This window comes from Salmo salar, chromosome ssa19 (genome assembly GCF_905237065.1).
Source record: "Salmo salar chromosome ssa19, Ssal_v3.1, whole genome shotgun sequence".
Taxonomy (NCBI): Eukaryota; Metazoa; Chordata; class Actinopteri; order Salmoniformes; family Salmonidae; genus Salmo; species Salmo salar.
The window spans coordinates 66,600,000-66,744,178 of NC_059460.1; the positions used below are offsets into that span (position 1 = coordinate 66,600,000).

The 144,179-nt window shown below is 42.8% G+C and overlaps 2 protein-coding genes and 1 long non-coding RNA gene across 10 annotated transcripts; 2 read left to right on the plus strand and 1 right to left on the minus strand.

Annotated features, from left to right (window-relative positions):
- Positions 1-4,608: 4,608 nt before the first annotated feature.
- Positions 4,609-120,524, plus strand: LOC106579418 (transient receptor potential cation channel subfamily M member 4). 5 transcript variants are annotated; one of them, XR_006760774.1, is made up of 28 exons: positions 4,639-4,910; positions 6,568-6,629; positions 6,866-7,043; positions 23,066-23,246; positions 26,794-26,963; positions 27,595-27,772; positions 35,284-35,348; positions 35,536-35,769; positions 36,054-36,156; positions 55,633-55,754; positions 57,511-57,807; positions 60,880-60,981; positions 61,219-61,477; positions 62,897-63,042; positions 63,394-63,506; positions 63,785-63,886; positions 66,099-66,145; positions 66,558-66,790; positions 67,453-67,568; positions 76,814-76,946; positions 84,881-85,055; positions 85,387-85,552; positions 85,781-85,962; positions 90,785-90,917; positions 99,646-99,718; positions 104,163-104,256; positions 117,902-117,988; positions 118,227-120,524. XR_006760774.1 is itself a non-coding variant. In XM_014159313.2 (27 exons), the coding sequence occupies exons 1-27, from the start codon at positions 4,833-4,835 to the stop codon at positions 114,486-114,488; spliced, it is 3,753 nt and encodes a 1,250-aa protein (XP_014014788.2). In that variant the 5' UTR covers positions 4,609-4,832; the 3' UTR covers positions 114,489-115,240. The 5 variants fall into 5 exon arrangements, 4 of the variants coding, with proteins under 4 accessions (XP_014014788.2, XP_014014785.2, XP_014014787.2 ...); XM_014159313.2 differs by lacking the exons at positions 117,902-117,988; positions 118,227-120,524 and adding an exon at positions 114,457-115,240 and having other exon boundaries at positions 4,609-4,889; XM_014159310.2 differs by having other exon boundaries at positions 117,902-120,524.
- On the plus strand, positions 29,986-31,327 carry LOC106579419 (piggyBac transposable element-derived protein 4-like). Its single transcript, XM_014159314.2, has 2 exons — positions 29,986-30,859; positions 31,008-31,327. Exons 1-2 carry the CDS (start codon positions 29,986-29,988, stop codon positions 31,325-31,327), a joined length of 1,194 nt encoding a protein of 397 aa, XP_014014789.2.
- Positions 30,375-33,112, minus strand: LOC106579420 (uncharacterized). Of its 4 annotated transcripts, none has more exons than XR_006760775.1 (6): positions 32,922-33,071; positions 32,553-32,652; positions 31,549-31,687; positions 31,359-31,439; positions 31,025-31,207; positions 30,375-30,663 (listed from the first exon to the last, which is right to left on the minus strand). It is a non-coding gene; the product is annotated as an uncharacterized lncRNA (long non-coding RNA). The 4 variants fall into 4 exon arrangements; XR_006760777.1 differs by having other exon boundaries at positions 31,359-31,399; positions 32,922-33,070; XR_006760776.1 differs by having other exon boundaries at positions 31,025-31,399; positions 32,922-33,072.
- Positions 120,525-144,179: the final 23,655 nt, after the last annotated feature.

Here is a 144,179-nt window from a genome sequence, read left to right on the forward strand (position 1 = left end):
GCTTGCTGTTTGGGGTTTTCGGCAGGGTTTCTGTACAGCACTTTGAGATATCAGCTGATATATTATAAATACATTTGATTCACATTTAAGAGGTTAAATTCATTGAAGAGCCAAAGCAAAAAAATTGCCATTTATATTCATGCAAGTGATATAGGGTTGAAGCTAAGCAAGTATTTTTTTTTACATATGAGATATTTCATTTCAAATAGCCAAAGTAAAAAAATACAAACATTATTGCCATAGAGTGTACAGAGAAGGTATATGAGCCAATAACAGTTGGTAGTATACTTGAAGTCATATGGGGTGAAAGCTATTGACGTTTTAAGAAAGTGTTTTTAATTTAAAGTCCATTCAATATCATAGAAAATAGCCAAAGTGAAAAAATATATACTGAATTCCCTTACGTTGTATTGAGGAGATCCCTGAACTACTAACAATTGTTTTTATTCATGAAAGTCCTTAGGGGTGGAAGATAGAAATTAAGCAATTATTTTTGACAAAAAATACAAAAGTAAATGCTGTAGCTCGGAGATGGCCGAGACCTCCGCAGTAGAGGCAGCAGCAGCGGTGTCAAAAAGGCGCTGTCTCACGCGTTCTGAGGCGGTTGTCGATCCTGATTGCCAGTATTAATCAGGGACTCGAGGTCCTCTCCCAGTTCCCGAGGCGCCAGTTCATCCATGGAGTTAGACAAACCCTGTGGAAAGCGGTGACCAGGACCTCCATATTACACCCACTCTCAGAGGTGAGGGTGCAGAACTCAATGGCGAAGTCAGCCACTGGTCTGGCCCCTTGGCGGATGTTGAACAGTCGGCTGGCCGCTTCTCATCTGCCGACTGGGTGGTCAAAGACTCGTTGCAGCTCGGCAGTGAAGGCTTATGTGGAGCTGCAGGATGGTGGCTGCTGTTCCCACACAGCCGTTGCCCACGCCAGGACCTTGCTCGAGAGTAGAGCGATGTAGGTGATCATGGCCCAATCGGTGTAGAATGAGGAGGACTCTAGCTCGACCACCAGAGAACACTGGGTGAGGAACCCCTTGCATCCTCCCGGGTGGCCGTCATATCGCTCAGGGACTGAGATCTTGGGTTCCCTGGAGGAACTTCAGCCACGCCTGTAGCACTGGGCGATGAGACTTGGCAGCACCTGGGTCGTGGTTGGAGGGAGTAGGTAAGTGCCCAGAGGGTCTCATATTTGTGAGAGTTGTTCTTGCTGTCGCCACAGCAGTGCTCCTTGATCTGGGTGATCTCTGCTGGGTCCATGTTTTGGCAGAAGCTTGCTGTGACATAGTGAGGTTGGACCCAGGTGCAGAGAAGAGACCAGACAAGGAATCAGTGTTGAAGGATAAACATAATACTCTACTGAGAAACAATAAACAAAGGATCACAGTAACACTGGGAAACCAATTAACACTCAGTCTCGAAACCTCACTCAAGCGACAACCGCACACAGCAAACAATTCAAGCTTCTGCAAAGGAAACCAGAACACACCTCTTTTAACAGGGAAATCATAATGATTAACAGGACACACCTGAGTGTCATTATTGTCTCTAGGACGGTCTCTGCCCACCCTCTGGTGACAGGTGGAACCATGACATCAGGAGGGAAGCAGTGAGTGACAGAGAGGGGGAGAGAGAAATGGGGAGGGAGGGGGGTATTGTGAGAAACACTAAATTACAATATTGCCTCCCTGTGTAATTGGAGAGATTAAACGATAACCTCCAATAAGATTATTTCCAGCAAGACTGGGTTATACTATGACATGAAAATAATTCTGAAACTGAAATTCATCTCTTTATAATTATTATAAATTCTCTCCTTTGGGATGTATTGAGGGGGAAATCTTGGGGAACTGGTCATGAGGGAGTTTTCTGGGGAGATGTGTGAAAAGGATATTTCATAAATAAACATGGTAATGTAAAACGTGACTCAAGGGAAATATGTCAGGAAAAATGGGATGATAAAGAAAGAGAGAGAGAGAGAGAGGAGATTGAGTTATTTTAGGCCGTTGGGTTTCCTGCAGGTGAAGAAATTAAACAATGTTTTTGGGAACAATCGCTCCACTGCGAACGAGCGGGGGAGAGGAGGAGGAAAGGGAGGAGGGAAGTGTACAAGAAGAGGAGTGATTATAGCACATAAATACATAAACTAAATAATATCTAATATAAACATTTATGATGTTGACTTGGCTACTTTATAAGAAGTGTTTATATTTAAAGTGTAGCTTTACTAAATGTACAATAACACTGTCAAAAGTATTGATTTATTATAGGAGGAGAAGTTGGCTTGTGAGTATAGTAACCCTTGGACACACCTCCCCTCACCCCATCTCTCCAGCTTATAAAAGAAGAATATAACAAAAATAATTTCAGGATTAATGGTTTACCTCAAAAAGCATAACACGATTTTCAGTTTTCTTAGTGGTGAGTTTTTATTCATTTATACACTTTTATTAATTCATTCAAAGTCTGTTGAATTTGTATAAATATGAGTATGTATCAGTACTAAAAAACATTTTTTAAATATTTGTTTTCTCCCATGAGAAATTATAAATGTATGAAAATATAAAAAATGTATTCCATGATATTCCAGTGATAGCATGGATAATCATATCATGAAAGGTGCAATATATTACTCTATATTGGTATGCTATGTATGCAGTGTAATATTACAGTATATAATGCAATGTTATCTTCATTTCTATGTAATAATCATATCATCTTCCTTATAGGCCACCACAGTATTGAGATGGCTATACTGCTGCTTTTGACTGTGCCTCTGACTGTAGCCTCACCTCTCAGATCAACACATAGATCCCTTATAGACTGCATCTATGACCATAACCCTCAGACTTAACATGGGCAGAGCTACACTCTTAAAAAAAGAGCGGGATAGGGTTCTACTAAGAAACGTTTTCATCTGAAGAACTCTTTTTGGAAGAGAAGGGTCTTTTGTAAGGCAAAGAGTTCTACCTAAAACCTTTTTCATTCTTTGATTGTTTGGAAGGCAAGAAGGATACCTTGGAAGGCAAGAAGGGTTCTACAAAGAACCCTTCTGAATCTGAATAAGCTTTTTTACTGTATATTTTCTTCTTTCTTTTAAATAGTGCCTGAGCATTAGTATTTACTGCAGTGTTTAAGCTTTAACTTCAGGAGTTTGCATAATCTGATACATTTGAAAAAATATGTGTGAGAATGTTTTAAACTGTACCTATAATATCTGTGCATGTATTGATGTCACTTGTTAAATCCACTCAATCAGTGTAGATGAACGGGAGGAGAAAGCAGTCATTCTGAATGCAGTTTGTGTGTGATTGATAGTTCCAATGGTTGGATAAACACATTCTGGCCAAATTCCAATAAGAATTACACATCACTCTGCTAGTGATGGGAAACCGAGGCTTTCTGAAGGCGTTGGCGCTTTCACCAAATTATACTGAAAAACGGTTCATTACATTGCGCTTCATTATCTGTTCGCAATGCACATTAGGGACCTCTGCCAGCCAGCAATACTTTTTTTTCTCCACTGTTTTTATCAGAACTCCGTGGCGCAGTGGTAAGTCGTTGGCTTCAGTAGCCTATAATCAGTTGGAATACCAGGTTTGTATTTTACATTATGCTTACCTTTTTTGCCTTCCAGTTGACTATTTAAAAAAAAATGTAATCTATGCATTATTTAGGATGCTTAAGACCGAAGCTTATACTATACCAAATAAAACAAATTATTTGAACAACAGTGCAGAAAGTGTCTCTGAATGTTCCATAGTTCCATACTCTACCTGCTAAGTTACCAGTCAGGTGAAACTTTTAGTACAAAATCCGGTCGAGGTCGGTGTTTGAAAGCAGCATGGAATCAAAGAAAGCACCGAAACCACAGCGAAATCAATGGGATCTCACATCTTGCAACACATGGTTTGAAAAAGCATGTGATCAAACGTGTGTTATGTGACAAAACAGCACATTTTAGAGTGGCCTTTTATTGTGCTTTAATTCATGCTAAATTGTAATTATTTCGCCTCTATGGCCTATTAATTGCCTTACCTCCCTACTCTTCTACATTTGCACACACTGTATATAGATTTTTCTATTGTGTTATTGACTGTACGTTTGTTTAAGTGTAACTCTGGGTTGTTGTTTGTGTCGCACTGCTTTGCTTTATCTTGGCCAGGTCGCAGTTGTAAATGACAACTTGTTCTCAACTGGCCTACCTGGTTAAATAAAGGTGAAATAAAATTATCCCCAGCACAAGGTGCACCTGTGTAATGATCATGCTGTTTAATCAGCTTCTTGATATGCCACACCTGTCAAGTGGATGGATTGTTTTGGCAACAGAGAAATGCTCACCAACAGGAATGTAAGAAAAAGTGTGCACAACATTTTAGAGAAATAAGCTTTTTGTGCATATGGAACATTTCTAGGATATTTTATTTCAGCTCAATAAACATGGGACCAACACTTTACATGTTGCATTTATATTTTTGTTCTTGTTATTATGATATATTAAAGGTGGATAGTTTGGAGCATATTCAACGTTATTATCTGCATTATTAAGTCCTGCCACGCCTAAATTGTCTGTCTAGACTTGACTTGTTATTCATGTGCTGCATTGGTCTTACCCCATTTTCGCAATAAACTTTTTTCAGATTTCCTTCTATATACCCTTTCATGATTCTAACCACACCTACCTAGCATACGTGTCGACGAATGTAACCACAACGAAACTGGATTTTCATGCTCATTTCTGAACGCTCACCGCAATGCCACTAATTTAGAAAAGGTTCAATCAAATGGATAACCTATCTGTTCATAGTTTTTCGTGAATAAAACTAGGTATTTGAGATGAGCGATACGGAAGGAGAAGGCGGCGGCGAAATGTCAAAGACCGAGAAAGATCAGGTGGGAATGCTTCAAAAAATTGTGAGAAATTGTATTCCGTTGTAACCTAAAGTTGACTGTACAATACAGTATTGATTTACCGCATGTGAGGCTATTTATTATGTGGGGGCTAGACTACGATTAAAAAAGGCTGAGCGTACAGTGGCTCTTTGAATGCGTGGGTGGCGCGGCAGCAACAAGCTTTCAACACGGCTTCAAACAACATTTTGAAACTTGTCTTTCGAGTAGCCTATCTATGCACTACTGTAGAATGTGGGATAACAACATATTTATGGTATTATTCGTTTGTAAAATAAATGTTGTCTATTCTTCCTGGTATCACACTATTTCACAATTGATCAATTGTAAATCTGAGTGGTTTTACGCATTGTGGTTTTGCATACACTTTCACTGTGTTCCAAGCATCGCCAAAAGTAGTAGTGACCCCTCAAGCACTGCAATGCAGTGCCTTAAATCGCTACGCCACTCAAGAGGCACCCGTAAACTGCTTTAAAAACGATTGGTCTCCCAAAAATGCAACCCTCTGTTGAATTTCAAAATCCCGATTTGGCTCTCGAGCCAAAAAGTCTGTCCACCCCTGACCTTAACCATCTAAACTGGAACAGTTTGCAATAATAAATAAATCCAAGTAACATGTTGGATTAGTTTAACAAATGGTATGTTATTTATATTTCAGTAGCACAAGATTAATGAATCAATCAATGGGGTGGTAGGGTAGCCTAGTGGTTAGAGTGTTGGACTGGTAATCGAGAGGTTGCAAGTTCAAATCCCCGAGCTGACAAGGTACATATCTGCCGTTCTGCCCCTGAACCAGTGTTCTGAGGCTGTCATTGAAAATAAGAATTTGTTCTTAACTGACCTGCCTAGTTAAATCAAGGTAAAATAAAAATGTACAATTCTAAGTCAACCTGCAATAGAGCACGTGTCTGGTTTTTAATACCTGAACCAACACAAGAAATGTTACACTGAAGATCAACACTAGGTAAGACTGGCCTATTTGCTATGTAGGAGTAATAATGTGGCAAACCGGTGGCAGAGTTACTTGAAAATTATACCATTGTTGATTACATGCTTTTTTTCATTAACTATTTTCTCTTGAATAATATGGTCTATCCACTAGAAACTCATGACATGGACAATATGGACACAGATGTACATTTTAAGAAAATAAATATATTTTTTTAATATTATTATAAAGTATAAGTATAAATTACCACATTTTCCATAGATTACCTGTTAATTACTGAAATGACAGAAAATTCAGGTAACTTTGGTAAATTACTGGTAGTTTTGCAACACTACATGGCACTTATCTCAATGCACCTATTACTTTCAACCTTTGGGGGCATAGGTGAGGTTTCAAGGTGTCCCAGAAAAAGCTGGAGAAAAACTAGCAAACAGAAAACAGCAGCAAGGTCAATATTTTTCACATGTAATGCATGAGCACAGTTTGACAGGGTTGAAATATAAAAAACTGTGTCATATTTTGGAATTAATATTACAGGAGGCCTAACAGTTATGGCCTACTCTTAATTTAGTGAGGCACCCTGAAAGTCTCAGGGTGGAAACAGAACACCTGCAATAACGCACCAAATCATGTGTATTTTGCTTCTTGAATCAATGAAATATCATCAATCTTGATGGTTATAAACTAACCTTCTCCTAATTATAATTTCAGAGCTGGATACCCAAAATTATCAAGAAACGAGTGTGCACAACGTTCGTAGAGGATTCTTTCAGGTAAAGTCAAATCACATTCCCAGTTTCCCACATTCTCTACATTTGTTTTATTAACATTTGTAATTTTTCACCTATTGCTCAAAATAATGCAAGCTCAGGAGGCCAATAACTGTGTAAAGCTTGAATATAGTAATGATGAATAAAATTATGATTGTTATTCTTATAATGTAAATGATCAAAGTAATGATGAATCTTTTCCTATGTTGCTGCTGATTGTCCCATTTCCTCTCCCTTAGTAATGGCAGGCTGTGTCAGTGTGGGGGTACGCGGGACACCCATGATTCAGTGGCTCTGGGGGACTATTTCAGCACAGCCATCGTCAGCCACTGGGACAGCTCCCAGCATTCCTCTGAGTACCCCACCGACGCCTTTGGAGAGCTGGAGTTCGCCGGCGCCAGCAAGAGACACAGCAAAGTAGGTCTTTCTGTCTTTCTGTCTGTCTGTATGCTTCTCCCTCTCTCTACAGTGGTTCCTCCTTTAAAAGTTGCGAGATGACACCGCAGGACTTAGAGGTACCCAGCGTCACGGCTTCATTGCTCCAGACCACCGCAAGATGGAGTTAAAGCACTCATTATGCATTTGGGTCCCAAGGTTTTTATATGACCAATTATACCAAGTCGTTCCAATAACGAATTTGACGCGAGCCACCCATCCCTGGTGACTTTCTTAAGCAAAGATGGCTGACAAAACATTATGGTGAAGCAAATTTAAGTAATTATCATTTTAGTCATTTAGCGGACGCTCTTATCCAGAGCGTTTTACAGTAGTGAATGCATACATTTCATACATTTTCTTCTCCTTACTGGTCCCCGTGGGAATCGAACCCACAACCCTGGCGTTGCAAACACCATGCTCTACCAACTGAGCCACACAGGACACAGGAATTATAACGTCATAACGAGTCAAGCAAAAAATGTACAATTGAGAGGAATATGTTAGTTAATGTAGAGACAAACGATTGTGCATATTTTTTTGTCATAAATTTCATTTATGAAAATCACTATTTAGAAAGTTTTTTTTCAGTCATGTGCAATACCAGGTGTATCAAACTCCATTCTTTGAATTATGCTGTGTCTGCATGTATGTATTACAATTATACACTTCAACAGTCTTTACCACTCCTGCTCCTGGGACATCAATGATTACACATTGTAACTATGCAATAGACTAGAAACCTTGGTTTAAGTAAAGGCTGATTTGTAATTCATATATGTAGAATAAAAAACAGTCCAGCATGCCCACAAGCGAGCCACTCAGGCGAAGAATGACGCGTAGAAGAGAGCGAGGAACGAGATGGGAATTTTTTTTGCTCTGAGACCGGCATAGTAATGTAATGAAACGAGCAGGGAGCAGGTTTTGAAGCCTCAACATTTTGGCCTGGAGTCCAGCACGCTATCGACTGTGGCCACATGTATTAATTGGGGTTGGGGCCGATTGTGGCTAAAAACACTTTATCAATTGTAGTCTTTAACATGTGGAAAGGGGAAAAAGTATTATTATTAGTTTTTCACAAGCGTAGTAGGAGGATGGGCTATTAGCTGAACAATAGACTATTCAACCTTTACTAAAGAATTGTCTAAAAGCCAAGCTAGGTGTGAACCCCCCTCCCCAACTTGAGCTAGGTGTGAAATTCCCCCCACCCCCCTCTCCCCAACTAATCATTTGTATCTATCGTTCCACATCTACAGTGGCTTCCGAAAGTATTCACCCCCTTGGCATTTTCCTATTTTGTTACCTTACAACCTGGAATTAAAATAGATTTTTTGGGGGGTTTGTATCATTTGATTTAGCCAACATGGCTACCACTTTGAAGATTCAAAATATTTTTTTATTGTGAAACAAGCAAGAAATAAGACAAAAACTGAAAACTATTCACCCCCCCCAGTCAATACTTTGTAGAGCCACCTTTTGCAGCTGCAAGTCTCTTCGGGTATGTCTCTATAAGCTTGGCACATTTACATTTACGTCATTTAGCAGACGCTCTTATCCAGAGCGACTTACAAATTGGTGCATTCACCTTATGATATCCAGTGGAACAACCACTTTACAATAGTACATCTATATCTTTTTTTTTGGGGGGGGGTTAGAAGGATTACTTTATCCTATCCCAGGTATTCCTTAAAGAGGTGGGGTTTCAGGTGTCTACGGAAGGTAGTGATTGACTCCGCTGTCCTGGCGTCGTGAGGGAGCTTGTTCCACCATTGGGGTGCCAGAGCAGCGAACAGTTTTGACTGGGCTGAGCGGGAACTGTGCTTCCGCAGAGGTAGGGGGGCCAGCAGGCCAGAGGTGGATGAACGCAGTGCCCTTGTTTGGGTGTAGGGCCTGATCAGAGCCTGAAGGTACGGAGGTGCCGTTCCCCTCACAGCTCCATAGGCAAGCACCATGGTCTTGTAGCAGATGCGAGCTTCAACTGGAAGGCAGTGGAGTGTGTGGAGGAGCAGGGTGACGTGAGAGAACTTGGGAAGGTTGAACACCAGACGGGCTGCGGCGTTCTGGATGAGTTGTAGGGGTTTAATGGCACAGGCAGGGAGCCCCGCCAACAGGGAGTTGCAGTAATCCAGACGGGAGATGACAAGTGCCTGGATTAGGACCTGCGCCGCTTCCTGTGTAAGGCAGGGTCGTACTCTGCGAATCTTGTATAGCATGAACCTACAGGATTGTGTCACCGCCTTGATGTTAGCGGAGAACGACAGGGTGTTGTCCAGGGTCACGCCGAGCCTCTTAGCAGCTCCGTCTTGCCGAGGTTCATCTTGAGGTGGTGATCCGTCATCCACACTGAAATGTTTGCCAGACATGCAGAGATGCGATTCGCCACCTAGTTATCAGAAGGGGGAAAGGAGAAGATCTAGCTACTGGGACTTTTGGCCATTCTTCAAGGCAAAACTGCTCCAGCTCCTTCAAGTTGGATGGGTTCCACTGGTGTACAGCAATCTTTGTCATGCCACAGATTCTCAATTGGATTGAGGTCTGGTCTTTGACTAGGCCATTCCAAGACATTTAAATGTTTCCCAATAAACATCTCAAGTGTTGCTTTAGCAGTATGCTTAGGATCATTGTCCTGCTCAAAGGTGAACCTCGTTCCCAGTCTCAAATCTCTGGAAGACTGAAACGGGTGTCCCTCAAGAATTTTCCTGTATTTAGCACCATCCATCATTCCTTTAATTCTGACCAGTTTCCCAGTCCCTGCCAATGAAAAACATCCCCACAGCATGATGCTACCACCGCTATGCTTCACTGTGGGGATGGTGACTCGGGGTGATGAGAGGTGTTGGGTTTACGCCAGACATAGCGTTTATCTTGATGGCCAAAAAGCAACGTTTTTGTCTCATCTGAGTACCTTCTTCCATATGTTTGGGGAGTCTCCCACATGCCGTTTGGCGAACACTTTAAGCAATGGCTTTTTCCTGGCCACTCTTCTGTTAAGCCCAGCTCTGTGGAGTGTACGGCTTAAAGTGGTCCTATGGACAAATACTCCAATCTCTGCTGTGGAGCTTTGCAGCTGTGGAGCTTTGGGCTATCATTAATAGCCCAGTTGCTTTTGCAACTCTTCAACATTGTTCACACTGGATGGTTTTTGGGTACATTTTGGATATGTCACAATGTGACATATCCAAAATGTACCCAAAAACCATCCAGAGTGAACAATGTTGAAGAGTTGCAAAAGCAACTGGGCTATTAATGATAGCATTCCCTGTGAGAGCAGAGTGCATTAATTTCCTCCTTGCCTGGTCCGGGAGTTTTGGTGGGCAGCCCTCTCTTGGCAGGTTTGTTATGGTGACATATTCTTTCAATTTTTTTAAATAATATATTTAATGGTGCTATTTTTTAATAACCCAACCCTGATCTGTACTTCTCCACAACTTTGTCCCTGACCTGTTTGGATAGCTCCTTGGTCTTCATGGTGCCGCTTGCTTGGTGGTGCCCCTTTCTTAGTGGTGTTGCAGACTCTGGGGCATTTCAGAACAGGTGCCCCTTGCTTAGTGGTGTTGCAGACTCTGGGCCTTTCAGAACAGGTGTGAAAATATACTGAGTAGAGGTCGACCGATTAATCGGAATGGCCGATTAATTAGGGCCGATTTCAAGTTTTCATAACAATCGGTAATCGGTATTTTTGGCCGCCGATTTATCTATTTATTTAAATTTATTTTATGTTCTTTTTCTTTTTTTTCTTCTTTTTTTAAATAATATTTTTTAACTAGGCAAGTCAGTTAAGAACACATTCTTATTTTCAATGACGGCCTAGGAACGGTGGGTTAACTGCCTTGTTCAGGGGCAGAACGACAGATTATTAACTGGTCAGCTTGGGGATTCAATCTTGCAACCTTACGGTTAACTAGTCCAACGCTCTAACCCCCTGCTTTACATTGCACTCCACGAGGAGCCTGCCTGTTACGCGAATGCAGTAAGAAGCCAAGGTAAGTTGCTAGCTAGCATTACACTTATCTTATAAAAAACAATCAATCTATCAATCATAATCACTAGTTAACTACACATGGTTGATGATATTACTAGTTTATCTAGCCTGTCCTACGTTGCGGAACGGTTCCGTATTTCACTGAAAAAATAAACATTTTGTTTTCGAGATGATAGTTTCCGGATTCGACCATATTAATGACCTAAGGCTCGTATTTCTGTGTGTTTTTATTATATTATAATTAAGTGTATGATTTGATATTTGATAGAGCAGTCTGACTGAGCGGTGGTAGCCACCAGCAGGCTGGTAAGCATTCATTCAAACAGCACTTTCGTGCGTTTTGCCAGCAGCCCTTCCCAATTCTTCAAGCATTGCACTGTTTAAGCCTATCAACTCCCAAGATTAGGCTGGTGTAACCGATATGAAACGGCTAGCTAGTTAGCCGGGTGCGCGCTAATAGCGTTTCAAACTTCACTCGCTCTGAGACTTGGAGTAGTTGTTCCCCTTGCTCTGCATGGGTAACGCTGCTTCGAGGGTGGCTGTTGTTGATGTGTTCCTGGTTTGAGCCCAGGTAGGAGCGAGGAGAGGGACGGAAGCTATACTGTTACACTGGCAATACTAAAGTACCTATTAGAACATTTAATAGTCAAATTGAAATACAAATCGTATAGAGAGAAATAGTCCTATAATAACTACAACCTAAAACTTCTTACCTGGGAATATTGAAGACTCATGTTAAAAGGAACCACCAGCTTTCATATGTTCTCATGTTCTGAGCAAGGAACTTAAACGTTAGCTTTCTGTCACAGAAGTTGTCATGTAGAGAAGAGGACCAAGGCGCAGCGGGATTGTGGACACTCATGTTTATTAAAGGAAACATGTAAAGCATCCACTTGAACAAAAAAAACTATAAACAGTACTTACAATGGTAACAGTGTGGCAGGCTCAAACCAACGCAATGCACACAAACAACCACCCACAACCCCAAAGAAAAACACACACCTATATAGGACTTCCAATCAAAGGCAACTCAACACACCTGCCTTCAATTGGAAGTCCCAATCAACAATACAAACATACCCAACACAAACATGCCACGTCCTGACCAAAACTAAAACACTAGCTCCATCCATGACACTTTCTTACATGGCACATATTGCACTTTTACTTTCTTCTCCAACACTTTGTTTTTGCATTATTTAAACCAAATTGAACATGTTTCATTATTTATTTGAGGCTAAATTGATAGTATTTATGTATTATATTAAGTTAAAATAAGTATTCATTCAGTATTGTTGTAATTGTCATTATTACAAAGAAGTAAAAAAACCGTCCGATTAATCGGCATCGGCTTTTTGGCCCTCCAATAATCGGTATCGGTATCGGCGCTGAAAAATCATAATCGGCCGACCTCTAATACTGAGATCATGTGACACTTAGATTGCACACAGGTGGACTTTATTGAACTAATTATGTGACTTCTGAAGGTAATTGGTTGCACCAGATCTTATTTAGGGGTTTCATAGCAAAGGGGGTGAATACATATGCACGTACCACTTTTCCGGTGGAAATTCTTCATTTTTTGAAAGAAGTAATTTTTTTAAATTTCACTTCACCTATTTGGACTATTTTGTGTATGTCTATTACATGAAATCCAAATAAAAATCCATTTAAATTACAGGTTATAATGCGACAAAATAGGAAAAATGCCAAGGGGGATGAATTCTTTTGCAAGGCAATGTATCTACACATATCTTGCTACACACAGTTAGTGTTCTAAATAAAATTTATATATATATATATATATATATATATATACACTGCTCAAAAAAATAAAGGGAACACTTAAACAACACAATGTAACTCCAAGTCAATCACACTTCTGTGAAATCAAACTGTCCACTTAGGAAGCAACACTAATTGACAATAAATTTCACAAGCTGTTGTGCAAGTGGAAAAGACAACAGGTGGAAATTATAGGCAATTAGCAAGACACCCCCAATAAAGGAGTGGTTCTGCAGGTGGCCACTACCACAGACCACTTCTCAGTTCCTATGCTTCCTGGCTGATGTTTTGGTCACTTTTGAATGCTGGCGGTGCTTTCACTCTAGTGGTAGCATGAGACGGAGTCTACAACCCACACAAGTGGCTCAGGTAGTGCAGCTCATCCAGGATGGCACATCAATGCGAGCTGTGGCAAGAAAGTTTGCTGTGTCTGTCAGCGTAGTGTCCAGAGCATGGAGGCGCTACCAGGAGACAGGCCAGTACATCAGGAGACGTGGAGGAGGCCGTAGGAGGGCAACAACCCAGCAGCAGGACCGCTACCTCCGCCTTTGTGCAAGGAGGAGCAGGAGGAGCACTGCCAGAGCCCTGCAAAATGACCTCCAGCAGGCCACAAATGTGCATGTGTCTGCTCAAATGGTCAGAAACAGACTCCATGAGGGTGGTATGAGGGCCCGACGTCCACAGGTGGGGGTTGTGCTTACAGCCCAACACCGTGCAGGACGTTTGGCATTTGCCAGAGAACACCAAGATTGGCAAATTCGCCACTGGCGCCCTGTGCTCTTCACAGATGAAAGCAGGTTCACACTGAGCACATGTGACAGACGTGACAGAGTCTGGAGATGCCGTGGAGAACGTTCTGCTGCCTGCAACATCCTCCAGCATGACCGGTTTGGCGGTGGGTCAGTCATGGTGTGGGGTGGCATTTCTTTGGGGGGCCGCACAGCCCTCCATGTGCTCGCCAGAGGTAGCCTGACTGCCATTAGGTACCGAGATGAGATCCTCAGACCCCTTGTGAGACCATATGCTGGTGCGGTTGGCCCTGGGTTCCTCCTAATGCAAGACAACGCTAGACCTCATGTGGCTGGAGTGTGTCAGCAGTTCCTGCAAGAGGAAGGCATTGATGCTATGGACTGGCCCGCCCGTTCCCCAGACCTGAATCCAATTGAGCACATCTGGGACATCATGTCTCGCTCCATCCACCAACGCCACGTTGCACCACAGACTGTCCAGGAGTTGGCGGATGCTTTAGTCCAGGTCTGGGAGAAGATCCCTCAGGAGACCATCCGCCACCTCATCAGGAGCATGCCCAGGCGTTGTAGGGAGGTCATACAGGCACGTGGAGGCCACACACTCTACTGAGCCTCATTTTGACTTGATTTAAGGACATTACATCAAAGTTGAATCAGCCTGTAGTGTGGTTTTCCACTTTAATTTTGAGTGTGACTCCAAAGATATCCGATCCTCGTTTGCTAAGTCAAACGACACCGCTGGTCCTGCTCACACTGCCCTACCCTGTGCTTTGACCTCTTTCTCCCCTCTCTCTCCAGATGAAATCTCGCGTCTTTTGACGGCCGGCCGCCCAACAACCTGCCCACTTGACCCTATCCCCTCCTCTCTTCTCCAGACCATTTCCGGAGACCTTCTCCCCTACCTCACCTCGCTCATCAACTCATCCTTGACCGCTGGCTACGTCCCTTCCGTCTTCAAGAGAGCGAGAGTTGCACCCCTTCTGAAAAAACCTACACTCGATCCCTCCGATGTCAACAACTACAGACCAGTATCCCTTCTTTCTTTTCTCTCCAAAACTCTTGAACGTGCCGTCCTTGGCCAGCTCTCCTGCTATCTCTCTCAGAATGACCTTCTTGATCCTAATCAGTCAGGTTTCAAGACTGGGCATTCAATTGAGACTGCTCTTCTCTGTGTCACGGAGGCTCTCCGCACTGCTAAAGCTAACTCTCTCTCCTCTGCTCTCATCCTTCTAGACCTATCTGCTGCCTTTGATACTGTGAACCATCAGATCCTCCTCTCCACCCTCTCCGAGTTGGGCATCTCCGGCACGGCCCACGCTTGGATTGCGTCCTACCTGACAGGTCGCTCCTACCAGGTGGCGTGGCGAGAATCTGTCTCCGCACCATGCTCTCTCACCACTGGTGTCCCCCAGGGCTCTGTTCTAGGCCCTCTCCTATTCTCGCTATACACCAAGTCACTTGGCTCTGTCATATCCTCACATGGTCTCTCCTATCATTGCTATGCAGACGACACACAATTAATCTTCTCCTTTCCCCCTTCTGATAACCAGGCGGCGAATCGCATCTCTGCATGTCTGTCAGACATATCAGTGTGGATGACGGATCACCACCTCAAGCTGAACCTCGGCAAGACGGAGCTGCTCTTCCTCCCGGGGAAGGACTGCCCGTTCCATGATCTCGCCATCACGGTTGACAACTCCCTTGTGTCCTCCTCCCAGAGTGCTAAGAACCTTGGCGTGATCTTGGACAACACCCTGTCGTTCTCCACTAACATCAAGGCGGTGACCCGATCCTGTAGGTTCATGCTCTACAACATTCGCAGAGTACGACCCTGCCTCACACAGGAAGCGGCGCAGGTCCTTATCCAGGCACTTGTCATCTCCCGTCTGGATTACTGCAACTCGCTGTTGGCTGGGCTCCCTGCCTGTGCCATTAAACCCCTACAACTCATCTAGAACGCCGCAGCCCGTCTGGTGTTCAACCTTCCCAAGTTCTCTCACGTCACCCCGCTCCTCCGCTCTCTCCACTGGCTTCCAGTTGAAGCTCGCATCCGCTACAAGACCATGGTGATTGCCTACGGAGCTGTGAAGGGAACGGCACCTCCATACCTTCAGGCTCTGATCAGGCCCTACACCCAAACAAGGGCACTGCGTTCATCCACCTCTGGCCTGCTGGCCCCCCTACCTCTGAGGAAGCACAGTTCCCGCTCAGCCCAGTCAAAACTGTTCGCTGCTCTGGCACCCCAATGGTGGAACAAGCTCCCTCACGACGCCAGGACAGCGGAGTCAATCACCACCTTCCGGAGACACCTGAAACCCCACCTCTTTAAGGAATACCTAGGATAGGATAAAGTAATCCTTCTAACCCCCCCCTTAAAAGATTTAGATGCACTATTGTAAAGTGGTTGTTCCACTGGATATCATAAGGTGAATGCACCAATTTGTAATTCGCTCTGGATAAGAGCGTCTGCTAAAAGACTTAAATGTAATGTAATGTAATGTAAATCCAGACCTCCATGGGTTGATAAATTGGATTTCCATTGATTATTTTTGTGTGATTTTGTTGTCAGCACATTCAACTATATAAAGAAAAAAGTATTTAATAAGATTATTTCATTCAGATCTAGGATGTGTTATTTTAGTGTTCCCTTTATTTTTTTGAGCAGTGTATTTATTGGTCATGGCTCCCGAGTGGCGCAGCAGTCTAAGGCACTGCATCTCGGTGCAAGAGGCTTTACTACAGTCCCATGTTCGAATTCAGGCTGTATCACATCCGACCGTGATTGGGAGTGCCATAGGGCGGTGCACAATTTGCCCAGCATCATCCGGGTTTGGCCCAGGGTAGGCCGCCATTTGTAAATAAGAATTTGTTCTTACCTGACTTATCTAGTTAAATAAAGGTTCAATTTAAAAAACAACTGGCGGCAATCAATAGGTGAACAGTGGCTGGTGCTGAAAATATATCTAACTTGTTATGAAAGTGTTGCACACCAACAGATAGAGAAAACCTACACCAGTCAAGCAATTCATTTCAATATTAATATTTGTTTTAATTTGACTTTACAAACAACAAGAGGGCTTAATTGGAGTCTATTTCTTCAGAGCCTAGACCTATATAAAATAACTTAACTGGCTGAGGTAGGCTATGAGGTTTAACAGCCTAATAGAAGTAGGATTTATTTTATTAGGCCTACTTACAATTGCAACTGGTCAGAAATGTAGCATCCTACATAAAACAATAATTTTAAGAAAAAAAGTATGCACGTTCGAACTAAAACAATGTAACTAATAATGAAAAGCGCACATTTGTAAATCCCAAGCTCTAAAAGTAATTGGAAAGTTAGATACATATTATGTGTGACACAATAAAGAATGTAAACAATATGTAAACAAGATGCTGTGTTTTTATTTACAGTAGTGATGGACAACTGGAGGCATTTTGAAAACAAGTTTTCAAGCACATGTTTTTCAAAACTGTAGCAGGTGTAGCCCATCATGCAAATGTTTCCTATTAGTAGGACAATGGACTTTTTATAACCCGGCTACTGTTGTGAAAATCCCTCAACTTGCAATTTATTCGATGCTTAAGTACTCTAAAATGTTACATTTCTAACTCAAAACAGCAGTACAGTATTTCTTATCAACATCTTTATGCTTTCGTTAATAAAATAGAATAACGAGAAAAAATGCACTCAAATGGAGATGTTTATATAAACTACATTTTAGTCGCACTTCCACCCAGCTCCATGACCACAGTTAAAACCTTGCTGAGATTAATGTATTTGTTGCATTGTTGGGTCGCCAATTTCTCTTGCCAAAGCATCTTGATGGCCTTGACTAGTTCATCTTTGCTTGTCGGCTTGGCAGAGTTAAGGACGAATGTTTTCAGTTGATGCCAAACAAGTTCGATCTCGTTTAAATCAGGAGACCAACATGTAGAGATTAAAAAAAGTTTTTTAAACATACTGGTTTTGTAGGTCTTTTACTTATTTGTATTTAGCCTTTATTTTACTACATAAAGGTCTACTTACTCTGCTGCCGTCTTGACCCAGTTTATGCCCTCATTTGCAATGCAAACCCCTGCGGCAGTGTGTTTTGGGTCATTGTCTGCATTTGGAGAAGAAAATACATTTAGGTACAATAATAGAAATATACATGTAAATAGGCCTAAATGTAACAAAATATTGCTATAATCCTACCTTGAAATAAACGATGTGTACCCAGAAACACTTCTCTGACAGGGTCCAGCATATCTCTGATTTCTTCATCGTTTTCATCAAGCCAGCTTCTTTCTATGGTGCTACCCGTTCCAGGGTTAGGACTGTAACCACCAGAGGACTTGAAAATGAGCCGGAGCTGAGAGGATCACCAAAACCTGAAGTTATTTTGGTTTAAGAGCATTTTATATAAAAAAAGTAGGTATATAGCCTATCAATGTGTAGGTATACTGTGTAATAAAATCGATAATTGTGTACTTAAAACATGAATGTGTATTTGCAGAGCTTACAACCATCTGTGGAGATCAGTGGAAAAAGGGCTGAAAAAAACGCATGGCTACCAAGAAAGCGGTTAGGGCTAGGGTCCTTTTTTCAGAATTTCCCCCTGACTGACGTGCCCAAAGTAAACTGCCTGTTACTCAGGCCCAGAAGCCAGGATATGCATATAATTGGTACAATTGGATAGAAAGCACTTTGAAGTTTGTAGAAATGTTACAATAATATATAAGACTATAACACAATTTATATGGTAGGAGAAAATCCAAAGAAAAACCACCCAGAAGTTTTTTTTTTGAGATCCCATGCTCTTACAATGGAAAGCTATGGGTCCTATGCAATTCCAGCTCCCAGATTGAAATTCTTATGGCTTCCACTAGATGTCAACAGTCTTTATTCAAGGTTTCAGGCTTGTTTCCTCCAAAACGAGGAAGAATTTTGAGTTTTGGTACTGGGAGTCACAGTTGGAAATCAGTCTGTGGGTGCGCGATGAAGAGGACACACACTTTTCTATTGAACATACTTCTTTCCGTATGAAATATTATAGTTTAATCACATTTTAGGGTACCTGAGGATTAAATAGAAACGTAGTTTGGCTTGTTTTAACAAAGTTCAGTGGTAGCTTTATGGATTCCTTTGTCTGCATGTTGAATTCAAATCGATGGCGCCAACTAAACTGACTTTTTGGGAAATAAAGAAGCATTTTATCTAACAAAATGACCATGCATGTTGTAGCTGGGACCCTTTGGATTGCAAATCAGAGGAAGATTTTCAAAAAGTGATTATTTAATCGCTATTTGTGATTTTATGAAGCCTGTGCTGGTTGAAAAATATGTTGATGTGGGGCGCTGTCCTCAAACAATCGCATGGCATGCTTTCGCTGTAAAGCCTATTGTAAATTGAACAATGCAGTTAGATTAACAAGAATTTAAGCTTTTAACCGATATAAGACACTTGTATGTACCTAGATGTTTAATATCATACATTTTTAAGATTATTTATTTGAATTGCGCGCCCTCCAATTTCACCAGAAATTGTCGACAGGTGTCCCGCTGACGGGACGCCTAGCCCTAAGATTAAGCTAGATTCTTAAAATGTGTACGCCTCATTTGTGTGTTGGAGTCACTTTTAATTCTTAATTGATCTTCCGTTTCTATCACAGGCCACTGTAATCTATGGGGGCTCAGGGTGGTACCATTCTGATCATCTGATGAAGGTGCTCATGGGCGAGGAACGAGATGGAGTCCCAATCCATGCTAGGCACACTTGTGAGCTCTGGAACTCCACCTCCGACAGGCAGAGTAAACATATGTGGCGGGTTCGTCAGGTCGTCGGTTCACCCTGACATTTCCGTTCCTCTTCTGACAACAGAACTTGACCAACTGCTCACCAGGCACAGCATGGGCCGCCAGGACCGTTATGCTGCTCTTGTTATGCTGCTCTTGTTATGCTGTTCTTGTTATGCTGTTCTGCTATTCCAAGGATGTGTAACTGAAGAATATAGAGTAAAAATACTCTTTCAAAATGCTGATGTTTATTTCCATAACAAATGAATTTGTCAAATACTCCATGATATTCTTAAGATATGTGTTGACTGAATATAAGCTAGTGATGTCTGCTAAAAAAGAATTCTAAATAACAAACTGGCTTTATTTACAAATTAGTGAGAATGTCTCTCCCCATGTTCAAGAATTGCCTTTTTCTCACTCACTCTAGGTTAAATAAAAACAACATCTCCAAAATATTGTTACTTTTTAAACAAAGCGATTATTATTAATTCCTTTAGAATTATATAAAAGTGTCTTATCTAATGGAAAATGCCCTTAGATATCAGTTTAGAGTCCTCCGATCCTCTAAATGTAATTATCGGTGGAGAGTTACGTCATTGAAAAAAAATATTTTTAGATATACTGTAGGCCTACCATAGCCAAAATGAGTCTCACTAGTGTTGAGAAATGTTCTGTTAAAAATGGTGTAGGTCTTATTTATTTAAAGAGCAAATTGAAGTTAGAAGCAAAAGCCTACAACTGTTTTAGCACCGTTTTACGCTGCTCTGAGGCAAGCATGGGGACTGGTCTTGATAAATCAATGAGATTTTTATTTTCACTTAATCTTTGTTTGGGTATTGGTTAGACAAGAATTTGAAAATTCAGGTGCAGAAATGTTATGCTCTTAGTGCAAACTTTATTTAACTAGGCAAGTCAATTCTTATTTAGAAGGACAGCCTACTCCTTCCTCCCTGTTGGGGAATTGAACCCCGGTCGCGCACGTGCCCTGGGGGGATTCTTTAGCTAAATAGCCCAGTACTGTACTGCGACCGTCACGTTGTACAGCGCCATATTTTCCGTTCAATCCTAATTGAAACCCAGAGGGTTTTTAGTTTTTCTTAGAATAGAAAAAAACATAATATTAATCAAATTAATTAAGCAAGTACCAGTCAAAAGTTTGGACACACCTACTCATTCCAGAATTTTTCTTTATTTTTACTATTTTTTACATTGTAGAATAATAGTGAAGACATCACAACTATGAAATAATACATATGGAATCAGTTAAAAACAAATTCCTATTTACAAGGACAGCCTACTCCTTCCTCCCCATTGGGGATTTGAAACCCGGTCTCCCGCGTGCCCCACATTCTGTAGTACAGACATGGCCTGCTCTCCCTTAACCTCTATGGGCTAGGTGGGACGCAAGCGTCCCACCCGTGGTGCACTCCATCAACAGCAGGTGCATTTCAAGAGCGGCAAATTTGAATCCAAATAAATGTCAAAATTCAAATTTTTCAAACATACAACTATTTTACACCCTTTGAAAGATAAACATCTCCTTAATCTAACCACGTTTTACGATTTCAAAAAGGTTTTACGGCGAAAGCATAAATTTAGAGTATGTTAGGACAGTACATTTACAAGAGTTGTGTGTAATGTTGTGCCAATTCAAAGACAGGCGTCACCAAAACCATAAAATCAGCTAAAATTATGCACTAACCTTTTACAATCTCCAACAGATGACACTCCTAGGACATTGTGTTAGACAATGCATGCATTTTTAGTTATATCAAGTTCATATTTATATCCAAAAACAGCGTTTTACTGTGGCGTTGATGTTCAGGAAATCGTTTCCCTCCAATAACCGGCATTCAAGTCAGCACCACAAATTAAATAATTAAAATTAGAAAACATTGGTAAAATATTATATTGTCATTTAAAGAATTATAGATTTACATCTCTTGAACGCAATCAACTTGCCAGATTTAAAAATAACCTTACTGGGAAATCACACTTTGCAATAATCTGAGCACTGCGCCCAGAAAAATACGCGTTGCGATACAGACTAGCCGCCATGTTGGGGAGATCTAAAATCGAAAATACTATGTAAATAATCCATTACCTTTGATTCTCTTCATCAGATGTCACTTCCAGGTATCACAGGTCCATAACGAATGTAGTTTTGTTCAAAAAAGCTCATCATTTATGTCCAAAAATCTCCGTCTTGTTAGCACATGATCTAAGCCCGCCGGACTTCACTTCATGAACGAGGGGAAAAAATATATTTACGTTCGTTCAAACATGTCAAACGTTGTATAGCATAAATCATTAGGGCCTTTTTAACCAGAACATGAATAATATTCAAGGTGGACGAATGCATTCTCTTTTATAACGTATTGGAACGAGGGTACCCAACATGAACTCGCGCGCCAGATGTCTAATGGGCCATCATCGTTCCATGGCTCTTGTTCGGTCAGATCTCCCTCCAGAAGACTCAAAACACTTTGTAAAGGCTGGTGACATCTAGTGGAAGCAATAGGAAGTGCCAAAATATTCCTCAGCCCCTGTGTTTTTCAATGGCATAGGTTTAAAGGTAATACAACACATCAGGTATCCACTTCCTGTCAGAATCTGTCTCAGGGTTTTGCCTGCCAAATGAGTTCTGTTATACTCACAGACACCATTCAAACAGTTTTAGAAACTTTAGGGTGTTATATATATATATAATAAGTATATGCATATTCTAGTTACTGGGTAGGGTTAGTAACCAGATTAAATCGGTACATTTTTTTTATCCAGCCGTGCAAATACTGCCCCCTAGCCCTAACAGGTTATGTAAGGCATTAGGCACTTTCCCATGTTTACTACAGTATATATTGTAGACTGCACAGAAGCCTAATAAACAAATAAACACATTTTGTTAATAATATAATGATAAAAATACTCTTTCAAAATGCAGATGTTGATTTAGTTATGGATCCATAACGAATTACTATGGAATAAATATCACTGATTTACAGAAATATTGGAACAAAGTTGTCTAATGAAGGCAAACAATTTAGAATCCTCCAATCCTGTAGCCTTCTCCTGACCGTCACGTTGTACAGCACCATATTTTCCATTCCATGAGGGTTTCGTTTTTTGTTTTCTATGAATAGAAACACCATAATATTAATCAAATTAATTAAGCCAAATTTCTTAAAATCAATCCCATATACTATGTTATTACAAAAAGGTTTAAAATTCTCTGGTAACGCCAATACAGAAGACTATCAAATGCTTCTCAAAGATGTCCTCTGGTGGTCAAACTAGCAATAAGTTGCATTAACAGAAAAAATGGCTGACAAATAGATAGTGTGCCACAGAATGCTGCAGCAGCCCCAAGGTGTGCCGCAGTATGACGCAACTTTTAAAGGAGGAACCACTGTAGATCTATTTGCTTTCTCTCACTATGTATGTACTTGTCTTACTGTTTCTCTCTCTGCTGCTTCCATCTTTCATACTGCTTTCTTTCCCCTGTCAACATTCATTTTGTTCCTGAATTGATTAATCATCATTACTATGGCTTTCTGGTAGTAATGATAGAGCAGAGACACAGATATTTTACATTAGTGCAGATGAAGGGAAGGAGACGAAGAGAGTATACTATACTTTAAACTATATACAATATTATTGTATAGACTGTCTACTATTGGCATGTACCATTCTTTCTCTCTCTCCCCTAGTTCCTGCGTCTCTCGTGGGACACCCCTCCTTCCATCGTCTACACCCTGATGACGGCCCACTGGGGGCTACCTCCGCCCAACCTGGTGGTGTCAGTGGTGAGCGGGGAGGGGAGGGCAAAGGTCAAGACGTGGGTACGGGAGGTCCTGAGGCAGGGATTGGTCAAAGCCTCCCAGAGCACAGGTACTGATGGAACCGCCTCCTCTCCTTACTCAATGGCACTTTCTGAACACACATGTGCATAAAGATGGCAGAATACAGATATGATGTCATTGTTTTAGCACTATCTACAGAGTTTTAAACTATGGCGCACAACATTGTTCAATTGGGATCATCTATACTGTGCTAAATACAGATATAAAAAGAGGGTAACGGTGAGAAAGCTACAATACAGAAAACGTATCAAACGAGGTAAGTCCATGGAGGCCGCCACCTTTGTGCACATCCGCTTTTATAAATCATAATGAGTAGGTGAGTTTTTTGATATACTGTAATCAGTAGCGGCCATTTAAGATGGACAGTTATTATTATTTTTTTATTATTTTTTTATATTATAATTTTTTTTCTATTACAGCATGTCATTCATATTCCATTCAGTCAGGTCAATGTAACATTGACAGGTTTAAGCTACTACATGATACTCAAATTTTCCCTAACCCATCATGAGGTTGCTACAACCTAGCCTGTAACTGAAAGTTTACAACATAGGTGCACAGGTCGAGAGAACATTTTTAGTAATCAAAATAACAGACAGTGACACATTCAATACCATCTTCCACACTCTTGCCTGCATCTAGTTAATCTTGGGTGTAATCAACAGTTGCAAACGAGAGTTTCTGTTGGACAAATTCAGGTATGTTTATACCCGTTTCGATCCGTTTGCTTCCGTTTATCCCCATTTTTCAACAGAATCGGCAGAATGACTACACACACAAACACAGTTCACTTTCATAGCAGCCAAATACAAACAGCATGATCATTTTTATCGTTGTATAATTCCTTCTCGCATCTACGCGATCTCCTCCTCTCACATTTTCCCTTCACTTGTGGACATAAGTGCACAACACATTAGCTGTCTGTGACCAGACGAAAAAACCTTCCCAAGCCAAACCTTCATATCATAACCACTAACCTCTACACATAGCCTACATTGTTGTCACCATATTAGTTAACGTCATAGCCGCTACAATCATGCAGTACAGTGTATAGTCAGCAAGCAGTTTAGCAGTTACACTGGAGGGCCCCGGTGGCATTAAATTAATAAAACCAGAAGCTTTCCTTGACTTGGAAGAGTTCCAGTGTTAGATAGCCATAGCCAGCTAGCTAACATAGCACCCCTCTCTGTTTGAGCCACGTGTTTGAGTAGGTAAAAACTAGCTAGCTAGTTGGGATGGCAGATTCATTTTCTGATCCTTTGATTGGGTGGACAACATGTCAGTTCATGCTGCAAGAGCTCTGATAGGTTGGAGGATGTCCTCCCGATGTTGTCATAATTACTGTGTAAGTCTATGGAAGGGGGTAAGAACCATGAGCCTGCTAGATCAATGTACCAAGAGGAGGACGGAAACTAGCTGTCCTCCAGGTAGATCACGGTGCTTCCCTACAGAGTGCTGTTGAGGCTGCTTTAGACCTTCATTGCAAAAAGTGTGTTTTAATAAATTATTTGGTGATGTGAATATATTTAGTATATTTTCTGTAAGTGCGTACTTATAGCAACAGGAAAGACACTAAGAACTGAAGACAATTCTCACACTACTGTATGACCTCTGCCTTGCATAACCGCAATACAACTCTCTCGCCGTGCAATACCACAGTGAGTGTGAGAATATTTATTGTTTTGTCTTGAACTCTTAGGCCTCAGAGTGACTTCTGGAGAACAACAAGTAGCTGGTGCGGGCCCGTGGCCTTGTCACTTCTGGAGAGAGGAAATGGTCATTGTACTCCAAATTAGTCCCATACCCCGAGGGGTGATAGGGAATCGTGGAAATCCACTACTGTTCGTAGCTGTCCCGCACTCTACACTCTCTGACCCAGTGGTTACCAAAGTTGTACAAGCTGTGACCCACCTTTCTGATCCTTTTTGAATTTTCCTGTGACCCTTTGAATATGCTAGGATGACTGCATATTTGGAAAACCTTGCTCTCTAACCTGCCATTTCCATAAGGAGAGGGGTCTTTCAAGGGATAATACAATTGCATGAATTGTCTCTCCCCAAGGGGTTCATATCTCTAGGTATTCTGCTCCATCTAGATTATTAGTAAGTGGGTTTATTATTTTTTTTAATTCACCTTTGCTGTGTTTCAGCCTCCTATGCAATATATAACATTCCTTTAATATTTTTTTTTACATTTAACTAGGCAAGTCAGTTAAGAACAAATTCTTATTTACAATGATGGCCTACACCGGCCAAACCCGGACGACGCTGGGGATTTGTGCGCCGCTCTATGGGACTCCCAATGTAACGGCTGTCTTCGTGAAGAGAGGACCAAGGCGCAGCGGGTTGCGTGCTCATCATTATATTTATTAAATAAATGTAAACACGGAAAAACAATAAACAAAGAACCGATGACCGGAAACAGTTTAGCAGGCTATACACATAACAGCAGTGCTAAAGACAACTACCCACAATTAACAAACAAAACACATCCCTATATATAGGACTCTCAATCAAAGGCAACTACAAACACCTGCCTTCAATTGAGAGTCAATTACCTAACATAGAAATACAAAAACATAGAACATAACCCAAAACCCGGAAATAATAAATCAAACACCCTTCTAAACAAACCACCACCCGAACCACATAAAACAAATACCCTCTGCCACGTCCTGACCAAACTACAATCACAAATAACCCCTATACTGGTCAGGACGTGACACCCAATCACAGCCAGTTGTGATACAGCCTGGATTCGAACCAGGGTGTCTGTAGTGACACCTCAACCGCTTAGATGCAGTGCCTTAGACTGTTGCGCTACTCAGGAGCCCTTTTATGAGATGCTCTGGTTTTTAGCACTTCATTGAGAAGCTCTACTCCCACTACTACCACTCCCCCACTCCGGCATCACATACGACACCCACCATTATCTAGGTTAAAAGCTACTGCTGATGCAAGTACAAATAACTATAAACTTAAGAGTGGGAGGAAAGAGAGAGTAATTGGCTCAATAAGGAGAAGTACAAGGAGAGGACAGATGTATTTAGACAATCAATAATCCTGAATTAAATATTGAATATTTTGACTAAAGAACCATTTACATTTACATTTACGTCATTTAGCAGACGCTCTTATCCAGAGCGACTTACAAATTGATAATGAGTGAGTGAGTTGCCATGACTTTTGTTTTTTGTAACATTTGGTCTCTATAAAAGTGGCCTCACCATTCTACAACATTAGGCCTACTCAGTTGTTTTCCTAGAAAGCAACTGACAATGACAGAATCGTCTGCTAACTTTATTAGCTATTTCTCTTGAATCATATTTGCTCCAAGTAACCATCATTACTTGTCAATGTAATACCATCTTACCACTTTGAACTGGAAATATACTTGATCATGTATTAACACCCCATGATATTCTCCCCTCTCTTTCTCTCTCTCACACACACACACACACACACACACACACACACACACACACACACACACACACACACACACACACACACACACACACACACACACACACACACACACACACACACACACACACACACACACACCTACTACAGGAGCGTGGATACTTACTGGAGGCCTGCGTGAGGGTGTCGGGAGGTGTGTAGGGGAAGCGGTAAGGGACCATGCCACCGCTGCCTCTTCTGTCTCCCTGAACAAGGTGGTGGCTCTGGGCATCGCTCCCTGGGGCCTGGTCCACAACCGCCAGCAGCTGGTCAATCCGCAGGTAATGCACGCACGCTATCGTGCCGAACCAAACAGCTAACTCAGATATTTCCTTTTCACATTGTCTCTTTCAGCATAGTTCAAGAAACTATGGTGGAAATGATGGTGGATATCTTGGCTTGGCTCGGTTTGGCTCAGTTTTATTTATTTAAAAAATATATATTATATAAGCAAAACAGTGCGACACAAACAACAACACAGAGTTACACATGGAATAAACAAACGTACAGTCAATAACACAATAGGAAAAAAGTCTATATACAGTGTGTGCAAATGGCATGAGGAGGTTAGGCAATAAATAGGCCATAGTATTTAGGCCAAGTAATTACAATTCAGCAAATTAAGACTGGAGTGATAGATGTGCAGATGATGTGCAAGTAGAAATACTGGTGTGCAAAAGAGCAAAAAAGTCAATAAAAACAATATGGGGATGAGGTAGGTAGATTGGATAGGCTATTTACAGATGGGCTGTGTATAGCTGCCGCGATTGGTAAGCTGATCAGATAGCTGATGTTTAAAGTTAGTGAGGGAGATATAAGTCTCCAACTTCAGCGATTATTGCAATTCGTTCCAGTCACAGTAGTATGAAAAGCCCTCATGTTCTGACCATGTCTTGTTTCCCCCTCTTTCAGGGTAGCTTCCCTGCTAGGTACTACTTCCAGAACACGTCCCGTGACTCATGTTGCCTGGACAACAACTACCAGGCCTTCCTTCTGGTGGATGATGGGAGTGTAGGCCGCAGAGGGGGCGAGGCAGGCTTCAGGGCCCGGCTGGAGGACTATATTTCCCATCAGCGCACAGGCATCTGGGGTGAGAGACGTTGGATTCAAATACGTCAATTTAGTCTATGTTCTAATTCAGGCTAAACAAAAGCACGTGCCTCAGGTAAACCATGTGAGAAATAAGGGCACTACTTCCGGTGGAGGGCGTCTTTATTTGAATCCATACTAGTATATGGTTTTATCTTGTTGTTGCCACTTGACTGCGTGTCTTCAACCTATCCAAAATTCATCCTTTCCTCCTCCTTTCTTGAAGTAATCACTCATCAGCATGACTGGACAATCATGTTAGATCAGTGATCACCTCAAGGAAAGATGCATTTGGAACTATTCGAACAGGGCTGCCTTTTGTCTCTGTTGCCCTGCTGTTGTGGTTCTGGTTGAACTGGATAGGTTAAAGCTAGGCTGTCAGGTGGCAACACCAAGCTATTACCATATTACTTACACTAGTATTGATTTGAATTCTAGAGGATGATTAACCCTTTCACACGTACCATCACACGGGGTGTGATCGTTCTACAGTGGTCCCTGAAGCGTACGATCACACCCCGTGTGATTAGAACACTAATTTAGAATGCTCATTTAGAACGGCCAGTTTCGAATGACGCAACAATCAACATTTGAGCTGGCCACACTTTTTTCAGAAACTATTTACACAAACAGTCCTTACGTAAACTATACCATGAATTAGCTAATAGCAATTACTATGTACAATTATTGAAAGTAATCCGACAATTAGTTTCAGCGCGCAGCTGGCCACACTTTTTTCATAAACTATTTACACAAACACAGTCCTTACAAAGTTATGTCCAGAATGTGAGCAGTTTATTTTTGGATGCAATGTTCAGATATTCACAGAAGTATCTATAGCATAACACAATCATCCTAACCGGAAAAATGTAGGCTACATTTGTCCTAGCGCTGAGGAAAGATTGACGCAACACAAGCGGTCATATTTTCTAACTCTCGGCTGACATAAACTACACTATGAATTAGCTAATAGCAATTACTATTTACAATTAATCACATCACGGGTTTGCTCACCGTTGATCAAAATAATTGAGTAAAACACTTTCTAGAAATCGAAAGTAATCCGACGATTAGTTTCAGCGCGCAGCCATGCATTTTTTCCTCACAGAAACCGAAGATAATAACAGACAAGATGAGTTCGGTCTGTTTATAGTATGCACGTTGAAGGGGTGTGTCTACTGTCGTTCACATCCCACCATTCATTTCCAGAAGTCCTCAAAAAATGAGTGAACTCTTACTCACCTCATTTTGTTATAACATCTTTGGTCAGACGATTACGTGAAACCCAGAATGCATTGTATGTCAACAAACATGGCTCCATACACATAGCTGGAATTAGCTTAGCTCATCATAATCAGTATAACCTTCAAATAAGTATTTTACACACATAATATGTGCCCATTACAATCTATGCAAGAATCGGAATGCATGATTTGTCACCTAGAATTGAAAACATGTGAATAAAACAGTAAATACACAAATAATTACCACACAAAACATTTTCTGATGGTGATTTATTGATACAAGTGACGCATGCCGGCAGTCAATCACGTACCCTCTCACTCTGAGCCATTCAGTGTTGTTGTTTATGTATGTAGCTAGTGAGCTAAGCTGTAGCATTAGCAATGTCTTTCAAAAGGAGACAACTCACAAATGTGGAAATTCTGGAGATTTTTTAAAATTCTGACAATGAGTCTGAAAGTCAGGAATCAGATTCTGACAGTGACAGTGAGGAGCTGCCCCCCAACCTTGTAGCCATTGAGAACCCTGAATCTGAGGTTCCCTTGTCCACTGACGAAGTACCAGGTCCCTTTGAAGATGCTGGTGGTGATGGAGGCAGACCGACAGTGGATGAAGTACAAGAGTTCTGTGGTAGCTGGAAGGCCGCCAGCCATTTCACCCCTCCTGGCCCTGCTGTTTGCTTTGACGAGTCCCAGTCTGGAGTGCAACGCCCCTTGCCATTTCCAACTGAGGCAGAGTGCTTCAAGTTGTTTCTGACAGAGGAGCTCGTGGGAAACATAGTACAGGAGACCAATCGCTATGCCTTGGAGCTACAGGAGAAGAGAGTGCCAGGAGTGAGGGGGAAACTCGCTAAATGGGTGACAACCACAATTAGTGAAATGTATACCTTCCTGGTGACAGTCCTCCTCATGGGGATAGTAAAGAAGAAACTAAAAGAAGAACTCCCTAAGAGACTACTGGAGCACAGATCCTATGTTTGCAACTCCCTTCTTTGCCACCCTCTTTTCCCAAGACCGCTTCCTAATTCTGCTGCGATGCCTGCATTTCGTCAACAATGCTACTGCCATCCTAAGTGACCCGTTATACAAAATAAGAATTGTTCTTATCAGCCTGACATCAGCATTTGGTCGGGTCTTTGTGCCATACAAGGACCTATGCATTGATGAGTCCCTGATGTTATGGAAAGGTAGGCTGGCGTTCCGTCAATATATTCTCTCCAAAAGGCACAGGTTTGGGGTCAAGTTCTTTGTCATGTGCGACGTGAAGACAGGATATGTCCTGGATATTATAGTGTACACAGGGTCTACCACTGACATCAAACATTATGAGGGGCTTGGGGTGTCTGGGTCCGTGGTGATGACCATGCTGGCTCCTCATCTCGGCAAGGGACACACTTTGTACGTGGACAATTGGTACAGCAGTCCCACACTCTTCCAGCATCTGCTCTCCAACAGCACAGGGGCCTGTGGCACAGTCAGGTCGAACAGGAAGGGGATGCCGGCATTCGGATGCAGGAAGATGCAGAGAGGGGAGGTGGAGTTCCAGGAGAACGGTCAACAGCTGGCAGTAAAGTGGCATGACAAAAGAGACGTCCATGTCCTCTCCACTGTCCATACAGCAACCATGTCGGCCACAGGGAAGGTGGACCACCTGACGGGAGAGAGAAAGATAAAACCAGATTGTGTGCTAGACTATAACCTCAAAATGGGGGCCGTGGATAAGGCGGACATGATAAACAGCTTTGTGGAATGCACTCGGAAAACGACCAAGTGGTATAAGAAGATATTTTTCCAGCTGATCGACACTGCTGTCCTCAACTGCAGCATAGTTCACCGCCAACTAACAGGTGAGATGATTACTGAACAAGGTATTTTTGTAATTGGATGTACAGTTCACATACAAATCCATTATGCAATTACAATGACAATATCTCACCAACCTACCCACTGCCTCATCATCCTCTAACTTTCCTCATCCTCCCCACTCCCTCATAGGTAAAGTAATTACCTACCAAAAATACAGAGAGAACCTCATGAGAGAGCTGTTGGAGGAGCACCACACCCCTCGGCGCCCCTCCACTGGGGGTCGCCCTGCTTTAGACAATCCCCTACGCCTCACTGCACGGCATTTTCCCTGCAAAGTCCCTCAAACTGCTGCTCAAGGTAGTCGCACACGGAGGCACTGCAAAGTCTGCCTGTCTGGCGCCAGGAGAAGTAAGCAGAGGAAGATGACAAAATACATGTGTTTAGCTTGTGATACACCTCTATGTATTTCACCATGCTTTGAGGAGTATCACATGCTCAAGCATTATTGAGCACATCTGCAGCAATAAGTGACTGACTGACCTGACAGGTGACTTGACAGGTGACCTGCCATGATACTATGCCTTTAGAGGTGGGGGTGGAAATGCAGTTCTTGTTCAGTCACTGCATGAATATTAAATATGGGTTATGCATATTCAATTTTTTGTCCTCTAGTAAAACAAGTTGTTGTTGAACCAACTACCAATACTTCAATAAAATAGACGACTATTACATATTGGCCTATGTGTTTTCTTGCTGTGTTTCCATCCAGTAAAACTGTTAAGGAGAGAACGTTAGCATACAAAAGCTGTCCTCAATCTTCAGCTCGAAAGATGTCCAGTTATGATATTGGCAAATACTGTTTGTGGTTTCTGAAAGTACAGAATAAAGAGGAATTATTAATTAGAATACAATATAAGGATATAGCAATAAAACAATATTACAAATAACATAATAAACACAGCTATAAAAATAGTTTATTGCATTGACAAAATCACAGATTTGAGTTATAACAGTAAGAAACTAACTTTTGAGCTCCACAAGGGGGCAAGGCAGGGCAGAACAGAGCCATGCTGAATAGACCAAATAAACAAACCATGGTCATATGTTTTATTTTATTTAACTAGGCAAGTCATTTAACAGCAAATTATTATTTACCTATGATGGCCTACACCGGCCAAACTCGGACAACGCTGGGCCAATTGTGCGCTGCCCTATGGGACTCCCAATCACAGCCAGTTGTGATACAGCCTGGATTTGAACCAGGGTGTCTGTAGTGATGCCTCTAGCACTGAGATGCAGTGCCTTTGAGCGCTGCGCCACTAGGGAGTCATAAGGCCATGTAGCTTCAAAATACAACACAAGCTAATACTTCTCCGACGCAACTAGCATTGTTTTACCGAGCTAATAGAAGAATGTAGCTAGCTACCTAAGCACGATTGAATATAACACCATGAAGGTGGGCCTCCCTGTGGCTCAATTGGTAGAGCATGGTGTTTGCAATGGTGTTTGCAACGCCAGGGTTGTGGGTTCGATTCCCACAGGGGGCCAGTACGGAAGAAAAAAAAAACGTATGAAATGTATTCATTCACTACTGTAAGTCGCTCTGGATAAGAGTGTCTGCTAAATGACTAAAATGTAAAGTTATAAAATGAGTAACGTCCCCTCGCTTATAAGAAGTATACATTATTCTCGCTACAGCATACGGAAACTATTATAACGTAATAAGGCACTTACTTAGAAACGCAGCATGGATTTGAACCAGGGAGTCTGTAGTGACGTCTCTAGCACCGTGCTGTGCCTTTGACCCCGTGCTGTGCCTTTGACCGCTGCGCCACTAGGGAGTCATAAGGACATGTAGCTTCAAAATACAACACAAGATAATACTTCTCTGACGCAATTAGCATTGTTTTACAGAGCTGATAGAAAAATGTAGCTAGCTACCTAAGCACGATTGAATATAACATAAAGGTTATAAAATGAGTAACGTTACCTCACGTGTCCGCGGTTATAAAGAATATACACAAATCTATTATGCTCCATACATACAGTACGCTACAATAGAAACGACATACATAAACTATTACAACGTAATAATGCACTTACTTTGATAGAAACGCACACATTTCCAAAGTTATTATTAGTAACGAAAACAATGAGGGCAACAGATGGAAAATGTGAACACGTGTGCAGATCCTGTTCTGACGGGAGATTAGCAAATGTCTGCAGACTTGAACTGCACAAACAATTGGAAAGTGCTTGGGGAATTTTGTCCGGGTCAGAAATGTCCCAAAAATTAAATTGTCCGCAAAAGTAAAAATGACTATTTTTATGTGAATGAATGAGGAGGCGGAACACACCTAAATTCAAACTGTTCTTAGAAAATAAAAACTTGTTAGAAAATCATTTGAAATTGAAGTTGAAACAGCCTATAAATAAAAACAGTCTGCGTGCTTTGGTTTGAGGGCAGCGTGGATTAAATGCACTGTTACGTAACAATCACATTCTGGAATGGAGAGAACATTCTAACATCACGTGCACAAAAAAACTCACGCTGTGGCAACCGTCAGAGATATTTGGAACTCACGCGTGAAAGGGTTAATCTTGTGTTACCACAAGGGTTCTGTATACTTCTGGCCCTTCTTTGGACACTGTGTTAACTAACCTCCAGACAAGCTTCAATGCCATACAACTCTCCTTCCGTGGCCTCCAATTGCTCTTAAATGCAAGTAAAACTAAATGCATGCTCTTCAACCGATCGCTGCCCGCACCTACCCACCCATCCAGCATCACTACTCTGGACGGTTCTGACTTAGAATATGTGGACAACTGCAAATACCTAGGTGTCTGGTTAGACTGTAAACTCTCCTTCCAGACTCACATTAAGCATCTCCCATCCAAAATTAAATCTAGAATCGGCTTCCTATTTCACAACAAAGCATCCTTCACTCACGCTGCCAAACATACCCTGGTAAAACTGACTATCCTACCGATCCTTGACTTCGGCGATGTCATTTACAAAATAGCCTCCAACACTTTACTCAGCAAATTGGATACAGTGCCATCCGTTTTGTCACCAAAGCCCCATATACTACCCACCACTGCTACCTGTATGCTCTCGTTGGCTGGCCCTCGCTTCATATTCGTCGCCAAACCCTCTGGCTCCAGGTCATCTATAAGTCTTTGCTAGGTAAAGCCCCGCCTTATCTCAGCTCACTGGTCACCATAGCAGCACCCACCCGTAGCAGGCGCTCCAGCAGGTATATTTCACTGGTCACCCCCAAAGCCAATTTGACTTTTGGCTGCCTTTCCTTCCAGTTCTCTGCTGCCAATGACTGGAACGAATTGCAAAAATCACTGAAGCTGGAGACTCAAATCTCCCTCACTAACTTTAAGCACCAGCTGTCAGAGCAGCTCACAGATCACTGCACCTGTACATAGCCCATCTGTAAAGAGCCCATCCAACTACCTCATCCCCATACTGTTTTTTATTTATTTTTGCTCCTTTGCACCCCAGTATCCCTACTTGTACATTCATCTTCTGCACATCTATCACTCCAGTGTTTAATTGCTAAAATGTAATTATTTTGTCACTATGGCCTATTTATGGCCTTACCTCCCTTATCTTACCTCATTTGCACACGCTGTATATATACTTTTTCTATTGTGTTATTGACTGTATGTTTGTTCATTCCATGTGTAACTCTGTGTTGTTGTTTGTGTCGCACTGCTTTGCATTATCTTGGCCAGGTCACAGTTGTAAATGAGAACTTGTTCTCAACTAGCCTACCCGGGTAAATAAAGGTGAAATAAAATAAATCAATAAAAAGTTCCCCCCCCCCCCAAAAATGTATTAAAATAAAATATAGTAACTTAATTTTATTTTTTTTTAATCTATGGCATTATAACCATTCAATGCTGTTATTATAGTCTATGACCTCTGACATCACCTAATTGTGTGCTGAAATGCCTAGAGTAGCTATTGCAGTTTCAGGTTGACATCGTGAGAGTGCACTATGCCATCCTGTGGTGATAGTAAAGCACTGCATGCATGATAATACGATTTTACAACTATGGCATCTGTTGGACCTCAGCCATGGCATAGTCTAGTTCTTCTGCCAAGTGTAGGAGAGCATGCCGGGCTAGCCATTACATGTCACATCATGTCTTTTCAATGAGCTTATCAAAATGTAAATTCAAGCACACAGAGTTGAAAAGGTAATCTTAGACGATTCATTCTTTAAGTGCAGTGACACACAATAACAAAATGCATTGCGCTAAAAACGTTGTTATTCTTAACATTATGTTTCTCTTATCTGTGTAGGAACCCTGTAATACACTAGTGCTTTCTTAGTTTACCTGCCAGAAATAGTAATGTATAGCTAACAGAAACCTTTGAGAAATTTCAAGCTGTTACTCAGTTGTTTTTGTTGGAAGTTGTAATAATTTCTGAACGTCTGTCTGTCAGGCAGTGGAAGCATTGACATCCCCGTCCTGTGCATGCTGATATCAGGAGAGACAACCATGCTGGAGGTACAATCACATGACTTAATTTCTTATAGTCTGAGTAGTTTTATTTACAAACCCTTTTTGATCATCAATCTATTAGTTGCTCATTGCTCTCTGTGTATATTGCAATGCTTGAATATCACCCTCCCTTCTCTCTCCCCCACTTCCCTCCTCCATCCTCCCTCCCCTCTTCCCTCTCTCTCCTTCCCAGCGGTTGGATCTCTCTCTGAGGAACTCCATGCCCTGGCTGGTGCTGGCGGGGTCGGGTGGTGTGGCCGACCTCGTCAGTGACGTCCTGGAGAGCCTATCGTCTGCGCCCCCTGTCCTGTCCTCCACCGAGGGGGAGGGGGAAGCGGGACCTAGTGTGGACCTTAAAGACAGAGTGGCCGAGAGGGTTAGGAAGCACTTTCCGTCTGAAACGGAGATGGACAAACTGGTAGAACGGGTAAGAGCAGGGGAGAATGTGGGGCAGTCTTTTGCTGCAAAGGGTAATTTTCTCAGCTAAGCATTGTCTTTCACGGCTTCCTCTCTTCATCTCCTTTCCCTCATTACCACAAACAGGTGAAAGGATTGGATAGGTTTTCAACATAATTATTTCAATTGACATTGAAAAGCCTGACCACAATAAAGACCCTCTCAAATATTGCCCTTGAACAGTGTTTGCCAAACTGGTCATCATACTATTTTCACCTACACCTCAGCATCTCTCCTCCTATCCCATGTTCACAGGTTCTGAGCATCTACCTGAACAGGGATCTGATCACTGTCTACCACGGAGAGCAGGAGGGACCAGATGACTTTGACACGGTCTTGCTCAAAGCCTTGGTTGGAGGTATGATACACCCTATAACCCCTGTTTCGCGAATGCAAGCATTGCATGAGTGGAATAATTTGACTTCAGCCCATATGTATCCACAGTTCACACCGCTGATCCATACTGTATAAGCTGATGCAGGACATAATTCCAAATCAAATCAAATGTTATTTGTCACATGCGCCGAATATAACAGGTGTAGACCTTACAGCGAAATGCTTCCAAGCCCTTAACCAACAATCCAGTTTCAAGAAAAATACAAAAAAAGTAAGAAATAAAAGAAACAAATGATTAAAGCGCAGCAGTAAAATAACAATAGCGAGGCTATATACAGGGGGTACCGGTACAGAGTCATTGTGCGGAGGCACCGGTTAGTCGAGGTAATTGAGGTAATATGTACATGTAGGTAGAATTATTAAGGTGACTATGCATAGATAATAACAGAGAGTAGCAGCAGCGTAAAGGGGGGGGGGGGCATTGCAAATAGTCTGGGAAGCCATTTGATTAGACGTTTAGGAGTCTTATAACCTCGGGTTAGAAGCTGTTTAGAAGCCTCTTGGACCTAGACTTGGCGCTCCGGTACCGCTGGCCGTGCAGTAGCAGAGAGGTCAGTGTATGACTAGGGTGACTGGAGTCTTTGACAATTTTTAGAGCCTTCCTCTGACACCGCCTGGTATAGAGGTCCGGGATGGCAGGAAGCTTGGCCCCGGTGATGTACTGGGCCATACGCACTACCCTCTGTAGTGCCTTGCGGCCGGAAGCCAAGCAGTTGCCATACCAGGCAGTGATGCATCCCATCAGGATGCTCTTGATGGTGCAGCTGTAGAACCTGTTGAGGATCTGAGGACCCATAACAAATCTTTTCAGTCTCCTGGTGTTGTCGTGCCCTCTTCATAGGTGTTGTCGTGTCCTCTTCACGACTGTCTTGGTGTGCTTGGACCATGTTAGTTTGTTGGTGATGTGGACACCAAGGAACTTGAAGCTCTCAACCTGCTCTACTACAGCCCGTCGATGAGAATGGGGGCGTGCTCGGACCTCCTTTTCCTATAGTCCACAATCATCTCCTTTGTCTTGATCACGTTGAGGGAGAGGTTGTTGTCCTTGCACCACATGGTCAGGTCTCTGACCTGCTCACTATAGGCTGTCTTGTCGGCGATCAGGCCTCCCACTGTTGTGTCATCGGCAAACTTAATGATGGTGTTGGAGTCGTGCCTGCCTGTGCAGTTATGAGTGAACAGGGTGTACAGGAGGGGACTGAGCACGCACCCCTGAGGGGCCCCCATGTTGAGGATCAGCGTGGCGGATGTGTTGTTACCTACCCTTACCACCTGGGGGCGGCCTGTTAGGAAGTCCAGGATCCAGTTGCAGAGGGAGGTGTTTAGTCCCAGGGTCCGTAGCTTAGTGATGAGCTTTGAGGGCACTATGGTGTTGAACGCTGAGCTGTAGTCAATGAATAATATTGTCACATAGGTGTTCCTTTTGTCCAGGTGTGAAAGGGCAGTGTGGAGTGCAATAGAGATTGCATCATCAGTGGATCTGTTGGGGCGGTATGCAAATTTGAGTGGGTCTAGGGTTTCTGGGATAATGGTGTTGTGATCCATGACCAGCCTTTCAATGCACTTCATGGCTACAGACGTGAGTGCTACGGGTTGGTAGTCATTTAGGCAGGTTACGTTAGTGTTCTTGGGCACAAGGACTATGGTGGTCTGCTTGAAACATGTTGGTTTTACAGACTTGGACAGGGAGAGGTTGAAAATGTCAGTGAAGACACTTGCCAGTTAGTCAGCGCATGCTCGGAGTACATGTTCTGGTAGTCCGTCTGGCCGTGAGGCCTTGTGAATGTTGACCTTTTTAAAGAACTTACTCATATCGGCTGTGGAGAGATCGTGATCACGCAGTTGTCCGGAACCAGTCCTCTATTTGTATATATTTTTTTCTTTCAAACATTTTATTTAGCCTTTTCCATAAAGACACAACCAAAAAGACCACAAAGCAATGAACATGTACAAAATGCATAAAAACAAAAAGACGGAGACAAATACACAGTCCCCTCCCCGATTTCATTACGGGGGACAAAAAAAACAGCAATGTCCATGTCTTCAGAGAGTAAAACAAGCTAGAATAGGCGAATGAGAAAATAATGTCTCTGCATTTTACAGGGATCTTTTTGACAATTGTTCTTCCATGATAAAGATGTATATCCCTTTCCCACCCCTCTCCCTATTCCCCTCACCACCCAAACAAATTATTAGAAGTATTGAATTCCAATGGTACAAATAGCAACACCCAGATGCTTGGTGGGTTATGCGTTGTCAATCCCTTTCAATAGCATATTTGCACACTCATCTCCTATAAACCGAACTACAGGGCTCCAGATACAGTGCCTTTGGAAAGTACTCAGGCCCCTTGACTTTTTCCAAAAATGTTTACGTTACACCCTTATTCTAAAATTGATTAAATAAATAAAAATCCTCAGCGATCTACACACAATACCCCATAATGACAAAGCGAAAACAGGTTTTTCTATTTTTTTTTGCAAATGTATAATTTATATTTTATTTTCACAAGTATTCAGAACCTTTGCTATGAGACTGAAAATTGAACTAATGTGCATCCTGTTTCCATTGATCATTTTACATTTACATTTCATCCTTGAGATGTTTCTACAACTTCATTGGAGTCCACCTGTGGTAAATTCAATTGATTGGACATGATTTGGAAAGACTCACAAGTGTCTATATAAGGTCCCACAGTTGACAGTGCATGTCAGAGCAACAACCAAGCCATGAGGTCGAAGGAATTGCCCGTTGAGCTCCGAGACAGGATTGTGTTGAGGCACAGATCTGGGGGGAAAAATATCTGCAGCATTGAAGGTCCCCAAAAAGACAGTGGCCTCCATCATTCTTAAATGGAAGAAGTTTGTAACCACCAAGACTCTTCCTAGAGCTGACTGCCCGGGGGAGAAGGTGACCAAGAACCCGATGGTCATTCTGACAGACCTCTAGAGTTCCTCTGTGGGGATGGGAGAAACTTCCAGAAGGACAACCAAATCTGCAGCACTCACCAATCAGACCTTTATGGTAGAGTGGCCAGACGGAAGCCACTCCTCAGTAAAAGGCACACGACAGCCCGCTTGGAGTTTGCCAAAAGGCACCTAAAGACTCTCAGACATTTACATTTACATTTTAGTCATTTAGCAGACGCTCTTATCCAGAGCGACTTACAAATTGGTGCATTCACCTATAATATCCAGTGGAACAACCACTTTACAATAGTGCATCTAAATCTTTTAAGGGGGGGGTTAGAAGGATTACTTTATCCTATCCCAGGTATTCCTTGAAGAGGTGGGGTTTCAGGTGTCTCCGGAAGGTGGTGATTGACTCCGCTGTCCTGGCGTCGTGAGGGAGCTTGTTCCACCATTGGGGTGCCAGAGCAGCGAACAGTTTTGACTGGGCTGAGCGGGAACTGTGCTTCCTCAGAGGTAGGGAGGCGAGCAGGCCAGAGGTGGATGAACGGAGTGCCCTTGTTTGGGTGTAGGGCCTGATCAGAGCCTGAAGGTACGGAGGTGCCGTTCCCCTCACAGCTCCGTAGGCAAGCACCATGGTCTTGTAGCGGATGCGAGCTTCGACTGGAAGCCAGTGGAGAGAGCGGAGGAGCGGGGTGACGTGAGAGAACTTGGGAAGGTTGAACACCAGACGGGCTGCGGCGTTCTGGATGAGTTGTAGGGGTTTAATGGCACAGGCAGGGAGCCCAGCCAACAGCGAGTTGCAGTAATCCAGACGGGAGATGACAAGTGCCTGGATTAGGACCTGCGCCGCTTCCTGTGTGAGGCAGGGTCGTACTCTGCGAATGTTGTAGAGCATGAACCTACAGGATCGGGTCACCGCCTTGATGTTGGTGGAGAACGACAGGGTGTTGTCCAGGGTCACGCCAAGGCTCTTAGCACTCTGGGAGGAGGACACAAGGGAGTTGTCAACCGTGATGGCGAGATCATGGAACGGGCAGTCCTTCCCCGGGAGGAAGAGCAGCTCCGTCTTGCCGAGGTTCAGCTTGAGGTGGTGATCCGTCATCCACACTGATATGTCTGCCAGACATGCAGAGATGCGATTCGCCACCTGGTTGTCAGAAGGGGGAAAGGAGAAGATTAATTGTGTGTCATCTGCATAGCAATGATATGAGAGACCATGTGAGGATATGACAGAGCCAAGTGACTTGGTGTATAGCGAGAATAGGAGTGGGCCAAGAACAGAGCCCTGGGGGACACCAGTGGTGAGAGCACGTGGTGCGGAGACAGATTCTCGCCACGCCACCTGGTAGGAGCAACCTGTCAGGTAGGACGCAATCCAAGCGTGCGCGGTGCCGGAGATGCCCAGCTCGGAGAGGGTGGAGAGGAGGATCTGATGGTTCACGGTATCAAAGGCAGCAGATAGGTCTAGAAGGATGAGAGCAGAGGAGAGAGAGTTAGCTTTAGCAGTGCGGAGAGCCTCCGTGACACAGAGAAGAGCAGTCTCAGTTGAATGCCCAGTCTTGAAACCTGACTGATTAGGATCAAGAAGGTCATTCTGAGAGAGATAGCAAGAGAGCTGGCCAAGCACGGCGCGTTCAAGAGTTTTGGAGAGAAAGGAAAGAAGGGATACTGGCCTGTAGTTGTTGACATCGGAGGGATCGAGTGTAGGTTTTTTCAGAAGGGGTGCAACTCTCGCTCTCTTGAAGACGGAAGGGACGTAGCCAGCGGTCAAGGATGCGTTGATGAGCGAGGTGAGGTAGGGGGAGAAGGTCTCCAGAAATGGTCTGGAGAAGAGAGGAGGGGATAGGGTCAAGTGGGCAGGTTGTTGGGCGGCCGGCCGTCACAAGACGCGAGAGTTCATCTGGAGAGAGAGGGGAGAAAGAGGTCAAAGCACAGGGTAGGGCAGTGTGAGCAGGACCAGCAGTGTCGTTTGACTTAGCAAACGAGGATCGGATGTCGTCAACCTTCTTTTCAAAATGGTTGACGAAGTCATCCGCAGAGAGGGAGGAGGGGGGGGGGGGAGGAGGATTAAGGAGGGAGGAGAAGGTAGCAAAGAGCTTCCTAGGGTTAGAGGCAGATGCTTGGAGTTTAGAGTGGTAGAAAGTGGCTTTAGCAGCAGAGACAGAAGAGGAAAATGTAGAGAGGAGGGAGTGAAAGGATGCCAGGTCCGCAGGGGAGGCGAGTTTTCCTCCATTTCCGCTCGGCTGCCCGGAGCCCTGTTCTGTGAGCTCGCAGTGAGTCGTCGAGCCACGGAGCAGGAGGGGAGGACCGAGCCGGCCTGGAGGATAGGGGACAGAGGAAATCAAAGGATGCAGAGAGGGAGGAGAGGAGGGTTGAGGAGGCAGAATCAGGAGATAGGTTGGAGAAGGTTTGAGCAGAGGGAAGAGATGATAGGATGGAGGAGGAGAGAGTAGCGGGAGAGAGAGAGCGAAGGTTGGGACGGCGCAATACCATCCGAGTAGGGGGAGAGTGAGAAGTGTTGGATGAGAGCGAGAGGGAAAAGGATACAAGGTAGTGGTCAGAGACTTGGAGGGGAGTTGCAATGAGATTAGTGGAAGAACAGCATCTAGTAAAGATGAGGTCAAGCGTATTGCCTGCCTTGTGAGTAGGGGGGGAAGGTGAGAGGGTGAGGTCGAAAGAGGAGAGGAGTGGAAAGAAGGAGGCAGAGAGGAATGAGTCGAAGGTAGACGTGGGGAGGTTAAAGTCACCCAGAACTGTGAGAGGTGAGCCATCCTCAGGCCATGAGAAACAAGATGTTCTGGTCTGATGAAACCAGGAATGAACTCTTTGGCCTGAATGCCAAGCATCACATCTGGATTAAATCTGTCACCATCACTACGGTGAAGCATGGTGGTGGCAGCATCATGCTGTTGGGATGCTTTTCAGTGGTAGGGACTGGGAGACTAGTCAGGATCGAGGGAAATATGAACGGAGCAAAGTACAGAGAGATCCTTGATGAAAACTTGCTCCAGAGCGCTCAGGACCTCAGACTGGGACGAAGATTCACCTTCCAACAGAACAACGACCCTAAGCACACAGCCAAGACAACGCAGGAGTGGCATTGGGACAAGTCTCTGAATGTCCTTGAGTGGCCCAGCCAGATTCCGGACTTGAACCTGATCGAACATCTGTGGAGAGACCTGAAAATAACTGTGTCGCAACGCTCCCCATCCAACCTGACAGAGCTTGAGAGGATCTGCAGAGAAGAACGGGAGAAACTCCCCAGATACAGGTGTGCCAAGCATGTAGCGTCGTACAGTACCCAAGAAGACTCAGTGCCATGCTTCAACAATGTACTGAGTAAAGGATCTGAATACTTATGTAAATGTGATATTTACGTTTTTAATTTGTAATGAATTTGAAAGGAAAATCTGTTTTTGCTTTGTCATTATGGGGTATTGTGTTTAGATTGGTGAGGAACAAAAATAATTCAATCAATTTTAGAATAAGGCTGGAACGAAACAAAATGTGGAAAAAGTCAAGGGGTCTGAATACTTTCCGAAGTCACTTTATATATTTTTTTATAACTAGATGCAGTACAACTGAAGGCGAAGGAGTTAGAAATGCTGTTCACTGCGAATCTGGTCCTGTACTGTAGTTGGCACGCACCATGTGCTCTTTTGAAAGGATGGGCCCCTATCTCTCAAAGGTCCTATGATCCATGTGTACAGGGGTGGTCAGCCAGTCACAGGGACGACAGCCCAACTTGGGATGGGGGGAGGTTTTAACGGGTGGAATATTGGAGGACAATTAGAGGTTTACTTAGTTGCAGCTACAGTATGCTTAACAGTGCAAATATCATGGTACTTCATAACCTTTTCACGTGTGAGTTTCAAATATCTCACATTTCGATTCTTGCATAGATTTTGATGGACACGTGTGTAAAATACTTTTTTGAAGGTTGTACTGATTATGATGATGAATGCTAAGGTAATTGACAGTTATGTGTGGCGCATATTTGTTGACATCATGCAATGCATTCAGGTTGTCATGGAAACATCTGTTAGACCAAAGATGTTATAACAAAACGCGATGAAGGGATGGTTCACTCGTCTTTCCAGTAAGCTTCCGGAAGTGAATGAAGGTAGACCACACCCCGTACAACATGCATACTGCAAACAGTATCAACTTTTATTATTTTTGGTTGACACAAAAAAGTGTTTTATTCAATTATTTTGATCACTGGTGAGGTCACCCGTGATGTGATGAATTGTAAATAGTCATTTTTATTTGCCGATTAATATTATGTTTCTGCCAGCCGAGAGTTAACTGTGTTAGGTCACTCTTGGCTCCTTTAGCGCTATGACTAATGTAGCCTAAATTTCCCGGTTTGGATGAGAATTGTGTTATGCTGTTGCTACTTCTCTGAGTGTCTGAACTTTGCATCCAGAAATAATTGAGGACATAATGTTGTAAACACTGTATTTGTGCAAAATGTTTCTCTGAAGAAACTGTGACCAGCTCAACCGCTGACTGTTATATCAATCGTAGCTGGACGTTCTAAGTGTTCTAATCACACCGTACACTGCACGGACCACTGTAGATTGATCACACCCGTGTGTTCATACATGTCAAAGGTTTAATGGTAGGTTTACAAATATATAGTAACAGTCAAATGTTTGGACACACCTACTCAAAGGTTTTTCTTTATTGTTCACCCATGACTGTGTGGCCATGCACGCCTCCAACTCAATCATCAAGTTTTCAGACGACACTACAGTGATAGGCTTGATTACCAATAACGACGAGACGGTCTACAGGAAGGAGGTGAGGGCCCTCGGAGTGTGGTGTCAGGAAAATAACCTCTCACTCAATGTCAACAAAACAAAGGAGATGATTGTGGACTTCAGGAAACAGCAGAGGGTGCACCCCCCTATCCACATTGACGGGACAGTAGTGGAGAAGGTGGAAAGTTTTAAGTTCCTCGGCGTACACATCACGGACAAACTGAAATGGTCCACCCACACAGACAGCGTGGTGAAGAAGGCACATCAGCTGCTGCCAACATACTGACTCAATCTCTAGCCACTTTAATAATTAAAAATTGGATGTAATAAATGTATCACTAGCGACTTTAAACTTGTTGTGAAATTGTTAGATTACTTGTTAAATATTACTGCATGGTCGGAACTAGAAGCACAAGCATTTCGCTACACTCGCATTAACATCTGCTAACCATGTGTATGTGACAAATCAAATATAATTGGATTTTTATTTAATTGTAGAATAATAGTGAAGACATCAACATTATGATATAACACATATGGAATCATGTAGTAACAACAAATAAAAATATATGCTGCTCCAAAAAATAAAGGGAACACTTAAACAACACATCCTAGATCTGAATGAAAGAAATAATCTTATTAAATACTTTTTTCTTTACATAGTTGAATGTGCTGACAACAAAATCACACAAAAATAATCAATGGAAATCCAATTTATCAACCCATGGAGGTCTGGATTTGGAGTCACACTCAAAATTAAAGTGGAAAACCACTACAGGCTGATCCAACTTTGATGTAATGTCCTTAAAACAAGTCAAAATGAGGCTCAGTAGTGTGTGTGGCCTCCACGTGCCTGTATGACCTCCTTACAACGCCTGGGCATGCTCCTGATGAGGTGGCGGATGGTCTCCTGAGGGATCTCCTCCCAGACCTGGACTAAAGCATCCGCCAACTCCTGGACAGTCTGTGGTACAACGTGGCGTTGGTGGATGGAGCGAGACATGATGTCCCAGATGTGCTCAATTGGATTCAGGTCTGGGGAATGGGCGGGCCAGTCCATAGCATCAATGCCTTCCTCTTGCAGGAACTGCTGACACACTCCAGCCACATGAGGTCTAGCATTGTCTTGCATTCGGAGGAACCCAGGGCCAACCGCACCAGCATAGCGTCTCACAAGGGGTCAGAGGATCTCATCTCGGTACCTAATGGCAGTCAGGCTACCTCTGGCGAGCACATGGAGGGCTGTGCGGCCCCCCAAAGAAATGCCACCCCACACCATGACTGACCCACCGCCAAACCGGTCATGCTGGAGGATGTTGCGGGCAGCAGAATGTTCTCCACGGCGTCTCCAGACTCTGTCACGTCTGTCACGTGCTCAGTGTGAACCTGCTTTCATCTGTGAAGAGCACAGGGCGCCAGTGGCGAATTTGCCAATCTTGGTGTTCTCTGGCAAATGCCAAACGTCCTGCACGGTGTTGGGCTGTAAGCACAACGCCCACCTGTGGACGTCGGGCCCTCATACCACCCTCATGGAGTCTGTTTCTGACCGTTTGAGCAGACACATGCACATTTGTGGCCTGCTGGAGGTCCTTTTGCAGGGCTCTGGCAGTGCTTCTCCTGCTCCTCCTTGCACAAAGGCGGAGGTAGCGGTCCTGCTGCTGGGTTGTTGCCCTCCTACGGCCTCCTCCACGTCTCCTGATGTACTGGCCTGTCTCCTGGTAGCGCCTCCATGCTCTGGACACTACGCTGACAGATTCAGCAAACCTTCTTGCCACAGCTCGCATTGATGTGCCATCCTGGATGAGCTGCACTACCTGAGCCACTTGTGTGGGTTGTAGACTCCGTCTCATGCTACCACTAGAGTGAAAGCACCGCCAGCATTCAAAAGTGACCAAAACATCAGCTTGGAAGCATAGGAACTGAGAAGTGGTCCGTGGTCCCCACCTGCAGAACCACTCCTTTATTGGGGGTGTCTTGCTAATTGCCTATAATTTCCACCTGTTGTCTATTCCATTTGCACAACAGCATGTGAAATTTATTGTCAATCAGTGTTGCTTCCTAAGTGGACAGTTTGATTTCACAGAAGTGTGATTGACTTGGAGTTACATTGTGTTGTTTAAGTGTTCCCTTTATTTTTTTGAGCAGTGTATTTTACATTTGAGATTCTTCAAAGTAGCCACCCGTTGCCTTGATGACAGTTTGCACACTCTTTGGCATTCTCTCAACCAGCTTCAGTCACCTGTAACGCATTTCAATTAACAGGTGTGCCTTGTTAATTTGTGGAATTTATTTCCTTAATGCGTTTGAGCCAATCAGTTGTGTTGTGACAAGATAGGGGTGGTATAGAGAAGATTTTGTAAAAGACCAAGTCCATATAAATGCCTGGAATATTTCAATTTTGGGGAATCTCTTATAAAATGGGTTAAAGTTATGTATAGTAACCCTAGGTGTGAAATAGTAAATAATGGCTACATCTTAGAAAGTTTTAAACTGTCAAGAGGAGTAAAACAATGTTTTCCACTATCGGCATATCTATTTATTATGGCCATCGAAATGTTAGCTGTTACATTTAGAAATCCGTGGCTTTTATGCTGATGATTCATGTTTTCTTTTAAAACCACCATTAAAATCCCTCCACAGCCTCACAAAGGATCTAGATACTTTTTCTAGCCCCTCTGGATTAAAACCAAATCATGATAAGTGTACTGTATTACGTATTAGATCACTAAAAAATTATACTTTTACATTACTGTGTAGTTTACCAATAAAATGGTCTGACGGGGATGTGGACATACTCGGTACACATATCTCGAAAGAAAGAAATGATCTCACTCCAATACATTTTTATAGAAAGTTAACAAAAATAGATAAGATCTTGTTACCATGGAAAGGAAAATACCTGTCTATTTGTGGAAAAATCACCCTGATTTAACTCTTTAGTCATATCACAGTTTACCTATTTGCTTATAGTTTTGCCTACACCTAGTGACCTGCTTTTTAAATTATATGAACAAAAAATATTCCATTTTATTTGGAATGGCAAGCCAGACAAAATTAAAAGGGCCTATTTATACAACGAATATGAATTCGGAGGGCAAAAATGATTAAATATTAAAGCATTAGACCTCTCACTAAAGGCATCAGTCATACAAAAGTTATACTTAAATCCGAAATGGTTCTCTAGCAAATGAATAAGAATGTCTCACCCCAAGTTCAAGAATGGCTTTTTCCCCTTTTATTCAGATTACAACTGCTCACTTTCGGTTATTTAAAAACAAAATAATTTCCAAAATATCGTAATTTTTTAAACAAGCCTTAGAAAGTTGGTTGCAATTTCAACTTAATCCACCTGAAAAGACAATAAATAATACAACAAATATTGTGGTTAAACTCCAATATACTAATTGAAAAGGTATAATTTTTGTAAATGATATCATAAATAGTGCTGGTGGAGTTATGTCACACATGCAGCTAACACAGACATATGGAAATTACAACCAACTAATTGCAGCATAACCACAAAAATGGAAGAGGCAAGTGGAAGGTGGAAAAAGTAAGGAATTTGTCTGTCGGCCCTGCAATAAAGACCAAAAATGGTTGAAGAAAATGGTGATAATTGAAAATGTATACACTACCGTTCAAAAGTTTGGGGTCACTTAGAATTGTCTTTATTTTTTTTAAGAAAAGCACATTTTTTGGTCCATTTAAAATAACATCAAATTGATCAGAAATACACTTTAGACATTGTTAATGTTGAAAATGACTATTGTAGCTGGAAACGGCAGATTTTTTATGGAATATCTACATAGGCGTACAGAGGCCCATTATCAGCAACCATCACTCCTTTGTTCCAATGGCATGTTGTGTTAGCTAATCCAAGTTTATAATTTGAAAAGGCTAATTGATAATTTGGAAACCCTTTTTGCAATTATGTTAGCACAGCTGAAAACTGTTGTTCTGATTAAAGAAGCAATAAAACTGACCTTCTTTAGACTAGTTGAGTATCTGGAGCATCACCATTTGTGGGTTCGATTACAGGCTCAAAATGGCCAGAAACAAATAACTTTCTTCTGAAACTTGTCAGTCTATTCTTGTTCTGTAAGTCGCTCTGGGTAAGAGCGTCTGCTAAATGACGTAAATGTAAATGTAAATGTTAGAATAAGGCTGTAACGTAACAAAATGTGGAAAAAGTCAAGGGGTCTGAATACTTTCCGAATGCACTGTACATGTTTTGTGATATCAAAAAAAAAGAACTATAATGAGAGGGAAATGCTACAATAGCCTACTATCAATAAGATCCATTCTGCTTGTGGGTCCTACTACAAATGATGGGATAGGCCTATCGGTGAAAAAAATTGCCTAAAGAAAGGGGTGGCGGGTGTCACGTGAACTCCCTCTCCGGCCTCTAGGTCACCAAGCTGCTCATTTATGGCGCACACCTGTCACTAGCGTTACGGGCACTCCATCACCTTGATTACTTGCCCTTATATGTCACTCCCTTTAGTTTCTTCCCCAGTCGTCATTGTTTCTGTTGCATGTCGGTGCGCTGTTTGTGTTTCTTGTTTTGTTTATTTATAAAATTTATTCACTCCCGACTCGCAGCGTACATCGTTACAGTGGGTCAATACTTTCATAATGCTCTCAATGAAAGGAGAAACGCATATCTGCATTTTAATCAAATGAGCATATATCATGTTATAAAAAAAGGTAAGGACCTTTAAATTACTGTTGGTTGGGCAAATTACTTATGATACATGCCTGTTTAGTAGGCTAAGTATAATTCATGGTTGGATTTGGTTAGGGTGTAGCCTACAAGGCTTCACCATAGGCCCAACAATCAGTCCAAGATTTAAATGAGTAAATAACATACAGTTTGTCTATGAATCCTATCATATTGTGATTATCTGTAATCACATTTTTGGTTGGCTCTTTTAATCTGCTAGGTAAATTAACTAGAAGAGCCTATCTAAATACCGTATCGTACCCACAAGCGAACCTTGTCCATCCTCCCGTGTCGTCTTGTCATTAGCGGCAAGAATGGTCTTTACTTGCTGTGCAGAGTTGGTTTGATGGAGTTGTTGTAATAGGCCTCTCCGTCTTGGTGGTTCAGAAAGGTTTTGGTAGCTCCTTGGGAGGTGATGATCAGTCTGGCAGGGTGAATTAGCCCGTGCTGGATCTCTGCCTCACGTAGGTGCACCCTGATATTGTTGTCAACGCTCTCTTTCTGGTCATATCAGCAGTCATGTTGGGAAAGATCTTTGCCTTCATCCCACAAAAGTTAATATCTCCTTTCCTCCTTGACAACTGTAAGATTGCGTGTTTGACCTGACTACGCTGCATCCTCACGATCATCACGCGCGGTCAGCATGCCAAGATGGTTTCGATCCAATTCGATGTGTGTTCTCCACTGCTGGTTCACTGGAAAGTTCCTCAGCCTGGAACAGTTCTGTCAAGAATGCTGTCATGTAAGCCTTTGGATTTCCCTGTTCAATGCCGTTATCAAATCCTGTGAAACGAAGATTACATTTACGACTGCATTTCCAAAAACTTCAAACTTGTCACAAAGTTTGGTGTTTTCCTCAAGGAGAGAAGTGTGGGATTCTTCAAGTTCAGTTACCCTGCCATCCACTTTAGATATGGCTTCTTCAACTATGTCTGTCTTCCCGTTTCATTCAGCAACTGATGTCCTAATTGTTTCCAAACTTCGTTGGAGCTTGTTGTCTATTGCTGTGCCTATCTCTATATGTATGATAGAACAGATGGGGATAGGGCGTTCGGATTCATTCAACTCATTTTCTCTCACTGCAGCTTGCGAACCCGATTCGGTGCCCACCATTGCGCCGACAGTGCAGTTTCTCAATTTTCTCAGTTATCTTTTGAGCTTTCCGTGCTCACTCCATGCGACCGGAACAGGAAGTGATCTCTATTTGTATTTGAACTGTCATGACTTTCTCTCCTTGGTTAGGATCTAAGGCACAAGATTAGCTCGGCAAAGGGCTGACAGCAGTGTAGGCTGGTGACTTGAAAAATTGAGGAGGATGGAAGACCAATGGTATAGGCGTGGACCAAACGACAAAACGCATTTGAAAAATAATCAAAGACAAATGATTTTAACCTAAACGTTTAATAAAGACATTTCTAGAAAAATATTATGGGGAAGGGAATGAGAAGGCTACAGTGTTGGGAATGGCAGCAGTGATTGAATGAGGGTATTAGGCATGAGTAGAGGTGTTCAGAGGCTTGACTTCCATGCAGTACAGGGGTGGAGGGGTTCAGAGGCTTCAGTGCCAAAAAAGTTTCATCATGGATGGATGGTGCTGTAGAAGAGCCCAACTCCTCCACTAAGGGCAGGACAGGATTTGGCTGGGAAGACAAAAAAACAATAAGACACAGTTAGACAAAAGAGCTAAGAATGAGTTAGTCCAAGCAAGGAGTAAAATCACACTTGTGTGATAATATGATTGTGTTTGTGTATGGGATTGACTCTACATAGTAGAACATGTATAGGGGTACTCACAGTGCTTGGAGAGGAAACATTCAATGTGCCAGTGGATAAAAGGGCATATGGGGAATAACAGACAGCAGAGGACCAGGGGGCTGTTTAGTTCTTCAGAGGGCACGGGGCTGTTTAGTTCTTCAGAGGGCACGGGGCTGTTTAGTTCTTCAGGGGGCACGGGGCTGTTTAGTTCTTCAGAGGGCCATGGAGCATGTGGGAATTACTGTTGCAAACCAATTGTTCATGAAATCAATTCAATACTAAATTGGTAACATAATTTCATGAAAAATTAAACTAATTGAAACCTTATTATAATGGGGAAAACATGTTAAAGCCTTACTTTAAAGTTTAAGTCCATTCTTCTCGTAGTCGGCAAGCTGGTCAATGGCCTCATACCAGTAAGGATCTTTCTGCAGTGATTTAAGAATTCTCCTCTCTATGGATAACATTACAAGGTTCTTCAGTGTCTCTTGTCCCATAGTGCTCCGAGAGTAGCAGCCTCTTGAGGCAGGAGAAGCTTCGCTCCACCCCAGCTGATGTTTCCCCCATAGTAGCAACTAGGCACCTGAGCCTGCACAGCTCAGGCATCGCTTCATCAAGTCCACTGCTCTTATAGTGCAGGATTGTGTCACACAGCTTTGCAATGTTCCCTTGAATCTCCTCATCACAGTACAACACCCGTTTTCAGTCTTTCCTGATAAAAACAAATGGCCATAGGTCTGCAATAGGCTTGTCAGAGCATCATCTGGGAATTTTCTCTTGAATTAATCAAATTTACTACCATGTAACAACTCCAGGAATCGCATGCGGTTCAGGCTTTTGTACCTCTGTGCTATGTGAATTATAAGTGAAATAATCTGTCTGTAAACAATTGTTGGAAAAATTACTTGTGTCATGCACAAAGTCGATGTCCTAACTAACTTGCCAAAGCTATAGTTTGTTAACAAGACATTTGTGGTTGAAAAACACGTTTAAACCTGTTAGGGCTAGGGGGCAGTATTGACACGGCTGGATAAAAAACATACCCGATACTTATTACATATGGATAGAAAACACCCTAAATTTTCTAAAACTGTTTGAATGGTGTCTGTGAGTATAACAGAACTCAAATGGCAGGTCAAAACCTGAGAGATTCCTTTACAGGAAGTGGCCTGTCTGACCATTTCTTGAACTTCTTTTCCATCTCTATCATTTACTAAGGATCTCTGCTCTAACGTGACACTTCCCACGTCGTCCATAGGCGCTCAGAGCCCGGGAAAAAACAGAATGTCGTCATTCCAGCCCCAGGCTGAAACACATTATCGCCTTTCTCAAGTGGCCGATCAAGGGACACTGGGCTTATGCGCGTGACCCGACCGCCCCCGCCTTTGGGATTTTTTCCTCTGTTTGCCGAAAAGGAGATTCCCTGTCGGAATATTATCGCTTTTCTACGAGAAAAATGGCGTAAAAATTGATTTTAAACAGCGGTTGACATGCTTCGAAGTACGGTAATGGAATATTTAGAATTTTATTGTCACGAATTGCGCCATGCGCGCGACACTTCTTTACTATTTCGGATAGTGTCTGGAACGCATTCGAACAAAACGCCGCTATTCGGATATAACGATGGATTATTTTGGACCAAACCAACATTTGTTATTGAAGTAGCAGTCCTGGGTGTGCATTCTGACGAAGACAACAAAAGGTAATCAAACTTTTATAATAGTAAATATGATTATGGTGAGTGCTAAACTTGCCGGGTGTCTAAATAGCGAGCCCGTGATGCCTGGGCTATGTACTTAGAATATTGCAAAATGTGCTTTCACCAAAAAGCTATTTTAAAATCGGACATATCGAGTGCATAGAGGAGGTCTGTATCTATAATTCTTAAAATAATTGTTATGCTTTTTGTGAACGTTTATCGTGAGTAATTTAGTAAAATGTTAGCGAATTCCCCGGAAGTTTGCGGGGGGTATGCTAGTTCTGAACGTCACATGCTAATGTAAAAAGCTGGTTTTTGATATAAATATGAACTTGATTGAACAAAACATGCATGTATTGTATAACATAATGTCCTAGGGTTGTCATCTGATGAAGATCATCAAAGGTGAGTGCTGCATTTAGCTGTCTTCTGGGTTTTGGTGACATTATATGCTGGCTTGAAAAATGGGTGTCTGATTATTTCTGGCTTGGTACTCTGCTGACATAATCTAATGTTTTGCTTTCGTTGTAAAGCCTTTTTGAAATCGGACAGTGTGGTTAGATTAACGAGAGTCTTGTCTTTAAATAGCTGTAAAATAGTCATATGTTTGAGAAATTGAAGTAATAGGATTTTTAAGGTTTTGAAAATCGCGCCACAGGCTGCCAGTGGCTGTTACGTAGATGGGACGCAAGCGTCCCACCTAGCCCATAGAGGTTAATGACTCCAAACTAAGTGTTTGTAAACTTCCAACTTCAACTGTATATGATTAAATATGAAACTATTTTTGAAAAGATAGAAATGGGATTTTAGTTTTCTAATGAGATAATGGTTTGTCGTGTCTGTTGCACACTAACTAAGCCACGCCCCTTTTGAGGTCAGAGTTCGTGTCAACATGATGGAACCGCCTTTCAGGCCAGAGTGCTTAAAGGGACTCGCTGAGAATTTAAATATTGACCAGAGAACGTGAGGACGTGGTCCACACTTTGAAATGGTTAAAACTACAAGACCAGAAAATAGTAAGACCCTCTGAAACTCTCGACGAGTGAAGAGGGTGAAGACTAGACCAAAACGTGCACAGTCCGCATCTCTGCATGCGGACAATCGACCCAAGACGGGAGGGAAGAACAGGTCCCTCTCACCACCGTGTGGTACATCTGATATATCCATTCTAAGAACACTCCAGAACAAAAGAAGACTACAACTAAGAAGGACATTGTGACCTCTGGTGAACAACCAGAGACGTGCATTGAACTACTTCCTATTGACAGACCAAGTGGTTTCAACAGAGAGACGACAGAGAAAGACATCTACGTGTAAATATATGTTGCATTTCTAATCTGAATGAGCGGTATAAATATTCATATTTACTGTTTCCAAATGTATGTACAATAAGTCCACTCTCTTTGTCTCTCCCGCTCTTTATCTTTCTCCACCCCCTTTCCATTGTGTAACTAGCCGTCATATCTGGTTAGTCCACTAGGGCCTTGTCATTGCATTATGTTAGTAATCAATAACCCATACCGTGTGTGTATGTTTATGTAATTCTTTGTGATTAGTTAGTTAGTTAGTAAATAAATAATTAAGCCAATTTGTGTATCGAGTCATCACTTAGGTTATGGTTCGTGCAGATTTATTAAATCAACGACTTGCAGAATGAGACTAATATAAGGAAATTATTGATTGATGACTGGTATGATATCGATATATTCTTGAGTTCATTCGGGAAATGGTAACTGATTAAATAAACTTTTCTCGTGGTGCCCCAAATTCCTAATGAGTTAATTGCTACATGATTATTTTCATTGAGTAATAATTAAATGTAGTAGGTAATTATTTGATGAATTGCAGTCATCACATTAATGATAGTCATGTCATGACAGAACTAATGATGTTAGGTGTTCAAGGGAATTATGGTGCCTTGACATTATAATAGACATCTTCATCTGACATTATGGTGGAGATGATGTACAGTACCAGTCAAAAGTTTGGACACACCTACTCATTTGAGGGTTTTCTATATTTTTTACTGTTTTCTACATTGTAGAATAATAGTGAAGATATCAAAACTATGAAATAACACATATGAAATCACATTGTAACCAAAAAAGTGTTAAAAAAATGTAAATATATTTTATATTTGAGATTCTTCAAAGTTGCCACCCTTTGCCTTGATGACAGCTTTGCACACTCTTGTCATTCCCTCAACCATCTTCACCTGGAATGCTTTTCCAACAGTCTTGAAGGAGTTCCCACACTTGTTGGCTGCTTTCCCTTCACTCTGCAGTCCAAACCATCTCAATTAGGTTGAAGTCGGGTGATTGTGGAGGCCAGGTCATCTGATGCAGCACTCCATCACTCTCCTTGGTCAAATAGCCCTTACACAGCCTGGAGGTGTGTTGGGTCATTGTCCTGTTGAAAAACTAATTATTGTCCCACTAAGCGCAAACCAGATGGGATGGCATATCTCTGCAGAATGCTGTGGTAGCCATGCTGGTTAAGTGTGCCTTGAATTCTAAATAAATCACTGACAGTGTCACCAGCAAAGCACCCCCACACCATCACACCTCCTCCTTCCTTCACGGTGGGAACCACACTTGCGAAGATCATCTGTTCACCTGCTCTGTGTCTCATAAAGACACAGTGGTTGGAACCAAAAATCTCAAATTTGGACTCATCATACCAAAGGACAGATTTCCACTGGTCTATTGTCCATTGCTGGTGTTTCTTGGCCCAAGTAAGTCTCTTATTCTTATTGGTGTCCTTTAGTAATGGTTTCTTTGCAGCCATTTGACCATGAAGGCCTGATTCACTCAGTGTCCACCGAACAGTTGATATTGAGATGTGTCTGTTACATGAACTCTGTGAAGCATTTATTTGGGCTACAATCTGAGGTGCAGTTAACTGAACTTATCCTCTGCAGCAGAGGTAACTCTGGGTCTTCCTTTCCTGTGGCGGTCCTCATGAGAGCCAGTTTCATCATAGCGGTTGATGGTTTTTTGCAACTGCACTTGAAGAAACTTTCAAAGTACTTGAAATTTCCGTATTGACTGACCTTCCTGTCTTAAAGTAATGATGGACTGTCGTTTCTCTTTGTTATTTGAGCTGTTCTTGCCATAATATGGACTTAGCCCTATTTGGTAAAAGACCATCTTCTGTATACCACCCCTACCTTGTCACAACACAACTGAATGGCTCAAACGCATTAAGAAGGAAAGAAATTCCACTATATAACTTTTAACAAGGCACACCTGTTAATTTAAACGCATTCCAGGTGACTACCTCATGAAGCTGGTTGAGAGAATGCCTAGAGTCTGCAAAGCTGTCATCAAGGCAATGGGTGGCTACTTTGAAGAATCTCAAATATAAAATATATTATTATATTTGTTTTAACATGATTCTATATGTGCTATTTCACAGTTTTGATGTCTTCACTATTATTCTACAACGTAGAAAATAGTACAAATAAAGAAAAACCCTTGAATGAGTAGGTGTGTCCAAACTTTTGACTGGTACTGTACGTGTGCCATTCTGAGGTTGTCTCTCTGTGTCTATGCGTGTCTCTTTGCACGTGTGTGTGTGTCAGCGAGTAAGCAGCGCGTGTCAAGTGAAGCCAGCCCCTACACTGAGGAGCTGAAGCTGGCGGTTACCTGGAACAGAGTGGACATCGCCAAGAGTGAGCTCTTCAATGGAGACATCCACTGGAGGGTGAGACACTCATGTGCCCAATCAACCCCTAGACCCTAGGCCAGGATTCCCCAACTGGCGGCACGCGATCCGAATTCCAAAAGTTTTTTGGGGGGACGTAATAGACTCAAAACACCAGGAAATCAGCTCCAAGTGATATTAATTTAAGAAATGTGTTCCCAAGTATCCCATGCATAATAGAGAGAAGCATGATTGTATACAAATGTAAGCAAAGTTTATTATTATGTTTTAGTCAAACATATCTGTTTGGGCTTCTTGTGGTCAATTTGCCATCTACAAATTGTTTGTAATTATATTCTGGCCCCCTGACCATCTGCACAAGAAAAAGATCGTTGAATGGCCGAATCTAGTTGTTGATCCTGGTTTAGGCCCTATGCACTATTGTGAAAATTCCACCAAGCCTATCAGAAGGCAGGTAGACTTTTTACAATATTGGGTACACAACTCTTCAAATGCTTAAGGTCTAGGAGGATTGAGAAATGGAGGGGATCTAATCGGGACAGGGTTTCTCAATACTTTCACTTTTTTAAATTATTTTCTCCATAGAGAACTTAGTAGTAAATCATTTCTCTCTTCCAGCCACACAGCCACGAGAGATTAACAACTATAAAATTGATGTGTGAATGCTGATCTTCTGTGCGTGAGCACTGTTTTACAAGTGGCGTGAGTCTGGATGGTCGAGAGAAATAATACACTACTTTAGCCACAAAGGCTTTGGGAGACCCAGCCTGTTCCATCTATACAGCAGCTGTCAAAGACCTGTTCCATCAGATTCAAGTTTATGTGCCATTTCATTGTAGGTTTGGACATACACTGAGTATATAAAACATTAAGAACACCTACTCTTTCCATGACATAGACTGACCAGGTAAATCCAGGTGAAAGCTATGATCCCTTATTGTCACTTGTTAAATCCACTTCAGTTAGTGTAGATGAAGGGGAGACAATTGAGACATGGATTGTGTATGTTTGCCATTCAGAGGATGAATTGGCAAGAGAAAAGATTTAAGTGTCTTTGAACAGGGTTTGATAGTAGGTGCCAGGCACATCGGTTTTTGTCAAGAACTGCAACGCTGCTGGGTTTTTCAAGCTTAACAGTTTCCTGTGTGTATCAAGAATGGTCCACCACCCAAAGGATATCCAGCCAACTTGACACAACTGTGGGAAGCATTGGAGTCAACATAGGCCAGCATCCCTGTGGAACTCTTTCGACATCTTGTAGAGTGCATGCCGGATTAATTGAGGCTGTTCTAAGTGAGGGGGGGAGGGGAGGGGGGCAGTGTAGAGGTCATGATCATCTCATGCACAGTAAGGTAGCTCCCATGACACGGTATTGGTAGACTTCAGTGCTCGTTAGTCAACATAGGAGTGTTAATATTTTTTCATATTTCACACATGTACAAGCGTGTATTGGAAATGTTTTTTTGGCATATCCAAAATCCCCCCTAAGACACCCTTGGAAAGTGGGGTCACAGCCCGGGTCTGCCATTAACAATGGCAACCCTGGAGCAAACAGGGTTAAGGGCCTTGCTCAATGGTACATCAACAGATTCTTTACCTTGGTGATTTGAACTAGCAACATTTCGATTACTGGCCCAATGCTCTAACCACTAGGCTACCTGCCGCCCATTGGTATCACGTGGAAGGAAACAAGGGAGGGACTACCTGAAATTGTACAATAAGAAACACGCATTTTTGTTCTGTTACCTCTCACCTTTGACCTCTGAACCTCTCAACCTCCCTAACCCCCCTGCAGTACCAGGACTTGGAGGATTCCATGACGGACGCGTTGGTCAATGACAAGCCACAATTCGTGCGCCTCTTCACCGAGAACGGACTCAACATCCTGGACTACCTGACTTATGGGCGGCTGGAGAGCCTCTACCGCTCGGTGGCCGACAGCTCTCTAGCCTACGTCCTGCTGCAGTGCCGCCTAGGGGAGCGCCAAGGTATAACAGGCTCGCAGACCATGCTGCTGGATGTCTCTCCTGCCAAAGGGTCTGGTGGGCCGCCACGGGGCCGGCGGCCTGCGAATAAGTTCAGTTTATTTGAGGTAAGAGATGTGTTTTTAGTACATTTGTATTAAATGTACTCATTTCAAGTACACTACATATACAGTGCATTCAGAAAGTATTCAGACCCCTTGACTTTTTACACATTTTGTTACAGCCTTATTCTAAAATGCATTCAATTGTTTTTTTCCCCCTCATCAATCTACACACAATACCCCATAATGAAAAAGCAAAAACAGATTAAGACATTTTTGCAAGTTTATTAAAAACAAAAAACAATACAATTGACATATGTATTCAGACCCTTTAGTCAGTATTTTGCTGAAGCACCTTTAGCAGCGATTACAGCCTCGAGTCTTCTTGGGTATGTCGCTACAATCTTGACACACCTTTATTTGGGGAGTTTCTCCCATTCTTCTCTGCAGATCCTCTCAAGCCCTGTTAGGTAGGATGGGGAGCGTCGCTGCACAGCTATTTTCAGGTCTCTTTAGAGATGTTCAATCTGGTTCAAGTCCGGGCTCTAGCTGTGCTCCTCAAGTACATTCAGAGACTTGTCCCGAAGCCACTCCTGCGTTGTGTGCTTAGAGTTGTTGTCCTGTTAGACTGGGGCGAAGGTTCACCTTCCAAGGTCCTGAGCGCTCTGGAGCAGGTTTTCATCAAGGATCTCTCTGTACTTTGCGCCGTTCATCTTTCCCTCGATTCTGCCTTGTCTCCCAGTCCTTGCCGCTGAAAAACATCCTACAGCATGATGCTGCCACCACCATGCTTCACCGGTAGGGATGGTGCCAGGTTTCCTCCAGACGTGACGCTTGGCATTCAGGTCAAAGAGTTCCATCTTGGTTTCATCAGACCAGAGAATCTTGTTTCTCATGTTCTGTTAGTTTTTATGTGCCTCTTGGCAAACTCCAAGCAGGCTGTCATGTGCCTTTTATTGAGGAGTGGCTTCCGTCTGGCCACTCTTCCATAAAGGCCTATTGGTGGAGTGCTGCAGAGATGATTGTCCTTCTGGAAGTGTCTCCCATCTCCACAGAGGACCTCTGGAGCTTTGTCAGAGTGACCATCAGGTTGTTGGTAACCTCCCTAACCAAGGTCCTACTCCCACCGATTTCTCAGTTTGGCTGGGCGGCCAACTCTAGGAAAAGTGTTGGTGGTTCCAAACTTCTTTCATTTAAGAATGATGTTGGCCACTGTGTTCTTGGGGACCTTCAATGCTGCAGACATTTTTTTGGTACCCTTCCCCAGATCTGTGCCTCGACACAATCATCTCTCAGAGCTCTATGGACAATTCCTTCAACCTCATGGCTTGTTTTTTTCTCTAACATGCACTGTCAACTGTGGGACCTTATATAGACAGGAGTGTGCCCTTCCAAATCATGTCCAATCAATTTAATTTACCACAGGTGGACTCCAATCAAGTTGTAGAAACATCTCAAGGATGATCAATGGAAACGAGTTCAATTTTGAGTCTCATGGCAAAAGGTCTGAATACTTAAATAAGGTATTTCTGTTATTTAATTTCATGAATTTGCAGAAAATGTCTAAAAACCTGGTTTCACTTTGTCATTATGGGGTATTGCGTGCAGATTGATGAGAACATTTTATTTATGTTAGATTAATTAAGGCTGTAACCTAAAAAAAAATATTTCCAAATGCTCTGTATAGAAAAGGATGTGGACACCCCTTCAAATTAGTGGATTCGGCTGTTTCAGCCACACCTGTTGCTGACAGGTGTATAAAATTGAGCATCCAGCCATGAAATCTCAATAGACAAACATTGGCAGTAGAATGGCCTTACAGAAGATGCCAACATGTCATATTGTCACATTTCTGCCCTACTAGAGCTGCCCCGGTCAACTGTAAGTGCTGTTATTGTGAAGTGGAAATGTCTAGGAGCAACAACGCCTCAGCCACGAAGTGGAAGGCCACACAAGCTCACAGAATGGAACCACCGAGTGCTGAAGTGTGTTGCACGTAAAAATGGACTGTCCTCGGTTGCAACACTCACTACCAAGTTCCAAACTCACCGGGAGCTTAATGAAATGGGTTTCCATGGCCGAGCAGCCGCACTCATGCCTAAGATCACCACATGCAATGCCAAGCGTCTGCTGGAGTGATGTAAAGCTCGACTCCATTGGACTCTGGAGCAGTGGAAACGCGTGCTCTGGAGTGATGAATCACGCTTCACCATCTGGCAGTCATACCGACAAATCTGGTTTTGGCAGATGCCAGGAGAACACTACCTGCCCCAATGCATAGTGCCGAATGTAACGTTTGGTGGAGGAGGAATAATGGTCTGGGGCTGTTTTTCATGGTTCGGGCTAGGCCCCTTAGTTCCAGTGAAGGGAAATCTTAACGCTACAGCATACATTAACATTCTAGACGATTCTGTGCCTCCAACTTTGTGGCAACAGTTTTGGGAAGGCCCTTTCCTGTTTCAGCATGACATGACAATGCCCTTGTGCACAAAGCTAGGTCCATAGAGAAATGGTTTGTCGAGATCGGTGTGGAAGAACTTTACTGGCCTGCACAGAGCCCTGACCTCAACCCAATCAAACACCTTTTGTATGAATTGGAACGCTGACTGTGAGCCAGGCCTAATCACCCAACATCAGTGCCCCGACCTCACTAATGCTCTTGGCTGAATGGAAACCAGTCCCCGCATCAATATTCCAACATCTAGTGGAAAGCCTTCCCAGAAGAGTGGAGGCTGTTATAGCAGCAAAGGGGGGGCCAACTCCATATTAATGCCAATGATTTTGGAATGAGATGTTCGACGAGCAGGTGTCCACATACTTTCGGTCATGTAGTGTACTTTGGTTGTGTTTGCACTTTTGGGTTCCATTGCACCAGGCAAGCTCAATCAGGTGAATGAACATGAATGCTATTTGAATCTAGTTCTGGAGGGTTAGTTATTTCTGTTAGATCTGGAAATGTTTAGTTGTGGATTATGGCTGTATGAAAACAGCACCTGCTGTTATTTGAAATGGACATGACAAAACATCCCTATGCTTTTAATATGGTTTATCAATCATTCCTCATTCTCCTTTTCTTGTCATATTATCTTCCCCTCTCTATCTTCTCCACCACCCTGTCCTCTCTCCCTTTCTTCTCAGGTGTCGAGAGTCCTGGAGGACTTGATGGGGGATGTGTGTCAGCCATTTTACCACTCGCCACTGGGACTGGAGAACATCTCCTCCCAGAGAAAGGCTCTCAAGGTACTCTCAATCACATAGATTTTCTTCGCTCTTTCTTTCCTTTTGCATAGTTTATTTTTCTTCATTTCCCTCCATTTTCTCCTTGTATTCACTCTTTGTGGGCTTTGTACTTTGATTTGTGTAAATTAAATTGCATATTTGGTCCAAGATACTTAAATTCTTTATTGGAACTCCCCCCAATCATCTCTCTCTCTCTCTCTCTCCCCATCTCGCCGTCCCCCTCACCCTTTCTCTCAGCGTGTGAGTAAGTTGTTGCGGGGCGACTGTGCGTACCAGGACAAGCGCTGTCTCTTTCCCTGGGCTAGTCTCTTTGTCTGGGCTGTGCTGCAGAACCGCAACGACATGGCCGTCTTCTTCTGGGAGATGGCAGGCGAGTCGGTCCTCAGTGCTCTGAGCGGCTGTAAGATCCTACGGGAGCTGTCCAAGCTGGAGAGCGAGACAGAGACCAAGCTGGCCATGAAGGAGCTAGCACAGAGGTTCGAGAACCTGGCTCACGGTGAGACGAGAGGACACCTTTTTTAATAGAAACATGAAAAGTGATAATGGAGAGGATGTTATGTCATTTCGTCCATAATATTATAAAGGTTGAAAAGCGGAAAACAGTGCAGAACCTGGTGTAGTGGTAACACTCCTCGCTCTCATCTCACATGGGACTCCCCGCCGGAGACCAGGGGCTCTATTTTAACAACCCTAACGCAATGGTAAATCTAAGCGCTGTTGGTTGCGCTATACTGTAGGTTTGGGGCTATGCCAGAAATATTGTTGCTATTTTCACAATCATAATTATGGACGCAGTTGCTGAAGGTGGGGCAAAAGGGCTGGGTTTTGAGGAATAAACTATTTGTGGGTGTGTCGTGGCTTGGCCCCTCACTGGCCAATCAAAACCTGCTCCATGGCTAAATAATGTGGTTGCTTCAAGTTTGTATTTACGGTCTTTCATGTATTGCGTTGTCATCAACTCCAATTTGAATGTTAGTCTGTTATAGCCTAGTTCGTTAAATAGCCTGCCCCATATTTACAAAACATATTGAACATGTTTGCAGTCCACGTTGTAATTGCATTGCTTCAATTTGGAAACACATTGTTAAACATATGCTATAGCATTCGCACTGATATATGTGCTAGGCCTACTGTAAATTGCATTCTGTGAACATGCCAAACGTAGTCAATGAGCAAGACTAAATTCACTCGGCTATTGATAAGGCCTAAAAAGACAATGTATAATTCTAATCAAATTCTAATAAAAACAAAACAAAAACTTGTTTTAAATAGGCTAAATACAGTTTCAGACACCATAAATGTTTGCTGTGGGCGTATAATTCAGACAAGGCAATTTAGACTATCTAGGGTTTTACGTATATCCTAACTTGTCACAGGAGCTGGATAAAGATCCAATATAAAGAGAAAGGGGGAATGTCTACTCACCATAATTGTTCCCTATGGGCATATAATTCAGACAAGGCAACTTGCTCCCAAATATGTTTTATAAACATTGGAACCATCTTACAGATCGCATACACACTTCTCCAAAAGTTGCATTGCATGCTTGCCACGGACATTCTCACCATAAAACTAGGACGGTAAATCATGTTCGGTTTTAATAACATTTTAAAACAACAAATGTCAAATGTAACGATATCATAAAATTGCTGTTGAACCAGCCTTCGTTATAGTAGGCCTAAGGTAAAGATAGCCTATAAAGGGCTTGGATTTTGAACATATGAAATGGAAAACAAACAATTGTTACAAGAAAACTTCTAAAGACAAAGTTCACCGATATTCACAGAGGTTCTCATCTCTTGTGTCATGATGGGCATGGACACATGTAGCCTATATCATGGAGGGGATTTTACGCACGTCCAAAACTGGATCTGCATCGCTAAAATAATGTAGGCCTTTAAATCCGTCTCTGTAGATGTATTCAGTAAGTGTTACCAGAGCAGTGAGAGTCGCTCCTTCACCCTGCTGATCAGGAAGTCTCCCGTATGGGGAGGGACCACCTGTCTAAAGATGGGCATGGCTGCCGACGCCCGCCTCTTCTTCAGCCACGATGGAGTACAGGTAGGTCTGTCTGTCTGTCTGTCTGTCTGTCTGTCTGTCTGTCTGTATTGTCTGTATTGTCTGTATTGTCTGTATTGTCTGTATTGTCTGTATTGTCTGTATTGTCTGTATTGTCTGTATTGTCTGTGTCTACTTGGCTGGGCTATTCTGCCTTCTAATTAAACAAAACATTTCAACCTGCGCATTCTTTTCACTGTCTGTAATCATATTTCACTGTGTTTTGGATGCTCCAGTGCATAGAATGTAACCATGTACATTTGAAGTTGTATACAGGAGCATAACGGGACATCATTGGCTACAATAGATTGAATAAATTGCAAACCTCGACAACTCTATGTGCCTCCCCTCCAGTCTCTCCTGTCTCAGATCTGGTGGGGGGATATGAAGAGGAGCACGGAGGTGTGGAAACTCCTCCTCACCTTCTTCTGTCCCGTTCTGATGTACACCCAGCTCATCTCCTTCAGGTACCTTTAGTACCTCCTCCACATCCACCTCTGTCTGGGAGTGTCTGTTTTTCTGACCCAGATTAAGCCTAGTCCTTGTTTAAAAGTGAATATCAATTTGTGTTTGGAAAACTCTTTCTTTCTGCGTGCTTTTCTTTCTGCTTCTCCTTCTTATCACTAGCAATGTGTGGGATTAAGTCGCTGATTACGTAAATCATGCATTGATGCCAATGGTTAGGATTTGGTCCTCAGTACCTTAGTTTCAAAGTTATTTATACTTTAAACTCTGTCTTTCACAGGGAATTGGAGGAGCCGGGGAAGCCTGATGAGGTTGCACAGGGTAGAGACAATGACAGCCTTTATGGAGAAACAATTTTCTCCTTCTCTGACATCAAGCACATGTAACTTTCCCTCTAAAAACCTAATTTCATTGTAGTGTGTGTGTTAAATTGTGTATATACTGTATGTCTCACCACGTTTGCTTTCTTGTCTGTTGTCTGCACCTGTTATGTGTTTGCATGTAAATATACCTACTATAACATTTGTTAATATGCAAGTATACAGTGTTTTCCACTAGTGCCGGTTGTCAGCTATACAGCTGATTACAGACTCATTTTCAGCTGGCTACTTTTTCCACTTAAATTAATTAGGCTAATTTTCAATTCACTAGTCAGAAAAAGCTCTGCGGAGCCCTCTCCCGCTAGAATGAACGATATGCATCTAATAGCTCCCGAGTGGCGCAGCAGTCTAAGGCATCTTAGTGCAAGAGGTGTCACTGCAGTCCCTGGTTCAAATCCAGGCTGTATCACATCCGGCCGTGATTGGGAGTCCCGTAGGGCGGTGCACAATTGGCCCTGCGTCGTCTGGGTTTGGGCGGGGTAGGCCGTCATTGTAAATAACAATTTGTTCTTAACCGACTTGCCTAGTTAAATAAAAAAATTAAAAACAAATTGCGATCTATTGATAGGATAGGTGCGTGTCAGTCACTATGTGAGCGATTACAGGGAAACACTACTGGTTTGACAGTCTGCTCTCACTGGGCACACACTGGTTTAATCAACTTTGTTCCCACGTAATTTCAAGGAAATTACGTTGAACCAACATGGAATAGACGTTGAATTGACGTCTGTGCCCAGAATGCTGTCTGTCCCGCCTCCCAGTACCTGGTAACCTGTTGTGTGTGCTGTGGTTGCAGTCAACATTTTTTACATGGAGGGAAAGAGCATGAATTTGCACATCCCATATAATTTGATTGAATTTGTATGTCCCATATATTGTGGTAACAATGAGTCGAAATCCACTATTGTTTGGCTATTGTTTTCTGGCACATTAATTTATTTTGTTTTGCGTGCAGTGTCTGCCATCAACGATGGCACACTGGCCTGGGGCCAGTAAAAACATGCTGGGCTTGTGAATCTTGTCAGCAACTGGCCCGACACGCTATTTGTATTTGAGCAATATGATTGGCCATTCATTCAAGCACCCACCACACTCGCGCGAGTCACAAACCTGTCCAACCTATAGGCCTTGCATGACCCCAATGCATTTAAGAACTACACCATGTCTGGGACAGTAGAAATTCTGTTTGGGCCAGTAGATTTTGGCCTACTGTCCCGACCGGGCCATTGATAAAAAAGTTAACATTGGACCCTGGCGTGTTTCATATGCAGCCATGGAGGGGTGGCACATATGCTCTTTACTCTGCTTTGATTGACGAACAGCAAGCTGGATTAATTTCTTCTAAAAGTTGTCGAACTGACTGAATAAAGTCGATCTCATATATCCTTGCCATTCATAAATCATACAACGCAGTTATATGTCCATGGTATCGCATCAGCATAAGTGAAGTAAAGATGTAGTTTGTATTTTTGATATACAGTGCCTATAGAAAGTCTACACTCCTTTAACTTTTTTTTCACATTTTGCTGCCTTAAAATTAAATCTAAAATAGATTTTCTTTCTCTACAAATCTGCACAACCTGAAAGAAAGTTATAGAACCCCACCCCCCTGAAATATCATAAAGGGATAATTCTCCACCCCTCTGAGTTAATACTTGGTGAAAGCACCTTTGGCATCCAGTACAGCTGTGAATAATTTTAATTAAGATTCTACCAGCTTTACACAAGTCTTAGGGTAATATATATCCAACGTTTTTGTCAAAAAATTGCTCAGCCTCAGTAAATTTGTTTGGGAATCAAACTTTATTTATTTGTCACATGCGCCGAATACAACGTGTAGACTGAAATTCAGGAACACTCAACACCTCTTGGAAGCCATTCTGGTGTGTATTTTACATAACAACTTGTGTAATTCTTAACTTAACTGACTTGCCTAATCCAAAACTAACAATACACTGTATTAATATAGTTTCATTAATTTAAACACAGTACCACAACAAATTCAATAAGGTATTCAATATTTTTGCTGTGAGTTTCGGATGGAATCAAGGCATTAGAATGTACCAAAAGTTAGCAAAATACAGCTTGTTCTGCAAAAATCAAATAGGCACATTTTTCCATTTGGCTGGCTACTCCATGTGCTTGTGGAAAACACTGAGTATGTGAATGGACATCAGTGTAATGCCTCATTGCAATATTATATTTTTACTTCAGTGAACATCATACACAGGGTCCTAATAGTCCCAGATATCCTCTAAAAGGTGAGTAAAATATTATATTCCCTCATATCTCCATTTCCCTATTTTCTCCAATGTCCCTCACTTCTTTTTAGTTGAAGATGGAGCTCCATACACTGCAAATCTACCAAGTCATACAAACCCATCAAGTCATAGGTTCTTAATTGCTACATTTCATCAGCATACTTCAGTTCAGAATGTTGTCTAGCAGGTTTCAACATTCTGCATCATGCTATTATCGATTTTGTGCTTCATGAATGTTTCAAGTTTATCTAAAGTTCTAGTCTTAAAGAGTCTGTTATATGCCTGAAACAGGTCTATTGGTTTTGTAATAGTACAGTAGTACTGGATATAAATGTATGTGTACATTATTATTTTATGTAAATTAGTCTGCAGTAGTTCGTATTTATATGTACATCTTTCTCTGTTTCTTCAGGCACGCCCAACACCCCACCTAAACGTCCTTTTGTGGTATCCCGATGGCGGCAGTTTTGGTTCGCACCCGTCACTTCCTTTTTAGGCAACGTTCTGATGTACTTCCTGTTCCTTCTGCTCTTTGCCTACGTGCTATTGGTGGACTTTAAGCCGCCACCCCCGCGAGGCCCCGCTAGCGCCGAGTGTGTGTTGTACTTCTGGGTGTTCACCATCGTCTGTGAGGAGATCCGAGAGGTGGGAAGAGAAAGATGACTGAAGGACGTGTTTCTCAATCCTGGTCTTAGAGACCCAAAGGGGTGCACATTTTTGTTTTTGCCCTTGCAGCACTAACACACTTGTTTCAACTACTCAACTCATCATCAAGCCTTTAGTTGAATCAGGTGTCTTAGTGCTAGGGAAAAAACAAAAATGTGCACCCCTTTCTGTCACCAGGACCAGGATTGGGTCCCTAGTACCAGGCTATACTGCATTCTTATTGCCCCTGCATAAGAAAATAGCCTGCAGTTGGCGCCAAAGGCAAAAACCCTAACCCTAACTGATATACTGGTGTAGTGTAATGTGTACAGTGTCTACATATGTAATGTTTATATATTATTAACTCTTTATGGCACTTTTAATGCTTGTAAGACTTAATTTAGCTAACTAGCAATATCAATTAGCAATTAGCTATCTAAAGCTGAAGAACATTCGCACATCCAGGTACTTTCCGCAGGTGCTGGAGTTCGTTGGTAATAGATATCACCTGGGCGCATGCGCAGCAGTGTGCAGCGTTTTCCTTTCTGTTTTTCAATTAGTTATCTACGCTCATCCTGGATGACTGGGACTATCTTACAGTAGCTATATGTTCTGACTGGAAGTAACAGTGTTTGATTGACCCATGTCTTCTCTTATCCCAGACGTTCTTAGTGGGTAGCATGATGTGGCGTCAGAGGATGAGGAAGTACGTCCAGGACGTTTGGAACAAGTGTGACCTCACCGCCATCATACTCTTCATCATAGGCCTCACCTGCAGGTGGGCAACAAGATTTCACAGTAGGCTCTTATGTCATAACTGCATGGTCCAGAGATACAGTTGAAGTCGGAGGTTTACATACACTTAGGTTGGAGTCACTAAAACACATTTTTCAACCATTCCACAAATTCCAGTTGGTCAGAAGTTTACATACACTAAGTTGACTGTGCCTTTAAACAGCTTGGAAAATTCCAGAAAATTATGTCATGGCTTTAGAAGCTTCTGATAGGCAAATTGACATCATTTGAATCAATTTGAGGTGTACCTGTGGTTGTATTTGAAGGCCTACCTTCAAACTCAGTGCCTCTTTGCTTGACATCATGGGAAAATCAAAAGAAATCAGCCAGGACCTCAGAAAAAAATTGTAGACCTCCACAAGTCTGGTTCATCCTTGGGTGCAATTTCCAAACGCCTGAAGGTACCACGTTCATCTGTACAAACAATAGTACGCAAGTATAAACACCATGGGACAATGCAGCCGTCATACCGGTCAGGAAGGAGACGCGTTCTGTCTCCTAGAGATGAACGTACTTTGGTGGGAAAAGTGCAAAGCAATCCCAGAACAACAGCAAAAAACCTTGTGAAGATGCTGGAGGAAACAGGTACAAACGTATCTATATCCACAGTAAAACGAGTCCTATATAGACATAACCTGAAATACTGCTCAGCAAGGAAGAAGCCCCTGCTCCAAAACCGCCATAAAAAAGCCAGACTACGGTTTGCAACTGCACATGGGGACAAAGATCATACTTTTTGAAGAAATGTCCACTGGTCTGATGAAACAAAAATAGAACTGTTTGGCCAAAATACCATCGTTATGTTTGGAGGAAAAAGGGGGAGGCTTGCAAGCCGAAGAACACCATCCCAACCGTGAAGCATGGGGGTTGGCAGCATCATGTTGTAGGGGTACTTTACTGCAGGAGGGACTGATGCACTTCACAAAATAGATGGCATTATGAGGGAGGAAATGTATGTAGATATATTGAAGCAACATCTCAAGACATCAGTCAGGAAGTTAAAGCTTGGTCGCAAATAGGTCTTCCAAATGGACAATGACCCCAAGCATACTTCCAAAGTTGTGGCAAAATGGCTTAAGGACAACAAAGTCAAGGTATTGGAGCGGCCATCACAAAGCCCTGACCTCAGTCCTATAGAAAATTTGTGGGCAGAACTGAAAAAGCGTGTGCGAGCAAGGAGGCCTACAAACCTGACTCAGTTACACCAGCTCTGTCAGGAGGAATGGGCCAAAATTCCCCCAACTTATTGTGGGAAGCTTATGGAAGGCTACCCAAAATGTTTGACCCAAGGTAAGCAATTTAAAGGCAATGATACCAAATACTAATTTAGTGTATGTAAACTTCTGACCCACTGGGAATGTGATGAAAGAAATAAAAGCAGAAAATAAATCATTCTCTCTACTATTATTTCACATTCTTAAATTAAAGTGGTGATCCTAACTGACCTAAGACAGGGAATATTTACTAGGATTAAATGTCAGGAAATGTGAAAAACTGAGTTCAAATGTATTTGGCTAAGGTGTATGGAAACTTCCGACTTCAACTATATAGGCCCTGTTTGAATACTTAAAAAATACACCCTTCTTTCCTTGAGCAAATCGCTGATCTGATGCAGTAAGTTTGGTAGAAGCAATGGGGTGGACACCATATTTGAACTTATCATCTCACTTATAGGTTAGGTTACCTAAAGGAAAAGACGAAGGAACGATTCATGTTTAAGGTATACAAACATGGCCAATGTCTAACAATATAAACTGGGAGTTATCAGTTTGTTGTCATCCGTCATGGTATCATTCTCTGATCATGGGGGAAAAAAATACGAAAGGAGCCACACAGTTATACCCCTCTTATTCATAATGCACATAAACAGGCCTGTATTCACAAGTGTTGCTGATTATGTGCTGATTATCGGATCAATTTTGCCTTTCAGACCGTAATGATTAAGATTATATGGACAGGGTGGACCTGATCCTTGATCAGCACTCCTTACCCTAAAACGGGAACGTTTCTTCATATGGATATTGATGGACAGTAGAGGGTTATTTTGTCCTTGGGACCAAATTATACTCCCACATGGTTCAGTGTGCTATGAATGTTGAATTCCAAATCAAGCTAACCCTCCCTAGACACTCCTGCAGATATTAGAGAAATGGTTAGGTTAAAGCAATATAATAATTGCCTCACCATATTGCTTACACCTATCCACTATTTTCTGCTTTACAGGAGTGTCCTGGTGTATTTGGAATTAAGCACCACTCTTTTCGTCTGAACAGTGTCATATACATTTGTTCACACCGTAGGAAAACTTAACTTATTTGACAAGTTGTCCGTCAATGTGACGGGGGAGAGGGGTGGGCCTGGAAACAGGAGATAAAGGTGTGTCGAGACATGGGTTTGAATCTTGACACATGAAAAGTGGGATGTATACGGAGGGTACTGGGCAACAGAAGACGAACAGCAGAGGGGCAAATTAAATGGGGAAAGGGCAGATAAACGGGGGGGAAAGTTTGCGGGACTCCACCCGGAGGGTGTGGTGGTTAATGTCTTTACTATCAAATGAGGAGAGACAAACTTATCACACAAGTCAGAGTTATACTTAAACTAAATATTTAATAGTGAGAGCTTTGCAATGGCTTGTCGACGAATCACAGTTTCTGATGATCCGTTGAGAGTGCCAAGACAAAAGTACAAAGGTCTTTTATAGCCAAGATACACCACTTTTAACCTACATGACGAACAACAGATATATAGAATGGGTCACAAGGTTAAGATGCGTATGAAAGATACCTATAATACATAGCAGACAGTATCTGCTGTGTCAACAGTTTTCATTGTATAGACCAGTGGCCCTCCAGTGGACTTCTGGCCCTCCGACTCCAAACTGGAACCATCTCTCCCTGGTACGGTATAGAACAGAAACATTAACTCATGCTCTGGAATGCTCTTTATCTCAGTGTTATCTCCCAGAGGCCCATCCTCAGTAGAACACACACACACAATAGTTAACAGAATACTCTATTCTGTTGAATAAAACAACCATTTGATGCAATAAAAGTATTATAACATATTCTTGCAATTTTACCACCATAAGGGGCAGATACCAGGGGGACAGCCATTCCTTCGGTCCGAGACGATACCGAGGAGCCAGGGTCCGGTGGCAGTCCGCTTGTTGATACCTGGAGGGGGTCTTGAGAAGCGCCGACTGGGCTCTCTACCAGGTACGACAACAAACATCATCTGGGCCGAAGGTATGCCGACCTCTTGCTCAGGGAAGAGCGGGGCCTGATAACCCAGGGAACATTCAAAGGGCGAGAGACCCATGGCAGAGCAAAGAAGGGTGTTGCGAGCGCATTCGACCCACACTAGTTGCTGGCTCCAGGTGGTGGGGATGGCGGAGACCAGGCAGCGAAGAGTCGTCTCCAGGTCTTGGTTGGCTCGCTCCGACTAGCCGTTGGACTGGGGGTGGAACCCGGAGGACAGGCTGGCCGACGACCCAATGAGTGTGTAGAACGCCTTCCAGAACCAGGACGAGAACCAAGGACCCCCCGGTCGGAGACCACGTCCACTGGGAAGCCATGGATCCGGAAGATGTGCTGCACCATGAGCTGGGCCGTCTCTTTGGCAGAGGGTAGCTTAGGGAGAGGAATGAAGTGGGTGGCTTTGGAAAAACGGTCCATTAATGTCAGGATGGCGGTGTTGCATCAGACGGGGGGAGACCCATGACAAAGTCCAGGGATATGTGAGACCAGGGACAGTGAGGGACAGGCAGAGGTTGAAGGAGACCAGCCGAAGCTTTTTGAGGAGTCTTGTTCTGCGCACAGATCGTGCATGTCAGGAACCATGGTAGGCCACCAAAAGCGTTGTCGCACAAAGACCAGGGTCCGATGGGCGCCCAGGTGGCAGGCAAGCCTGGAGGAGGGGGCCCACTCCAGGACAGAGTAGTGGACCGCGTCAGGAGCAAACATCTGTTTATCTGGGCCCCCCCGGGGTTCGGCTGGGGACGCTGCACCTCACAAACGTGCTTCCCTATTCTGTGCCGTCGCCAGGCATGAGGTGGGAAGGGTGGTCTCGGGTTCCAGGGTAGTAGCCGTGGGGCTATAGTGGCATGAAAGCTCATCCGGTTTGACATTCTTGGATCCCGGGCGATAGGAGAGGGAGAAGTTGAACCGGGTGAAAAGCAGGGGCCACCTAGCTTTCCTGGAATTGAGACGCTTGGCAGTGTGGAGATATTCCAGGTTCTTGTGATTGGTCCACACAACGAACGGATGTTCTGCCCCCTCCAGCCAGTGCCTCCACTCCTTCAACGCCATCTTCACTGTGAGAAGCTCATGATTTCCCACATCGTAGCTCCTCTCCGTGGCGTTCAGGCGATGGGAGAAGGCGGCGCAGGGATGTAACTTGAGGTCCAGGGCAGAACGCTGGGACAAGACAGCCCACTCCGACATCCGAAGCATCGGCCTCCACCACGAACTGGCTGGACGGGTCAGGTTGAACCAAGATGGGAGCTGTGGTGAAACGGTGTTTGAGATCCCGGAACGCCCGGTCAGCAGCTGGGGACCACTTGAAAGGAACCTTGGGAGAGGTGAGTGCAGAGAGGGGGGAGCTGGATAATGCGGCGATAAAAGTTGCCAAATCCCAGGAAACGTTGCAGCTGCACCCTGGACGTGGGCTGGGGCCAATCCACCACCGCTCTCATCTTCCCGGGATCCATCTGTCTGCAGCGATGATGTAACCCTGGAAGGGGATGGTGGAGCGATGGGATTCGCACTTCTCTGCTTTCACAAAAAGCTGGTTCTCCAGGAGGCGTTGGAGAACATGTCAGACGTGGAGCACGTGTTATTGGGCTGAGCGGGAGAAGACGAGAATGTCGTCAAGGTAGACGAAGACGAACCGGTTCAACATGTCGCGGAGAACATCATTAACCAGAGTCTGGAACACAGCTGGGGCGTTGGTAATGCCAAATGGCATGAACAGATACTCGTAGTGACCGCTGACCATGTTGAAGGCAGTCTTCCACTCGTCCCTATCCAGCATCTGCATCAGGTGCTAAGCATTCTATAGGTCCAGCTTGGAGAACACGGTGGCCCCCTGGAGCGGCTCGAAGGCCGAGGAGATGAGTGGAAGCAAGTAGCGGTTCTTCACAGTGATGTCATTGAGGCCCCGGTAGTCGTTGCATGGGCGCAGGGTTTTGTCCAACTTCTTCACAAATGCGAACCCTGCGCAGGCGAGGGAGGCAGAAGGATGGATGAACCCTGCAGCTAGGGAGTCCTCAATGTAGGTCTCCATAGCTTTGGTCTCCGGACCCGACAGAGAGTACAGTTGTCCCCGGGGCGGAGTGGTGCCTGCAAGAAGGTCAATCCTGCAGTCATAGGGTCAGTGTGGTGGAAGCGAAATGGCCCGGGCCTTACTGAACACCCCCCGGAGGTCCTGATACTCTGCGGGAATGGCGGAGAGGTCCGGGGCAACTTCTGAGCCCCCAGGAAGATGTTCCGGGGCAGTCTGCACTGACTTCATGCAATGAGCATGACAGAACGGACTCCAGCCCATGATGGCACCAGCAGACTAGTCAATAGGGGATTGTGTCGCTGGAGCCAGAGAATCCCAATACCACGGGAACCTGAGGAGGCTTAATGAGCAGGAATGTATCATCTCGCTGTGGTTCCCTGACACAGTTAGGTTGATGGGGTTGGTATTGTGGGTGACCCGGCCTATAGAGGTACGCCCGTCCAGCGCTCTAACGTCCATGGGAATAGAGAGGGGCCGAGTGGTTTACGGACGCCAGGGTAGCATCCATAAAGCCCTTATCGGCCCCAGAGTCTATGAGTACCAAGAGAGATTTCGATTGATTCCCACACAGCAAAATGGCATGAAAAGGGGTGCGAGTAAGGGAAGAGGAAATGTTCTCCGTATGGCCCACCAGAGTACTCGCTCCTACCGGTGAGCCTGGTCTTTTAGTGGACAGGTGGAGACGAAATGACAAGCAGTCCCGCAATACAGGCAGCTCTTAGTGTGAAGCCTGTATAGCCATTCGTCTGGAGATAGCCTAGCTCTGCCAAGTTGAATCAGCAGACTTCGGAGACTCTCGGTGGAGCTCGGATAGCCTCGGGTTCTCTCGGCAACGGAGCCGTCGGGGACTTCTAGGATGCCTCGGAGGCGAGGTAGAATCCTTGCGCGGGCAAGTGAAATCAAATCTCCTCTCCTTCCTTCTTTCCCATAGTCGCCCATTTAGCTGAATGGTCAAGGCGATGAGCGAGTCGAGATCCGTTGGTAGTTTCCGGGAAGCAAGCTTGTCCTTTACTTCCTCCGAAACTCCGTGCAGGAACATGTCGAACAGCGCTTCCAGGTTCCAGGCACTCTCAGCTGGCAACGTGCAGAAATCCACCGCATAGTCTGCCACACTGGCAATGGAGCATCGAAAACTTTCCTTACCTCTGCCATAAACTCCTCCAGACTGAAGCATACGGCCGACTGTTGTTCCCATACTGCCGTAGCCCAGGTGAGAGCCCTCCCAGACATTAGCATGATGAGGTACGCTATCTTAGAGCAGTCAGAGAGGAAGGAGTTGGGCTGCAGCTCGAGGATGAGGGAATAATGAGCGAGAAACGCCCGACAGGTGCCCGACGAATCGTTCCAGGGTTCCCGGGAAACCGGGGTGGCCGGGGAGGTGGTGCTGCTATCAGCCGGGTTACTGAGGGACTGGGAGGTTAGCGTTGTGGTAGGCTGCCTAACAAACAACCCGCAGAATTGCTCCAGCAATGTGTTCAATGCTCGGTCATGGCGCTCGGCCAAGGTCTGGAACCCTTCCATCAGACCACGAAGCAACTGCTTGTGCCTTCCAATAGTGGCTCCTTGGGAGGAGATTGTGTTGCGAAGCTGGTCCGAGTCTGCTGGGTCAGTCATGGCCAGTTCGTACTATCACGTTTTAGGGAAGACCCAGATGCAGACAGTGTTAAAGTAACAGAAGGTTATTACTAGAACAGGGGCAGGCAAAACAACAGGTTAAGGGCAGGCAGATGTTGGTAATCCAGATCAGAGTCCAAAAGGTATAGAACGGCAGTCAGGGTCAGGGCAGGCAGAATGGTCAGAACCGGGAAAACTAGAAAACAGGAACTAGAAACAGACAGGCACAAGGGAAAAACGCTGGTAGGCTTGAAGAACTGGCAACAGTCAAACCGAGAACACAGTTATAAATACACTGGGGATAATGGGGAAGATGGGTGACACCTCGAGGGGGGTGGAGACAAGCTACTTTGCAACTACTTAGCATGTTAGCTAACCCTTCCCCAAACCCTAACACTAACTTTAACCCTTTTAGCTAACCCTTCCCCTAACCTTAACCCTTTAACCTAACTCTTAAACTTAACCCTAACCTTAATCCTAACCCCTAGCGTAGCTAACCTTAGCTAATTAGCTAGAATTTGTAACACATAATACACTAGGCAAATTCGTAACATATTGTACGTTTTGCATTTAGTAACATATTGTACTTTTAGCAAATTTGTTACATATAATATGAATTGTAATTCGTAACATATACGAAATGGGTGATGAACATCCACAAATTAATACATACCATACTAAACGTAGCATATACTATTGTAAATGGAGTGTCCGGTTTATGTACAGAATAATACGAAATGCTCTCCTTTTCACACATCATCTGATCCAGCAAATAATTTTCCAAATGACAGTCAAGTGAAGAACAGCTGTTGTGATTGAGCATGCAATGCAACAGTCCTAGTGCTGGAAAAAGGAATGTTCATGAGGAATGTCCAGAATATTTTGGTGTCTCATTTGTTGGATCTAATATCCCTAGTGAATTGATGTTGGTCATCTGTTGTTGTCTGCTTGATTTACAACAAGGTCTCATTAGATTTAACAGAGAAAGAAAGCATCAAGGTATTGTGTTCATGTTTTCATATGTTTTTGTGCCTCGGATTGGACACCAAGTCTAGTGTGTGCAATTCTGTAGATAGAATATTGCGCAACACCCAATGCTATTCCTACAAATTATTTTGGATATAATGACAACAAATTTCATAGCCTAGTGGCCTTATTCACAATATCATCTGGTAATGAAATAACATGACACATTTAAACAATATAAGGGGCATGCAATTTTAAACAATACAAGGGGCTTGAAGTTGCCTACTTGAATTTGGAGCTTAGAAATTCAAGTACTGGAATAGGCCTACCTGCGTGAAAAGACTAATTATTGTAGGCAATTTATAAATTCTGCTGCTCCCTTATAATTATCTGTGATTTGGCCACTTTCGTTTGATTCCCGCCGCTTCAATTGAAGGGTGTTGTGCTACTCTGTTGCGTCAAACCACGTGCTGTTATTATGAGGACGACAACATCTAATGTTAGCTTCAACTTTGCTTTCCATTACAAATCCTTCTGCTTAAAAAGTAACCTGGTTTTTCGTCACTTTATCATTATATAAACAGTGAAGGTGAGATTCAAATGGTGCGATTAATGCTACCGCTATTCATGGATTTATTATGTGTGCCTGCGTCTGCCACATAGGCTACAGAAAAATCGTCATGCATGTATCCAATCTATTTAGTCAGGCAATGTCCACATTATTCTTACATATTTTAGAATGTAATTATAATTGAAATATCAATACATTGGCAAAGCCCCCCCCCAAAAAAAATTCTTAAAGTGGTATTGGGCTTTTTTTATTTTTTTTATACTTTTTGCATGCTTTTTGTGGGGATGGGTTCTATTTTAGGCCCTATATGTACAAGTATATAAATTATACAAATGTATAACATCGAGGTCCTTGAAAATTACAATTAAGAGCTTGAAAAAGTCTCTGAAAGTCTTTGAATTTGACTTGCCAATGTCTGTATGAACCCTGCTTTAACGGATGTATAGTCCTAGGCCTATGCTGTTGTATAGGTGGAGTTATGGGTCAATTTGCATGTATTCACTTTTATTCCTCTAAGTACACATGTGGAACTGCATGAAAATCCTTTTTATTTTATTTTTCAAATTATTTAGAAATGTTGATCCCAATGTCACACATTGGCCCCATTATTTATAGAAAGACCTTGATGAATATACTTACATTTGCTCTACTGTGTGTGTGCATGAGTGTGCGTGCGTTTGTGTGCATGTGCATACTTTACGTATATGTTTGTTTGTGTGTGTCACTGTGTCTGTCTTTATGTGTGTCTTTGTGTATTTGTGTGTATGTATGCATTTGTGTGCGTGGGTCAGAATGTTCCAGTGGTCCTATGAGTTTGGGCGAGCAGTCCTGTGTGTGGACTACATGGTCTTCACACTTCATCTCATCCACATCTTCGCCATTCACAAACAACTGGGGCCAAAGATCATCATCGTCGGCAAGATGGTGAGACTTACTGAAGCAACAAAATGAGACATGACTATGGCTGGGTTGTGTTCAGTTATTTGAAAAAAACGTTTTGGAATGGAGTGGTTTGAGGTGTGATTTGAGGTTTGAGGTGTGAAGATAAGCACATCCATAAAAACCTTTCTCAGGTGCTTGATCCGAGAGGATAACATGCACCAAAAAATATAAATCTGCACACTGGTATGATGCTCCCCAAGTGTTTAATGGTCTAGGTAAAGACCCTTGTTGGGTAGAAACGTTGCCCTTTTCTCATTTAACACTGTGGGACCATCATACCAACGTGTTCAATAGGAACACAGATTTAGATTTTCTGCACTCCCTCTTGTCTCACTCAGTAACTTTCCATACACCTAGTTCATATCCACTCTCCATTGACCCCTTATACATGTAAAGTAATCAGCAAGTTCTAGTATGGTAACATGAATAAGTATATTTCAAGCTAGAATCCAACAGAGCTTATTTAGAGTTTAAGCATAGGCCTATATATAGTGCATTCAGAAAGTTTTCAGACCCCCTTTTCAGACTTTTTCCCCCCAAAATTATGTTACAGCCTTATTCTAAAATAGTTTTTTTCTCTCATCAATCTACACACAATACCGCCTAATAACGAAGCAAAAACAGGTTTGTTGAATTTGGAGTACATTTATATATATATAAAAAAACTGAAATATAACATTTACATAAGTATTCAGACCCTTTACTCAGTACTTTGTTGAAGCACCTTTGGCAGCGATTACAGCCTCGAGTCTTTTTGGGTATGACGCTACAAGCTTGGCACACCTGTATTTGGGGAGTTTCTCCCATTCTTTTCTACAGATCCTCTCAAGCTCTGTCAGGTTGGATGGGGAGCGTCGCTGCACAGCTATTTTCAAGTCTATCCAGAGATGTTCGATTGGGTTCAAGTCCGGGCTCTGTCTGGGCCACTCAAGGACATTCAGAGCTTGTCCCGAAGCCACTCCTGCATTGTCTTGGCTGTGTGCTTAGGGTCATTGTCCTGTTGAAAGGTGAACCTTCACCCCAGTCTGAGGTCCTGAGCGCTCTGGAGCAGGTTTTCATCAAGGATCTCTGTACTTTTCTCCGTTCATCTTTTCCTCGATTCTGATTAGTCTCCCAGTCCCTGCTGCTGAAAAACATCCCCACAGCATGATGCTGCTGCCACTATGCTTCACCATAGGGATGGTGCCAGGTTTCCTCCAGATGTGATGCTTGGCATTCAGGCCAAGGAGTTCAATCTTGGTTTCAACAGACCAGATAATCTTGTTTCTCATGGTCTGAGAGTCTTTAGGTGCCTTTTGGCAAATTCCAAGCAGGCAGTCATGTGCCTTTTACTGAGGAGTGGCTTCCGTCTTGCCACTCTACCATAAAGGCCTGATTTGGTGGAGTGCTGCAGATATGGTTGTCCTTCTGGAAGGTTCAATCATCTCCACAGAAGAACTCTGGAGCTCTGTCAGAGTGACCATCGGGTTCTTGGTCACCTCCCTGACCAAGGCCCTTCTCTCCCAATTGCTCAGTTTGGCTGGGCGACCAGCTCTATCAAGTTGTAGAAACATCTCAAGGATGATCAATGGAAACAGGATGCACCTAAGCTCAATTTCGAGTCTCATAGCAAAGGGTCTGAATACTTATGTAAGTAAGGCATTTCTATTTTTAATTTTTAATACAGTTGCAAAATAATCTAAACCTGTTTTCCCTTTGTTATTATTAGGGTATTGTGTGTAGATTAATAAGGACATTTTTATTTAATCATTTTTAGAATAAGACTGTAACATACCAAAATGGTGAAAAGGGGATAGGGTCTGAATACTTTCCAAATGCATCAGTGGAGGCTGGTGACTTGAAAAATTGAGGGCGGTGAGAGACCCAAGGTATAGGCGCGGGACGCACGGAGATGACAGTTTGTTTTTTAAAAATCATCAAAGACAAATTATTTTAACCTAAAGCATTTAGTAAAGACAGGTATAGTACAATATTATGGGGAATAGGAATGAGAGGCCTACTTACACAGTGTTGGCATGGGATTCCAGCAGTGATTGAATGAGGGTATGAGGCATGAGTTGAGGTGTTCAAAGGCTTGACTTCCGTGCAGAACAGGATTTGATTGGGAAGGAAAAAATCTATAAAACAACACACTACACAGTTAGATAAAATAGCTAAGAATGAGGAGTAAAATCATTGATGTGTAATAATGTGATTGTGTATGCGATTGACTCTACATACAGTAATGAGAGAAAATTGATAGGGGTATTCCAAATCAAATCAAAGTTTATTTGTCACCTGCGCCGAATACAACAGGTGTAGACCTTACAATGAAATGCTTACTTACAGGCTCTAACCAACAGTGCAATAAATTGTTTTTAAAAAGGTATTGGGTGAACAATAGGTAAGTAAAGAAATAAAAACAACAGTAAAAATACAGTGAAAAAATAACAGTAGCGAGGCTATAACAGTAGCGAGGCTCTATACAAGCACCGGTTAGTCTGTCTGATTGAGGTAGTATGTACGTGTAGATATGGTTAAAGTGACTATGCATATGATAAACAGAGAGTAGCAGAAGTGTAAAAGAGGGGTTGGTGGGTGGTGGGTGGCGGGACACAATGCAGATAGCCCGGTTAGCCAATGTGCGGGGGCACTGGTTGGTCGGGCTAATTTGAGGTATTATGTACATGAATGTATAGTTAAAGTGACTATGGATATATGATAAACTGAGAGTAGCAGCAGCGTAAAAGAGGGGTTGGGTGGGGGGGGGGGCACAATGCAAATAGTCCGGGTAGCCATTTGATTACCTGTTCAGGAGTCTTATGGCTAAGGGTAAAAACTTTTGAAAAGCCTTTTTGTCTTAGACTTGGCACTCCGGTACCGCTTGCCATGCGGTAGTAGAGAGAACAGTCTATGACTGGGGTGGCTGGGGTCTTTGACAATTTGTATGGCCTTCCTCTGACACCGCCTGGTGTGGAGGTCCTGGATGGCAGGCAGCTTAGCCACAGTGATGTACTGGGCCGCACTACCCTCTGTAAGTGCCTTGCGGTCGGAGGCCGAGCAGTTGCCGTACCAGGCAGTGATACAACCAGTCAGGATGCTCTTGATGTTGCAGCTGTAGAACCGTTTGAGGATCTGAGGACCCATGCCACATCTTTTTAGTTTCCTGAGGGGGAATAGGCTTTGTCGTGCCCTCTTAACGACTGTCTTGGTGTGTTTGAACCATTCTAGTTTGATGGTGATGTGGACACCAACAAACTTGAAGCTCTCAACCTGCTCCACCACAGCCCCGTCGATGAGAATGGGGGCGTGCTCGGTCCTCCTTTTCCTATAGTCCACAATCATGTCCTTAGTCTTGGTTACGTTGAGGGATAGGTTGTTAGTCTGTCACCACCTGGCCAGGACTCTGACCTCCTCCCTATAGGCTGTCTTGTCGTTGTCGGTGATCAGGCCTAGCACTGTTGTGTCGTCTGCAACTTAATGATGGTGTTGGAGTCGTGCTTGGCCATGCAGTCGTGGCTGAACAGGGAGTACAGGAGGGGACTGAGCACGCACCCCTGAGGGGCTCCAGTGTTGAGGATCAGCGTGGCAGATGTGTTGCTACCTACCCTCACCACCAAGGGGCGGCCCGTCAGGAAGTCCAGGATCCAGTTGCAGAGGGAGGTGTTTAGTCCCAGGGTCCTTAGCTTAGTGATGAGCTTTGAGGGTACTATGGTGTTGAACGCTAAGCTGTAGTCAGTGAATAGCATTCTCACTTAGGTGTTCCAGGTGTGAAAGGGCAGTGTGGAGTGCAATAGAGATTGCATCATCTGTGGAGCGGTAGGCAAATTCCTCTCACGGTGCTTAGAGAGGAAACGTGCCAGTGGATGAGCAGGCACATGAGACGTGGCTTCAGTTCATGTCAGGAGCGAGTTGACAATGGTGGTGGAGTGGAGCTGTCATCACCTCTTAAATAAGAGAACATGAGGGGACTTAGCTGTAAATACAAATAGCAGATACATTCCATAACAGCTGTGCCATCGTAGGTTTGAACAACAAGTTTCTCCATGAAGTTAAACTCAGACATCTCAAAATTCACAAAGTCAAACAGAGACTGCGCATCTCACCCACTTGACACATCAAAGTAGTCCAAGAAACGTTCCGGAATAAAGCCCTGATCATCCACATACCTGACGATAACGGACAACTGTAAGCAGAGTGGTGGGGCAATTTTTACCCCCTGGGGCCTGGAGTTTTTTTCTTATCTGTTAACCTAACCAGGAAATCTCTGGACCTTATAATGTATGACAATGATTAATCAGTTGTAAAAGGTTTTATAAGGGCTATGATGGGACCAGTTTTTCCTAATCAGGTCACATTGTTTTAAAAAACTGAAAAAAACTCCTGGCCCTGGGGGGGAAGAAAACCTTGTCAAACTGCAGCAACCTTATACTTGTTTATATGAATTATATTTACACTAGATTAGGAGGGGGATTTCCTCTACCCAGACACAGACAACAACTGGTAGACAATAGAACTCACAGGGCTGAGCTTGCTTTATGCATGTTTGCATCATGCAGGCCTATGCAACTGTAGACCTTATAAAAAATTAACTTACATCTGTCATCACTATTATGTTGAGAGTAATTCCAGTTAATAATTTTGGATTGAAAACATATAGGCAGACTAGCCAGCCCAATTTTGAATATACACCAAATTTGATCAAATTCACATTTTCTCCTGACAAAAAATGGACTATAACATTACCAATTAGTTACCCTGACCAAATTGACAGTGCACATAGGCTGTATGCAGCTGCTCTTATTAGTAGCCTACAGTTGATCAGACTGAAAAATTGTCTTGTTTTCATCCCATACAGCATGTCAGATCTCTAATGTTTAGGTGTAGCCAAGGCTGCTGCAACATTTACATTTGAAGTAGGAAGTTTATATACACTTAGGTTGGAGTCATTAAAACTCGTTTTTCAACCACACACACAAACTATAGTTTCGGCAAGTCGGTTAGGACATCTACTTTGTGCATGACACAAGTAATTTTTCCAACAATTGTTTACAGACAGATTATTTCACTTATAATTCACTGTATCACAATTCCAGTGGGTCAGAAGTTTACATACACAAAGTTGACTGCGCCTTTAAACAGCCTTGAAAATTCCAGAAAATGATGTCATGGCTTTAGAAGCTTCAAATAGGCTAATTGACATAATTTGAGTCAACTGGAGGTGTACCTGTGGATGTATTTGAAGGCCTACCTTCAAACTCAGTGCCTCTTTGCTTGACATCATGGGAAAATCAAAAGAAATCAGCCAAGACCTCATAAAAAAAATTGTAGACCTCCACAAGTCTGGTTCATCCTTGGGAGCAATTTCCAAACGCCTGAAGGTACCACGTTCATCTGTACAAACAATAGTGCGCAAGTATAAACACCATGGGACAACGCAGCCATCATACCGCTCAGGAAGGAGACGCGCTCTGTCTCCTAGAGATGAATGTACTTTGGTGGGAAAAGTGCAAAGCAATCCCAGAACAACAACAAAAAACCTTGTGAAGATGCTGGAGGAAACAGGTACAAAAGTATCTATATCCATAGTAAAACGAGCCCTATATCGACATAACCTGAAAGGCTGCTCAGCAAGGAAGAAGTCACTGCTCCAAAACTGCCATAAAAAAAGCCAGACTACGGTTTGCAACTGCACATGGGGAAAAAGATTGTACTTTTTGGAGAAATGTCCTCTGGTCTGATGAAACAAAAATAGAACTGTTTGGTCATAATGACCATTGTTATGTTTGGAGGAAAAAGGGGGAGGCTTGCAAGCCAAAGAACACCATCCCAAACATGAAGCACAGGGGTTGGCAGCATCATGTTGTGGGGGTGCTTTGCTGCAGGAGGGACTGATGCGCTTCACAAAATAGATGGCATCATGAGGGAGGAAAATTATGTGGATATATTGAAGCGTCATCTCCAGATATCAGTCAGGAAGTTAAAGCTTGGTCGCAAATGGGTCTTCCAAATGGACAATAACCCCAAGCATACTTCCAAAGTTGTGGCAAAATGGCTTAAGGACAACCAAGTCAAGGTATTGGAGTGTCCATCACAAAGCCTGACCTAAATCCTATATAAAATTTGTGGGCAGAACTGAAAAAGCGTGTGCAAGCAAGGACGCCTACACACCTGACTCAGTTACACATTACCTCTGTCAGGAGAAATGGGCCAAAATTCACCCAACTTATTGTGGGAAGCTTGTGGAAGGCTACCCAAAATGTTTGACCCAAGTTAAGCAATTTAAAGGCAATGCTACCAAATACTAATTGAGTGTATGTAAACTTCTGACCCACCCCATGTGATGAAAGAAATAAAAGCTGAAATAAATCGATCTCTCTACTATTATTCTGACATTTCACATTATTAAAATAAAGTGGTGATCCTAACTGACCTAAGACAGGGAATTATTACTCAGATTAAATGTCAGGATTTGTGAAAAACTGAGATTAAATGTATTTGGCTAAGGTGTATATACATTTTTGCTGTTGTCTCTCCGGGGTGATTGTGGAAAGTGGAAAGCCTACTTGAGCCTGTGCGAAAAAATACGCTGAGTCAACCTCTCTCTTTAATCTAACTTTTAATGGATGATGGGATGGAAGCTATCAAATAATTTTGAATTGATTTCGAGATCCCGGAAAAGACAGTCGAAAGTTCCATATGTTCTGCAAGTAACACATCATAACCTGCTATTACCTCTGCAAGCTCCTTGTAGTTGCCCTTGTTAGCGGAACTGTCCCTCTCGTCGTGTCCTCTAAAAGCCAATTCTTGCATGCCCAAAAATGCAGTGGTGTTGATAAGCCGCTTGAGAACATCCCTGTTTCTTCTTACTTTGTTGTTGTATTATGCAGTTTGAATACACAGACCATTGTCATAGTCGATGCAGCTTTTTCCCAGAAGCATGAATCTGATGTCGGCATTTATATGCTCCCTGCTTTTGTTTTTCTGTTTAGCTGAATGATTGATGTTCTTCAGGTCACTGACCCCCCTTTTGCCCAAGACTTTCTAAAAAGCAGGCAAGGCCAGCAATGCAGGCAGCTTGATTAAAGGCTCCCTGTTAACCAACTATACTTTTGATACAAATTGGTAATGAACGCCCTCACTTTTTCACCCTTCTTCATGAAACTGATCTCAGGCAGAGGTCGACCCTCGGTTTCAATTCGCACCTTTTCCGTGTACCCCAGAGAATGAAAGGGGTTCTTCAACAAAATGTCAACAAAATTTGCAGTAGTGTTGGCGGCGAAAACTGCACACTCAAGCTGGTAGCTACTGCTACTTGCTACTGAAGTTAGCAAGGCAAATTTCTTATAAATTGCACTAACTGGACACAAAAATAAAGTTCTATAACAAGAAAACTATTGATAATCTACATCCTCCATCTCCTGTAATTTGAAGAAACTAATTTGAATTGAATAATATCCCCAAAATGCTATCACTTTTCAATCTCTATCCTGTCACCAACTCACCAAGCTTCTCAACACATATTACGCCCCCATAATGCTCTGCAGCACAACCCCAATACAACACACTAGGTTCATTCTCTGAGACTAATCCTATGATTGGATGGGCAACATGTCAGTTCATACTGCAAAAGCTTTGATTGGTTGGAGGTCATAATTACCATGTTGGTCTATGGAAGGGGCTGAGGCCTACGAGCCTCCTAAATGTTGTATTGAAGTCAGTGTACCCAGAGGAGGACAGAAGCTAGCTGTCCTGCGACTATACCATGGTGCTACCCGATAGAGTGCTGTTGAAGTTGTTTTAATCAATTATTTGGTGACATATGAATATATTTATTATAGTTTTATCTTAAAAATTCACTGAGGAGGATGGTCCTCCCCTTCCTCCTCTGAGGAGCCTCCACTGTAATCCATGTTATATGTTGTGCTCTCCTATAGATGAAGGATATCTTCTTCTTCCTCTTCTTCCTGGGGGTGTGGCTTATGGCATATGGGGTGGCCAATCAAGCACTGCTGTACTCCTATGACCCCCGCCCCGCCTGGATCTTCCGGCGCGTGTTCTACAGGCCGTACCTGCACATATTTGGACAGGTCCCAGTGGAGGAAATAGATGGTAGTGTGTGTGTGTGTGTGTGTGTGTGTGTGTGTGTGTGTGTGTGTGTGTGTGTGTGTGTGTGTGTGTGTGTGTGTGTGTGTGTGTGTGTGTGTGTGTGTGTGTGTGTGTGTGTGTGTACAAAAGACCCGTACAAATTATGTGATGCTTTCCAACTCAAAGCTGCCAAACTTTTTGATAAGATCAGTATAAGATAAGTGTGGAAAAGTCTACAAACCTGTCTGTCTGTCTGTCTGTCTGTCTGTCTGTCTGTCTGTCTGTCTGTCTGTCTGTCTGTCTGTCTGTCTGTCTGTCTGTCTGTCTGTCTGTCTGTCTGTCTGTCTGTCTGTAGTGAGGAAGGAGTGGGACACGGAGTGCACTGACAATGTGACGCTGATCGAGGGAGGCGCGGAGCCCTGCAGGAGCCATTATGCTAACTGGCTAGTGATTGTCTTACTGGTCATCTACCTACTGGTCACTAACATCCTGCTCATCAACCTACTCATCGCCATGTTCAGGTAAAGGATGGACACTCTCTTTTCCCCCTTTCTCTATCTTTCTTTCTTCTCTCCTTTCTTCCTCTCTCCCTCCCTCTCACCTCCCTGAATCTTCAGTCTCCTATAAATCTATTCTGTCAATATAATTTTTACTATCATTTTCAGCTAAATACAATGCCTCGTCTTTTGTCAATTGTGTACCCATTATGTTAATTATGAATCCTTTCTCTTCATCCCCTCTCCACACAGTTACACATTCTCCAAGGTGCAGGGCCAGAGCGACACCTACTGGAAGTTCCAGCGCTACAACCTGATTGTGGAGTACCACTCCCGGCCCTCCCTTGCTCCCCCCTTCATTATCCTCTCCCACGTTCACCTATTCATCAAGAGATACATCCGTAAGGTACCCTCGGTCAAGATCCTCCATTTTGGTGAGAATTCAACCTAGATATTCATTGAAAAGGAATTTTTATATCCTTACAATCACTATAGGAACTCTACTGCTTAAAGGGGCAATCAGGAATTGCTACATCCATTTTTGGACTTAAACATTTATGATATGATTCATTGATTCTTGAAGAAGATAACGTATAAATGCCTCATGAGCTTAGTTTAACAATCTTACCCCATCAGAACAAAAAAAAATTGTTTTACGCCAATATTTATGAACAACGTAAATGTAAACAAACACTCTATAGCCTTAAAACATGGTTAAAACCATAATTTTGATATCATGGATGGTCAGTCCTTGAATCCTTAAAGTATGTGTCTGTGCCTATGTTTGTTTTGCTTCACAGTCCCCTCTGTTCCATAAGGTGTAATTTGTATCTGTTTTTTAAATCAAATTTTGCTGCTTGCATAATTTTTTTTACATTTTAGTCTTTTAGCAGACGCTCTTATCCAGAGCGACTTACAGTAGTCATCAGTTACTTGATGTAGAATAGAGTTTCATGTAGTCCCATAGTCTGTTCTGGACTTGGGGACTGTGAAGAGGCCTCTTATGGCATGTCTTGAGGGGTATGCATGGGTATCCGAGCTGTGCGACAGTAGTTCAAATAGACAGTTCGGTGCATTCAACATGTCAATACCTCTCATAAATACAAGCAGTGATGAAGTCACTCTCTCCTCCACTTTGAGCCAGGAGAGATTGACATGCATATTATTATACATCCAAGGGCCAGCCGTGCTGCCCCGTTCTGAGCCAATTGCAATTTTTCTAAGTCCCTTTTTGTGGCACTTGACCACATGACTGAACAGTAATTCAGGTGTGACAAAACTAGGGCCTGTAGGACCTGTCTTGTTTTTAGTGCTGTTAAGAAGGTAGAGCAGCGCTTTATTATGGACAGACTTCTCCCCATCTTACCTACTGTTGTATCAATATGTTTTGACCATAACAGTTTCCAATCCAGGGTTATTCCAAGCAGTTTAGTCACCTCAACTTGCTCAATTTACACATTATTCATTACGAGATGTAGTTGAGGTTTAGGGTTTAGTGAATGATTTTTCCCAAATAAAATGCTTTTAGTTTTGGAAATATTTAGGACTAACTTATTCCTTGCTACCCATTCCGAAACTAACTGCAGCTCTTTGTTAAGTGTTGCAGTCATTTCAGTTGCTGTAGTAGCTGACGTGTATAGTGTTGAGTCATCCACATACTGGCTTTACTCACTGGCTTTACTCAAAGCTGTTGTTAGTAAAGATTTTAAAAAGCAAGGGGCCTAAACAGCTACCCTGGGTAATTCCTTCTTCTACCTGGATTATGCTTGAGAGGCTTCCATTAAAGAACACCCTCTTTGTTCTGTTAGACAAGTAACTCTTTATCCACAGTATAGCAGGGAGTGTAAAGTCATAACACACGTTTTTCCAGCAGCAGACTATGATCGATGATGTCAAAAGCCACACTGAAGTCTAACAAAACAGCCCCCACAATCTTTTTATCATCAATTTCTCTCAGCCAATCATCAGTCATTTTTGTAAGTGCTGTGCTTGTTGAATGTCCTTCCCTATACGTGTGCCGAAAGTCTGTTTACTGTAAAATAGCATTGTATCTGGTCATACACCATTTTTTCCAAAAGTTTACTAAGGGTTGGTAACAGGCTGATTGGTCGGCTATTTGAGCCAGTAAAGGGAGTTTTACTATTTTTAGGTAGCGGCATGACTTTTGCTTTCCTCTAGGTCTGGGGGCACACAATTTCTAGTAGGCTTAAATTGAAAATGTGGCAATATCGTCCGCTATTATCCTCAGTAATTTTCCATCCAAGTTGTCAGACCTCAGTGGCTTGTCATTGTTGATAGACAACAATATTTTTTCACCTCTGCTTGTCTTTCATAATTTGGTCAGATATACTTGGATGTGTAGTATCAGCGTTTGTTGCTGGCATGTCATGCCTAACCTCTCTGGGCTAGGCGGGACGAAATCGTCCCACCTACGCTACAGCCAGTGTAATCCCGTGGCGCGATTTTCAAATACCTTAGAAATGCTATTACTTCAATTTCTCAAACATATGACTATTTTACACCATTTTAAAGACATGACTCTCGTTAATCTAACCACACTGTCCGATTTCAAAAAGGCTTTACAACGAAAGCAAAACATTAGATTATGTCAGCAGAGTACCCAGACAGAAATAATCAGACACCCATTTTTCAAGCTAGCATATAATGTCACAAAAACCCAGAAGACAGCTAAATGCAGCACTAACCTTTGATGATCTTCATCAGATGACACACCTAGGACATTATGTTATACAATACATGCATGTTTTGTTCAATCAAGTTCATATTTATATCAAAAACCAGCTTTTTACATTAGCATGTGACGTTCAGAACTAGCATACCCCCCGCAAACCTCCGGTGAATTTACTAAATTACTCACGATAAACGTTCACAAAAAACATTATTTAAACAATTATTTTAAGAATTATAGATACAGAACTCCTTTGTGCAATCGAGGTATCCGATTTTAAAATAGCTTTTCGGTGAAAGCACATTTTGCAATATTCTCAGTAGATAGCCCAGCCATCACGGCTAGCCATTTAGACACCCACCAAGTTTAGCCCTGACCAAAGTCAGATTTACTATTACAAAAGTTTGATTACCTTTGATGTTCTTCGTCAGAATGCACTCCCAGGACTGCTACTTCAATAACAAATGTTGGTTTGCTCCAAAATAGTCCATCGTTATATCCAAATAGCGGCGTTTTGTTCGTGCGTTCAAGACACTATCCGAAGTGTAAATAAGGGTCACGAGCATGGCGCAATTCGTGACAAAAAAATTCTAAATATTCCATTACCGTACTTCGAAGCATGTCAACCGCTGTTTAAAATCCATTTTTATGCAATTTTTCTCGTAAAAAAGCGATAATATTCCGACTGGGAATCTGCGTTTAGGTAAACAGAGGAAAAAAAACAAAGCATTCGGTCGACGCGGGCACGCGCCTGAGTCTCACAGTACTGTAACCAGCCACTACCCAAACGCGCTACTTTTTTTCAGCCAGAGCCTGCAAAGCCACGATTCAGCTTTTTGCCGCCTTCTGAGAGCCTATGGGAGCCGTAGGAAGTGTCACGTTATAGCAGAGATCCTCAGTCTGCAATAAACAGAGGCAAGAAGAACGACACCTTGTCAGACAGGCCACTTCCTGCATGAAATCTTCTCAGGTTTTTGCCTGCCATATGAGTTCTGTTATACTCACAGACACCATTCAAACAGTTTTAGAAACTTTAGGGTGTTTTCTATCCAAAGCCAACAATTATATGCCTATTCTAGTTACTGGGCAGGAGTAGTAACCAGATTAAATCGGGTACGTTTTTTATCCAGCCGTGTCAATACTGCCCCCTAGCCCTAACAGGCTAAGTTTGCTAATCGTTCCGAAGTAAAAAATTATTGAAAGTAGTTGGCAATATCAGTCTGTTTTGTGATGAATGAGCCATCTGATTCAATTAATGATGGAGCTGAGTTTGCCATTTTTACCAAAATGTAATTTATTAAGGTGCTCCAAAGCTTTTTACTATCATTCATTGAACCTTTGTGTCATAGTATAGTTTCTTCTTCATTTTATTCAGTTTAGTCACATGATTTCTTAATTTGCAGAACGTTTGCCAATCAGTTGTGCAGCCAGACTTTTTTGCCATTCCTTTTTCCTCATCCCTCTCAAACATACAGTTTTTAAATTCCTCATCAATCCACAGGGACTTAACAGTTTTTACAGTACTTTTCGTAATGGGTGCACGCTTATTAGTAACTGGAATAAGCAATTTCATAAATGTGTCAAGTGCAGCATCTGTTTGCTCCTCATTACACACCACGGACCAGCAAATATTCTTTACATCAACAACATAGGAATCACTAGAAAATGTATTGTATGACCTCTTATACACTATATTAGGCCCAGCCTTTGGAACTTTGGTTTTCCTAGATATGGTTACTATATTGTGACCACTACATCTGATGGATCTGGATACTGCTTTCAAGCTAATTTCTGCATATTAGTAAAGTTGTGATCAATACATGTTGATGTGCTGTTTGTAACTACCCTGGTAGGTTGACTGATAATCTGAACCAGGTTGCAGGCACTGGTTACAGTTTGAAGCTTCTTCTTGAGTGGGCAGCTTGATGAAAGCCAGTCAATATTTAAATCACCCAGAAAATATACCTCTCTGTTGATATCACATACATTATCAAGTATTCCACACATTATCCAGATAATGACTGTTAGCGCTTGGTGGTCTATAGCAGCTTCCCACAATAATGGGATTTAGGTGAGGCAGATGAACCTGTAGACATATTACTTCAACAGTATTTAGTCAAAGACTAGAAGGAGTTTCCATACACCAGTAATTTCCTTTAAAATCCGTGAAGGTAAGTGAACAAGCGCACACTTCGGGAGGCCATGTCTTCAGATGAGAGGCCATGTCAGTGGCATATCTACCCATTCCAGTCACAAAATAAACCTTAGATATGAAATGAGAGATTATTGGGACACAACCTTTGTGTCTGACAGTGAGGTTAACATGCTAACTACTGGTTTCCTACCACAGGAGGTTGGTGGCACCTTAAATGGGGAGGACGGACTCGTGGTAATGGCTGAAGTGGAATCAGTGGAATGGTATCAAATACATCAAACCATGTGTTTGATGCCCTTTCATTCGTTCTGTTCCAGCCATTATTATGAGCCATTCTCCTCTCAGCAGCCTCCTGTGTTTCCTACCTCACGCTAAGCATCAGCACGACTAATACATTTTCCACCTCTGTTAGTATTGGAGCTGACGGGGAAAGCAGCTAACAGGTTAATGACATGGGAGGCCATTCAGAAGGAGAACTTCCTGACAGCCCAGAGCAAGATCCAGAGAGGGAGCGACTCAGAGAGGCTCAAACGGATGTCAGTCAAGTGAGTAAACCTTTACACCCGCCATCCAGTTTGGATCCATCTCTCTTTCAGCATTTTTCTCTACCAATTTAACTACAGTCTTTTCTAGATAATGTGGATATTTATGGTTATTATGAATATATTTATATTTACATGTTACAGTAGCCTACATATACATGTATTGAATACATTTAAATATTTATATTTGTTTGTCAAAATAATATATTTTATATACTGTAATATACTCTATGTACTGTAATGTAATATTTGTATTATATGATGTTGTACGATCAGATCCAAAATGATTGGCACCCTTGATAAAGATGAGCAAAAAAGACTGTATAAAATAGATAATACAAATACTGAGGCTGAAACTTGGCCGCAAGTAGATCTTCCAGCAAGACAATAACCCCAATGCACACATCAAAATCCACAAAGAAATTGTTAATTTACCACAAAATCAACATTTTTCAGGCTCCTTTCTTGAACCCCATTAAAAATCAGTGTTTTGAATTGAAGAGGGCAGTCGATAAGTGCAGATGAAGGATATCAAGGATCTGGAAAGTTTCTGTTTGGAGGAATGCTCTAAGATCCCTCCCAATGTGTTCTCCAATCTCATAAAACATTTTAGAAAAGGCTCAGTGACATTATCCAAGTTTCAAGTTTTATTATTCGTATGTGCGGGATACACATGGCGTACATCATTCAACTAAATGCTTACTTGCAGGTTCCTTCTTGACAATGCCACAACAATAAGAAATAAAATATAAGAATAAAAACTAAGTAAATGACTCAGTAGAATATTTTTTTTTAGGATGGTGTAATATTTGATTTATAGTCCAATATTTACACTTGTTTTGGGGAAGTGGGGATTGGGGGTCAAGTGTTTTAATTGTGCACTATTTAGCGATCATAATAAAAGTCTGGTAGCAGCAGTTGTGATGTGTGTGTAGCATGAATTTATGTGTGTGTGTGCGAGTGCATGTGTGCTAAGGTGTGGAGAATCAGAGCAGGTCATCAGTCCAGTTCAAGTGTTCAGCAGTCTGATGGCTTGTAGATTGGCATACCAGGCTGTGATGCAACCGGTCAGGATGCTCTCGATGCTGCAACATTTACATTTTTACATTTACGTCATTTAGCAGACGCTCTTATCCAGAGCGACTTACAAATTGGTGCATTCACCTTATGATATCCAGTGGAACAACCACTTTACAATAGTACATCTATATCTTTTTTCTTTTTTTTGGGGGGGGGTGGGTTAGAAGGATTACTTCATCCTATCCCAGGTATTCCTTAAAGAGGTGGGGTTTCAGGTGTCTCCGGAAGGTGATGATTGACTCCGCTGTCCTGGCATCGTGAGGGAGCTTGTTCCACCATTGGGGTGCCAGAGCAGCGAACAGTTTTGACTGGGCTGAGCGGGAACTGTGCTTCCGCAGAGGTAGGGGGGCCAGCAGGCCAGAGGTGGATGAACGCAGTTCCCTTGTTTGGGTGTAGGGACTGATCAGAGCCTGAAGGTACGGAGGTGCCGTTCCCCTCACAGCTCCGTAGGCAAGCACCATGGTCTTGTAGCAGATGCGAGCTTCAACTGGAAGCCATTTGAGAGAGCGGAGGAGCGGGGTGACGTGAGAGAACTTGGGAAGGTTGAACACCAGACGGCCTGCGGCGTTCTGGATGAGTTGTAGGGGTTTAATGGCACAGGCAGGGAGCCCAGCCAACAGCGAGTTGCAGTAATCCAGACGGGAGATGACAAGTGCCTGGATTAGGACCTGCGCCGCTTCCTGTGTAAGGCAGGGTCGTACTCTGCGAATGTTGTAGAGCATGAACCTACAGGATTGGGTCATCGACTTGATGTTAGCGGAGAACGACAGGGTGTTGTCCAGGGTCACACCAAGGCTCTTAGCACTCTGGGAGGAGGACACAATGGAGTTGTCAACCGTGATGGCGAGATCATGGAACGGGCAGTCCTTACCCGGGAGGAAGAGCAGCTCCGTCTTGCCGAGGTTCAGCTTGAGGTGGTGATCCGTCATCCACACTGATATGTCTGCCAGACATGCAGAGATGCGATTCGCCACCTGCTTATCAGAAGGGGGAAAGGAGAAGATGAATTGTGTGTCGTCTGCGTAGCAATGATAGGAGAGACCATGTGAGGACATGACAGAGCCAAGTGACTTGGTGTATAGCGAGAATAGGAGAGGGCCTAGAACTGAGCCCTGGGGGACACCAGTGGTGAGAGCACATGGTGCGGAGACGGATTCTCGCCATGCCACCTGGTAGGAGCGACCTGTCAGGTAGGACGCAATCCAAGAGAAAGCCGCACCGGAGATGCCCAACTCGGAGAGGGTGGAGAGGAGGATCTGATGGTTCACAGTATCAAAGGCGGCAGATAGGTCTAGAAGGATGAGAGCAGAGGAGAGAGAGTTAGCTTTAGCAGTGCGGAGAGCCTCCATGACACAGAGAAGAGCAGTCTCAGTTGAATGACCAGTCTTGAAACCTGACTTTGGATCAAGAAGGTCATTCTGAAAGAGATAGCAAGAGAGCTGGCCAAGGATGGCACGCTCAAGAGTTTTGGAGAGAAAAGAAAGAAGGGATACTGGTCTGTAGTTGTTGACATCGGAGGGATCGAGTGTAGGTTTTTTGAGAAGGGGTGCAACTCTCGCTCTGTTGAAGACAGAAGGGACGTAGCCAGCGGTCAAGGATGAGTTGATGAGCGAGGTGAGGTAAGGGAGAAGGTCTCTGGAAATGGTCTGGAGAAGAGAGGAGGGGATAGGGTCAAGCGGGCAGGTTGTTGGGCGGCCGGCCATCACAAGTCGCAAGATTTAATCTGGAGAGAGAGGGGAGAAAGAGGTCAAAGCATAGGATATGGCAATGTGAGCAGGACCAGCGGTGTCGTTTGGCTTAACAAACGAGGATCGGATGTCGTCAACCTTCTTTTCAAAATGGTTGACAAAGTCATCCGCAGAGAGGGAGGAGGGGGGAGGAGGATTCAGGAGGGAGGAGAAGGTGGCAAAGAGCTTCCTAGGGTTAGAGGCAGATGCTTGGAATTTAGAGTGGTAGAAAGTGGCTTTAGCAGCAGACACAGAGGAAGAAAATGTGGAGAGGAGGGAGTGAAAAGATGCCAGGTCCGCAGGGAAGCTAGTTTTCCTCCATTTCCGCTCGGCTGCCCAGAGCCCTGTTCTGTGAGCTCGCAATGAGTCGTCAACCCACGGAGCAGGACGGGAGGACCGAGCCGGCCGGGAGGATAGGGGACATAGAGAGTCAAAGGATGCAGAAAGGGAGGATAGGAGGGCAGAGGAGGCAGAATCAGGAGATTGGTTGGAGAAGGATTGAGCAGAGGGAAGAGATGATAGGATGGAAGAGGAGAGAGTAGCAGGAGAGAGAGAGCGAAGGTTGCGACGGCGCAATACCATCTGAGTAGGGGCAGAGTGAGTAGTGTTGGAGGAGAGCGAGAGGGAAAAGGATACAAGGCAGTGGTCGGAGACTTGGAGGAGAGTTACAGTGAGATTAGTAGAAGAACAGCGTCTAGTAAAGATGAAGTCAAGCGTATTGCCTGCCTTGTGAGTAGGGGGGGACGGTGAGAGGGTGAGGTCAAAAAAAGGAGAGGAGTGGAAAGAAGGAGGCAGAGAGAAATGAGTCAAAGGTAGACGTAGGGAGTCACCCAGAACTGTGAGGGGTGAGCCATTGTCAGGAAAGGAACTTATTAACCTCTATGGGCTAGGTGGGACGCTAGCGTCCCCCCCCCCGTGGTGCACTCCATCAACAGCAGGTGCATTTCAAGAGCGGCAAATTTGAATCCAAATAAATGTCAAAATTCAAATTTTTCAATTTTACACCCTTTGAAAGATAAACATCTCCTTAATCTAACCACGTTTTACGATTTCAAAAAGGTTTTACGGCGAAAGCATAAATTTAGAGTATGTTAGGACAGTACATTTACAAGAGTTGTGTGTAATGTTTTGTCAAGTCAAAGACAGGGTCACCAAAACCATAAAACCAGCTAAAATGATGCACTAACCTTTTACAATCTCCATCAGATGACACTCCTAGGACATTATGTTAGACAATGCATGCATTTTTAGTTCTATCAAGTTCATATTTATATCCAAAAACAGCGTTTTACTATGGCATTGATGTTGAGGAAATCGTTTCCCTCCAATAACCGGCAGTCAAGTCAGCGTCACAAATTAAATAATTAAAATTAGAAAACATTGGTAAAATATTATATTGTCATTTAAAGAATTAGAGATTTACATCTCTTGAACGCAATCAACTTGCCAGATTTAAAAATAACCTTACTGGGAAATCACACTTTGCAATAATCTGAGCACTGCGCCCAGAAAAATACGAGTTGCGATACAGACTAGACGTCATGTTGGGGAGATCTAAAATCGAAAATACTATGTAAATAATCCATTACCTTTGATTCTCTTCATCAGATGTCACTTCCAGGTATCACAGGTCCATAACGAATGTAGTTTTGTTCAAAAAAGCTCATCATTTATGTCCAAAAATCTCCGTCTTGTTAGCACATGATCTAAGCCAGCCGGACTTCTCGTCATGAACGAGGGGAAAAAATATATTTACGTTCGTTCAAACATGTCAAACGTTGTATAGCATAAATCATTAGGGCCTTTTTTAACCAGAACATGAATAATATTCAAGGTGGACGAATGCATACTCTTTTATAACGTATTGGAACGAGGGTACCCAACATGAACTCGCGCGCCAGGTGTCTAATGGGCCATCATCGTTCCATGGCTCTTGTTCGGTCAGATCTCCCTCCAGAAGACTCAAAACACTTTGTAAAGGCTGGTGACATCTAGTGGAAGCAATAGGAAGTGCCAAAATATTCCTCAGCCCCTGTGTTTTTCAATGGGATAGGTTTAAAGGTAATACAACACATCAGGTATCCACTTCCTGTCAGAAAATGTCTCAGGGTTTTGCCTGCCAAATGAGTTCTGTTATACTCACAGACACCATTCAAACAGTTTAAGAAACTTTAGAGTGTTTTCTATCCATATATAATAAGTATATGCATATTCTCGTTACTGGGTAGGATTAGTAACCAGATTAAATCGGGTACATTTTTTTTATCCAGCCGTGCAAATACTGCCCCCTAGCCCTAACAGGTTAAGGCGTCAAGCTCATTGATGAACTCTCCAAGGGAACCTGGAGGGCGATAAATGATAAGGATGTTAAGCTTGAATGGGCTAGTGACTGTGACAGCATGGAATTCAAATGAGGAGATAGACAGATGGGTCAGGGGAGAAAGAGAGAATGTCCACTTGGGAGAGATGAGGATTCCAGTGCCACCACCCCGCTGACCAGATGCTCTCGGGGTATGCGATGAGATGAGATGAACTCTGCCTTGTGGGCCGCAGACCGGCAGTTCCAGAGGCTGCCGGAGACCTGGAACTCCACGTGGGTCATGCGCGCTGGGACCACCAGGTTAGAGTGGCAGCGGCCACGCGGTGTGAAGCGTTTGTATGGCTGTGCAGAGAGGAGAGAACAGGGATAGACAGACACATAGTTGACAGGCTACAGGAGAGGCTACGCTAATGCAAAGGAGATTGGAATGAAAATGAACTAAACAGCTGGGGAAGCGAGAGAGCAGGGCCTCCCTCACTAACCATTCACTGAAACACTCAAATATAACTTTTCCAACTTCCACATTAGAAATTATAATTGATGTAAACTACAGTGGTTCAATGTTTCCAGGAATAGGCTCAAACTTAGTTTATTCAGCTAGATAACTTGGTACAGTATTCTTCCGTGAAACCCACCCAGTGCACCGTATCCTATGATGCCGTAGCTAACTAGCATGCTAGCATCCAATAACACACGGTTAGCACCAATACTTGGTTACAACAAACTACCAATGGATCATTCGTGTCCGTGTCTAGTTCCTTTCATAACGCAGAAGTAATTAAACATTGGCTAGCTAACACAAAGTCAGTCCTGCTAGCTACACAAGTGGGCTACACATCTCGAATGTTCAGAAAGTTAAGCTTACGTTGCAAAAAATCTTATTGACTAAAATGCTACAGTACTGCTAGCTGGTGGGGTTGGCTAGCTAGCAGTGGCTGCGTTGTTGACTTTGTTTGACAATGTAGCTGGCTAGCTAACCTCGCTAGTTACTCTGTACTACACCTTTATCTTTGATACAAAGACAACTATGTAGCTAGCTAACATTACACTAATCAAAACATCAACGGGACTGCAACAGTACTGCAGTCCCGTTGATGTTACCTTCTCTGCTTGCTGAAGTCAACAATCAACTCCTTTGTTTTGTTGATGGTGACGGCGAGGTTGTTGTCCTGGCACCACAATGCCAATTATTTTACCTCCTCCGTATAGGCTGACTCATCATTGCAGGTTAACCTCTCTGGGCTAGGCGGGACGAATTCGTCCCACCTACGTAACAGCCACTTGAAGCCTGTGGCGCGATTTTCAAAACCTTAAAAATCCTATTACTTCAATTTCTCAAACATATGACTATTTTACAGCTATTTAAAGACAAGACTCTCGTTAATCTAACCACACTGTCCGATGTCAAAAAGGCTTTACAACGAAAGCAAAACATTAGATTATGTCAGCAGAGTACCAAGCCAGAAATAATCAGACACCCATTTTTCAAGCTAGCATATAATGTCACAAAAACCCAGAAGACAGCTAAATGCAGCACTAACCTTTGATGATCTTCATCAGATGACAACCCTAGGACATTATGTTATACAATACATGCATGTTTTGTTCAATCAAGTTCATATTTATATCAAAAACCAGCTTTTTACATTAGCATGTGACGTTCAGAACTAGCATACCCCCCGCAAACTTCCGGGGAATTCGCTAACATTTTACTAAATTACTCACGATAAACGTTCACAAAAAGCATAACAATTATTTTAAGAATTATAGATACAGACCTCCTCTATGCACTCGATATGTCCGATTTTAAAATAGCTTTTTGGTGAAAGCACATTTTGCAATATTCTAAGTACATAGCCCAGGCATCACAGGCTAGCTATTTAGACACCCGGCAAGTTTAGCACTCACCATAATCATATTTACTATTATAAAAGTTTGATTACCTTTTGTTGTCTTCGTCAGAATGCACTCCCAGGACTGCTACTTCAATAACAAATGTTGGTTTGGTCCAAAATAATCCATCGTTATATCCGAATAGCGGCGTTTTGTTCGTGCGTTCCAGACACTATCCGACATGGTAAAGAAGGGTCGTGCGCATGGCGCAATTCGTGACAAAAAAAATCGAAATATTCCATTACCGTACTTCGAAGCATGTCAACCGCTGTTTAAAATCAATTTTTATGCCATTTTTCTCGTAGAAAAGCGATAATATTCCGACCGGGAATCTCCTTTTCGGCAAACAGAGGAAAAAATCACAAAGACGGGGGCGGTCAGGTCACGCGCCTAAGCCCAGAGTCCCTTGATAGGCCACTTGAGAAAGGCGATAATGTGTTTCAGCCTGGGGCTGGGATGACGACATTCAGGTTTTTCCCGGGCTCTGAGCGCCTATGGACGACGTAGGAAGTGTCACGTTAGAGCAGAGATCCTTAGTAAACGATAGAGATGGCAAAGAAGTTCCAGAAATGGTCAGACAGGCCACTTCCTGTAAAGGAATCTCTCAGGTTTTGACCTGCCATTTGAGTTCTGTTATACTCACAGACACCATTCAAACAGTTTTAGAAACTCTAGGGTGTTTTCTATCCATATGTAATAAGTATATGCATATTCTAGTTACTGGGTAGGAGTGGTAACCAGATTAAATCGGGTATGTTTTTTATCCAGCCGTGTCAATACTGCCCCCTAGCCCTAACAGGTTAACCATGGTGTCATCAGCAAACTTGATGATGGATTTGGTGTCATGCAAAGCCACGCAGTTCTGGGTGAATAGGGAGTACAGCAGAGGGTTGAGGACACACCCCTTGAGGGCCCCTGTGTTAACAGTCAATGTGGAGGTGTTATTGCCAATCCTCACCGCCTGTGGTCTGCCTGTCAGGAAGTCAAGTTGCAGAGGGTGGTGTCCAGACCCAGGGCTCTGAGCTTGGTGTCGAGCTTGGAGGGAAAAATTGTGTTGAATGCTGAACTGTAGTCAATGAACAGCATTCTCACATAGGTGTTCCTCTTGTCCTGATGTGTTATGGAAATGGCATCTTCTGTGGATCAATTTGGAGTGGGTCCAGTGTGCCTGGCATGCTGGCCTTGATGTGGGCCTTGCAAGGTGAGGTACAGATGTAGGATCTTAATTTAAGCCAGTTTGCTACAGAAGGAAAATAATCCTTCAGCAACAGCAAATGTGAATTATTATGTGGATTATAATTAATGAACATTTTTCTAGTGGTGGATTAATTTTTCATTAGGACAAATCAAATCAAATTTCTACGTAGAAATTAAACTTTAGAAGCATTTTTAAACCTCAAATACATTACAAGTTTGCATTTCCCGCTGTGCAGGAAAATTCACAGCAACAAAAGTGATCAAATTAAGATCCTGCATCTGTATTGAAAGGTATTGAAAACAGGGGTTCCAATCATTTTGACCCCTATATTTTAGAGCAAAACAAATTATTATTTGTTAAACAAAATCTCTTTCTCTGAGTAATTGTATTAGTGTAAATGTTTTGCATTCAATATAGCTCTGTATTTGTGTTCTTTATTTTTAGTCTTTTTTGCTTATCTTTATCAAGGGTGCCAATAATTTTGGACCTGACTATGTGTTTACTGTGTGACAGGGTGGACAGTGTACTGAAACAGATGGCTGAGACAAGGGATCATGATCGCAGACTGAGAGCTCTGGAATCGGAGGTCAGGCTTACATTTTGTTCCGACATTCTATTTATGTGTTTGTGTGTGTGATTTACTTTTTGTACATACTGTATGTCTCACAGTCCCTACATGTTTGTGTGTGTGCTTGAGTGTTTCCACCAGCAGATGAAGATTGAGAAGGGGCAGGGTTGCTCCAGCTCCCTTGGCATGTGATTGTTGCTTGTGATGCAATTGAGTCATTCGTTATATCAAATTGAAGTGTGTGTGTTTTTCAAGTTTTATTAATCGAATGTACAGGATACACATGATACACCATCCAACGAAATGCTTACTTGCAGGTTCCTTCCCGACAATGCAATTAAATGGCTCAGTAGAATAGAATAAAATGTTTAGCGTAAGTATAATACAGCAAGGCACAATTTATAGGACTATATTTACAGGGAAGGGGGGGATTGTGTGTGTGTGTGTGTGTGTGTGTATATGTGTGTGTGTGTGTGTGTGTGTGTGTGTGTGTTTGTGTGTGTGTGTCACTTCACTTATACCCGTCACGCCAGCTGGCGCATAGGGCATCAACAAAGGTACTCCGTTTCTGTCTGTCTGCCATCTTCTCCACCGTGCCCCAGCTGTGCTGATTTTGTTGGAGCTTGGTCTCCATTGTTCCACGCCACGTTGTCTTGGGCCTCCCCCTCTTACATCTGCCCTCTGAAAGCCAATAGACAGCTATTCTTGGGATAGAGTCTGTACTCTTTCTCAGGACGTGTCCAATCCAGCTCCAGCAGCGTCTCTTGAGTATGGCATCGATGGTTTCCTGCTTAGTTTGTCTAAGGAGGTTGGTCTTTGATATTGTGTTTGGCCAGAAGATGTGCATGATTCTCCGGAGACAAGTTGTGTGGAAGGTAGATCGTTTTTTCAGGTCTGCTTCTGTCATTTTCCAGCATTCTGAACCATAAAGGAGAGTTGGCAGTACACAGCTCTGGTATATTCTGAGTTTGTATTTGTGCTATATTGTCCCAATTTCCAGACTTTATTGAACTTCATAAAGATTGCTCTTGCTTTATTGATTATGGTGCAGATGTCTTTGCTGGTGCTTCCATCATGGCATATGTTAATCAATCAATGGTATTTATAAAGCCCTTTTTATATCAGCAGATATCACAAAGTGCTATACAGAAACCCAGCCTAAAACCCAGATCAGGGGACACTGTGGCCCTGTCCGACGATACCCCCGGACAGGGCCAACCAGGCATGATATATCCCCAACCACTTTGCCAAAGCACAGCCTCCACACCACTAGAGGGATATCAACAGACCACCAACTTACTACCTTGAGACAAGACTGAGAAAAGCCCACAAAGATGTCCTCCATCACACAAGCCTGAGGGGGGCGCAAAACCGGACAGGAAGATCTGTGACTCAACCCACTCAAGTGACACACCCCTCCTAGGGACGGCATGGAAGAGCACAAGTAAGCCAGACTCAGCCCCCATAATAGGGTCAGAGGCAGAGAATCCCAGTGGAGAGAGGGGAGCCGGCCAGGCAGAAACAGCAAGGGCGGTTTGTCGCTCCAGTACCTTGCCCAGACTACAATCAATCACAGTACCCACTGAAGCGACTTCAGTAAAGACTTAAAGGTTGATACCGAGTCTGTGTCTCTCACATGGATAGGTAGACCATTCCATAAAAATGGAGCTCTATAGAAGAAAGCCCTGCCTCCAGCTGTTTGCTTAAAAATGGGGACAATAAGGAGGTCTGCGTCTTTTAACCGTAGCGTATGTGTAGGTATGTACGGCAGGACCAAATCGAGGTAAACCCATGTAATGCTTTGTAGGTTATCAGTAAAACCTTGAAATCAACCCTAGCCTTAACAGGAAGCCAGTGTAGAGAGGCAAGCACTGAAGTAGTATGATCACATTTTTTGTTCTAGTCAAGATTCTAGCAGCTGTATTTATCACTAACTGAAGTTTATATGGTGCTCCCAAGGTATGTAAAACTGTGGGTTAACTCCAGCTCCTGTTGCTTGATTTTGGCTGCTTTTGCTGTGTTGATGTTGATGGGCATGACCTTTGTCTTGCTGTAGTTGATAACCAGGCCGACTTGCTGGCCAAAGGACTGGACTCTGTCAGTTTTATCTTGTAGATGTTGGTGTGTGTGTGTGTGATAAAAAGAGCCAGGTCATCGGTGAAGTCAAGGTCTTGAGAAGAGTACAAGGTCCATCATATTCCTCTTGCCTGATCTTCTGTTGTTCGCCACATGACCCTGTCTATTGCCGGGTTGAAGAGTAAGTCTGACATCACACAACCTTGACAAACTCCAGACTTCACAGCAAAGCTCATGTTGCTCGTTCCCACAGTGCATGAAAAGTTGCTGTAGAACTGTTTTATGATGTTAACAGCATTGGTGGGGATTCAATAAATTCTTAAGATCTTTCATAGGCTTTCGCGGTGAATGCTGTCAACAGCCTTCTAGAAGTCAACAAAGTTGATGTAGCGTTTCCATCTGTAGATCTCCTTCCTCCCCTTAAACCTGCTTGTTCATTCCTAAGCACTTTGTCTATAGCTCCATTGTATGATAATCTTGCAAAAGATCTAGCTGGGAACGGATAAGTGTCACCCCTCCAGTTGTTGCAATCGGATACTGTGCCCTTCTTAGGCATGATGACCCCCTTGGTCCAATCTGAAGGTATATTTCCTTTCATCCAGATGTCAGTGAAGAGTGGAAGATGGATGATTGCATCCAATACTGGATCGATTTTGAATAGCTCTTCATTGAGGTTATAGGGACCTGGAACTTTCCTTTTCTTTAGTGACTTGATGGTAGGGATTTTTTATTTTTTGGTTGTTGGGGCAGTGTTTATGTCTAGGTCGTCTGGAACAGCTTCAGGTGTGTTAATTGAACCTCTGAAATGTTCTGTCAATCTTGCTTCCTGTTCATTTTTCTATAGTCAGGAGATTGCCTTGCATGTCTTTGATGTGAATATTTGACTTGAATTTTCTGCCACATATTAGGTTAGTGATTTTGTGTACTTTTCCTTGCCGGCTGCTTGCTGCTGCTTTTTCAGCTGCACTTGCCAGCTCCTCTAGGTAGGCCCTTGTCTTTTCTTACTAGCCTTTTGACATGTGTGTTGATTTTTCTGTACTGCTCCTCCATTTTCTGTTTTGACCTTTGTGATTTAGCATCTGTTGTTTTCTTTTTCAGGTCCCTTCATTCCGCAATCAATTCCCATGTTTCTCGGGTGATCCATTCATTGCGTTGCCTTCTTCTGTGTCCTATGGTTTTCTTGCTGCTTTCACTGTAAGCTTTAACCACTTTCTCCCACTATCTGACTATATTTCCTTCATTCCCCTCCTCATCTTCTTCATCTGTGTTCTTTGAAAGGGCATGATACTTGTTGCGAACTTGCATTATGAAGGTTGTCTTGATGGATTGGTCCCTCAGCATGCCAACTTCAGATTTTGTTGTTCCTTTTGTCGGTGGTCTTGAACTGTTCAGCTTTAGTTTGATGTCGGCAGTCACAAGATGGTGGTCACTGGCGACATCTTCCCCCCTTCGCGCCTTGACGTCCCTCACCGAGATTCTCCACTTGCTATTGATCATCAGGTGGTCAATCTGGTTCTTCTCTCTTCCATTAGGAGAGTACCATGTCAGCTTGGATATTCTTGTGGGGAAAGAAGCTGCCACCAATCACCAGGTTTTTTGTGACACAGAATGTTGCCAGTCTCTCACCGTTGTCATTCATCTCTCCACAGTTGTACTTCCCCATTGTTCTCTCGTAGTTGGCATTGTCGGTGCCAACCTTTGCATTGAGGTATCCGATGACGAAGAGCAGGTGTTGAACAGGTGTCTTCTAAACTTCAGATTGGAGGGTGTTATAGAACAGACATTTTTCTTCATCTTTGACATAGTTTGTGGGATGTTTTCTCTACCCCTTTCTGTAGGATGATGGCGACACCTACACAATGTTGTCCGTCATCCCATCCAGAGTGTAGTGCTGTTTCTCCAGTGCTGGTTATTGTGGAACCAGAGCAAGTCTACCTGACTTTACTCGCTCCCAGGATCTGTAGCTTGTATCTTCTTATTTCGTCGGTAACCTGTGCCAGCTTTCCAGACTCAATCATTGTTTTAACATTTCATAAGCCAATGTGCAGTTTGTTTTTGGTGTTCAGTGCTCCCATCTTCACATAACCAGTTTCCCATAGGCTTTCACTGATGGTGGTCATACAAGTCTGGGACTCTGGGAGATCTTAGCATCCAGTTGTAGGATTGTAATTTGTTAATGTAGCACAAAGATTTTACGGTATGATGTTGCTAGCCCCATGCCCAACCATGCACCATGTTAGGTTCTTGAAAATGTATCTAGAATGTCTTGGAAGGGTGTTCATAACTTAACGGTAGCTACATTTAGCTTTGAGAGAACAAGCTTGCACTGGAATATATTTAGTTGAACTTGACTCTCAAACAAAATTTTTTAACCATTCTTTCCCAGTTGGAGTATTGCTCCAGTGCACTCAGCTGGATAGTGGAAGCCCTCTCACAGAGCAACATGGTCAAGCCCACTCGACCACCACCAACACTTAGAGGTACCTCCCAATATACAGTGCATTCGGAAAGTATTCAGTCCTCTTGACTTTTTCCACATTTTGTTATATTACAGCCTTATTTAAAATGGATGAAATAGTTTTTTTACCCCCTCATCAATCTACACACAATACCCCATAATAACAAAGCAAAAACAGGTTTTTAGAAATGTTCGCAAATTTATAAAATAAAACTGAAATGAAATCAAACTTTATTTGTCACATGCACCAAATACAACAGGTGTAGACCTTAGCGTGAAATGCTTACTTACAAGCCCTTAACCAACAATGCAGTTCAAGTTTTCTTCAACCAAATAAACTAAAGTAAACATTTTTAAAAAGTAACACAATAAAATAACAATAACGAGGCTATATACAGGGGGTCCCGGTACCGAGTCAACAGGTTAGTCGACGTCATTTCTACATGTAGGTAGGGGTAAAGTGACTATGCATACATAATAAACAGCGAGTAGCAACAGTGTAAAAACAAATGGGGGGGTTGTCAATGTAAATAGTCCGGGTGGCCATTTGATTAATTGTTCTGCAGTATTATGGCCTGAGGGTTGAAGCTGTTCAGGGGCCATTTGGTTCTAGACTTGGTGCTCCGGTACCACTTGCCATGCGGTAGCAAAGAGAACATGACTATGACTTGGGTGACTGGAGTCTTTGACAATTTTTGGGGCTTTCCTCTGACTCTGCCTAATATATAGGTCTTGGATGGCAGGAAGCTTGGCCGCAACGGTGATGCAACCGGTCAGGATGCTCTCGATGGTGCAGCTGTAGAAGTTTGAGGATCTGGGGACCCATGCCAAATCTTTTCAGTCTCCTAAGAGGGAAAGGTGTTGTTGTGCCCTCTTCACGACTGTCTTGGTGTGTTTGGACCATGTTAGTTTTTGGTGATGTGGACACCAAGGAACTTGAAACTCTCGACCCGCTCCACTACAGCCCCATCAATGTTAATGGGCGCCTGTTCGGCCCGCCTTTTCCTGTAGTCCACGATCAACTCCTTTGTCTTGTTCAGATTGAGGGAGAGGTTGTTGTCCTGGCACCACACTGCCAGGTCTCTAACCTCCTCCCTATAGGTTGTTTCATCGTTATCGGTAATCAGGCTTACCACTGTTGTGTCATCAGCAAATTTAATGGTGTTGGAGTCGTGTTTGGCCACACAGTCGTCGGTGAACAGGGAGTACAGGAGGGGACTAAGAACGCACCCCTGAGGGGCCCCGGTGTTGTTGATCAGTGTGGCAGAGGTGTTGTTGCCTACCCTACCATCTGGGGGGCGGCCCATCAGGAAGTCCAGGATCCAGTTGCAGAGGGAGGTGTTTAGTCCCAGGTTCCTTAGCTTCGTGATGAGCTTTGTGGGCACTATGGTGTTGAACGCTGAGCTGTAGTCAGTGAATAGCATTCTCACGTAGGTGTTCCTTTTGTCCAGGTGTGAAAGGGCAGTGTGGAGTGCAATAGAGATTGCGTCATCTGTGGATCAGTTGGGGCGTTATGCGAATTGGAGTGGGTCTAGGGTACTGGGATGATGCTGTTGAAGTGAGCCATGACCAGCCGTTCTAAGCACTTAACCTGTTAACTTCCCTGGGCTAGGGACTATATAAAGGTCTACTTACTCTGCTGGTGTCTTGACCCAGTTTATGCCCTCATTTGCAATGCCAACCATAACGAATTACTACGGGAATAAATGGAAAAGGCAAGTGGAAGGGGGAAAAAGTAAGGAACTTCTCTGTCGTCCCTGTTTTCACAAGGGCTATTAGCAGGACAATAGACACAATGTGGTCCCAAAAATTCCTCTCTGACATAGGGTCCAGCATATCTCTTGATGATGTCATTGAATGTCTCGTCAGCTTGGATCCATGCCTGGGCCTGCAGGACGCAAAGTTTTTTGTTTGTCCGACGAATCATTGGGTCGACACTACAGAACAGTACAAAACAAGAGAACACACATGGTTAACCTCCCTGGGCAAGGTGGGATGTTTGCGTCAACAGCCAGTGGAATCGCGTGGCGCGAAATACAAATACCTCAAAAATGCCTTAACCTGTTAGGGCTAGGGGGCAGTATTGACACGGCTGGATAAAAAACGTACCGATTTAATCTGGTTACTACTCCTGCCCAGTAACTAGAATATGCATATAATTATTGGCTTTGGATAGAAAACACCCTAAAGTTTCTAAAACTGTTTGAATGGTGTCTGTGAGTATCAAAAGACAAGACTCTCCTTTATCTAACCACACTGTCCGATTTCAAAAAGGCTTTACAGCGAAAGCAAAACATTAGATTATGTCAGCAGAGTACCCAGCCAGAAATAATCAGACACCCATTTTTCAAGCTAGCATATAATGTCACAAAAAACAAAACCACTGCTAAATGCAGCACTAACCTTTGATGATCTTCATCAGATGTCACTCCTAGGACATTATGTTATACAATACATACATGTTTTGTTCAATCAAGTTCATATTTATATAAAAAAAACTGCTTTTTACATTAGCATGTGATGTTCAGAACTAGCATACCCACCGCAAACCTCCGGTGAATTTACTTAATTACTCACGATTAACGTTCACAAAATACATAACAATTATTTTAAGAATTATAGATACAGAACTCCTTTATGCAATCGCGGTGTCAGATTTTAAAATAGCTTTTCGGCGAATGCACATTTTGCAATATTCTGAGTAGATAGCCCGGCCATCACGGCTAGCTAATTTGACACCCACCAAGTTTGGCCCTCACCAAACTCAGATTTACTATTAGAAAAATTGGATTACCTTTGCTGTTCTTCGTCAGAATGCACTCCCAGGACTTCTACTTCAACAACAAATGTTGTTTTGGTTCGAAATAATCCATAGTTATATTGAAATAGCTCCGTTTTGTTCGTGTGTTGAGGTCAGTATCCGAAGGGTGACGCGCGGGCGCATTTCGTGACAAAAAAATTCTAAATATTCCATTGCCGTACTTCGAAGCATGTCAAACGCTGTTTAAAATCTATTTTTATGCAATTTTTCTCGTAAAATAGCGATAATATTACAACCGGGCAACATTGTATTCGTTCAAAGAGAGAAAGAAAAAAATGGAGTCCTCTCGTGCACGCGCGCTCCAGTGTCAGTGTTCCCTGCCTGACCACTCACAAACACTCCTGTTGTTTTTCGCCCAGAGACTGCAGAGCTCTCATTCCACTTTCTGGCGCCTTCTTAGAGCCAATGGAAGCCTTAGAAAATGTCACGTTACAGCAGAGATGCTGTATTTTTGATAGAGATGCCCTAGAAGGACAACAAATTGTCAGACAGGGCACTTCCTGCATGGAATCTTCTCAGGTTTTGGCCTGCCATATGAGTTCTGTTATCCTCACAGACACCATTCAAACAGTTTTAGAAACTTTAGAGTGTTTTCTATCTCGTTTCTGGGTAAGAGTAGTAACCAGTTTAAATCGGGTACGTTTTTTATACCCGGCCGTGAAAATACTGCCTCCTAGCCCCAACAGGTTAATGTTCTGGAGAAAAAACGATATATATAAAAATAATTACAATGTCTTACAGAGCCTTTCCATAAGTCCTCTCAAGTTTCTTCAACTGTCTTCTGACTGTGATTAGAGCAATGTTGATTGCCTTTGCCAATCGCTCATCATTCATCCATAACGAATTACTATGGGAATAAATATCACTGAATTACAGACATTTTGGAGTAAAGTAGGCTAATGAAGGCAACAAATTGTTGTTTATTGGAACACCCAAAATGATCCATTTGTTATAATAGGATTTGAAGCAATAGCCTACCCGCGTGTGGTCAACTATTTCAGCACCATTTCACGCTGCTCTGAGACGAGCATGGTGACTGGTCTTGATAAATCAATGAGATTTTTATTTTCACTGAATGTACGTTTGGGTATTGGTTAGTCTACAATTAACCTCTATGGGCTAGGTGGGACGCTAGCGTGCCACCGGTGGTGCACTCCATCAACAGCAGGTGCATTTCAAGAGCGGCAAATTTGAATCCAAATAAATGTCAAAATTCAAATTTTTCAAACATACAACTATTTTACACCCTTTGAAAGATAAACATCTCCTTAATCTAACCACGTTTTATGATTTCAAAAAGGTTTTACGGCGAAAGCATAAATTTAGAGTATGTTAGGACAGTACATTTACAAGAGTTGTGTGTAATGTTTTGTCAAGTCAAAGACAGGGTCACCAAAACCATAAAACCAGCTAAAATGATGCACTAACCTTTTACAATCTCCATCAGATGACACTCCTAGGACATTATGTTAGACAATGCATGCATTTTTAGTTCTATCAAGTTCATATTTATATCCAAAAACAGCGTTTTACTATGGCATTGATGTTGAGGAAATCGTTTCCCTCCAATAACCGGCAGTCAAGTCAGCGTCACAAATTAAATAATTAAAATTAGAAAACATTGGTAAAATATTATATTGTCATTTAAAGAATTAGAGATTTACATCTCTTGAATGCAATCAACTTGCCAGATTTAAAAATAACCTTACTGGGAAATCACACTTTGCAATAATCTGAGCACTGCGCCCAGAAAAATACGCGTTGCGATACAGACTAGACGTCATGTTGGGGAGATCTAAAATCGAAAATACTATGTAAATAATCCATTACCTTTGATTCTCTTCATCAGATGTCACTTCCAGGTATCACAGGTCCATAACGAATGTAGTTTTGTTCAAAAAAGCTCATCATTTATGTCCAAAAATCTCCGTCTTGTTAGCACATGATCTAAGCCAGCCGGACTTCTCGTCATGAACGAGGGGAAAAAATATATTTACGTTCGTTCAAACATGTCAAACGTTGTATAGCATAAATCATTAGGGCCTTTTTTAACCTCTTGGGGCTAGGTGGGACGCTAGCGTGCCACCCGTGGTGCACTCCATCAACAGCAGGTGCATTTCAAGAGCGGCAAATTTGAATCCAAATAAATGTCAAAATTCAAATTTTTCAAAAATACAACTATGTTACACCATTTGAAAGATAAACATCTCCTTAATCTAACCACGTTTTACGATTTCAAAAAGGTTTTACGGCGAAAGCATAAATTTAGAGTATGTTAGGACAGTACATTTACAAGAGTTGTGTGTAATGTTTTGTCAAGTCAAAGACAGGGTCACCAAAACCATAAAACCAGCTAAAATGATACACTAACCTTTTACAATCTCCATCAGATGACACTCCTAGGACATTATGTTAGACAATGCATGCATTTTTAGTTCTATCAAGTTGATATTTATATCCAAAAACAGCGTTTTACTATGGCATTGATGTTGAGGAAATCGTTTCCCTCCAATAACCGGCAGTCAAGTCAGCGTCACAAATTAAATAATTAAAATTAGAAAACATTGGTAAAATATTATATTGTCATTTAAAGAATTATAGATTTACATCTTTTGAACGCAATCAACTTGCCAGATTTAAAAATAACCTTACTGGGAAATCACACTTTGCAATAATCTGAGCACTGTGCCCAGAAAAATACGCGTTGCGATACAGACTAGACGTCATGTTGGGGAGATCTAAAATCGAAAATACTATGTAAATAATCCATTACCTTTGATTCTCTTCATCAGATGTCACTTCCAGGTATCACAGGTCCATAACGAATGTAGTTTTGTTCAAAAAAGCTCATCATTTATGTCCAAAAATCTCCGTCTCGTTAGCACATGATGTAAGCCAGCCGGACTTCTCGTCATGAACGAGGGGAAAAAATATATTTCCGTTCGTTCAAACATGTCAAACGTTGTATAGCATAAATCATTAGGGCCTTTTTAACCAGAACATGAATAATATTCAAGGTGGACGAATGCATAGTCTTTTATAACGTATTGGAACGAGGGTACCCAACATGAAGTAGCGCGCCAGGTGTCTAATGGGACATCACCGTTCCATGGCTCTTGTTCGGTCAGATCTCCCTCCAGAAGACTCAAAACACTTTGTAAAGGCTGGTGACATCTAGTGGAAGCAATAGGAAGTGCCAAAATATTCCTAAACCCCTGTATTTTTCAATGGGATAGGTTTAAAGTCAATACAACACATCAGGTATCCACTTCCTGTCAGAAAATGTCTCAGGGTTTTGCCTGCCAAATGAGTTCTGTTATACTCACAGACACCATTCAAACAGTTTTGGAAACTTTAGAGTGTTTTCTATCCATATATAATAAGTATATGCATATTCTAGTTACTGGGTAGGATTAGTAACCAGATTAAATCGGGTACATTTTTTTTATCCAGACGTGCAAATGCTGCCCCCTAGACCCAACAGGTTAACCAGAACATGAATAATATTCAAGGTGGACGAATGCATACTCTTTTATAACGTATTGGAACGAGGGTACCCAACATGAACTCGCGCGCCAGGTGTCTAATGGGACATCATCGTTCCATGGCTCTTGTTCGGTCAGATCTCCCTCCAGAAGACTCAAAACACTTTGTAAAGGCTGGTGACATCTAGTGGAAGCAATAGGAAGTGCCAAAATATTCCTCAGCCCCTGTGTTTTTCAATGGGATAGGTTTAAAGTCAATACAACACATCAGGTATCCACTTCCTGTCAGAAAATGTCTCAGGGTTTTGCCTGCCAAATGAGTTCTGTTATACTCACAGACACCATTCAAACAGTTTTAGAAACTTTAGAGTGTTTTCTATCCATATATAATAAGTATATGCATATTCTAGTTACTGGGTAGGATTAGTAACCAGATTAAATCGGGTACATTTTTTTATCCAGACGTGCAAATGCTGCCCCCTAGCCCTAACAGGTTAAGGTGTGGAAATGTTAGGATTATTTTGCTCTTAGTAGTCTACTTCCGACCGGTCACTTTGTACAGCACTATATTTTCCTAATGGAAACCCCGAGGGTTTCGTTTTTCTTGGAATAGAAACACCATAATATTTATCAAATTAAGCTAAATTTCTTAGAATCAATCCCATATACTGTGTTCTTACAAAAAAGTTTCAAATTCTCTAGTACAGCCAATATTAAATACTCTCAAATGCCATCTGGTGGTCAAACTAGCACTAACTAGCATTAATGGCAACAATGGCTGACACTTAAATAACGTGCCATAGAATTCTGCTGCAGCCCACAAGGTGTGCTGCAGTATGACAACTTTTAAAGGAAGAACCACTGTATATAAACCCTGGAATTCTGATGCTTTGTATTGGCCAATGAGATGCTTTGAAGCCACCAGTTGGCCATATTGGCACTCCTCAGAAAAGCAGTCCTCCATAGGAATGAATGGAATTCTACAGTATTTCATTTAAATGTTAAGGACAAAATTACATTCATTTATTTTTTTGTTGTAGTGGCGACAGTAACATTAGTACTTTCTGAAAATATACACTACCATTCAAAAGTTTGGGGTCACTTAGAAATGTCCTTGTTTTTGAAAGAAATGCATTTGTTTTTGACACATTTATTCTACTAGAGACACCTTAATTAATGCATACTTTTAAATTATATTATGTGAGCTAAATGTAAAATATATACACTACCGTTGAAAGGTTTGGGGTCACTTAGAAATGTCCTTGTTTTTGTCCAGTAAAATAACATCAAATTGATCAGAAATACAGTGTAGACATTGTTAATGTTGTAAATGACTATGACTGCCTAGAAGGCCAGCATCCCGGAGTCACCTCTTCACTGTTGGCGTTGAGACTGGTGTTTTGCGGGTACTAATTAGTGAAGCTGCCAGTTGAGGACTTGTGAGGCATCTGTTTGTCAAACTAGACACTGTAATGTACTTGTCCTCTTTCTCAGTTGTGCACCAGGGCCTCCCACTCCTCTTTCTTTTCTGGTCAGAGATGGGTTACGCTGTTCTGTGAAGGGAGGAGCACATTTACATTTTAGTCATTTAGCAGACGCTCTTATCCAGAGCGACTTACAGTAGTGAATGCATACATTTCATACATTTTTTTTTCTCCGTACTGGTCCCCTGTGGGAATCGAACCCACAACCCTGGCGTTGCAAACACCATGCTCTACCAACTGAGCCACACGGGACTCGTACACAGTGTTGTACGAGATCTTCAGTTTCTTGGAAATTTCTCACATGGAATAGCCTTCATTTCTCAGAACAAGAATAGACTGACGAGTTTCAGAAGAAAGTTATTTGTTTCTGGCCATTTTGAGCCTGTAAGCGAACCCACAAATGCTGATGCTCCAGATACTCAACTAGTCTAAAGAAGGCCAGTCTTCTTTAATCAGAACAACCGTTTTCAGCTGTGCTCATAATTGCAAAAGGGTTTTCTTGATAAATTAGCCTTTTAAAATGATAAACTTGGATTAGCTAGTACAACGTGCTATTGGAACGAAGTTGTGATGATTGTTGTAAATGGGCATCTGTGCGCCTATGTAGATATTCAATAAAAAAATCTACCGTTTCCAGCTACAATAGTAATTTACAACATAGCAATGTCTACACTATATTTCTGATCAATTTGATGTTATTTTAATGGACAAAAATGTGGTTTTCTTTCAAAAACAAGGACATTTCTAAGTGACCCCAAACTTTTGAACGGTAGTGTATATATTGTATGTTTAGCTCACATAATATAATTTAAAAGTATGCATTAAGGTGTCTCTAGTAGAATAAATGTGTCAAAAACGAATGCATTTCTAGAGCTTCCCACATTACATTGGTGGGGGAGTGCCAAGATGGATGTGAGGTGGTTTCAAAACAGCACCCCCTGTCAGTCATCTAGTGTACATCGTTGGTACATACAGCCAAATCATACTATACAAAAAAACAGGGTACACTTGAACTGACAGATTTAAGCATGATGCTGTTATAATGCATATTAAGACTAATATGTACACTGAACAAAAATACAAACGCAACATGTAAAATGATGGTCCTATGTTTCATGAGTTGAAATAAAAGTACCCAGAAATGTTCCATATGCACAAAAAGCATACTTCTCTACAATGTTGTGCACATTTGTTTATAACCCTGTTAGTGAGTATTTTTCCTTTGCCAAGTTAATCCATCCACCTGACAGGTGTGGCATATCAAGAAACTGATATGCCACACCTGTCAGGTGTGGCATTGTCCCCCCTTGTGTTGGGGACAATAAAAGGCCACTCTAAAATGTGCAGTTTTGTCACACAGCACAATGCCACAGATCTCTCAGGGTTTGAGGGAGCGTGCAATTAGCATGCTCACTGCAGGAATGTCCACCAGAGCTGTTGCCAGAGAATTGAATGTTCATTTCTCTACCATAAGCTGCTTTCAACATCGTTTTAGAGAATTTTCCTGTACGTCCTACCGGCCTCACAACCACAGACCACGTGCATGGCATTGTGTGGGCGAGCAGTTTCCTGATGTCAACGTTGGGAACAGAGTGCCCCATGGTGGTGGTGGGGTTATGGTATGGGCAGGTATAAGCTACTGACAACAAACCCAATTGCATTTTATCGATGGCAATTTGAATGCACAAAAATACTGTGACGAGATCCTGAGGCCTATTGTGAGGCCCATTTTTTTTAAAGTTATTTGTGACCAACAGATTACATTTACATTTAAGTCATTTAGCAGACGCTCTTATCCAGAGCGACTTACAAATTGGTGCATTCACCTTATGATATCCAGTGGAACAGCCACTTTACAATAGTGCATCTAAATCTTTTAAGGGGGGGGGGTTAGAAGGATTACTTTATCCTATCCTAGGTATTCCTTAAAGAGGTGGGGTTTCAGGTGTCTCCGGAAGGTGGTGATTGACTCCGCTGTCCTGGCATCGTGAGGGAGCTTGTTCCACCATTGGGGTGCCAGAGCAGCGAACAGATGCGTATCTGTATTCCCAGTCATGTGAAATCCATAGATTAGGACCTAATTAATTAATTTAAATTGACTGATTTCCTCATTTGAACTGTAACTCAGTACAATCAATGAAATTACTGCATGGTCGGAACTAGAAGCACAAGCATTTCGCTACACTTGCATTAACACCTGCTAACCAAGTGTATGTGACAAATACATTTGATTTTATTTGATGTTGCGTTTATATTTTTGTTCAGTATATTCATACAATCTTATTCAATTCTGTTCTTTTTGTTTTTGCTAATTGTTTTGTAAGTATTTTATCTGATTGTGATTGACTGGTTTGCACAATGTCACTGTCTGTAGCAATTTGAGCCAAAGGTCAAATGTCTTGTCCCTTCTCTGTTTTTCTCTCGTTCTCCAGAGCCATTCCCTACCTCCTCCTCTTCCATCTGATCCTGTCTTTGTTTACATGCCAAGCCATTCAGGGTCACTGAAAGGAACAGTTGATATGCTGTTTCTTTCCACTTTGGCTGCTTCTTTATCACAACAAGTCTCCACTGTTGCCAATTGTTTTTGTTGGCATTTTACATTTTCTGTATTCGTTGAGGTTGTGTATTTCATTTTTAAAAGGTTCCCGAAAGACAACAGTTGGAACCTGGGAAATGGCTGGAAAATACACTGTCGAAGAACTGTTTTTTTATGAGGGCAATGTTTTTTTAAAGGGAAAATGTCTGGTGTGTGTGTGTTGTGTACTGTGATATACTATGTATTTGTCATATACTTTTTTGCAGCACTGTCTTGTGAATTTTACACAATATTTTGCACAATTTCTTTTCTACTTTTTGAAGTTTTACATGTTTTATATTGGGTATTTGTCACTGCATCTAGACCAGTTCTAGGTTCATACTGTACATTTTGTGTTAAAGCGGTATCTCACATATTTTAGGACATACAGTTGAAGTCAGAAGTTTGCATACACCTAAGACAAATACATTTAAACTCAGTTTTTCACAATTATTGACATTTAATCCAAGTAAAAATCCCAGTCTAGGTCAGTTAGGATCACCACTTCATTTTAAGAATGTAAAATGTCAGAATAATAGTCGAGAGAATGATTTATTTCAGCTTTTATTTCTTTCATCACATTCCCAGTGGGTCAGAAGTTTACATACACTCAATTAGTATTTCGTAGCATTGCCTTTAAATTGTTTAACTTGGGTCAAACGTTTCGGGTAGCCTTCCACAAGCTTCCCACAATAAGTTGGGTGAATTTTGGCCCATTTCTCCTGACAGAGCTGGTGTAACTGAGTCAGGTTTGTAGGCCTCCTTGCTCACACACGCTTTTTCAGTTCTGCCCACAAATTTTCTATAGGACTGAGGTCAGGGCTTTGTGATGGCCACTCCAATACCTTGACTTTGTTGTCCTTAAGCCATTTTGCCACAACTTTGGAAGTATGCTTGGGGTCATTGTCCATTTGGAAGACCCATTTGCATCCAAGCTTTAACTTCCTGACTGATGTCTTGAGATGTTGCTTCAATATATCCACATATGTTTCCCCCCTCATGATGCCATCTATTTTGTGAAGTGCACCAGTCCCTCCTGCAGCAAAGCACCCCCACAACATGAGGCTGCCACCCCCGTGCTTCACGATTGGGATGGTGTTCTTCGGCTTGCAAGCCTCCCCCTTTTTCCTCCAAACATAACGATGGTCATTATGGCCAAACAGTTCTATTTTTGTTTCATCAGACCAGAGGACATTTCTCCAAAAAGTACGATCTTTGTCCCCATGTGCAGTTGCAAACTGAAGTCTGGATTTTTTGTGGCGGTTTTGGAGCACTGGCTTCTTCCTAGCTGAGCGGCCTTTCAGGTTATGTCGATATAGGACTTGTTTTACTGTGGATATAGATACTTTTGTACCTGTTTCCTCCAGCATCTTCACAAGGTCCTTTGCTGTTGTTCTGGGATTGATTTGCACTTTTCGCACCAAAGCACGTTCATCTCTAGGAGACAGAGCGCGTCTCCTTCCTGAGCGGTATGACGGCTGTGTGGTCCCATGGTGTTTATACCTGCGTACTATTGTTTGTACAGATGAACGTGGTACCTTCAGGCGTTTGGAAATTGCTCCCAAGGATGAACCAGACTTGTGGAGGTCTACAATTTTTTTCTGAGGTCTTGGCTGATTTCTTTTGATTTTCCTATGATGTCAAGCAAAGAGGCACTGAGTTTGAAGGTAGGCCTTGAAATACATCCACAGATACACCTCCAATTGACTCAAATGATGTAAATTAGCCTATCAGAAGCTTCTAAAGCCATGACATAATTTTCTGGAATTTTCCAAGCTGTTTAAAGGCCCAGTCAACTTAGTGTATGTAAACTTCTGACCCACTGGAATTGTGATACAGTGAAATAATCTGTCTGTAAACAATTGTTGGATAAATTACTTGTGTCATGCACAAAGTAGATGTCCTAACCGACTTGTTAAAACTATAGTTTGTTAACAAAAAATTGGGGAGTGGTTGAAAAACGAGTTTTAATGACTCCAACCTAAGTGTATGTAAGCTTCTGACTTCAACTGTAGATTGCTGTATTCATTCTTAATTCATTGTGCTTGCAGTCAGGTCCAGTATTAATAGTCACGTCTGTATTACTTTTGTTTCCAACCACTAGAGCTCTGCTACCCGAGCCCGACGGGGCCCGACATTAAACATTGGATTAGGGCCGGGTAGGGTCTGTTTTTTTAATCAATAACTAGAGTACAGGTAGGGCTCGGATATCACAAAATTGATCACCAACTTTTTGAAGCTGAGCCATTTGCTCGTGCTCTGCTACGCAGTAGAGTCATTTCTGACTAATATGATAACATGGTGTCAGAATTGCTTCAACCTTGTCAAATATAAGTCAGGAGAGATTATTTAACAGAAAATAATAATGTACCCTGATTTTTGTCTGAGTTTTGAGCAGAGCAGCCCAAGCAGAGCCGTTGTTATGGATATTCACCGACTCAGATCCGTGTGCACAGGGAGCGAGTGACAGACCGAAGAGCAGCTAATGTTTTTACTAACAGGGGAAGTTATTTCTGATTTTGGGTTTCGGGTAGAGCTTTAAATTTGGCAGAAGCAATCTGGTCTTGGTAGGTTAGGACCTAAATGGGCCTAAATGTCGCAGGCAAGTGTAGGATTTGGCCTTAAAATTCCTGCCTGTGCAGGCCCCTACCGACCACTAGTTAGCCCCATATACACTCCGATAATGCAACTAATGTACAATGCATTTGACACAATGGATATTTTTGTGATACATCTGAGTTTGTCTGGACTAAGATTTTGACACAACCACCACTACGGAAAAACTCTGTTGTGTAACAACAGTTGCATCAAATGGGTTGTATAACCCAAGTGTGTACAGGGCCGTTGTGACACTATTGGCGATTCATGTAATTTTAGCCATTTTCTGAATTAAAGGATAGAAGGCTTTTTAACTTCTCAGTTGAAATGGGTCATGTGGAATGGCGTGATCTATACATACTGTATAACATGTAGTCACATTTCCTAAGCATGGTTGTCGCTGTCTTTCCATCTTGCATACTCTGACTCATGTGTGTATCATGTTATGTAGCTTCTGATCTTGTACTTCAATTAAATAATTGCAATACTCAGTTGTAAAATTGTGATGATACTGTAAGGTTGATCCGTAAGGAAGTACCATTTAGTATTAGTATAACCCCTAACTGCAGTGATGTGACCAAAACATATAAATGTGCTACAGGGTTACAGACTGTGCTATACTAGCCAACTATACAGGACATGTATTTTTACTTCACTCTTTTTGTCAATCCATCATTTACATTTTTTTTTAACTTTATTTACAGATTTTCAGATATAACAACAAAAACAATACAACCCAAACCCCTCATTCTCCCCTCCCTTCATCCATCCCCTCCAAGGCATCTATAAAAGTAAGTTAAAAAGGAAAGAAAAACAGAAAAACAGTATTAGAAACAAAAACAATGGTTAAAAAAATGTATATAAAAATTCTTATCAGCACAAATGGCCACTAGAACAGACATCACTGCTTACCAAAATATGCAAGTTACACTAAGTAAAAGACAGGCTCTCCACGTATTGTATTAATGGGAGACCAGGTTAAGTTAAACTTTTGTCGGGCTCATGCATAGTGTATCTAACCTTCTCCAGAGGCAGAGATGACATCACCTCCTTAACCCACTGCATAAAGGAGGGCGGCTTTGCAGACTTCCAGTGAAAGACGACAAGGTGGCGAGCAAGCAGCGAGGTAGCATTCTGGTAGAATTCTGGTCTAGGGGAAGTACCCCAAAAATGGCAGTGACCGGGTTGGGGCTAACAGTTGTATTACACATATGTGAGAATGCCTAAAAAATGGGGTCCCAGAGGCCACTCAAAGATTGGCATGACCAAAACATGTGTCCCACAGTCACTGAACTCTGGTGGCATCTCAAACACTTGGGATCAACATTTAGGTATATTTTTGCCAATCTGTCATTTGAGTAATGGAGACAGTGCAAAACCTGAAACTGAATAAACCCATGGCTTATGCAAAATTATAATGTGTGGATATACTCAATACTTTGTTGCTATTTATCATCGGGTAGCTCGCCACCTATGTCTTGCTTCCATGCAGATTTTGTATTTGCAAAGGAAAGCGGATTAATGTTCTGTATTATGTTGTATAATCTGGAGATTGTTCCCTTCAGATAAGGGTTAAGAGCTAAGCACCTCTCGACTGGACACTTAGTAGGCTTGAGTGAAAATGAAGGGGTTCAAAACATGGGTTCCAAGGTTCATGGGCATTGGGGAGCACAGGAGCAAGACCGGAGAAGTTGGAAGGCTTGACTGAAACTTTGTGATTGCCCAAGTTGGGCCATCCGTGTTTTCAAATGTAGAAACCCAATAAACACATTTAGATATATTTGCTGACCAGTAGTAGTGTAAAAAATTGGGAAGGCCCAGCCCGGCCTGCGGGCTTAAGTGTCTCTAGGTATACCTTTCTCATTTGTGGATTTGACTTATTCCAAATGAAGTTGGAAATGTAGCTGTCCAGTTGTTTGAACATCGACTTTGGCAGAAAGATGGGGATCATTTGGAATAAGTACAAAAACCTAGGTAGTACAGTCATCTTAACAGAATTAGTGTGACCTGTTAATGAAATGGGAAGAGACGTCCACCTTATGAAATCCTGCTTAGTGCGCTCCAGGAGTGTTTTGAAGTTGTGTTTATACAGAGCCTTAAATGAGTGTGACCTTTATCCCCAAATAAGTAAAGACCTGATGCTCCACCTTAAATGGGAAATTGGCATACCCAATTCCTTCTGCTAACTGATTAATGGGGAGGAGCACACTTTTTGTTAGGTTTAACGTATAACCAGAGAATGTTCCAAAACTTTGTAGCATGTCCAAGAGATAGGGTATAGGCTCCACAGGGTTAGAGGTGTATAAAAGAAGATTGTCTGCATATAAGGACACCTTGTGAGTTATGTTGCCCCTCAATATTCCCTTAATCCTCTCCTCCGTCTGCAGGGCGATAGCAAGAGGCTCAATAGCCATATCAAATAGGGAAGGGGATTAACAGCAACCCTGCCTGGCCTCCCTGTGGAGAGGGAAGTAGCTAGAAGTAACATTGTTGGTGCGAACAGAAGCCACTGGGGACGAATACAAAATCTTAATCCAAGAAAGGAATGACGGGCCAAACCCAAATCTCTCTAGTACTGTAAATAGATATTCCCACTCAACCCGGTCAAAAGCCTTTCCAGCATCAAGAGAGATGACAACCTCTGGCTGTAGAGTTGTGTGGGCAGAATAAAGAACATTAAATAGTCGGCGCATATTATAGATTACCTACCTGAGATAAATCTGGGTTGGTCAGAGTTAATTATATTAGGGATCACTTTCTCTAAACGGCACGAGAGGACCTAAGTGAGAATTTTTTGATCGCAGCACAAAAGGCTTATAGGGTGGTATGAGTCACAGTCTAGTGGAGTCTTGTCTTTTTTAAGCAAAACCGAAATAGTTGCCTGGGTAAGTGTCTGTGGCTGTTTCTGACTAGAAAGGATTTCATTGTACATTGAGCTGAGAATAGGGGATAATTTAGAGGAGAATGCTTTATAAAATTCAGTAGGGAAGTCATCAGGCCCAGGGGCTTTACCGCTCTGCATGGACTGGATTGCCAGAGTAGCTTCATCATCACTTATTGAGGCATCCATTGGTTTGTTCATCTGAATTGAGGCAGGGGATGTCCAGATTGTCTAGAAATGCATGCATACGAGATGTGTCAGGAAGAGCCTCTGACGGAACAACTGTCTGAAAACAGTGGGCTCCTGTGGCATCTGAAGATCTCATGACCTCTGAACTTCCAAAAGACTGCTCGGCATATCCATATGTAGGGTCAGCAACAACAACAAAAATGTCAGAAAACAGTTTTTTATGTGTTCTCGTGAGGTCTCCTGGGGTGGCGTCTCAATCAATCATGCCATCCTCTTTTTGAAAGGGTAGTTGTACTCTTTAAGATGGGCCCTTTACTTATGACTTATACAGATCCATTATACCCCCTTTAATAACATTTTAATGCACTGGGCTAAATCAGGGGCACACAGAGTGTTTCTTGGTAGTCTTAAACAAATCTACTGAGAAACAAAAGTATACACCTCACACACATGGTTAGGGGCTTAAAAAAGAAGACACCAGTAACATGTCAGATATAGTTTAAATGTATTCATTTGTGAGTTTTCACCCCAATATGCCACTTTAAATACATCACAGAAGACTGAAATGTAACAAAACGCCTATTGTGTTTATTGAGATGTACACTGAGATGCTCAGTTGGGCAATATCCCCCTTGATTCCCCAACATCATGTCAACATGGGCCCCACAAATGGAGCAGTGTCACGCTTGTCGTTAGAAATGGCGGACCAAAACGCAGCAGGTATGTGTATACACATCTTCTTTATTTAACGGAAAAGAAGGAAAAAAACAAACAAACACGTATACAAAAAATAAGCAAACCGATGAAAGACAAAATGACAGCCTTGAAGGCAACACAGCAATCCAAAGACAATCTCCCACAATTAGACAAACAAACACACCCAACTAATATAGGACTTCCAATCAAAGGCAACACCACACAGCTGCCTTCAATTGGAAGTCCACCCCAATTAACCAAACATAGACATACAACTAACTAGATAACGCATAGAAATACATAAACACAGACCATAAACCAAAAACCCGGAAATACTAAATCAAACACCCTATTTTCCAAAACACCACCCCGAACCACATAAAACAAATACCCTCTGCCACGTCCTGACCAAACTACAATACCAATTAACCTTATACTGGCCAGGACGTGACAAGCAGATATCTTATATCAACCTATCTTTATAGACATTTATCCATAACAAGGCCTAGGAGGCCCCTATAGTGTCCGGAAATGTCTCCAAAATGTCACATATTTTAAGCATCTTCATTTTCATGCATAACTTGTCAACAAGTATTTTTATGACCAGATTCACATTCTTTAGTGTAGACATTTTTATGATTTCATGACTGTTTGATATTAGATCCCTGAATGGTCAAAAAACCTCTTCAAATAGAAGTATGTTTGTAGCACAAAATATTTTACAGGTAGGCCCCCTTTCACTCACTCATCATGTAACAAGCGGACAGGCTCCCAGAGGCAGGGCCATAATAGTCCCCAGCTCACTCAACTGCCCCTACCCTCTCCAACAGCCATCAGCCCAGAAAAGCATAAAGACAGAACTGCTAAAAGATCATCTGGGAATCCTCCCTTCCTCATGGATCTTTTTGAAAGTGAGTTGAATATTCAGTGTGATGTTTGTATATAGATATATATTATTTAAGAATGATTTGTCAAAAAAAAATTCATTGACATATGTTTTTTTTTTTTATGAAGGCTATTTAGCCATTTGTCTTAATTGTTTTCATTGACATATGTTTTTTTTATGAAGGCTATTTAGCCATTGAGCAGTAGCCATCGTTTTCAGTCATACTGTTTGTAAACAATAGCTTCTGCCCTCTTAGGTTCTATTTGACCCTCTAATTATATCAAAAACTCTGACTAGAAAGTATGATTACAAACTATGATTACAAACTATGGCCAACTATGTTCAAACTATGATTACAAACGATAATTAGAAACTATGACAAACTATGATAGTAAACTGTGGACAATGATCAAGCCATGTCTGTGTGTGTGTGAGTGATGATCTATTATTTAATTGTGTAATATTGCAGACTCTCGCAATGTATAACATTTCACTCAGTGTATACCAAAGTAACAAATATTTAACAATGTTTCAATGTTTTGTATTGCAACAATTATGAAAGACAATGACATCCAATTTTTAGGGAATTATTCATTTTATGTGTTATATAGTGTGCATCTGTGATAACTTTATGTAATAGATCCTCTCTCTCTTTCTCTCACACTCTCTTTCTGTCATGTCCTGACCATGGTAAGCTGTTATTTTCTATGGTAGAGTGGTCAGGGCGTGACAGGGGGTGTTTCTATGTTTTGTATTTATGTTTAGGTTCTAGTTTTCTATTTCTATGTTGTTTTTTGGGATGATCTCCAATTAGAGGCAGCTGGTCCTCGTTGTCTCTAATTGGAGATCATACTTAAGTAGGGTTTTTTCCCACCTGGGTTTGTGGTATCTTGTTTTTGCACAGCTCTGTAAAGCCTGCAGAACGTGACGTTCGTGTTTCTTTGTTTATTGTTTTGTATAGTGTTCTGAGTTAAAAAAATAAATATTTATCATGCACACTCAACACGCTGCACCTTGGTCTACTCACTTTGACGACTGTCACAGAAGATCCCACCACCAAAAGACTAAGTAGCGTGATCAGGAATGGACCTTGGAAGAGATTCCGGACGGCAAGGGATCCTGGACGTGGGAGGAGATCCAAGCTGGATGGGATTGCCTCCCATGGGAACAGGTAGAGGCAGCGAGAGCAGAGCGGCGACGAGAAGAGGAACTAGCCCGGCAACAAGGCAAGCACAAGAGGGGGGGGCACATGGGGAGATTGGCAGAGTCAGGGTGGAGACCTGAGCCAACTCCCCGTGCTTACCGTGGGGGGCGAGTGATCGAGCAAGCACCGTGTTATGCGGGGATGCGCACTGTGTCACCAGTGCACAGCTACAGCCCGGTGCAAGCTTCCCACAGTTGCCGTGCTAGAGTTGTCATTCAGCCAGGAAGGATGGTGCCTGCTCAGCGTTCCTGGTCTCCGGTGCATCTCTTCGGCCCAGGTTATCCTGCGCCAGCTCTATGCACGGTACCCCCAGTTCGCCAGCACAAACCTGTGCGACCTGTTCCAACGCCCCGCTCCAATGGCCCGGAGCCTGTAGGGATAATCCATGGCAAGAAGCCTGTAGGGATGATCCATGGTCCGGAGCATGTAGAGATGATCCATGGCCCGGCGCCTCCAGTGATGATCCATGGCACAAAGCCTCCAGTGGTGATCCATGGCGCGGAGCCTGCAGTGATGATCATGGCATGGAGCCTGTAGCAACAGTCCCCAGCCCGGAACCTCCTGAGACAGCCTGCAGCCCAGAACCTCCTGAGACGGCCCTCAACCCAGAACCTCCTGAGACGGCCCGCGGCCCGGAACCTCCTGAGACTGCCCGGAACCTCCTGAGGCGGCCCGCAGCCCGGAACCTCCTGAGACGGCCCGCAGCCTGGAACCTCCGGCGGTGAGCCACGGTCCGGTGGCACAGAAGCAGAGGGGTTACGCCCCAAACCAGAGCCGCCTCCTCTACTGGAGGATTTCGCTGGATGATAAGGTTCTGGGTACTGCACCAGAGCCGCCGTTGACACTTGTTACCCTCCCTACCCTCCCTTTTGTTTTTGTTTTTTAGTGGCATTCGGAGTCTGCACCTTTGGGGGGGGGGTTACTGTCACGTCCTGACCATGGTAAGCTGTTATTTTCTATGGTAGAGGTGGTCAGGGGGTGTTTTTCTATGTTTAGGTTCTAGTTTTCTATTTCTATGTTTTTTTGGGGGGGATGATCTCCAATTAGAGGCAGCTGGTCCTCGTTGTCTCTAATTGGAGATCATACTTAAGTAGGGTTTTTTTCCACGTGGGTTTGTGGGATCTTGTTTTTGCACAGCTCTGTAAAGCCTGCAGAACGTGACGTTCGTGTTTCTTTGTTTATTGTTATGTATAGTGTTCTGAGTTAAATATTAATTTTTTATCATGAGCACTCAAGAGGCTGCACCTTGGTCTACTCACTTTGACGACCGTCACAGGATTTTGAAAGAGGGGATTAGAACCCCAAAGTAATAGTGGTAAGAAAGATCATAAAGGTCATTTCTGATTCAGGTTTACATTTTAGTCATTTAGCAGACGCTCTTATCCAGAGCAACTTACAGTAGTGAATGCATACATTTCATACATTTTTTTTTTCTTTTTTTTTTTTTCCCGTACTGGTCCCCCGTGGGAATCGAACCCACAACCCTGGCGTTGCAAACACAATACCAACTGAGCCACACAGGACTAATAACTTTATGGAAACCACTATTCACACTATGTGGATTATAAACATGTACAGACAGAGAACCATCACATCAAGAAGGTGTAACAGGGATGAATGGCTATTCAATGTACAACAGTAGTCTTCTGTAACAAGCAATACGTATTAAATATGTTTACATACATCCATGACTGAATGGTTTCACAAACGCCTTTAAAGGGTTTGTAAGTAAGGTGTAACAGGCCTCATTCAGCAGTCTGAATTAACATAGAGACACCAAAACATCAATGTTTAGAGAAGCTTGGAGATTATTCCCCAAGTAAGTGGCAAAGTGCTGATTTACCTAACTCTGTACAGACCAAAGGAATTTCCAGAGTTAGCAATCCCTGAGACTGTGTATGATAACTCTGACTTGTATGTCTAATGGTTATTGTAGATGTTAGCTACAGAGGGAGTTTACAGTATGTAAAAGAGCTTTATAAAGGTAAAGAGAGCAACGAATTGACCTACTTGACCTCAAAGAGGGTCAGACTACTTTGATAGAGAATGCAGGATGTGTACTGAACCTGTACCCATAATAAAACAAAGTGCTCTATGGTCAAATGCATCTAAAGGCTTTAATGAAGTGGCATCTGCATTCATATACAGTGAGGGGGAAAAAGTATTATTTGATCCCCTGCTGATTTTGTACGTTTGCCCACTGACAAAGAAATGATCAGTCTATAATGTTAATGGTAGGTTTATTTGAACAGTGAGAGACAGAATGACAACAAAAAAATCCAGAAAAATGCATGTCAAAAATGTTAGAAATTCATTTGCATTTTAATGAGGGAAATAAGTATTTCACCCCCTCTCAATCAGAAAGATTTCTGGCTCCCAGGTGTCTTTTATACAGGTAACGAGCTGAGATTAGGAGCACACTCTTAAAGGGAGTGCTCCTAATCTCAGCATGTTACCTGTATAAAAGACACCTGTCCACAGAAGCAATCAATCAATCAGATTCCAAACTCTCCACCATGGCCAAGACCAAAGAGCTCTCCAAAGATGTCAGGGACAAGATTGTAGACCTACACAAGGCTGGAATGGGCTACAAGACCATCGCCAAGCAGCTTGGTGAGAAGGTGACAACAGTTGGTGCGATTATTCGCAAATGGAAGAAACACAAAAGAACTGTCAATGTCCCTCGGCCTGGGGCTCCATGCAAGATCTCACCTCGTGGAGTTGCAATGATCATGAGAACGGTGAGGAATCAGCCCAGAACTACACGGGAGGATCTTGTCAATGATCTCAAGGCAGCTGGGACCATAGTCACCAAGAAAACAATTGGTAACACACTACGCCGTGAAGGACTGAAATCCTGCAGCGCCCGCAAGGTCCCCCTGCTCAAGAAAGCACATATACATGCCCGTCTGAAGTTTTCCAATGAACATCTGAATGATTCAGAAGACAACTGGGTGAAAGTGTTATGGTCAGATGAGACCAAAATGGAGCTCTTTGGCATCAACTCAACTCGCCGTGTTTGGAGGAAGAGGAATGCTGCCTATGACCCCAAGAAAACAATCCCCACCGTCAAACATGGAGGTGGAAACATTATGCTTTGGGGGTGTTTTTCTGCTAAGGGGACAGGACAACTTCACCGCATCAAAGGGACGATGGACGGGGCCATGTACCGTCAAATCTTGGGTGAGAACCTCCTTCCCTCAGCCAGGGCATTGAAAATGGGTCGTGGATGGGTATTCCAGCATGACAATGACCCAAAACACACGGCCAAGGCAACAAAGGAGTGGCTCAAGAAGAAGCACATTAAGGTCCTGGAGAGGCCTAGCCATTCTCCAGACCTTAATCCCATAGACAATCTGTGGAGGGAGCTGAAGTTTCGAGTTGCCAAACGTCAGCCTCGAAACCTTAATGACTTGGAGAAGATCTGCAAAGAGGAGTGGGACAAAATCCCTCCTGAGATGTGTGCAAACCTGGTGGCCAACTACAAGAAACATCTGACCTCTGTGATTGTCAACAAGGGTTTTGCCACCAAGTACAAAGTCATGTTTTGCAGAGGGGTCAAATACTTATTTCCCTCATTAAAATGCAAATCGATTTATAACATTTTTTACATGTGTTTTTCTGGATTTTTTTGTTGTTATTCTGTCTCTCACTGTTCAAATAAAGCTACCATTAAAATTATAGATTGATCATTTCTTTGTCAGTGGGCAAACGTACAAAATCAGCAGGGGATCAAATACTTTTTTCCCTCACTGTATGTGATGAGACGATACAAATCCTGAAAGACGATAAATCTTGAAAGATGTCAAAGTCTTCCTCCTGAGGGAACTGTCCAAGAAGTAGGACTTCATCTGTGAGGTCTTCCGTGTGAAAAAAAAGAAGAATCACCTGGCCCAAGTCACTCAGGTTAGTAAGATTACCTACTTGAAAGCACATTTTAAAATATACATTTTGGATATGTCTACAGGATATTGTGCTTGCCTATTTCTCTGGCTTGACCCCATTAAAGTATCCCTTTTGAATCTGCAGATGTGAAGCAGAAGACCCTTGGAAAGCCATCCAAAGAGGATATTTCAGATCTCTCAGCTGACGATTCAGATGTTCATGACATCTCTTCCCTTTCCGACTATTCAATGGATTCAGCTCCCAAGAGAGGCCCAGTGAAACAGAAGAGATCTGCTCCGAATTACTCAGATAGACAGAGAGATGGGAGGGAGCCACACTCAAAGATATGCTTAGCCATGTGAAAGGTAATTTCACATCAGGTTGAGACAGCACCCTGATTAAATTAGTCAAATTGAAGTTAAATAATTTTACCAATTGGATTCAAGTGACGAATAATTGACATTTGAATGAATAAGACATCTTTAACCAGGTTTCCATCCAACCTTTGTATGCCCATAAAGTACACGTTGGATAAAAAATGTTATCACAGGCCTGATGGAAACAGAACATTTGTCAGTAAACATTCCAAATGTCGACATAATAAAATAGCCTTGTGTCACTACCTCGACGACCATATGCTCTTGGACCTTGAGAGAAAATGTAGTCAGATGAAGAGAGAGCAGCTGTACTAGCAGTGTTTTCTGGGGTGATCCATGTCTCCATCAGGGCCAAAAAGTCAGGGGACTGTATGGCAGCATAGGCTGTGATGAACTCTGCATTCTTGACTGCAGATCGGCAGTTCCAAACGCTGCCAGAGACCCGGAATTCCACATAAAGGTAATACAGTACTTTACTGTATTGTAAAATTACCCCCATAATACTGTACTTTAATATACCATTACATTATAGCATTACAGTAGCTAACTGTATTTTTTTGTCACGGTGTACACAGCCACGGTAAGTGTGCTTCATTCTATAGCTAGTGGACTCCTGATATCTCCAGGAGTGATAAGTATAATTGTTGTCTTTATATGTTGTCAAGTACTGGGTACACTAAATTGGAAGGGTTGCAACCAAGGGGTGGGGAGCGTCTGTAAAGCCTACAGCCTACAGCGTCTGTAAAGCCTACAGGAGCGAACAGGTACAGAAAACACACACATAGTTGCCAAAGCTACAAAATGAGATCAGAAAATATCTAGGTAACATAAGAGAGTGGTGCAGAGCCTTCCTCAAAGCGCTCAGCAGAACCGTCTTTGTTTTGGCCACTGTCTTAGACTGTCACGACCACCGCGTACAGCTGCAGCTGAGAAACCTGAAGTATTAACACAAATTGCTAATTGCCTGGAAGAGGTGATACGCACATCTCCCTGTACTAATTGCTGATTGCCTAGGAGAGGAGAAACCACACCCCTCCAATACTGCCACTGATTAATTACCAAAACAAGTCACAAATTGCCCGGCTCCTTGATCCTGGTTGATGTGTCAACAATCATCAAGTTGTCAGCAGTTCACATACCAAGTAGGCCCTGGGAAGACAGGCAGTACTTAAAGTAGATGGCCCTAGCTAGCAAGAAGACAGTACTAGAAAACGGATACAATTATACTTATCACTCCTGGAGATAACAGGAATCCTCTAGCTATAGAATGAAGCACACTTCTATGTGTACACAGTGATAAATTGTTGTAAATTTATAGCAAAAAAATACAGTTAACTACTGTAATGGTACTGAAAGAGCAATGCATTATGTGAGGTAATTTTACAAAACAATTTTACAGTGCTGTGTTACCTGTTTTGCTGTATATTTACAGCAGCATACTGTTAAAAATGTTTTTGGCACTCCAAAAGTCCAGTATGGCACTGTATTCAGTGGGGTGGTACTGAAAATTACTGGCCTTGACTGTAAACTTACAGGAACAGGTTTTTAGATTTCAGAAACACAATATGGCACTGTAGTTTGGTACTGAATTACAGTCAATTACTAGCAGTATAGTAGCCAATAAATTACTGTAGAATCACAAGACAAGGTTTTTAGATTCCAGAAATATGGTATGGTACTGTATTCTGTGGAGTACAGCATTCACATTAACAGGTGCAACAAATGTAGCCTCCTAATAGGCATGCCTGAAAATAAGATAATGAGACAGAGACTATTTCCCCGCTGACAACATTTGACCACAATGCACCATAATTCACACTAGAGGGTGCATGGTATTGCTGTTTCTGGATCGTTAACATATTTTGAGGCGTTCCTTGTAAGAGGCTATATTTTTTGCACCGGTTAGTAAGAGTAACATAGAGCAGAAGCAAGCCTCAAACCTTTAACGTTTGAGGGGTCAGCCATGTCCTTTTGATTAGTTTTGCCCTGTAGTCACAGCCAGTTTAGAAGCCTTTGATAAGTCCTCTACAAGTGCAAGTGATATAAAATACAAAATATTTATTGGTACACATACTTTTGTAAATATAGTGTAAAACCTATCCAATCATGGTCTTCCCATCAAACGACTAAGGATGCCCCCTGGCAAAAGCATCTCAAATCCATATGTAGAAATAGGCAGAGTTAATCATGGACACATAACAACGAAATCACATAGGTTTGGGTCGGTCCTTCTTCTCAGCTTCTGCTCCGTGTCTGTCCCTCTGTTCTCTCCCACGGTGTGCCACAAGTGCTCCTTTCATGTGGCCTCCACAGCTGGTTGGCACTCTCCCTAATTACCTCAATTTGGAGCCATCCGTGTCGGGGTGCCCAGCCCGTGTACTCCCAGCAGAGGGAGGCAACGTCGTGGCACGTACCTCCCCTCTGTTACCAACACCCGGGGTAGACCTCCCGGGATACCACAAGAAGCATGAAATATCTTACTCGCTCACAGGAATGGCTAATTCTTGAACTTCCTTTTGTAATTAATATTTACGCGCTGCATACATGGAACAAATTTCAAAATAACCTATAATTGGTTATACTTGTGCCTTTCTGGCATTTTAGGGTATTGGAAAATTACCTGTTCACAGAGAAATGTGCATAACTTTTTATTGTATTTTTGTGTTTCTCATGCTCTCTTCTTTGTTTGTTGTAATTTTATCACTAATTCAGTATTATGTACGTTGTATTTTTTCCTGCATTTTTGTGAAGCAGGGCTCCCTTACAAAAGAGATATTGGTCTCAATGGGACTTCCCCGTATAAAAACAGGTTCAATAAATAAATGTCTTTCTGTGTTTGAGTGCCAGTGAGGAGTTCTGTGAGAGGGCTTTGTACACATTGTAGCAATGACTAGGCAAAACATACATTTGAATATTGATAAGAACAACAACACTTCAATGAACAACTGTTCATTGAAGTGGATTGGGGATTGGGCCATAGCTCTCCCTTGTTTATTCCCTTCGGGGCGGCAGCGTAGCCTAGTGGTTAGAGCATTGGACTAGTAAACGAAAGGTTGCAAGATCGAATCCCCGAGCTGACAAGGTACAAATCTGTCGTTCCGCTCCTGAACAAGGCAGTTAACCCGCTGTTCCTAGGCTGTCATTGAAAATAAGAATTTGTGCCTAGCTGACTTGCCTATCTAAATAAAAGTTAAATAAAAATGATTCTAGCTCAATAGTCAAATCTGTGTAACTGATTTTGGCATACACTATGTGGGATTTTATGTGATTCATTCCGATTTTAATAATTGTCATTTGAATTTCAGTTAGCTCAGGACTCAGCACTTTATGTGGGCGGTTCTTCAAAGCGTCAGACTGGATGACTGGTTGTCATCCAAGGTAAATGAGTCAGAGAACCAGACATCCAACTCTCAGCTGAAAACAGATACAACCAGGCAAATAATGTAAATCGGAGAACAAGGTGGATATTGAGAGGCTTTTTAAAGACTTACTTGTCTTTTCAGACCATAATGCTTTCACATGAAAATAAATACTGTGTAAGTAATGAAGTAAAACATTCCTTGGTTACTTTTGGAGCTAAAACACTATCCAAAGCTGTAGAAGAGGACAAACAAGAACATAATAATTTGCTTGCAAGGCCATTTCCACCTGTTATATTGATGCCTGACAAAGAAGTGACATCGTAATTTAATTTTGATTGTTGGACCACCAAAAATAGCAGCAGAGTATGTCAACACGGAAAGGGAGAAACCTTAAAATGTTTTATGGCTGGCTGTGAGAGTCAGCAAAGGCTTTCCATCCATTTTAAGAGACAGAGAGGGGGATCGGCCAGCCCAGCTGCAGCTCACATAAAAACCAAACAAGCAAGAACGGCTATGCCTTACTCAAAAGAACAAGCATTACCCAGGTTTGAACTACTGCTTGTCCTAGTGCTGAGAAAAAGCTGAAATTATTCCTGGATTAATGTCTGTTTACTCCTTGGCTCGTAATGTCATAACTCATGCCATGGCATAAAGGCTTTAAGTTTGATCATATCTACTTCCAGTCAGTGGCAGTCGGTGCCGTTTAACATTAGGGAGGACGATATATTTTTTTTATGAGGATGGTTTTATTTCTATTACAGCGTATGAGACCCGATTCAGGAAACTAGGCGTATGTCACAAATCACGACTTCACAGGAGAGCCGTTTATTACATAAAAATATATTTTTATCAAAATGCGTTTTTTTTGCAGAGAAGCCTTCTCGAACATGTGAACTTTCATGTGCCTTAATATCAAACTTGTATGCCATCTGTAAATATGAATAAAATTGTTCAATTACGAGCCTAGTTGGTTTAGCCACAGAAAAAGTCAGCAACCTTCCCGCTAGCTATGACTGGCTGAGGTAATGAGTGGGCTGGACATGCCGAGAGATACGTTTGTTGTGATGGACCATTTTCTGGAGGACGATCGTGCCATGCTGAATCTCTCTGACTCTGAAAATGAATCAGTCTGCCGTGACACTTTCATTCATGTATACGGGTAAGAATCTAACATTGAACCTATTTGGTTAACTTTAGCTAGCTAATTGGTTTGTATTGCTAGTTAAAGCTTGCTGTTAGCTAGCCAGGTGGAGTTCGATGGCTGGCTTGCTAACATTACTCTATGGATTGTGATTTTAGTTCATTTCATAGCTAGCTATCTAACATTAACATTACATGTCTAAACAAAAGACCCCAAGTTAAAGCTTGCTGTTACCTAGCTCATGTTAGCGGAGGTTAGATGGCTGGCTTGGTAGCTAACATTGAACCTGTTTGGTTAACTTTAGCTAGCTATGACAATCAGTTTGTATTGCTAGTTAAAGCTTGCTGTCAGCTAGCCAGTTAGAGTTCATAGGCTGGATTGCTAATGTTACTCTGTGGATTGGGATTTTAGTTAATTCTTTAGCTAGCTAGCTAACCCTTATCGTTACATGTCTAAACAAAAGACCCCAAGTTAGCTAGCTAACGTTAGAAGAGGTTAGATGGCTGGCTGTGAATGCTATTCATTGACTACAGCTCAGCGTTCAACACCATAGTGCCCTCAAAGCTCATCAATAAGCTAAGGACCCTAAGATTAAACACCTCTCTCTGCAACTGGATCCTGGACTTACTGACAGGCCGCCCCCAGGTGGTAAGGGTAGGTAACAACACATTCGCCACGCTGATCCTCAACACTGGTGCCCCTCAGGGGTGCATGCTCAGTCCCCTCCTGTACTCCCTGTTCATGGCCAGGCATGACTCCAACACCAAGTTTGCTGATGACACAACAGTGGTAGGCCTGATCACTGACAACGATGAGACAGTCTATAGGGAGCAGGTCAGAGACCTGACCGTGTAGTGCCAGGACAACAACCTCTCCCTCAACGTGATCAAGACAAAAGAGATGATTGTGAACTACAGGAAAAAGAGGACTGAGCACACCCCCATTCTCATTGATGGGGCTGCAGTGGAGCAGGTTGAGAGCTTCAAGTTCCTTGGTGTCCACATCACCAACAAACTAACATGGTCCAAGCACACCAAGACAGTCGTGAAGAGGGCACAACAAAACCTATTCCCCCTCAGGAGACTGCAAGGATTTGACATGGGTCCTCAGATCCTCAAAAGGTTCTACAGCTGCACAATCGAGAGCATCCTGACTGGTTGCATCACTGCCTGGTTTGGCAACTGCTCGGCCTCTGACCGCAAGGCACTACAGAGGATAGTGCGAACGGCCCAGTACATCACCGGACCAAGCTTCCTGCCATCCACAACCTCTATACCAGGAGGTGTCAGAGGAAGGCCCTAAAAATTGTCAAAGACTCCAGCCACCCTAGTCATAGACTGTCCTCTCTGCTACCGCATGGCAAGCAGTAACAGAGCGCCAAGTCTAGGTCCATGAGGCTTCTAAACAGCTTCTACACCCAATCCATAAGACTCCTGAATATTTAATCAAATGGCTACCCAGACTATTTGCATTGAGTACTGTGATCGCAGTTGTCGCAGTAACATCATGAACATTCTATTGTTGTTATGAAAAAGTATAAACACAAAAATGACAAGTTGCATGACGTCAGCAGCCTGGTGGTCCAAAATAGCATGACTGCTGTATTTTTAAACCAATAAACCCATCAGTTAAACATTTTTTGGGGCCCTAACGTTGTATCCTAATTTGAATTTGATGCAGGTCATGTTGTTCTTCAAATTACCGTCTCTGGTAAACACACACTATATCAAATAAAATCTACGTTTATTTGTCACATGCACAGGGTCTAGAAGGTGTAAACGGTACAGTGAAATAGTTACTTGCATAGTGGAGTCTTTTGTTTAGATAAGTAGCTAGCTAGCTACAGTGTCATTCATATTTCATTCGCAGTGAAGTTTAAGATGAATAGGTTTAGGCTACTTATTACAAATTTTTACTACAAATTTTCCATATACCCATCATGAGGTTTGCTACCACCTAGCCTATGAATAAAAACGTATGACGTAGGTGCACAGGTCGAGAGAAATTTGAGTAATCAAGGTGACAGACATTGACACATTCAATACCACCTTGCACAATCTTTCCTGCATCTAGCTGATCTAGGGTGTAATCATGAGTCAAACACTTGCAAACGAGAGTTTCTATTGGACAAATTCAGGTATGTTTATCCCAGTTTCGTTCCGTTTAAGAAATGTTTTTCAAGAGAACCGGCAGAATGAATACACACCTGATCAAGCACAAACACGGTTCACTTTCATAGCAGCCAGATCGTTGTATAATTCCTTTTAGCATCTACTCACTCTCTTCCTCTCACCTTTTCCCTTCGCTTGTGGACTTCAGTGCACAACAACACATCAGCTGTCTGTGACCAGGCGAAAAAAACCTTTCAAAGCCAAACCTTCATATCATAACTGCTACACGCAGTCTACATCGTTGTCTCCATATTAGCTAACATCAAGTAAACAACATACCTACTAGAACTAACACATTAGTAAACACACTACAATCATGCAGTACAGTTAGCAAGCGGTTTAGCAATTACACTGGAAGGCCCCGGTGGCAATACACTGTGTCATGACTGACCTGTTCAGGTCAGGTTACCATGGACCATAATCCTACAGATATATCTCTCACACCCACCAGCAGGGGAGAGACCTTCCCTGTAGCTCAGTTGGTAGAGCATGGTGTTTGCAACACCAGGGTTGTGGGTTCGATTCCCACGGGGGGCCAGCACAGGAAAAAAAATGTATGAAATTAAATGTATGCATTCACTACTGTAAGTCGCTCTGGATAAGAGCGTCTGCTAAATGACTAAAAATGTAAATGTAAGATCAAGAGGTATGGAGGTGGGGGTTTTATGACACATCTCGCCCATTGTAAATCTTAAGGCAGCAGACAAAATCCCTTTCGTCCTCTCAGTATGGAGGGATGGAATGTAAGGTGGGACCTCTGAACAGCAACATGCAATAAATGGACTTTGGGACAATGTGTTTCATCAGCCAAAATGGTAGTAGTGACGATAGATGGAAAATGAATGTCATTTTTGTTATGTTATTAAAAGTGAAATGACAATGTTATAATGAAAACATTGTAACTTGAAGAGTTTTCACACTATGTACTTGAGGTTTGCATACTGTACGTTGTATGGAAATGTCTAGATCAAAGATAATGTTTTTGTAAAGATGAAATGTGAAGTTAGTTGTCCAAATTGGATCTGAGTAAAATCAAGACCTTGCCTTGTAACTAGTTACGCCCAGAGAACTTGCTCTAAAGGCGGAAATGCCCATTTCTGACCCGAGGGTATAAAACATGTGAGTTAAGAATTAACATAGCAGACTAAGTGGCCACGAGCTGCAGCCAAGGGCTAAATCAGTTGTAAACCCAAAATGAAACATGAGGTTGAAGAAGACAAAGGAACCTTTTTACAATCTATGCTACGGATGAGTAGCTGTGTCTAAGAGGGTGAATTCAAGCAGGACCACCCGGTTACCACTCTCCAAGGAATCATGTGTCTACACTGCTTTCATTCCCACGCTGGAACCATCCACACGGCTGATTAGCCCTCCTCCGAAGACCCATTTTCAGAGCAAGGGCGAGGAAACAGACCACTAAGAGAAAGGACACTGACATCATGAGGACAAACAGAGAGTTACACCCCGTAACCAAAGACGTACCATCATCAGAGAAGTCGGAACCCGGTCCACGAAGAGACACCCCATCGGAGACCTTCAACACGTAATTACATCATTATATTCTGACCCATAAGAGCGGCAGTTCGGGGCAAGGTTAGGGTTAAAATAAGCATAGTTGACAAATGTATCCAAGTGTCCTTTTCTCTCGTGCACTCTATGTATTTCTCTCTCTTTTGAAATCCCCATTCTGTGTAACACGTGTCAATGTGTTGGCCCGCTAGGGACCTGTTTCATTATACTAAGTTTGAATCAATAGCTTTGACTGTGTGTTTTTGTATGTGTATCTTATATTATCATTTTAGCTTGTTAGTAAATAAATAATCAACTCAATTGGTGTGGTACGTACTTATGTAGTGAGACTCGAGTTTGTGCAGATTCCCGGATTATGCGACGTTCAGAATGAGACTGTAGAGGAAATTAATTAATTGGTGACTGTTGTAAAATCGATAGTCTGATATTCTTTGAGTTAATTTGGGAAATAGAAACGCAAAAAATCCAAAACTTTCCCAAGGTGCCTCAGATTAATGAGTTAATAATTACCTGATTCATTTAATCACATATTTATGAACCGTTAATCATTCAATGAGCAGCAGTCGTGACATGAATCAATACAATGTTACGACAACTGGAAGAGTTCGATTGAAGTCAATGTACCCAGAGGAGGACAGAAACTAGCTGTCCTCCGGCTACACCATTGTGTTACTCTACAGAGTGCTGTTGAGGCTACTGTAGACTTTCATTGCAAAACAGTGCATCTTAATACATTTTTTGTTGACATACGATTATATTTAGTATAGTTTTATCTAAAAAGGATCACTTTTTTAATGTTTCACCATTTTTATTTTTAAATTCACTGAGGTGGATGGTCTTCCCCTTCCTCCGCTGAGGAGCCTTCACTGCTTCCAGTGTAGTTGGTGTCCTAAATTACAGTATTTTCCTGGTTTGAACTGTTCTTAGAGATGGTGACTGGAATAGCATAAATGCCATTGAGACTGACCTTTTCTCTCCAATGAGGAAGTCATCCCGGTCTCCTGCCTTGATATAGAGTACACAAGCAAGTGGTTTTGAGGGCTCAAGAGCATCAGAAGAATTTTGACAGGAAATTACATAGATGTAGGGTTTTAAATAATAGAGCTCTGAAATTAATTGTTCTACAAGAGAAAAATAAATGGTATTGTAAGGTAAGGCATTGCATTGTAGAGGTGACCACATGTATTATGACTTCATATTCAATATGTATGTAGGCCTCAGTGCAATATGTTGCTTCCACCAATATGAGGTAACTGAAGTGAGATTGTATCTTGTTACCCAACCGTTAATCTTTCGCAATGGGTGTTAGTTAGACCATTAAAAGCATATGTTTTATGTGGAGAGCTATTAAATAATAATCTATTTAATTTTGTTCATAAGTGATGACAGTGTAGCCAATGTGAAATCGCTAGCCTGCAGGAATTTCGGGCCTCTGTGAAAGGATTGTCCAAGTGACCTGCAGGACAGGATTAATGCAATCCTGCAGGACAAAAGTTGATAACTGTCAGAAGTTTTGCCTATGCTTCTGCAGGACTCCTGCAGGAATTTGTATTGTCCTGCAGGAATTTCTAAAATCCTGGATATCCTATTGGATTTTAATCCTGCAGGTTAAGGTACATTTCTGCAGGTCAAGGCAAATTCCTGCAGGAACCCTGCAGTGGCAGATCCTACAAGAACCCTGCAGAGGCAGATCCTGCAGGATTAATTTCTTCCTGCAGGACAAAGCAAATTCCAGGAATAGGTCAAATTAAGCAGTAATAGGCAAACTGCAGAGTAATAGGCAAATTGCAGAATTTTGTTTTTTACAATCTTGCAGATCAAGTCATATTCCTGCAGGACTAGGTGAATTCATCAGTATGTGACATTTAACCATTGGTAAGTCATTTAGCCTATAGTATAATTTGCTAGCTGATCCAACTACCTTAACTTGTGGCTATCTAGCTAGCTAGCTAGCAAACCTAACTGTTATGGCTATGAGCTAGATAATATAGCAATGCTATATTCACATATTTGCACAGCGTGGACCTTGGTGGCCTACATCATGATTTAGATATTTATATGGTGTGGCATGTATAGGCTACTGCTATTCAGGAATCCCAATGTGATGGCTCTTCTTTCTATCTAATATTAGTTATGGCATTTCATATCAGGTTAGGATAATTTACACAGCACGTTAGGATAATTAACTTGGCGGATTAGGAGACTTAAATGAAGGTTAGGAAAAGGTTTGGATTAGCTAAAATGCTCTCCTAACCTGTTACGAAAAGTCACTTCTGGTCATAGCTGTACTCGCTCTAGTCACAACCTGGTTTTAGCTTTGAAGTATGATGGTACTGCCATGCACCTAAATAATACCATGGTATTGCATCATTTTTACCATGGTATAGATGTGGATCATAACAATACCATGGTTTCAACCTGCATTATACATTCTATCATGGTAACGCACAATTATGACCAATGGTACAAAAAAAATTCAGAATATGGTACCATCTTTACTAATTGTGCCTTACCATGGTACAATGGCAGTATACTGCATAAATAAACCCACCAAGGTCAAAAGAGTTTGGTTGATATTATATTGATGGATTTATATACCATTATGGGCAAGTTTCTAGCACTACGCTATAAGGGAAATAGGAGAATAAGGGAAATAGTTGCGGTGAAAAAAGTGTCATACTTTTAAAAATTAATATTACTGTTTTATGCTCATGTTTGGGTTCCCTGTGTTGTCAACCAGAAATGTGAGATATATGGGAGCCTAATCTTTGGCATTTTGTAATCAATATAATTAATAGTAGAGAGGCGAAGCAAGAGGGATAACTGGGCCAAAAATGTGTCTTCTCTAGAAATTGCAATTTTTTTTCTACTCACCAAGCAAGGAGTTTTTTGTATGGAGGTCATTGACCACGTAACCGCAAGGCTACCTGCCACCCAAATGTTTCTGCTTATAATTTCGGACATTTGGTAGGCTATTTGTAAGTCAACTGGTCTATAATTAGATACATGCAGCTTCTCTTCTGTCATTACTTGATACTAAATAAAGCCTTGCTCACCAGAATAATGTCATTCATCAATAAAATGAATGCATAATCAACAATCTAGTTGACATCAGTAAATTTCTCTTTCATTTCTGCTTCTCCAGGGGACCAGTTTTAATGATAGAAAAAGGTGTGAAAACATCCGAACATGTTTCTGATATTGCAGTTCATCTTGGCTACACAACACAGGAGTGCATTAGAGCATTAGCTAGGTCTATAATTATATAATTTTATAACAATAAACACTTAACTCTACATGAATTAATATTATAATAGGCTACATGTGTCCAGACTTCAGTTAGCCTCTTCCAGCTGTTACTGTTCACATCTGAACCTCAAAGGTGATACTATGCAAAAATGATCCTGACAGGCTGCGAAAAAAAACAACATTAAACGAGATAAGAAGTTATCATGTCATAGTAAGATCTAAGATCAGCATATCTCGGGCATCTTTTTCAGGTTATTAGGGTTATTGTTAGCAGGATATGTTGTTTATGTTTCAACTCAAAAATAGAATTCTTGAGTATCCTGAATAATAACGAGATATTGGTGTGCATGTAAATGCAGTCTCAGTTTCGCATATCATGGGTGTTGTGTGATCATGTTTTCATTGGATTGTCAAACAAATCACTTCAAAAAATAATGTTTTCGTGTATTTTTGTATTGGTGAGTGACGGGTATTTTTACCCATGTTATTTTTTATGTACATTTTGAAGTTCGTGTTGTTTATTATTTATTAAACAACTCCAGTTATACCAAGTTGGTTTCTCCTGCGCCTGACTTCCCTGCTGGCTCCACACGATGATGACAGAATTTCGGACCAAAATTATGAAGTCAGCAGGAGAGGGTACCCCGGACATGGAGGTGGAGGAGCGCGTCCAGGAGAATGCGGAGAAGCTTCACCATCTATGCGCCACCATGGATCGCGTTGTCCAGAATATGGACTGCTGGGAGAGACAGGGAGATTTTCCAGCGACTCCACCAGCCCAACCGGGGTCTATCCTGAGTGTCCCTTCTCAACCTGAAACCGGTGGCATCCGTCTATCCATGCCTCAGGGTACGACGGAAGTGCTGCCACCTGCCAGGGTTTCCTACTCCAATTAGACCTTTTCCTGGCCATGGTCCACCCAGTTCCATCTGACCGTGAGAGGAGTTTTGCCTTTGTCTCGTGCCTTACCGGGAGAGCCCTGGAGTGGGCCAGCGCTGTGTGTGGAGGAGGAGATGCGGCGTTGGACCATTATGAGGAGTTCACCCGCCGTTTTCGGGCAGTCTTCGACCATCCACCCGACGGCAGAGCGGTGGGTGAGCGCCTCTACCATCTGAGACAGGAGACGAGGAGCATCCAGGATTTTTCCCTGGAGTTCAAGACCCTGGCAGCTGGTGCAGGATGGAATCACAGGGCCCTGATCGTCCATTACCGCTGCAGTCTGCGTGAGGACGTCCATGGGAACTGGCCTGCAGAGACACCACCCTCACCTTCGACCAGCTGTTGGATCTGTCCATCCGGCTGGACAACCTGCTGGCTGCTCGCGGACATCCAGATAGGCGTCTAGTGGTTCCATCCTCCCGTACCCCCTCTTCTATACCCAGGGAACTGGGAGAGGGGGTGCACAGGGAGACCGGAGAGGGTTCCCGCTCGCGCACCATCTGTGGCCGCAGAGGTCACACTGCTGGTCAGTGTCGGGTAGGTTCCTCTGGGAATCGAGGTAGCAGGCAGGGTGCTCTGTCACCACCCCAGGTGAGTAGGCACCATTCTCATCCAGAGCCCTCTGTTGCACAAATGTTTGTGTCTGTTACTTTTCCTGATTTTATTCCCCGCATTCCCAGCATAAGGCGCTAGTAGATTCAGGTGCAGCTGGGAATTTCATTGATCAAGCTTTTGCTCATAGTTTAGGGATCCCCATTGTACCCGTGGATGTGCCTTTCCCCGTTCACACCTTAGATAGTCAACCATTAGGGTCAGGGTTTATCAGGGAGGCCACAGCTCCTTTGAGTATGGTGACGCGGGGGGGTCACAAGGAAAACATTTGTCTTTTCCTTATTGACACTCCTGCGTATCCCATGGTGCTGGGTCTACCTTGGTTAATTTGTCATAATCCCACTTTTTCTTGGCCACAAAGGGCTCTTACGGGGTGGTCGCGAGAGTGCTCGGGTAGATGTATAGGGGTTTCAATTGGTGCTACTACGGTGGAAAGTCCAGACCAGGTCTCCACATTTACATTTACATTTTAGTCATTTAGCCGACGCTCTTATCCAGAGCGACTTACAGTAGTGAATGCATACATTTCATACATTATTATTATTATTATATATATATTTTCTTTCGTACTCCACCATGCGCATTCCCCTAGAATATGCCGATTTGGCTCTCGCCTTCTGTAAAAAGAATGTGACCAAATTACCACCCCATCGACAGGGGGACTGTGCGATAAATCTCATGGTAGACGCTGCACTTCCCAAGAGTCACGTGTATCCCCTGTCGCAAGCGGAGATGGTGGCTATGGAGACATATGTCTCCGAATCCCTGCGTCAGGGGTACATTCGCCCTCCATTTCACCCGTCTCCTCAAGTTTCTTTTTTGTGAAGAAGAAGGATGGAGGTCTGTGCCCGTGCATTGATTATTGAGGTCTCAGTAAAATCACGGTGGGGTACAGTTATCCGCTACCTCTAATCGCCATGGCGATTGAGTTAATGCACGGAGCGCACTTCTTCACTAAACTGGATCTCAGGAGTGCGTACAACCTGGTGCGTATCCGAGATGGAGACGAGTGGAAGACAGCATTTAGTACCACCTCAGGGCATTATGAGTACCTCGTCATGCCGTACGGGTTGAAGAATGCTCCATCAGTCTTCCAATCTTTTGTAGACAAGATTTTCAGGGACCTGCACGGGCAGGGTGTAGTGGTGTATATCGATGACATTCTGATATACTCCGCTACACGCGCTGAGCATGTGTCCCTGGTGCGCAGAGTGCTTGGTCGCCTGTTGGAACATGACCTGTATGTCAAGGCTGAGAAATGCCTGTTCTTTCAACAGTCCGTCTCTATCTTAGGGTATCGCCTATCCACGTCAGGAGTGGAGATGGAAAGTGACCGCATTGCAGCCGTGCGTAATTGGCCGACTCCCACCACGGTGAAGGAGGTGCAGCAATTTTTGCGGTGGTCGGCTGGGGCGGACGGGGCTTTTAGGAAACTGAAGGCTCTGTTTACCTCAGTTCCTGTGTTGGCTCATCCGGATCCGTCTTTGCAATTCATAGTGGAGGTGGACTCGTCTGAGGCTGGGATAGGAGCTGTGCTCTCTCAGCATTCGGGTACGCCACCTAAGCTCTGCCCCTGTGCCTTCTTCTCTAAGAAGCTCAGCCCTGCGGAGCGAAACTATGATGTGGGGGACCGGGAGCTGTTGGCTGTCGTCAAGGCTTTGAAGGTGTGGAGACATTGGCTTGAGGGGGCTAAACAACCTTTTCTCATCTGGACTGACCACCGCAATCTGGAGTACATCTGGGAGGCGAGGAGATTGAATCCTCGCCAGGCAAGGTGGGCCATGTTTTTCACCCGTTTTGTGTTTACCCTCTCTTACAGACCAGGTTCCCAGAACGTTAAGGCAGACGCACTGTCCCGGCTGTATGACACAGAGGAGTGGTCCATGGATCCCACTCCCATAATCCCAGCCTCTTGTTTGGTGGCACCGGTAGTGTGGGAGCTGGATGCGGACATTGAGCGGGCGTCACGTGCAGAGCCCGTTCCCCCTCAGTGTCCAGTTGGGCGTCTGTACGTTCCGTCTGCTGTCCGCGACCGATTGATCTACTGGGCTCTCACGTTACCCTCTGGTCATCCTGGTATAGGTCGGACGATGCGCTGTCTTAGTGGGAGGTACTGGTGGCCCACCTTAGCTAAGGACGTGAGGGTTTATGTTTCCTCCTGCTCGGTGTGCGCTCAGTGCAAGGCTCCTAGACACTTACCCCGAGGTAAGCTACAACCCTTACCCGTTCCACAACGGCCGTGGTCGCACTTGTCGGTGGATTTCATAACCGATCTTCCACCTTCACAAGGTAACACCACGATCCTGGTCATTGTGGATCGTTTTTCTAAGTCCTGTCGTCTCCTCCCTTTGCCCGGTCTCCCTACGGCCCTACAAACTGAGGAGGCTCTGTTTACACATGTCTTTTGGCACTACGGGGTGCCTGAGGATATAGTGTCTGATCGGGGTCCCCAGTTCACGTCAAGGGTCTGGAAGGCGTTCATGGAGCGTCTGGGGGTCACCCTGAGAGTAACGGGCAGGTGGAGAGAGTGAACCAGGATGTGGGTAGGTTTCTGAGGTCTTATTGCCAGGACCGGCCGGGGGAGTGGGCGGCGTTCGTGCCCTGGGCAGAGATGGCTTAGAACTCGCTCTGCCACTCCTCCACTAACCTCTCTCCCTTTCAGTGCATGTTGGGGTATCAACCGGTTCTGGCCCCTTGGCATCAGAGTCAGACCGAGGCTCCTGTGGTGCACAACTGGGTCTGGCGCACGGAGGAGACCTGGGACGCCGCTTACGTCCACCTTCAGCGCGCCGTACGACGCCAGAAAGTGGGCGCAGACCGTCACCGCAGTGAGGCCCCGGTGTTCGCACCGGGGGACAGGGTCTGGCTCTCGACCAGAAACCTGCCCCTCCACCTGCCTTGCCGGAAGCTGAGGCCGCGGTTTGTGGGGCCGTTTAAAGTACTGAGGAGAGTGAACGAGGTATGTTATAGGTTACAGCTTCCCCCCATTACCGCATTAACCCCTCGTTCCATGTGTCTCTCCTCAGGCCGATGGTGGCTGGCCCGCTCCAGGAGGCTGAGGTGCGGTAGGTTCCTCCGCACCTTGAGGGGGGGGACATTGAGGGGGCCCCGGCGTACTCCGTTCGATCCATCCTGGATTCGAGATGTCGGGCGAGGGGCCTTCAATACCTCATGGACTGGGAGGGGTATGGTCCAGAGGAGAGATACTGTCATGACTTCTGCCGAAGTCGATGCCCCTCCTTGTTCGGGTGGTGCTCGGCGGTCGACGTCACCGGTCTTCTAGCCATCATTGATCCATTTTTTTATTTTCCATTGGTTTTGTCTTGTTTTCCTACACACCTGGTTCCAATCCCATTCATTACTTGTTGTGTATTTAACCCTCTGTTTCCACTCACGTCCTTGTCCGAGATTGTTTGGTTTTGTATTTTTGTATTGGTGAGCGACAGGTATTTTTTACCCATGTTATTTTTTATGTACATTGGTTTTGGAGTTCGCGTTGTTTATTATTTATTAAACAACGGCAGTTATACCAAGTTGGTTTCTCCTGCGCCTGACTTCCCTGCCACCTACACACACGACGATGACAGATATCTCCCCCTTGCTTGTTGTAAATATATATAAACTTGTAGACAAATACATAAAAAAGATAGACAAACAATAAACACATTAAATTATAAAACAGTTCTCGACAATAGAGAGAGAGTGAGAGAAGAGAGCGAGATCAGGTAAGTGTCTGTATGTGTAAGCAAGCATGTAGTTGAGTACATGTGTGTTCATATCCACTTCATAATGTTCAGATATTTTAACAGTTCCCATACCTTCTTTTTTTCGTAACCTGAAGTCCCTGGAGAACTTAGTAC

Bases quoted from the DNA above. Each gene is read 5' to 3' on its own strand.
- LOC106579418 (XM_014159309.2), top strand. From the start codon at position 4,833: ATGAGCGATACGGAAGGAGAAGGCGGCGGCGAAATGTCAAAGACCGAG. The intron at 35,770-36,053 runs GTAAGAGCAGGG...CCATGTTCACAG, and splicing joins TGGACAAACTGGTAGAACGG to GTTCTGAGCATCTACCTGAA. The intron at 85,056-85,386 runs GTAGTGTGTGTG...GTCTGTCTGTAG, and splicing joins CCCAGTGGAGGAAATAGATG to TGAGGAAGGAGTGGGACACG.
- LOC106579419 (XM_014159314.2), top strand. From the start codon at position 29,986: ATGTTTGCAACTCCCTTCTTTGCCACCCTCTTTTCCCAAGACCGCTTC. The intron at 30,860-31,007 runs GTGAGATGATTA...ACTCCCTCATAG, and splicing joins AGTTCACCGCCAACTAACAG to GTAAAGTAATTACCTACCAA.